The sequence below is a fragment of the Arctopsyche grandis genome, chromosome 5, assembly GCF_051622035.1.
Source record: "Arctopsyche grandis isolate Sample6627 chromosome 5, ASM5162203v2, whole genome shotgun sequence".
Taxonomy (NCBI): Eukaryota; Metazoa; Arthropoda; class Insecta; order Trichoptera; family Hydropsychidae; genus Arctopsyche; species Arctopsyche grandis.
This window is the reverse complement of record NC_135359.1, coordinates 21,510,713-21,653,009: the sequence shown is the minus strand read 5'-3', so window position 1 is coordinate 21,653,009 and position 142,297 is coordinate 21,510,713. Positions and strand designations below refer to the sequence as shown.

The following is a 142,297-nucleotide window of genomic DNA, read 5'->3' as shown; positions in this document are numbered from 1 at the left end:
CGGAACATTATTGTGTGTGTGTGTGTGTGTGTGTGTGTGTGTTTGCTAGTGTGGCTCATGCCTAACAATGTCTCTTATGCAACACCTACCACGTGCTTGACGTGTCGTCCAGTGAAAAAAACAGTGATCATCATTATTTGTGTACAAGTGAACCATCTCTGTAATTTTAACTCTTAAATATGTACATAGTAGTAAACGGTGCCTTATTTAACGAATTTTTAAAATGCTGAATTAATTATATCAGTTTAATGAAATATTCTATTTGTACATATCTAATTAGTTGATTTAAATTAGTAATTTTTGTATCAATTCTTACTTTATAATTTTGTTTTCGACAAATCTTCAGTTGATTGGTTGATCGTTTCTTTTGTGATAAGTCTAAGCATTTTCAGATTGATAAGAACGTTAACTGGTCGCGTGAGTTCTAATATGCTACGAATTAGTTATAAATGTGTACACAGTGTGTGTTTTAGTTCAAGGAAATGATCGTGTTTGTCAAAAGTGACATGTTTGAGTTTGAACGTGACGTATTTAAGAAACACAAAGTGCACTGTGTTTGTATGATTTCTCTGTATGAACAGTTTTATACTTAACGATGTAAATATTAATCAATGACGATTATTTGCCGAAAATTGTTAATATGTTTCGGTACAAATTGCTTATGTAAATATATGTACTTCATAGTTTTAACTCGTATTTGAAAATCGAGTTGTTTATTTACAGTTAGACATTGTCATTAGTGGAATTGCCTCGCCGTTTATCTTCACGTTTTTCTCATATTTTCGTACGCGCGGAATTCAAAATACGCGCGTTGGAAACGCGCGCGAAGAAAAAGTTATTTATTTGTTGTATGCATGTTGTCGTGCGTTATCAGGGCATTCATTGTACAACTTCATGAATTAAACTCTGTTTTACGTGTTAGTTTCGTTCCATCGATTCTCGGTTTCCTTCTCGTGTTTATTTGACTCTCTTATCTCGAAAAACACAAAAAAAAAGTGTACTAAACGCGGGGAGATAACTCGACCTTATCGTCTTTTAGACTTAGTTTGGAAAAACCGCCATTGAAAATGCATCCGGAGACATCTAGCGGCAGTGACTTGAATCACATATTTTTATATTTAAATTTATATTGAGACATCTATACTGTTTGTACTAAAATAGAACGAAACTACTCTTTGACGTTGTATTTAGCGAAGACGCAAACCCATACAAATGCTTGATCAAAGTATACATAGAGGTCTCAACATCACCATCTCTTATAAATTATATTAATTATATTTTAATTCAAATTATTATTATACATATTTAAAAATCAGTTTATGCATGTCATGTATTATGAAAATTTTAGTATTTTTATTCGTTTACACAGTACACTTTTGATTGAATTTTATAATTCAATCAAAAGTATTTTATTTATAGAAAATCCAGATTAATTTAAAGCAACAAGACACGTCACAATAATCTAATATAAAATTTCGAAAGAGACTTTGTAACTATTTTTGGTTCGTAGGAAAACAAATGAATATTCAAATAAATTTAATAAAATGTTTATTACATAGATTGGCCTTTTTTAAGCGGCTTATATTACAAATGCCGTGCGAAGCCGGGTAAAAACACTAGTTTAATATAATTATTAAAAACAGTCGAATATACTATTAATTATGTGTCATTTGCATAAAAATCTTTTTTGTGTCTTTAGATTATTATTATTTGTTCTTTTTTTTCATAACGTAAGGACTCTTGGGCGGTCTCAGATACTTGGTATGCTTAAATATTTCATATGCGAGGAGTTCAAAGGTCTTTTTTTTTCCCGGATGTAACGGATGTTTAACGCGACACGTGTTACATTTTTCAGATCGTCCTCTATGCTTTCCTTCGAGGCGAACGGAAGGGTTTTCGTTTGGCAACCGATTACGCAAGGGTGGCGATGCAACGTGACATGTCCCGAATCGGCGCATAAATTAAGCTGGGACATCTTCTAGCGCGCTAATGAACCAGGAGGTGCTGACTTCAAACCCTTGACGAATCGCCACCAACAGCTGACTCAAATGAGCCGCGAGCCCTCTTTGGAAAAGGGACTACAAAGGCGCCGACATCTTTACAAAGACGCCGACCTGAATTCTACGTGTCACATACAACATATATCTATGGAATAGGAATAATCCTTAATTCGTTGTTTGTTATGATCGCACATAATCACGATTTTACCGATACTTTTTTTTTGTTGTTTCCAGATGTATTCAATTGAAGTGGTCGCATGTTGAATTTTTGGAATGTACTGAAAATGGAAGGACTTGCTCAGCCGCAGGGAGTCCGAACTGAAACGCGTTGATGCCAAACCGAAGCCTCCTCCTGAGACAAAACTGGTTTTCATAATGATTTGACAGATGCATTTGATTTCTGAGATCATTGTGAAAGCTGATTTTGTCGATTATTCATCATTGAAGACGTATGGAAGACCGCTAACCCTCTACCAAGCTGACAACCCTTCTTGCTATATTTATATAAATTATGTATAATAATGTTCTATGAATTGTATATACTAGAAAAAAAAATTACTTTTTATTAACTCTTATAGTATATTTGTAAACATATTTATGTATTTTTTAGTCCAACTGTTTTATAACTTATTATAAATATAAATTGAAGTAAATTCATACTAAAGAACTACAACAAAAAAAAGTATGTAAGAAAATAATATATCAAGATCACTGCACACGAGCTGATCAAATATCATTCTGTTAAGTCATCCTTCGCCACGTGCATCCTTCTATTTGAAAAAAAAACTCTGGCCCCATAGAGTCCTATGGCATCGTTTACATCCTTCGCGTCATCGCCTTTGTAATTTAACATTTTGATGTCATTATCGTAGCCTAAGGACCGACCGCACGTGACGTTTAAATTTCATTTAAACGTCATGTGCGGTTTTAATTGTATTATATATGTACATATGTATAGTAAAACTTGAAAATTTTATATACCTAATTACTATGTATGTAAATTATTTCATAATTAATTATTTATTTAATTAAATTATTCAATTGCATTCTCCACACGAATTTGATTCCCAAATGAAACCCATTTTATAGCATACCCAAACATATTAAAAATTCGAAAATAGATGATTGTTCACTAAAAAAAATAGTTATCTAAGTAAATGGTACATTATAATAGATAAAATGTAAACAGATTTGTGTGATGTTGCGATAACTTTGTCTGGGGAACAAAATTCGAGTTAATAGAAGGTTAAAAAGGATAAAACGATGTCGGGGTCATCTTCGTAGTGACCCCTGCAGGATGCAGTCCGCACACTCCTTATCGCCACATTTCAGAAGATCATGCAACATTAGAAGCAAATTGCGGGGAATTCTTAGAACAGCTCGGCAAACGGTCTGCGCTCCATATCGTCACAAATGACCGATTAAAATTAATTACCCTACTATTTTTTATTCAAATTAAAAATAAAGATTAGCTGTAATTATTTATAAACAATCTACCCATTACTTATGTAGACTCCATTTAAATCAGAAACTTCTGGAAAATTTCCAATTGGACTAATGCGATTTTAAACTAATTTATTGAATCCAGAGATGAAAATAGAGTAAAACATAATAGTTAAAAATTATTCAGTGATTTAAATGTGAAATATATGAAGCTCAGAATTTTTTTTATTAGGTTTCTGAAAGTTAAAATAAATTCTTACGAAACAAAATTAATTTTGATACGTTGATAATTTTTTTTAAATTGAACTAGAATATACATATGTACATACATAAATATCTACGTAGATGAAGGCGGTGGCTCAAGTTGTCTCCAACTGAAATCAAATCAGTCAAAATGCTCCGATTTTTTTTAACATCATTGATGAGAATATTTTATTTAAGATTTGACACTATAAATTTGTGTACACATTATTTATATTTCCATTTGCCATTAAATTATATTCAGAATTAAACACTAAACTCAAACACCGTTGAAAATCGTAAATGTATTTTATTGAATCCATTTGTCTTGATAATATACTAATAAATAAAAAAAAGTACATACATATGTAGACATACAATAAGTTACATTCTTCATTTTTCTACAAGGTTATTTAGAATCGTTAAATCCAGTCAGTGACGTTCCGAGACTATTTGTCGCCCTTACGCAAAGTTCAAAATGCCGCCCCCTCTAGTAATATGATACAATCGAACAATTTTTTCTTAATTATAATAATTTTTTTATATAATAAATTCATTCTGAAATACAAACGTTTTCAAATTCATTTGAAATGCATAGATGTTTTAATGGCAGTGGTTAGAATCCATTCTTGAATGTCAATGGTTCTTGCACGTTGTTAGTTATTTTTAATTTAAAATAACAATAAAAGTCACATATAATTTGCCACCCCTCAAAATTACGCCGCCCTTAGGCGTCGCCTTATTTGCTTATGCCCACATGACATCCCTGACTAGTCACGAGATCCCCACAATACAACCTACACACAGAAAACATATAAGTGATATTTTGACAACCACTAAAGAGCAACCACTACCTAAAAATTTACCGAAATTTACCTATAGGCGAAGCCTGGGTCCTCAACATTCAGAAAGCCTCCAGCCGAAGTGTATAATCAGAGATGGGCAGGTCTAAGATCACATCTGGAACCCCAGTCTAAAGTGCATAAATATTTGTCAGACATTACGTGGCAAGCACATGCAAAAGCTACAGAATCTATTTTAGAAAGTTACAGTGCTGATTCCCTCATTCTGTTTCATACAGACCTTCAAATTATATACAAAGAAAATACTCAGATGCATTTTCTTTTACTCATGATAATAGAGGGGTTTGAAAATAGCTAGTGAAATAGCCTAGAGCCTCTTTTCACCTAAATCCGCCTGTAATCAAATTTCGTAAAGTTGCACCGTTCTAAACATTATTCGTTTTTGCAAACCATAAAGAGTTACGCGAGGGAAGAGTCACAGACACACAGAGTGGAATATACACACAATTGAAATTCATTTTAGATAGTATTCACTGAGTAGACGGAACTTTAATTCGGCAACTTTACACTTAAAATTACGTACTATATTCACTTGGTGCACCTTAACTATATTTCAAATACTTTTAAAAATAAATATTTGCAATTGGTACACCTTCCAATTTCCAATACTGATACATTAAATATCATGCACTTAAATTTAGAAAATTTTGACATAGTATCATAAACTTTTAATTAAATAGTTTTCAATTGGAAATTTAATGTTTGATATATTTTTGAAAAAAGATGAATAATTTGTTTTTCGTGCGATACATTAATTGTTATATTATCATTATATTAATTATTATTATAATAATAACTAATATATTAGTTATTAGATATACATATATTTATGAAAATGAATATGGTCAAATTTAAATTACATTAATTGATTTTTTAATTCAAATTTATATTTCCCCATATTTTCATTAATGGTCGCCCTTAGGCGACATCTGTGATATTAAACTTGTACATACATTTATAGATTATAAATTTTTCAATCATATTCAAATAGTCGTGACATAGTGGGTAGGATGGTTTTTTTTACTGAAACCATTTCAACAATGAAATCAGATAAATTGTCAAACTCTGATAAGAAATGATCGACTTGGAATCACAAATAACCAAGCCTGACCAGTAGCACTACAGATTATACTCCGAATAAATTATTTTCAATCGTGGTCAACCCACGGGATCGAACCCGGCAACCTCGGTCGAGAGGAATCCCGGGCCCTATAACAAAATGAAAAAAAAAAAGATCTTATACACATATTTTTAACATGCGAAAAATCTATCTGAACTATTAGAAAAATACCTACATACATGTTGGTTGTTATTTTTTTTTAAATAATTGAATAAGAAAGTATGATATAACGGGTATGATTTCCGACATGGGGCCCCCTCGAGTAGTCCGGGCCCTGGAACTTTACCCTGGCTTCCCCCCCCCCCTCTCGTCGACCTTGGCTGCTGGCAATTAACAATGACAAACGGATACGCTCATCACAGCTGAAGTCTACCTAGGCATGCCGTGCCGTACGGCTCAGTGTATCTGCTGCTTTACTATTGACACATCAAAGTATTGTCAAATTTACCCATTAGTTCGATTTAGTTTGCACTAAATTCACCACATTGACAACTCCCCTAATACCAATATCATCATCATCATCATCTACAGCCGCTCACCATCTACTGCTGGATGAAGGCCTCTCCAACAAGCTTCCACTCGTCCCTGTTTTGCGCAACTCTCACCCATCTCACTCCACACATTTTCCTTATTTCGTCTAACCATCTTTCCTGGGTTCGGTGATTACTAGAGCCCGGATAACCAAGGTGCCGTTTATTGTTCAAATATTGTAAATGCATTGTTAAAGGTTTGCCGAACCTTTTTTACAAAGCATTTACAACAATTGAACAATAAGCGACACCTTGGCTATCCGTACTCTAGTGATTACTAGTCAAATGTGAACCGGTCACAGAACAACCGGTCGCTCGTGTGACCGATCTAGAGCGACCGGTTGTTTTGTGACTGGTTCACATATAACTAGTAGTCCGTTTACCATTTCCTGTGGTCTTCCCTTTACCTTCCTTTTGAATTCTCTCGGGTACCATTCTAGTATTTCTTTTGTACACCTTTCGTCCATTCTTCTAGCCACATGGCCCGTCCATCGCCATTTCAATCTCTTCACTCTATCCACTATATCCACTATTTTTTTCATACTTCTCAGTTCTCACCCACGTATTCCGTTTCCTATCTTTCCTCGTTATGGCAAGTATACAGCCTTCCCTACTTCTTTGAGTGCATTGGACTTTATGTAAAATCTTGGTGTTCAATGTCCAAGTTTCGCAATATCAATATATGAACTATTGTTTTCGTTTTTTTATAAATATTTTTAACGCTTTCCCTATTTCCGTTATGTCGGAGATATGATCGGCATCGGACTTGAGCGGGCTTGCGCTCCGCTAATAAAGCGAGCGCATTATATGTGCATTGTGACGTGTTGATGATGTGCAAGCTGCGTCGGTGTAATGCGATCTGTCTCGGCCTGGTGAAAAAGTTGTGGGAATATGGGGATCATAGGAGACAGCCGACGTCGAGTGGCCACAGACGAGAAACACTCGCAACCCAAAGACACTTGATACCGGCCAGTGCCACTTGTTTACATTAGCGAGCTCCGCTCCGTACAGACCCAACAGGGTGCCATATTGAACCATCGAATGATCCAGCTGTGGAGTCGTGGCTGGAGTCGGAGTCGTCAAAAATTCGTACGACTCCGATTACGATTTCGCGTACATATCTAAATACACTGTTCGACAAATGACGACTTTTTTTTGGTTCAGAGATGAGATATGACTTTTCTTATACATAGATCTATGTATGCCCAGTGAACACGAATCTGCTAATAAAAAATGTTGATTGTGTTATATATGTATCAGTGTCGTAACTACCGCGCCCGCAGACCCCGCAATGCGGGGGGGGCGCCACGAAGCGCGCCTTTTTCACGGATTTTTTAATTTGTTCCGTAATTTTTTAAAAAACTTATCTTATTTTTCAATCTATTTGTACTATATGTGTATGTACATACATTAACATATTTTGAATTTATCTTCATTGTGTAATTGATCTATGCCCATAGGGCTAGAAGACTACTGTCTTTTTCCATCTTTTGAACGTCAGTGCCACTTCAACCTATTAGCTGAGAATTCTCTTATTCTTGTATATATTTTTTCAATGTGTAAACAATAAAACAAAATTATATAATTAAAATCAATAAAATTTATAAATTTTTCACTGTCGCCATCAACAGGTGGAAAGTTTTTAAGGAGTATTCACCATCAGTTACTTTAAACAGATTGTGCACTGCTTCTTGGTCTTCCAGATTAAACTATTAATGGATTTCGATATATAGGTACATATACCGATACGTAAAAAAGAATAAATATTAATTTGGAAAGTTATTTTGCTTATATTAATATATGGAGGAGGGGGGGGGGTCGCCTTAAAATATTTTGCGGGGGGGCACCAGGAATTCACGCTACGCCACTGATATGTATGTATGTGTTTTGGGCCGTTCAAGTATTACGTAAGCAGATTTATTACAATTATTTACCCCCTCCTCCCCCTTGTCAGCAAAAGTAAGCAAAGCTCTTACCCCCCCCCCTCCCATGCTTACGTAAACATTGGTACCTATATGCATATTCATTATTTGTGGGAATCCCCGAATATGTGTTTGGTTTTCAAGCATAGACAATGTGTGGGTTGCCAATGTGTAAAAAAAAAATAACTACTGCTGACGTAATCACCATCTCGACCCCCCCCCCCCCCCACCCCCCATTTCATCAAAAATAAGCGAAGCAAAGACCCCCCCGCCCCCCTATAGTGCTTACGTAATACTTGAACGTCCCCTTTTTGATTGGCTCGAGATTCGGAGATATGTTTTTTAAATCGCGCGATTTTTCAATATCTTGGTGTTGTTCGGTCGATGTCTCAAAATCTGTCAATTTTCTGTTCAAAATGAATATTGGAATCTATAGTCGGGTATTTTATCTTTCATTTGTAGTACTTTTCAGATTTCAAATCTCTCTAAGTAGTCGTCCAGTTCAAATCAAAAGTCAAAAGTACGTATTTTCATTTGGGATTTTTTCCCACTGTTAATACTATTTTATATTGAGTATTTTCTATTGAAACATGTTTATTGGGATAGTGTTCTGGCCACATTATTTTTTGTTTTCGTTTAAAAGGGTTAGTTGGAAGTGTGCTGAATGGCCAGAACACATAATCATAAAAAAGAATAAGCTATGAAATAGTGGATAATAATAATTACAAATTATAAAAAAAAAACAAAGAATGGAATGTCTTATAAAAAGTAAAAAATAGAGAAAGATAAATAAATATATACATATTTATATACACAGACAAAAATACATTTATACATCATCATAAATAATAATAGCAGATAACCTAAAAATATAAAATAATAAAATATAACATAAGAAATGTATTGCATCTACAGCCAGTTCCAATAAATAAGAAGCAACTGCAAATACAAAACATCCCTGTGAGGGGCAAATGGAAGAGAGTAAGACTACCTGACAAATAGGTTAGAATAATATTCGACAATTTACGCTCACTGAGGTGGAAAATATCACATTCAGGCTCAGCAGCAACGATTTTATTGAGAAGTCGAATAGCTCTTGGAATAGGAGCCATTCGAAAAAGAACTGTACGAGCAGGAGGTACAACCATCAAATGATGATGTCTACCACGCACATAATTAAATACTAATAATAAACATTCATTTGTTTTTTTTATTAAATTTATTTTAATCGAAAAAAGATAATATTCAACGATATCGATGTCCTCGTCATAGAAACTTACTCACCCGAACCTTACTTATATACATACATACTTACAAAGTCTCTTTCGAAATTATATATTAGATGTTGGTCACGGGTTTGAACCCTGGCCCAGCGGTGCTATGTGTGACTCCAAGTCGTTCATTTCCCATCACAGTTTATCTGATTTCATTATTGAAATGGTTCCTCACCAAATTTGTCACCTCTATAGTACACATGTACAACATTGGCCATAGGTGTCGCCTTGGAGAAACCTGTAATGGCACTATGGTAAAATATATGCGGCACCGTGTATTATTACCGCTATAAATTGACTTTCAATTGTTAATTAATTATTATTTATTATATCTATTTACAATTCTTATTAATAACCTCCCTAGAGTTTTATGTAATGCATCATGTCTCTTGTTTGCTGACGACGTTAAATTATTTTTTGCTGTCAAGGATGAGAGGCAAGCCTCTCTCCTTCAAGCTGATATTAACGCTGTCTTGGAGTTCAGTTCTAGTTTAGGCCTTGAACTTAATTTGAATAAATGTGCAATTATGAGCTATGGACGTGCACATTCGCTCTATTGTCACGGATATTCCATTAGATCCGTGTTGTTGAAGCGTGTGGAATATATGGTCGATTTGGGTATCACTTTTGATCCTCAACTCACCTTTCACAACCATATCAAGAAAGTCGCTGACGTTTCCTTTCGTCGAATGGTCTGTTTAGAATAAAATAAATAAATGTATGTATTTTCGTATAAATATTATTATTATTTTATTATATTTATTTATTTTATCATTCATTTGTATTATCTATACATTATTTATATGGAAGATGGGGATTGCACTATTCTCACTATTGTCTGGAATCAAATTTTATTATCATTATTATTTCCACTAGAGAGATGTTCGAAAATTAGAACAATAGCATAAAATGAGAGAAAAATTAAATTGTAAATTTGTTAAATCGATGTAGTGGTCGTGTTTTGTAACGATTTGGATATTAGCTGCCTGTATATAACTTTATAAATATCTATATTTTTTTATTTGTGTAATATCAGCTTCAAATAAAAGTATGCTTTCATTGAAATCATAGCAACGAATTGGAAATTCTTAAGATATAATTTGATTTTCAACTTTTGTTCCTTAATTTTGAAAAAGTCATACCTTTTCGATTATAACACAATGATCTGTATTAGTTTTCTATTGCTTGTCAGGCATATAAATGGATAATAAATTTTGATTATATTAAGATAGAGTTTTGAATTTGAATTTCGCCAATTTTATACAGAATCATCACAACAATTGCAAATTGTAATTGAAAAAAAATCTAAGCATCATTTTTTTTATTTTTAATCAGTATGTGATAATAAGAAACTCAAATTAATCTCTTCGTTTAAGTTAAGCTGTTTGCAGTAAAAATAAAATATCAAGCAATTTTATTGAAAATTAAATACATACATTATAAATTTTATTTATTTTACAAATTATTTATGGGATAAACTTAATTTCCATATCACTTGTATGTTTATTTAGGTTTAATTATACCCGTCGATGATTTCATAACGAAGCGCCTTATACAACATTTAAACCAAAATATAATGTATATTTATGTTAAAATAATATGTATGTATATTTGTACACTAGTGATTTTCGATTTTCCCTTATACATATGTATGTATTTTAACATTATCTGACACCACTCCTCAGAATCACCCTATTTATTTACTTTTTGATGGATTGATGTACGTACATACATATATGTAGGTATAATAAGATAAAAAATTTGAATTCGAACTTAAATTAGACTAAATTTTCAACTTTAAATATAAATACGGTTACACGACAATTGGTGCAAGTCCAAAATGTTCAACATGTACATGTGTCACAACAACACTACTGTATTACTTTATTGGATGAGTCAAAAATATCAGAAAACCGTTCAATTGATTCCATTACAATACTGATAGCATTTTGACGACATCGTGATATCTTTAAATGATATATTTAAAGCATTGGCTCTCGTAAATGTTCTCAATTTCCTCTTATTTTTTCACATCGTCGTATCTCGTATTTGACTTGCTTATGTATATACATACATATATACAAACATAAATCATCGAATTTAATGCTAAGAAAACGTACGGTCTTCGAGCGAAATTTTAGTGTTCCATTCCCATCAAGTGATATCGTAATTGTAGGTATCGTAATATTAAACGTCTCAAAGCCAGAGTATCGATATTTTACATAAACAAACATCGTTTTTTCTCGACGGTATGTCATCTGCGAATACAGACGATGGAATGATGTGTATTAAAAATGGCTAAAGAGAGTTGATGAGTGACGAGACAGGCGACAACAATCGGGCGAGATTAAGTATTCTTGTATATTTGTTATATAATACCGCTAAATAAACATATTTTATGATACTCATCGTAGTCATTTGAAGTGGAAGCGATGATAAAGCATCCAACAATGGGTACACCGGCACTTTCGGTGAATGAGAAGAAGAGAAGGTGTGAGTGGTGTGTCAACTTTAAAATTCTCTAGGAACCCATTGACTGGTTCAGGGATGATTAAGCAATTAATTTTATTATTAACTATACTTACTTCAGATACCTTCTGACTATTATTTAATAAAAATAATCACTTTTATGTCATTGATTAGCATTGTGTACAAGAATTGGACACAATTTTATAATAAAAATTTAATTAACGACAATTTTTTTTCCTTTTCCTTTTTTTTTAATACAAGTTGCAAATATATAAATAAATTATTTTATTTTGTATTTATAAATCTATATAAAGTGCCATTTATTAAAATTATTCAAAAATATTGAACAAAATACATACATACGTATAGATCTACTCTTCATCTCTTGTGATGAGAATGTCTGAATATTCCATTAAAATTTCAAAATAAATTATTTTATATTACTGTAACGTTAACAATTTTTACATTTGAATTCTCTTTATTAAAAATTAAAACCACATTAATACCAAGGCTGTAGCGTGGGAGGGAGGCCGAGGGGTGCAGATGACCATGGGCGCAAGATTGAGGGGGGCGCTAAAACGCCGTTGATAATATTCCATACTATGTAAAATAATGCGTTTGATTTTATTTTGGAATAGAGTTAAATTTTGTCGATTAATCATGGATTTTTAAAATGTTGATTATTATCTTAAATTTTACAATTAATGTTTATTTAAAATGTAGACTAGCGCTAAAAGGAGGGACATCATTCTCCCTACCTATGTATTTACGAAATGATCTATCTATCTTTATGAAAATTGCAATTGAATTTATTTGTTGTTCGTATTGAATGGATTAAAAACGGTATTTGATATTTTACTTAATGAAGATATACAAAAATTGTGAAAAAAAAATAATGGGATGGGACACTAGTGGCCGTAGCGCTAGTATGAAGTAGTAGGCTCTGATTAATACCTTCTATTTGTTGGTGATTTCATCTGAAAACAACAGTCCCAAAAATATTCAAACATCATCGATATCATATTGCTTTCTTCGTCTATTTTTTTGTTCGTTAGTTTTATAACAAGCAGCGTGGACTAGTGGTTAGCATATTATGCTTTCGAGCGGAGTGGTCACGGTTCAATTCCCACTAGTAGCTGTTGGCCAGACCTTGGTTTGTTACTCCAGGTCGATCGTTTCCATTCAGAGTTTGCCAATTTTTCTGATTTGCATTCAAACAGTTCCTGTAAATTGGCATTTTCTTTCCAATCTCTCTTGCAAATCTCAAGTTATTCAGCGTCTTGAGGTTCGCCCATTTTTATAATAAAATGCTGTAAAAAATTCTCCATAGTCACTGTGGATGATGTTTGTATGAATTCACATTGTATGAAAATGCTTGTATTAATTGTAGTATAGCATTGTATCTGTATTAGTACACTCATCGCTTTGGAGCGATCTGTAAAGGCATATTCGATTGAAATAAAATAAATAAAGATTAAACACACAAACTCTACTTAATTTACTCCAAATCAATTAAAGATAATCAAATAATAAAAGAATCTAGTATTATAAAATATTCTATCGTTTTTGAAATTATTGACATATTTATGCACTTGCATATTTCGTGAATTTATATTATTTATTAGAAAAAAATAATTATTAATAATAGAAATGCGATATAGTTTTATATTAATATTGTTTTTTAATTGTTTTTAATTAAATAAAAATACACATCCAATCCGAAGAACCTCGATCAGACCAGAAAATCTGGTCACGTTCACATAGTGACTTTTCACGATGACGTTTAAGATTGGGGGAATGTGCTCGCTGGTGGTCTAAAGAAATCGTTTTCCAACGTCTATGAGCGCACAAGTTTAAATGCGTCACACGTTTTTGACTCCATAATTGATTTGATAATATATGTATACCCACAAACGATGCGTAATCCCAATCGTATAATCCAAAATGCCTGCGTGTCATTTTATTAGGTAATCATAAAATAATATTTTGACAGCTTATTTTTACCTCATACCAATCGCGACACTAACACCAAAACTGTTTTGTTACAACGACTTGAAAAACAAGTGAAAAATAAATTACAATTAAAATCCAGATAATAAAAGCATGAGTAAGAATCAAAAACGCTTGATCGATTTATTAACGTATGAACACATCTTTGTATACGCGTATGTTTTTAATCACTGTCCATTCATTCATGAATTATTGCAAAAAAATAATTCACGCATGATTAATAAGTGAGATATTCTCATACTAAAAAACATACAATCAATAAATTGACTTCAAGCATTGTTGCTTGTTGCTTGCAAGCATTGCTTCGTGGATCATTGTATCCTCGGCATACAATGATCCATACCTATATCCATACTATACATATAGTGGAGAGAATGAAGACATAAAAATGGCAATAGAAGAAGCAAAAAAGGTGGGTAAAAGAAGTGCTGGAATGGTATCCGAGAGAAAGTGAAGGGGTAAAGGGAAGGTGGGTAGACGAAATTAGAAAAATATGTGGTATGAGATGGATGAGAGCAAGCCCCCCCCCCCCCCTTAATGTGCAATGTGTGCAATTCACACGGGCGGGCGGCTGAATTCTATGGGTGGCCTTCAGCGAACCCAAGATTAACCTACCCCAAAGACAAAAACTCTCACTCGTAGTCATTCATTAAATATGCATATGTACTATGGGAGGTTCAAAGCATTTCATAGCAATTGTAATTTTTGTTCGTGCTGACCACAAGGCCCTGTTCTTGTATGCAATTCACATGGGCAGCTGAACTCTAATTATAACATTAGTTTTAAATAAGGGTGGCCTTCAAGGAATCTAGGATTGGCCTTCCCCCAAGAAAACCCTCATTCGTATTAAAAATTTTAATTCATGAGAAAAAATATATTTCTGATTATTATTGATCCACGGCCCTTATATTTTGATCTGTTTTACGTTACTCAAGTATAGTGCTTCACTACATATTACCATAGAAGTAGAATGCATAGAATGGTCATTGTTAAGAAAAGTATCGTCTAAAAGCGAGCCATCGAAGAGAGAGACGGAAAGTTAGAAGAGAGACAAGAGAGAGAGAAACGAAGTTTAGCAAACAATGAACAAACTCTGCCGCGCAGAGTTTTTGCTGCAATATTTTTGGAGGCTGAGAGCGATTATATGCATTCTACTTCTATGCATATTACTGAGAGATCATTTTCGAAGCGGTCACATGTATTGTATTGTAATAAAAAAAATCTGAATATCACGACTCATTGAAAGCTACCAAGGGTTTTGTTACGTTAGTTCTCTCTGGTCTTGTCTTGTAATTTTTACACAAATAACTACATAAATACGGTAACTTATAAAATCATTATTTTAAAAATCTAACTTAACTATAATTTGGTGTATTTTATAATTGTGGTGTGTGCTCAATTTTTTTTATTTATCTTTTTTTAAATAAATACAGTGATTTATGTAATAAAAATTCTGCATTGTTTGTAATTAATTAATTGTCTAGGAAGGCGCATTGGGATCTTCTTGTCAAGCCTTCCTGGTATATCTATGTAAAATAAAAAATAAAAAATAAAATAATAAAATAAAATATATATGTACATATGTATTTGTGTATGTATGTACTAGGGTTTCTGTATTCCCGGGACACGGGACGGAGCCTGGGATCGTTCCCGGGATTCCCGGGATCCCGGGACACATGTCAAAAAAACATTTTTTTTGACATGTGTCCAGTTTCTTCCATTGTGGAATCGTCAATACAAGAAGGATATACTCGCTTCATAATAGTTTCACCGTAGGATAAACATATGTACATTCTCTTTAATTAAAGAATATTTTGTTCGGTATAAAATTATATGTAATTATTAAAAATTTGTGCTAAAAAATTAGTTTTAGGTTTCTTCTTTCTTCGATTTTAATTTTCAATTCTCAAAATATTTATCGATAAAGTCAAGTCCTTCAGTATTGAGATTTTCCAAAAATAAAATTACTAGAAACGATTTTGGCCAAACGCACAGAACCATTATATTATGATCATAAAATTTCCACGTTCGAGGAATGTGCTATACTTACTGCTAAATAACAAACTTTTGAGAATTTGATTTATTATTTCCCTTCGTGCAGTCGTGAAAATGTTGTATATTTTCAAGATATTTTTAAATCCAATTCCCGGGATTCAAGATAAGAATTCCCGGGACACGGGACAGCAAAAATTTCGTGAATTCCCGGGAATGTCTGTCCCGGGTTGCTCGGGTCAGAAACCCTAGTATGTACTATGTGTAATTGAAAACCTTATCTAGTACTTTATTTCAACTAATACTTTTGACACGTTTCATTTCCAGCGTATGTCTACATATAATATTTCACCCAACATTCGTATACGTAGTGTAGATTCGCAGTATCTGGCGCTTTAGACATTGTAGCTGCAAACTGGCAATAAAGAAGAGGTCGTCTTGGGTGTTTAATTTTATTTTTTCGTTGGGTCGTTATTATTAAGAGATTTCTTAGCGTATAGTTGGTCTCGAAGTAGATCGGGCGTAAATTAATTAGGCGACGACATCAATTAGAGGCGGCAACCGCGGACCATTTCCTACGAGGGATGCCAACAGACTATATAGCAGCTGCCGACTATATCCAAAAAACACACCATCATCACTCCACATCTTCAAAAATACTCCCATCACCGTTCGGGGAACCGGCGGCTTCATTGGTCGATCGATATGGCAGCTCAGATACGTCAGTCTTTACAAATTCATACCTTTCACTAAAATCTGTAAGATGTTCAGTGGAAAAAATGTGCATTTTTTTTTAATATTTTAAATTCAATTTGTGCACATGTATACTTTAATTGTTGTTGTGGTTCTCGGTATTATTATTTATTAGCAGGGACGGCTTAGAAGTGAAGCAAGACGATGCTGAAACAAAATTGTAACCGTTGGCAATAAAGCTGCGACATTGACGAATTGCCATCGCAATTTGTCAAGTCGAGTGTTCCACATTTTCAAAGAAACCCGATTCAACAATATCAATCTATTATAAATACGTAGAATATTTTAATACTAATTCAGTTTAAAATGTATTTTAGTAATTCAAAATTTCAACTGATGAAAATACTCCAAACGTGTATTGTGTCTCGGAAATTCATTGTGATGTTGTAGAAAATTCATAATAATCTGAATAATATAATATTTTCAAAATATACTGTTATTCATGTAATTGACTTTGATACATATGTACATATGTATGTTAAGCAACAATGTTTTAATTTAGAATTCAATTAATGGAAGGGGGGTTAACTAATATATGAAAAATGTCGTATAAAGCTACATAGATACAACATATTTTCAGTATGTCGAAAAAAAAATGTCTTGGTGCACAGATATTGTATGTCGATTTTTTTTAAATTTGTATCGAATTTTAAGTTTGTAGATGCTGGAATTATGTTTTTTTCAAGGTAATTTATTTTTTAGGTATTCAGGTTTTTCCTTTCAATATAATTTATGTGGTATATATAAATTACCGTGAAAGGATAATCCTGAATTATTCCAGCACATTAACTTAAAATTCGATTGAGTACAAACTTAAAACTCGATTCAATTTAAAAAATGGACATACAATATCTGTGCACCAAGCCATCAATATGTCAATTTATTTTTAATACTTGGGAAAAGCGACATAGTCGATGGAATCAATTTTATAGTTTCCCATGATGCCATTTTCAGGTTGCCCCTGATCGATATATATGGTATTAAACTTGTACATATATAATTTTTTAGATTATAAATATTGAAATCATATTCAAATCCTGGTAATATAGTTTTTTATCCAATTTAATGAGAAACCGTTTCAACAATGTGAATGTGATATTTTCCACCTTAGTGAGCGTAAATTGTCGGAAATTACTCTAACCCATTTATCTGGTAGTCTGCGCTCATCATTGTTTTCATGATTGATTGTGATTTATGAGTGAAATTTTGATTAATACTCTTCCATTTGGGCCTTACAGGGATGTTTTGTATTTGTAGTTGTTTCTTACATATTTATTGGAACTGGCTATAGGTGCAAGGCATTCCTTATGCTATATTTTTTATTTGATATTTTTACTTTATCTGTTATTATTAAATGCTATTTTTTTATGTTTATGTATGGATGTATTTATGTTTATGTTCAAATGTATTTTTTTTATGTATAATTGATTAGTATATTATTTTCGTTATGTATTAATTGTTATTTTGTTTTTTTTTGTGTTGTATTTTTTGACCATTGTGGCGCTTTAGGAATTCCTGTTATGCCACAATGGTCTGTTTAGAATAAATAAATAAACAATGAAATGAGTTTCAATCTTGAGTATCAGTTCAGCGTAGGATATAAACTTCGTTGGAAATATCTACAAAGGGCTCCGATCCCCACCAAAATCCGTCTACGGTCCAAGTTTTGGTACCGTGAGTATATATTATATGTATGTGTATGTATATGTACATGTTTGTGCAAGAACTTCAGGTTTTATTAAATTTTAATTAAATCATGAAAGTGTTAAGAAAACGGTTCGTCGCGGCGCGAGACAAATTTTTTTGCTAGAATATTTTTTGCATCATCATCTTAGTGAATGCAAGAAGCGGTTGCATACCGGAACCGCCAGTGCATCACCAACGATTAACTCGCTCAAATGAAATGCAGATGCAGTATGCACCGCGTGTGCGCATGCGCACGCCAACGAATCCAACGCAATAATTAAATCCTCGTCAATGTCACAAGTTGAACAAAAAAAAAAACAATCAAAACAGAGTGCATTAAAGTCGTAATTGCGCATTTGTAAAATATATATGTACCTACATATGTACATATGTATATAAAAATCATATTTTATTTAAATTGGTTGTGTATCATGTACATAGTAGCCTTAAATTTAAATTTTCAAGTGATTAAATTAAAATTATTTTTATTTCTTCAAGCTGTGATGATAGTTGGATCCAAATAGGAGCTGTTGGAATGATATGTAATGATAAAAATGGAAAAGTTTCAAACCGATCGGAAGAATGTAGGAGTATTGCCTGAACCATTATGGAAGAGAAACATATAAAAGCCTTGTAAAAAGGGGTCGAAAGGTACGTAGGTGTGAATCGTAACAACATAAGATAGCACTTGGTGAAATGGTTGAAATGTGTAGCTGAAAGAATGAATTTGCAGATAAGCAAAGAAAATACTCGAATATTTTCCAATACAAGGCAAAATGAGCGAAGAAGATCAAGTTGTGGTTGGGTTGATGATTAAAGGAAAACGTATGAATGATGGTTTTTTAGAAGAAGATTAGAGACATGAAATTAAAAAGAATTCCAAGATGATGATGATAATATGTATGTACAGCATATAAAATATATTAAAACGAAATGAATTCGATTTTATTTATTTATTTAAAAAAACTTACTCTAACTTTCATACAGTACAATACTTAAAATATATCGTCAATCACTTACAAATGTAAACATTCACATGCTTCTTAAACATATGTATTATAATATTTTGTAATAAGTAATATTTTGAAAAAATATAATAATTATATATTAATTTACTTTTTGAAGTAAATATAATAAAAACAAACATATAAAATAATTATCAATGAAGAAACAATTCGTACAATGAATCAATTTCGAAACACATTTGGTACTTGGGAATTATCTCAATACATCTTTCTTAAATTTTATTGTAACACGTAATGAAAAATTTAATTTCAAAAAGAACTGTTAACCAAATTGTTGGTATCGTGATATTCATTTATTATGAGCATTATTTTAAAGCTGTAAAAAAATTACGAATTTTACTTGGTGCTCGTAATAAACGATTATCATTATATTTTTAAATATAATAAAAAAATAAAAATAAAAAATAAGGCACATCATAAAATAATCTTAGTCTACGTAATAAGATTCACAAGTTAAGATTCATGTTTTAAATATGATCGAATTATCAATATCATAAAAAAATTATATTGCATTTTTTCACATGACAGATATGCATATGTATCTTCCAACTGCTCTTATAATTTGAGAAATATTTTTATATGAGATTCTAACTCGTTCCTATGAATATTTACGATGTCATAAAATGCATATTATCAGCGTTCAATTTTTTATTTTATTTTGTACAGTCGAAATCAGACACAACCAGGCCAAGGAGAAGGCGGTCCAGTAGATACGGACGATGGTTGAGAATAAGGATAGCTACTGGGTATACTGTAATTGGATAGAGTAGAGTGATTGCTGGAATACCTCCCCGTCGACTGGTATTCGTGGAAACGGTGGTTTTCCTCACCTTCCACGCTTTTATTCCTCTCGTCCAACCAAAACTGATGAGGATGTTCCTCGTTCACATTTTGGGCATACTTATACCAATAATTTTGAGTAAAAGTGTTCGTGGGATAATGAGCCACTGGATGGGCCAAATACTGATCCAACTCCAAACCGTCCAAGCAGTTCTCGTTGATATTTGCCTCTGTCTCTGGTGTCGTGTTCATAAGATGATGTTGCAACTGAGGTGAAGTCATGGGATGCTGACATATCACTCCGGATTGAACGGAGCTGCTGGCTGAAGATCTCGGCGATGTGGATACTGGAGATCCGACATCTACTCCGGTCGGTGAATCTTCTGATTTAAGGTCTTCGAAACGAGTCCTCTTAGTTACCTCCCTTTTACGTCTTCTCGGCTGGTATTTATAATCGGGATAGTCCCTTTTATGAATCAGACGAAGTCGATCTGCCTCTTCTACGAAGGGCCTCTTATTATAGTCGGTCATTTTTCTGTAAAAATATAATATTTATTTAATTTAAGTCTTTTAGACTTACATACGCACATACATATATGTAGGTACTTTTTTATGATATATATAGCAACAGTTATCTTATGGAAAAAAAGTGTCACACGTGCAGTCGCTTCCTGCCTGTAAACCACTTGGATCAAATGATAAAATTTTGCTATCTTACATTTTGCCATAGAGACTATAAAAGAAAAATTAAAACGTCGACAGCTGTCCAAACTGAATTTTTTCCTTAGATTTCCCATACCTAATCTCGCACGTGTTCAAAAATCGAATGCTTATTACATACATACATATTTGCTGATAAACAAAATTTGATATAAATTTTAGACTAACTCAAATTTGATCTAAACGGTTCCAAGTGATAACAAATCTGAAGTGTTTTATTTATATATACATACATAAATGTAACGTCTTTTTAGATACAATATTTATAAACTAGTTCAAGAAACTAATACGACCTATAAAATTACTATAAATTATCAGTCGAGTTTTTTGAAAATAACTTTTTACTCGGTGTAATTTCCCTCTGTTTGGTTAATGGATAAGTCAAATTATGCATTGTATTTTAATTGTTATAGATGTATAAACAATATGTATTATTTAAAATAATAATTAGAAACAAATGTTAACGGCCTGCATTTATTTTGGTCAATACTACGTGACCCGTCTTGGGACCGTAATATTCAGATAAGACACAATTGAAAAAAAAAACTAATACAGGAAACGTAAATTCATAGTCAAATTAATTATTTTTAAATAATATAGCGAATTATGTATACATTACATACAACTATTTTATAGTATGTAATAAACTAATTATATTAATTTAATAATATATTTTTACTGCCCATTAATTATTACTATAAGAGGTATGAAATGACCTAAAGGTATCTTCATGTTTTAGATTAAATATCTAATTTATATACGAAATAAAACAATTATCCCAGCAACTAGCTAACGTATTAAATATATATGTATTTAAGACAGTGCTCTTAAACTTTAAGAGCACTGTCCCGTTTGAACCTTTCACGGGTCACTTTATCTTCCGGCTTACATAGAGAATTTTATCTGTAAATAACCAAAAAATGGGTTCGAATATCAACGTCTACAATAATTGAATCTAGAAAACACGCGAAATACTACTAAACTTATGAATGTAGGTACATATGTATGTATGTATGATCTACATAAGTAAATTCAATGTACATACATATATATGTATATCTTCAACCCAGGTCAAAGGAGTTCAAACAATAAAAATGAATGCAATTTTAATATTAAACGGATGCTTAGAAAATATATTTCACACTGTGACTAATTTCAATACGCAAAGACGTAATCTGATAAAAAAATAATTTAATTTGCCCCCGGCTATCTAGAGTCAATCTTATAATTCTGCCAAACGCAAACTTAAAGATTGCCGAGTACCGTTCTTTTTCGTACAAATAATCATGCGTTTTTTCGTATGAAATTATTACAAATAAGAATTAAACAAACATCCGGAAAGATATGATATGACTTCCTGTCCCATTCGGTATTCTCCATGGAAGTTTGTAACCTCAAAATACATATAATTTAAAACGAGAAACCAGGAAAGACATTCCCACCACCGATTGTGCACCCCCCTATTTACATACTCAACACTTTGTTTGCCGAAGATATGCGCAGTCGCATTTATGTACACTCGGAAAGAAAACTCCACTTCACACTAACCTAATTAAAGAATATGCAAACACGAATAAAATATAGGAATATTGTGGGGAAATTCAGAGACGCGCGCGTCAGTCCGCGAATCGGAGCAATAAAAGTGTATCTTGTGGAAAATGTATAGCGGTGTTGGGTAATAGACCGGAACGGTAAATTACATTTGGTTTGGTACAAATATTCCTAATGGCTGTATCTCGACATAGTCATCTCATCGGCTCATCAACTCATCGCGAGCTCCAAGAGCAGCCATGGATCGAAATCTAAAACGAACCAGTCTGCGAGAGGTGGACTCCAGTCGACTTCAACTCACAAATCTCAATATAATATAAATATTTGCGTATTGAATTATGTATTTAAATACATCAAATTAGTTATTTTTGTATGAAAATACGAGTGATATTCTTTTATCGTTTTTATTTGAATTTTTTTTAATTGTGTTCACTTTTTTTAATTTTTTCTTTGATTTTAATTAAAAATTTTACTTAACTCAAACTTACATATAAAATATGTATGTATGTATTACAAAAACGTAACCAAATTGAACAATTTCATATAGTCAGTCCGAATTAGTGAAGATTTTTGAATTACAACTAGGTACTAAAATCATTGCTGGCCATTGAAATTTATCATCTATGATTAGGTTTATCAGATTAGTTATTGGGAATTCATTATGGAACGATTCGCTGCCTATAAAATGTCAAATTAAGTACTTTCTGAATAGATAGAATTTCACTCGTTTAGTTTCTGTCCCATAATCAAATGATGAAATTTTTTTATCTTTAATTGATTTAAAAGCCCTGTCCACGTTAGACGAAGTCGGCAAAATGGCGATCGTCTGCCGAGGATCATCTCGCCAATCTTGATAAGCAGCTCGCCAGTATCCAACGCTCTGTAAAAGTAAGCGATTCGTGAGAATGAGACGCGCGTGGGGCCGATTCCGACAGGGCTACCATGATTTCCGTTAACCCTAATTATTTCCTAATTTAATTTCGATAATCCATGGTCCTTAAAAGTACCCCAAAATTTCCTTGAAAAAAATAAGCTTCCTAAAGGTAGCGCTTAATATTAAAATAAATTGTTCAACTTGGTATTTTTGCTGTTGCAACAATTTTTCGTAATTTTTATTTATTACATACATACATATACATATGTAAGCATAACATATAATTTATAATCAAATTATAGATATCATCCACTGCCAATGTTCCAATGTTGACTTATATTAATAATAATTACAATAAATTAAAACAACGATGAGTTGCAGTAACAATACGAAATCAGTTTAGTATCTCAAGTTCGGTGCAGTTCTTTGATCATTACCGATGATGACTAGTTTATATATAATTGATTTTATTAGATAGTTCTCTTTATCTACCAATCGTTATTTATCATTTTCAAAAAGCTTTCCAGTATAATTATATTGATCTAAACGACAGTTAATATCGAACTCGATCCGATATAAATTATCTGTAAAATTATACACCATTCTATAATTATAGAAAAAAAAATACATATTTGAATTTGAATGCAATATGTATGTATGTATTCAAAATTATTTTGAAATAAAATCTAATATATAATTTCGAAAGAGACTTTCTATGTTAAGTATGTACATATATATGTATATTTTTCGATTCAAATAAATTTAATAAAAAAACAAATGAATATTTACTATTAGATTCGCCATGTTTACGCTGTTATTACAAATGCTGAGCGAAGCCGGGTAAAACAACTACTATTTTATAAAGAACATTTTATTTTTTCTGAAGTGCATTTAATAAAGAGAACTTTTACGGAGACAAACTTTCTGAAGTAGATAGAAAAAAATGAGAAATTGAAGAAAGTCATGAGTTCCCAAAATCAAGATTCTTCGGATTATTTAATGTACATATTAAATAATCAAACACTATTTTCATAAAGATTTTAACCATGACTTTGTGTAAGTAAATTAAGAATCTGCCGACAGAGATTATCTAAATCTTGCAATAGTTATATGTAACACTTTTTTTTCAAGTTGTGGCAGTATTTAAATTGGGAGTCTTTCAGTTTAAGGTGATATACATATATTTAGTAAGCACTTACTTCCAGATTTTACCAAGCGTTTTGGACAATTCAGCATTGTGAAGCTGAGGATGTTGATCAGCCAACTGACGTCGAGCAGCCTGAGCCCATACCATGAAAGCATTCATGGGCCTTTTCACATGCGATCGCTGCTTTTCAGACGATGCTCTGCATTAACAAGGAAAAACATAAAATATTAATTTAATTATTAAAAATTTTCAATGTTCCAAATTCACTGAATATAACGACAACACGTGTCAATGAGGTTTTAAATCGAACGCTGTTGGAAAACACATCTGCTACCAATCGGTAGATATCGCAAATCAACCCACATAGCACGAGAAATATTATTTATGTTAATTTTACAACGCCATTAATCGACATCGGTCGTTTGAGAACCCTGAATACGTTACGCAAATAAATAAGTGTGTTTCAAATGGAGACCGACAACGCGTTGACAAGAAAAATCGTAACTAATTTTATTGCTAGTAAAAATGCCACCGTTTACAACGAGAGAGTTTTTATAGCCTTACAGAAAGTGAAACCTTTTTTCAGGATTTTTTCCGACAGTGCAAGATGGCTTTCGTGGTGCGTAAACAAATGTCGGTTTACGAGGGCATTTTATGTCATAATAAGTGTGTGTTTCTACAAATGTATTTACTTTCGAGAATTTTACTACCGGGTTGTTAAAATTTGATTCACAACAGCCACGGCTTGCGACTTTTCAAACTTCATTATGTCCATACGTTGCCATTATTTTAATTTTAAATATTTATTAATAATAATAAAATTCATCTTTCAGACTGTCAAAAAGTTGTCTAAGCCAGAATTGGGCAATGTGTTTATTTTTTCAATATACATATTCACAGATATGGAGAATGAAGTTAGCTATCTGAACTTATTTTGTTCAAGTACTTTTTAGCATACAAAGAATTACCAATCAGAAGTTTAAATGTACATTGAGCCGTTATATTAGAAAGTGGCGTAAGTCCAATTTAAGTCCAGTTTCAAAAATATAATTTCTCTTTGACTTAATTCACAAATTGTTATCACTTATTTTAATTCAATATGTCCAAAATCTCGGAAAAGCAGAATAAACGTAGGTATTACAGGCCACCTGCATTTTAAATATTGTTAAGCGCAAAACATTAAACATATGTATATATTTAATGTTTTGCGAAATATTTCTCGAAATGAAGAAAGACCACTTTAAAATATAACGGCTCATATAACTAACTACATATCTACAAAAGCATAATATGACTGACACAGATGAAAAATAAAAAAATCAATATTGCATCTTATTAAATTTAATCATCTTCTTAATCCCTTTTAGAAGACAATGCAATAATATAGTTGTACATATTTTCATGCAAAATATCTTGAAACAAATATGCTTGAAATCTAAAATATTCATATACTACCTTAAAAGTAAAAAAAACTATGAATTGTATAACATTCACTTGTCGTAATTAAGACACGGCACAATATGGTGGATAAAAAGGTTATCAACTCCAGATATAAATTGTTTAAAGAAGTAGGACAAATATCATTTAAAATTTTAATTTTCAAATGTGAACTGTCAAAGAAATAAGAAAAGTAAACGTTCTCAATGTAAATAAACAAGAAAACGTACGAAACATTATAAAGCATAACATTACATATGTATGTATGTATGTATACGCATAAAAAACGTTGACGAAGTCTTAGATAAATAAAATTAAAATACCCATGTTATGTAATAATATCTAAATTATAAAATGAAACGTATACATTGTTTGTTTTTAAAAAATAATATTTATTTTACCTATCTACATACATATGTACCTACATACACAATGAGAATGACAAATATGTATGTACTTGAGTTCGATATTATGTTCATTTTTATTTCAAGTGGCTACCATACCCAAATTTTTGTCCAATGATTCCGTTGCATTGTTTAATCGTTTATGTAAACAAACGTGGGCACGGCCAGATAACACAATAAAAATCAGACTAAAGTTTCATCATATGTTTTGTCGAGATTTTTCTCCCATTTGTAACATTTAAGATTTACATATGTATATGCGAGAAAATTTACATACGTATATGTTATCGTTCCGATTTATACATCTCGAGATATGGATACCCCACATGCATTCGAATGCACTTCACCTACCGCGGATATTTAGTTAGCGAACCGAAGAAACGCAGCATGCGCTTAGTGCACCGTGGACTACCCAAACACTTGTGACATGAAATAGTGCATTTAAAAGCGCCATGCTGCACAAGATGAGATAACATTGCGTAATAAAATGTCCATAAGCTCATCCGGCCACTGTTTCGAAGGGAATTTTATAATAAACGACTCAATCCCCAACTTCAACACTCACGTATACATATTAGATATATGAAAATAAGCTGGTTTTTTTTTTAAATATTACACAGCCTGATTTATCATAATCGTAATGAGTGTAGGGATAATTGAAAAAGCTTTAGATAGCCGCTGTGAAGTGGTCGCGAAACACTTGAATCAGGTGTGTTTGGATACACTTTGACACCTGGTGCATTAGTAGCGTGTCACTAATGGGTACCGTTTAGCACTGTCTATTGACAGGTGCCGCAAAAAAGGTTTCACCATGAGAATTGGCATATATTCACTAGAAGGCATGGGAACTAGATAGACAACATATGTATGTAGTTATTTTCGCGTCTAAACGTGTACGTCAACGTGGATAAAAATGAGGGTTAAATATTTATATCAAGAATGTATCCCCCAATTGACATCGCATATTTATTTTAGGTGTGTTGTGAAAATAATAATAATATTACCTTGAGTTCACCCCATGAGAAAGTATTAATAAATATTTTTAATATGAAAATTAAATTATCAAAGTATAATATGTATAATACAATTTATTTTATAGTTTTCATGTAAATCCTTAAAGTTTCCATGGTTCATAACGGTAGACATAGTTCATGTGTGAATGAAAAATAATAAAACGGTTTTTATTGTAATTACATATGTATATACATATATAGGTATGTAGACAAGTACAATATTTTTTTAAAAAGCCTTCATTTGAAAAAGATATACTGTTTATATAAAGATAAAATGTTTATTAAACAATTATAAGAATTGTAATTAGGTTTATTTACTTTATAGATAGAATAGACCTAAATGTGTTGTGAACATAATTTATGAACAATAAAACACACTCAAATAAGTGTGGAACGTTTTATGCGCGGCATAACGAGGAGATATAAGAAGCGACATTCGTGGGTGAGAAGTATGACAAAGGTATTCGATATAGTTGAGAGAGTAAAAAGAAATGGGTGGGTCACGTAGTAATGTAATAATGAACGAAAGTGATTGAATTGTACCCTAGAGAATGTAAAAGGGTGAAAGTAAGGCCACAAGGAAGAAAGGTAGACGAAATTATTAAAATGTGTGGGGTGCGAAGGATAAGAGTTGCGCAAAAACAGAGACGAATGGAAGCGTGTTGGAGAGGCCTTCATCCAGCAGTGGATGTTGACTGGCTGTAAATGATGATTGAATAGAATGTCAATAATATAGTCAGGGCTGCCGAGAGAAATCCCAGGCTATGGAAAAATAATTCCGTGACCTATGACAAACCAAAAAAAAACCTTATGGATGAAAGCGAAAAATCTATCAGAACTATTAGAAAAATACCTATATGTTGAATGCTATTTTTTGAAATAATCGTATAAGAAAGTATGATATAACAGATACGATTTCACATGGACACAAACAGTGCCGGCCTTACACCCAATGGCGTCCTCGGGCAATTTTTTCTAAACACAATTTTAGAAAAAAATTTCGCCTTTGGCGCTCTAATCTAAAATTTTGTATGGCTTTTGGCGCTCTAGTTTTAAATTTTAAAGCGCATCCAGTGGCGCCCTAATTTATTTGGCGCCCTCGGGCGCCGCCCGACCCGTCCTCCCCCTAAAACCGGCACTGGACACAAAGAATGGGCAGATCGAAAAATAATAAACATTTAGCATTAAAGAGTTAAATTAGCAATATCGATCAGTCGAACGTCCCAACACGGGGCCCTTCAAGTAGAATATACTCAATCATACACATACATATATACATACATATATCTAATGAATCAGCGTTTGCACCATTAACATTTACCTCATACAAAAAATCAAAACAATTCAAAATGAATCGTTTAAGAGCGCCATTCCTCATAGCCGCGATACTAGAAAATACAGCCAAAAAAGGCTGTTAATTACGTGGACTTTTGATTTGGACAATTAGGAGAGCTCTCGCCGCACACCTTGAGGAGCGCTGTTGTGTCTCTGTCGGAGACAAAGCACGGCACGTACGTGATACATTAGTGAGGTAATATCTTAGCACGGTCCAATATTGATTTGAACAAACACGAGCGATGTGACGCGCGCTCAAAAGGATCAATTCTGAGTGGTCCGCGGCTGCCAATTAGCACGGTGATACTTTCCAAAATGTCGGTCGGCTTTTTCGCTTTTGAGCGTCTAAATGCGCATCACCGTTTTTGGACACGGCAAACAATTTTTTTTACCCACTGCGATAATTAAAAGCAGCGCTCAAGAAAATGAGACAATAGAAAAAAATGACAAAAAATATGTCTTATGAACCGACGATTGAGAGGTGGCCTCGGACGAAAATCGTAACGGTAGTGTTGAAATTGAAACAACGAGATCACTTAAGCTTTTACAGGAGAAAATTAAGAAAAGCCATTCAGACGGATGTGTACACTGCCACATCATACAAATTAAAATAAGACACACACGTACATACATATGTACATATGTTTGGTATGGACTTACAATCTAAGAAATCGTATAAGCATATGAGTATTAGACATGAAAAATTTAATTTGTCAAACCCCAAATAATTTGATATTTTAGTGGTGAATATGTAGACATATTTAAGCGACAATTTGAAAATAATTTCACATCTTATATTTTTAAATGAGTTATACGGAAAATTTCATTGATTTTTACAATGCCTCTTCTAATTGTACTACATTTATTAAGGCAAACTTTAAAAATTAGTGAATGTGTACAACAAAATATTGTCGTTGGATATCATTTTAATTTTTTACTTTTACACACATTCATACATGTGTATTAAATAAAAAAATCATAAAGATGCGAATGCTAAAGTAATTTTTATGTAGATTTTATTGGTAAAAACTTCATTTAATTTAAATTTTCTCACATACTTCATCATTAAATTAATTTTAAGTATTTGCATTACAATCAGAGACGTTTCGTGGATATAGGCAAATGAGGCAGAGCCTAGGGGCGTCATATTTTGATGGGCGGCAAACCAAAGAAAGAAAAATAATCGTAATTTTAAATTGAAATTATTATATTTTATTACAAATAATTTGCCACTCAAGAATGGACCACAAAATTCTAACTGACCCAAAGGATTCTAATTACTTTCATTAAAACATATGATATAATGTATGTTTCAAAATATCTATCTTTAATATGATTATTTTTCCGTTTACATGACATCTTTAGAGGGGGCGGCATTTTGAACTTCGCCTAAGGGTGGCATAAAGTCTCAGGACGTCACTAATTACCATAATAAGAAAAGAAAAACTATTTCTATCAGTTTTGATTATTCAATAAACAAGTATATACGTTGGTAATATTTCGATTCTACTAATTAAACTGAATTTAATATCACCTATAATAAGCCTCAAAAACTCTTTATACATGATTTTTTTTCCCCACATAAAATATTATTTAAACTGTTATTCAAATGAATACATAATTTAGTCTGGAAAAGTTACGAACTATAAGAAAATTAATAAAAAAATCTCAATTTTCAATCAAAAATATGAACCAAGACCTTTTTTATGAAATTATGAAATTTTACCTTTGGATTTAAGCGATCGTATTCTATGTGTTAAGATTTATCATAATTTTGTTGACAACATAACACATCTTTAATTAAATATTAATTGAAAAAGCATACCCAAAAAGAAAATTCTGACAACGCGTACGTTTGGTTTACGTTACAAATATCAAAATTGACTCACTTGGTGGCTGCAGGCACAGCTTTAAAGTCGTATTCTTGCAACACTTTGGAGACGGCATCTTTAATCTCCTTCTGATCTTCGATGTGAAGTTTCGCAGACCTCCTGCTACAACTGCCCAGAGCGAGCGGCAATTCAGCCTTCATCTCCCTGTGCAGTATGACGGACCTCTGTATAACGGCCTGCACAGATGACTTTTCCCCTTCGTTCTCCACTTTGACAGACTGCGAGGACTTATTCATAGCGACGAGTAAACAAGGATGATTGGCAGAAGCGGGCGAGGACAGCATATTTCCGACAACAGTCAAACTGACACTTGTTGCATAGATTCTGTTTACCTCGGGGCCACGTGCGCGATTCGATCTTGATTTAGAGACGCGGGACACGGACTTTTTCCCGTATTGAATGGAACCACTTGTTGAGGGACACCTCGGGGAAGAAAGAAGCTTATTGTGCAGCGGCGTCGCGACGCCCAGCCAACTGCGCCCGCGCTGATCTAAATGTGATCAATGAGTGCCTTGTGCACTGACTTGAGAGCTACGCAATTCCCGCCTACTATCGCCTTATCTCCTTCTGGCTTTAATGCAAAGAAAGAGACACAAGTATACATCCCTCTTTAAGAGTCCCAAGTCGACTATGGCTTTTTTCTTCTATTTCGTACTCGACGAACGTGTCAGAGAGAGACGTCAAATGTCATCGCAAGACAGGTCGGTTGCTTGTGTGAAAATTGAATCGGTGACGAAAGCTCGCAGTCGAAAAGCGCCTTCGCCTTCTGTGCTTTCTCGTTCCATGTTGTCGCGTGTTGTTTGATCACTTCGTTATCTAAATCTAAACAGAAATGTAATAAATTTTATTGCATTAATGATTAGTTTATCATGCGGGTGTACAGTTGTTCTTTTTTAATTGATACGCAATGAATAAGTGACCGTGATTATGTTAGTACTCGTGTTATTTTTGGTGATTATTCAAAAATTTTATGAGTGTACATGCAGGAAATGGACAGGGTGTGTTGGGAATGTGTTGTCAACTGTCCGCAGTCACAAGTTGGTGGTACTAAGGATATAAGAAAAACTAACTATGTATATAAAAAGTAGTTCTGAATAATCTCATTTGGTAGAAAGCTAGGATTTTCTGATAAAAATAAAATTATACACATTTGGTAGAAAAACTTGAAAAACTTGATGTTTTCCATCAAGTACGTGACGTTTTTCCAATTAGACGATTCTTCTTATTATCTTCCTTCGAAAAATTCACAATTAATACAGAAAATGTTTGGTGATTTCACATAATTATTACTTTATCTATGTACGTAATAACAATAGATGAAGTTGTGTATGCAAAAATTTTAACTCGAGATTTTGACTGATTCAAACTCAGAATCGATCACGGATCACGTTTTAATGATCTATAAAAAATGTGTGTGTGTGTGTGTGTGTGTGTGTCTGTGAATTTTGGTGATTTTTCGAACACCGTTAGTACTATTGAATTGAAACTTAGTATCAGTTACTGAAATTCTTATCAATACGATGTAAATTTTTTGACTAGAAATGGTATCTCCCCTTATAGGTATCCTCTTTTTTAAGTTTTTGAATTCAATTACCTCCCAAACCACTAATCGAATCAGACTGAAATTTTTTTACATGTAATAGAAATTATAAATTTTATACCCAAATATTTTTTAAATATTTTTACCTCAACCGGAAGTAGTACTTTTACTCTAACGAATCGAGGTTTTTTTTATGTTTTTCTCAAATCCACTATTAAACGAACTATAGAGAATATTGAAATAAAGAATTTTGTATAAATTTAAATAAAATCTGAATGTACATATGTATTCGAACAAAACAAGACTAAATTTTCATTTAAATTAAAAAAAAACTTCATATAATTAATAGAGGTAGGATAGTCACAGTGCTATCCATTGTTCCATTGTTGTAAATCCTTTGTAAAAAAGGTTCGGCAAACCTTTAACAATGCATTTACAACCTTTGAACAATACGCGGCACGTTCTGGGTCCGGTGACTAATAAAATTAGACAAATTGTCCAATGTGAAATTTGAAAAAAAAAGGTAAAAATTGAAACTCTTCTTCTTAAACTTCTACAGTAGAGTTATGAGATTGGTATCTACTACCAAATTTGATGGATACATTGAAAATCAATTTGTATTGTGGGAAAACAGATATTTAAACATTATATATATGTATTAGGTATGAACTAGGGCCTCCGAGCCGGCTTAAACTGAAACCAAAAAACCGGCTTTTTGACAATTTTTCAAAAAATCGAAAGCCGGCTTTTATGGCTCAACTCAACCGGCTTTTTAAGGTTTTTTTTGATTAATGTTTGATTAATGAATTTCAAATTTCTATGAAAGATCAAAAAAAATGTGTATATCTAAACTCTCTTAGGAAATAGGCGTATATTTATTTCAACAAAAAAAAAGGTACAGCACTTTCTTTGAGCGGTTTCTTTGGGATTTATTAATGGAAGAAGACCAGGTCATAAACCAGTAAAATATTATTGAAAGTAGGGTAAAAGTCGGAATTATCGACAGGGTGGACTCTCTAGGCTCGGAAGCAAGGCTCGGTCGACCCACTCCTTCCTGTCATTGAATGCTCTTTGCGAGTACTCTCAATTTAATTAAAAGTTAATTTTCTGAAACCGGTGAAAGCCGGCTAACCGGCTTTTTACTTGTAAAAAAAACGAAAATCGGTTTTTTCTTTCGGGCGGTTTTTTGGAACCCAAATTTTCAAATTTTCGCGTTTCATATTTGGCATACCTGATATCAGATTTAAGAAGGTGTGTATTGAAAATAAAAATTAGTTTATAGATTGAATAAATATCACTTAAAAATTCTACAAAGATTTTAATCAAATACTCTGAATAGAACAAAAATTTCACAAATAACACTGTTCGACACGAAAAATGTTTCAGAGACGAGATATGACTTTTCTTATAGATCTATGCCCAGTGAACACGAATCTGGTAATAAAAAGTGTTGATTGGCTCGAGATTCGGAGATATATGTGTTTTTTAAATCGCGCGATTTTTCTATATTTTGGTGTTGTTCGGTCGATATCTCAACATCTTTTAATTTTCTGTTCAAAATGAATATTGGAATCTACAGTCGGGTATTTTATCTTTCATTTGTAGTACTTTTCAGCTTTCAAATCTCTCCAAGGAGTCGTTCAGTTCAAATCAAAAGTCAAAATTACGTATTTTCACTTGGGATTTTTTCCCACTGTTAATACTATACTATATTGAGTATTTTCTATTGAAACATGTTTATTAGGATAGTGTTCTGGCCACACTATTTTTTGATTTCGTTTAAAAGGGTTAATTAGATGTGTGGTGAACTTTAAATCGGTAAAATTTCGAACAAAAAGCTCTTACTAGTGTTTACTCGTATTTACACGAATTAAATAAAATTCCAATTTGGCGCCCGACCCAGCCCCCCCCTAAAACCGCAACTGGATATAATAGATAAGAGTATTACAAATTTACCGTTTCAAATATATAATTTTTACTTTATCTGTTTTTTCACGCGCTATAATCTAAAAAAAATGGTACATCATTTCTTTTTTAATGTACTTATACAATTTCAGCTCAAACCATTTAGTTAGTAGGTACTCAATTTAAGTAAAAGCAATCTATGTATATACAATTGATATATCTAACGGACATGAAATAAAAATGCGCGATCATCGAAATTTTTATAAGAAAAATTTTACGATCTGTTTATGGAAATTTTCCGACGAACATTTCACTTAACGTCCAGGTAAAATACATATTTGATACATTATCTACGTGTATGCATATATTATAAATAAAAATTAATTAATCCTTAAGAGACAATTAAAAATATATACATATGTACATATATGTATATGTTACACCGAATCCATGAAATTGTCTATTACAAGCATTCGGCAAGAGAATTGCCGAATGCGTGAAAAATGCAAGCACGTTGCCCAGTTCACGGGTTCCGTAAATTCTTTGCCGAATGCGTGAACTGGACAGCGTATTATATTATAACCAAGTGTCAAAGTGACAGCTGAATAAGGATGTTTAATTTACATATTATTATGTATAATATGACTACATACATATGTTTCACTGTTAAAATATTGATCAAAATGTATAAAAATGGCATTAATTTATGTATAAGTCATATGAGATGATCGAAACATATGTCATATGTCACTTTGACACTTGTGCACGCTGTCCAGTTCTAAAAAATAATACTGGAGCGCTGCTGTCTATTTACCGAATCCATGCTTTGAGCAGACAAATTCTTGCCGAATACACGCATTCGCCAAAGAATTTACGTAATCCGTGAACTGGGCAGCATGCTTGCATTTTTCACGCATTCGGCAATTCTCTTGCCGAATGCGTGTAATAGACAATTTCACGGATTCGGTGTAACATATACACAAATAACGTTGCCAATACACAATAACTCAAATGAAAATTATTAAGCCACAATTGAAAATTGAAAATTTGTAAGAAATTAAGATATCTATAATATTAAATATATAATCTAAATATATGTATGTATGTATATATATATATATATATATATATATATATATATATATATATATATATATAGGTATATATGTATGTATATATAGGAAAATACTGAAAGAAAATAAATTCACAGCCAAATTTGTTCCGAATTTCTTTATTATTAGAATCTTATTAGATCATGAACAGTTATTATAAAATATAGTCGATATATTTTTCAGAGTTTTCTTATGAATTTGCGGAAAAATCAAGTGGGCGGTGACTGCCCTGACGACTGGTAACGCCTCTCAACGTTCATTGGTTAACAGCGGACCAATCTCCGACGAGAATTTTGTTGATCTGAAATTAAAGAAAATTTTTATTTGCATCACTAACGTAATTCCTAATACTGTTTATGATTTTTTTGTAAACACAATTTATATACATATGTATATATGTACATATGTAGGTGGGTAGGAAATATTGAGTTAAAAAAATTACAGAAATTCAATTTTGAAAAACGTTTAACAATTTTAATAGATTAATTTATTCTATGTATGTACATCAGTACTTTGATTTTACTATCCAAATATTTTTCACATGATATTTGTATTCGTCAAAACGGCTTTTCACGATATTTTATTTTGACTAAGCAATCAATCTGGGATTTATTTTAATTCAACGGACAATAAGATATGCTGATGACACGGCACTAGTCGCTGAAAATTTAGCAGACATGCAAAGATCTCTAGACCGTGTACATCAAGAAAGCAATCTAAGAGGTCTGCGCATAAATCTAAAGAATACAAAATTTATGATAGTAGATAGAATGTAAATAGACACCGGTGATCTAACGTTGGGTGGAGAGGTGATAGTAAAAATATTCAAATACCTGGGTACCAGGCTGAATGAAGAGATGGACCCAGATGACGATCTAAGAATCCGCATCGAGATGGCTAGAACAGCATTTATAAAAATGAAGGCGGCGCTTACAAACAAGCATCTTAATCTTCATACGCGGTTGAGATTCGCGAAGAGCTACGTCTGGACAGTATTACTACACGAATGTGAGACGTGGACTCTGAAGACCAAGATGATCAGCCGCATCGAAGCTTTTGAGATGTGGGTCTACAGGCGTATGCTGAAGATTCCGTGGACATAAAAAGATATCAAACGAAGCTGTCCTCGGCATGATGCGGAGAGGCAGGGAACTTGTTTCTGTCATCAAGTGGAGAAAGATAGAGTACCTCGGACACATGATACGGAGTCCAAAATACGAATTTCTCCGTTTGATAACCATGGGGAAAATAGAAGGAAAAAAATGGATTGGCAGGAAAAAGTTATCTTGGCTTCGAAACATGCGCATGTGGACCGATATGAGCGCCGAAGATCTGTCCCGAGCCGCTGAAGACCGATTGCGGATATCTTCAAATAATTGACGAGGTGGTCGCCAACGTCCGGATGCGGACAAGGTATTGTGACAAGGACAAGAAGAATAAGATTAATTCAAGAGGTCCATTGTGGCACAGTTTGCATGGGCAATGCGTCATCTCATTCAAATCGCATTTCAGGACGATTTTGGATCACAAGATGTAAAAAAAATCACACTAATTCCGATAGTTAAAACCAGTATATATCAAAACACATATGTATTGTAAGTATCTGTGCCGCACAGGAAAGGGCGCCAAAAAAAAGTCAAAAATATATTAATTAATTTCTAAACAAAAAAATTATGAATATGTGTCATCTCTTTGGTAATAGTATTTAACTTCTTTGCAAATTACATTTAGGCACAATTGTTAGTTTCAATGAGTCTTTCGATCACTTTTCCCCAACATTATGGCCCGTCCAAATTTCCAAAGCGTGCTCGGGAAAACGCAAGACACGCACGGACATTCAAGGCGCTCACTGACAAACACGAACTTTCAAGGCACTTTCGGTTGAACATGGAACATGGACGCGATCAATCAACTTAAAAATGATCAATGTTGCAAAATAAATATTCGAATTATAAGGAAACTTGAGGAAGCGGAAAAATAATTATTTTAGATATTCGCCTTTTTTATAATTATATTCGACATTGAATTCATAAAAAATTTCGCCTGTAAAGCTTTTATGTATGTACATACTATGTAAAATAATAGTGTAATCCTTTTGAATTTTTTTTTGGGTGCCAATTAATTAAACTTTGATTTTGACCATATTCAATTTCATATAAATAATGTAGACTCAACAAATTATTCAACTTTAGTTATATGAATTCAACATTAAATAAATTATTCCAATATTCAATAAATATATTGCACATGAGAAAATTCACTAGAATTAATTTATTTCCACTTTAAAATCACTAAATCACATAAAGTCGACAGTATTTTTTTAAGATGTTTTTATTTTTTCTTTTAATATTATTATTTGTGATAATTACTTAGTATACCGTGCTTGTTTTTATTTGTCTATATTTTATAATCTTGTTCGTGTTTTTTTTTTCTAATAAAATTAGTTTTTATAATTTAATATGTACCAAGTGAATAGTACATATGTATATATTATAAAGTTAATAGATATAGTTAAATATAGAGATATAGTTAAAGTATACCAAGTGAATACTATCTTATTTTGAGTGTTTTTTAGACGAATTTAAGTTCAATGTACTTATTCTCCATCCGGTGTAGGATGACACTGGTAAAATCATTTGCTGTCTTTTTCACCCCATATCAACCAATAGCATTTTGCGCGTACAATATTCTACTCTCTGCACGAAATGCTATTGATTGAGAGGCGGTAAAAGAGAAAGCATGTAAATTTTTATAGCATATTACGAATGTAATTCTCTTCCCATAGACCAAGTATATTGAATACTATCTAAAATAAATTTAAGTGTAATAAAACAAATGTTTGGTAGAGGAGGGCGGGGCACCAAACATTCATCACTAGACTACGGAGAGTGATTGGGGCAATACGCTTTTGAGTCATCATGGCTATTGCTAACTTCGTAGAAAACCTATTTTTTTCATTCAACACAACAACACATGATCCGCCGACAAAAACATGATGCTGTACATATGCATGTGTCTGAAAATTATTGACGTGACACCATATTTACATACCTCTTCGTATTGACACACAAAGATGGCCTTCTCCAGAAGGGGTCCTGGTACGAAAAAAATCGGGGCTCCAAAAATCTTAATTTAGATGGTAATTTCTTATTATGTATAAAATTCTTAAAAAAAAAAATTTTGCAGTCAAAATTAACTTAACACTACAGATACCTATAACGTTAATGTTAGTGTTCATGTTTTCATAACATCCATTGCAATAAGCAGGTACTCAAGGCTTTTTTTTTTTTTTTAAAAAGGGTGCCGAAACTCACTTCTTGTCAAGTTTTTTATTGGAAAAGATTATATTCATATTATATTATACAGAATATTCGTTTGAAACATAAACAAAACTAAGACAATAAGGTGCCGGAACACCGTTCCAACGCGTTACCTATGTATATATATATACATCTATACGCTATTCTTTAAAATTTCTATTTTATATATGTATGTACATAAAAACAATTTTTTTGGTTTCATTTATTTTTTTTATTTTCCGGAGGCTCTTTCATTTACGAGGTTTGGGTGCCTTGCATATGCTGTTCTCCTAAGTATGTCAGCCATGGTTACACACACACACACTGGAGAAAGAAGTTTGAAGAATTTAAGTAAAAGTCTAGAGCAGTGGTTCTTAGCCTGAGTTCGATCGAACCCCAGGGGTTCGGTGAGTCAAGACACACATCCGACTCATATGATTCGGGTACCAATTAAGAAGGATTCCATTAAGAAGGGTTCGGTGAATGCGCATATGAAACTGGTGGGGGTCAGTACCTCCAACAAGGTTAAGAGCCACTAGTCTAGAGTAAGTTTATCTAAGAAAAAAAAAAAAAAGTGTAAGTAAATTGATCATACGACGAATCATAATTCACTAGATCTTTCTAAATAATGATAATATTTTTAACTGTTTGTGGAATATATAACATTTTCCATCGCATTAAAATAATGGTGCAAAAATTATTCGTTAGGGCCAATTTATGTTTGACGTTAGCGGGTAATGTTTTTACTGACAGTTGGTGAGATGTGTCACTTTGAAATTGTGCACCGATATTAGTCATTGTAAACTCTTAAAAAAACTAACGTTTGAGTAATATTTCTGCTTCACTTACTAAATTATGTGATGATAATCTTTCTATTTTTTTTTGTTCATATTAACAGATAAGAATAATGCGTCGTAAAAGAGATACGGAATTTCCAGAAAATGGATTCGAGGAATGGGTAGGATTCCATTTACATATATGTATGTATTTATTTAAAATTTTTTTTGAAACATCCAATTCATTAAAAATTTAGGGTGGATATATGAATGCAAAAATAGCCAAACTAGACGATCAGTACACCGAAAAGGCCGAAAATGAAGAAAATAAAACTAGCAATATATTCGCCGACGTATCAATATTTGTCAATGGATATACAAACCCATCTGCCGATCGTTTAAAATGTCTAATGTCGGAACATGGCGGTGCTTACCATCATTACTTCAGACCGCAAAGAACCAAATTCATTGTTGCATCGAATTTACCAGACACCAAGGTATTTGATCACAAAATATCAAACACCTAATTCGTTCGCAAATAAACGAGAAAATAATCGTTTTAGATCAAAAATTTACCATCAACTAAAATTGTCAAACCAGAATGGATTACTGACAGTATTGAAATGGGAAGTTTATTAGACTTTAAAGAATACCTTCTATACAGTAATCATTCTAAAACCCAACCACGCTTAAATTTTAAAGCTGATCAAAAATCAACAGATAATGATTCAAAGCGTACACAGGAAATTACTCATATTTCTAAAATCGACAATGATGAAAGCAGTTCACTTTTTATAAGTAATCCAGAAGCAACTATAATACATGAAAACTTAGGTAAATAGCATTGATATTAAATTAATGTATTTAATCGTATAAAAATATGATAAATACCTTGACAAATGATTATTTTTGTACAAATTAAAAACCTTAGAAAATTCAATGTTAAACTACAGTATAATATTTATTGACTACTAATATCGATGTGGTTATCTAAATATTTATAATGTGGCTTGCATTGAATTAGAAATGTATTATTTCATAAAGATGTAACACCAAATGATTTGCCGATTGGAAGTGGCATGGCTAGAACGGCACAAGATTCAAATTTCTTAGGCGAATTCTACAATAATTCCAGACTTCACCATATATCTCAACTTGGTGCTACATTTAAGCAGCATATAAATGATTTAAGAAATGCTAGCAATTTTACATTCCCAGGTAGAGAAAATCTTAAAAGAATGGGTGAAAAGGTTTGTCAATTAAATAAAAGTCATGCATATCAAACAACAAAGTGTAGAATAATAAGTATTGTATGTATATAATTGCAATTTTTAGAATGGTTACTGTGGTAATTACGTTACTTCTGATAGTTCCAAAATTATTATGCACATCGACATGGACTGTTTCTTCGTATCGGTCGGTCTACGGAAACATCCACATTTAAAAGGCCAACCCGTAGCTGTAACCCATTCAAAAGGCTCACTAGGAGCCAAAAAGGATAGTGACAACACTAGTAGAAAATTAGAGTTTGAAATGTACAAACAAAAACGAACGGTATTTATTTAACTTTATTACATGAATATGAATCATTATAATTTGAATTTATATTTGGAAGTATTGATTTTTCAGCTAAAGATGAAAAAAATTAATCCCAATGTAGAATTGGATAACGAGGATGTTTTTTCATCGAGGATAGATCCCTCAGATGATGCTGATGGCAAATACGGGTCAATGAGTGAAATAGCGTCATGTTCCTACGAAGCTAGAGCTTTGGGTCTCCACAATGGAATGTTTATGGGACCCGCGTTACGTCTGTGTCCTAATTTAAAAACCATACCTTACAATTTTGATGGGTACAAAGAAGTAGCGTACACTCTCTATGATACGGTTGCTCAGTATGTACATCACCTTATTAACTATCATAACATTTGAAACGCATATAGATATTTGAAGAGTTGTTCCGTAGATACACTTTGGATATTGAGGCAGTTTCATGCGATGAAATGTACGTTGATTGTACATCACTACTTAATGATATCAAACTATCGCCTTTAGAATTCGCTACTCTACTGAGAGATGAAATAAAGAAGAAAACAGACTGTCCTTGTTCTACTGGATTTGGGGAAAATCGTTTGCAGGTATTTAACCCCTTGAGTGCTGACGTCTTTTCTGTTGACAGCCCGCCACACTGAAAATTTCCAACTAGAATTATTTTGAAATCCAATAGAAAGCAGGTGTAAAAATTTTAGCTAATCCAAACAAACCCTAGATAACTACTGCCGAGGATATCGAGTTTTGTAAAGGTGTGTTTAGACCAGAGAGATGTAATAAGAATAGAGGAGCCCTTACGAATAAATAATTGTTGTCAATTTTATACAGTACGTCTCTATAAATACGCTACATCGCACGGAATACAATCGGATCAATTTACTTATAAAAATGTATCCCATGTTGTTTATTGTGTTTGTGAATGTATTGTGCAATTTATACCGATGCTTGTGAGTAATATAAACAAACAGAGAAGTTTTTATCGGACATACGTCGAGCACCAAGCGTCAAATACGACTGATGCTAAAATTATTTAGATCTGTCCGTGGACATAATGTCACTTGACAACAAAAGAACACCTAAAGCCACTTCTATTAATATTACATTTCTCTGGTTTAGACTCTATTATATCTTGCTACAATATAAAATAAGCAAAAGAAGTCTATTACTGAGTGTATTTTTCCAAAACTAGTTCCATCTTCTTCATTGTTGTTGAAATGTAATGCTTACAATCTAAAATACTCAGCAGCTAGGGATTCCCATCAGGAAGTTCTGCTATGGTAATAAATTCAGAAATTCCGTGTAAACCAGTCTTTATAAACGTTGACAAATGAATGACACGGATTACACGACCCATGTTCAATGCTTTTTTTTCAATGCTACCTGAAAAGGCTTAGTGGGTAATATTCTCGAGTGCTGACCAAAGCCTATCGGCGTTTTTCAGGCCTATGGACTTGTTGGCAAAACGCCAATCGGCGTTGGTCAGCATTCAAAGGGTAAATAATGCTGCATTTATTGTAAATACATTTTTCTCATCACTTCACAAATACAGCTTTGAATTAACAAATATAAAAAAGAAAGTTTATTTATGTAAGTTATCTATTATGTATATTTATAGGCAAGGCTGGCTACCAAAAAGGCCAAACCAAATGGACAGTTTCATTTAGTTAAAAGTGAAGTGGAAGTGTATTTTGCTATGATTCCTTTGGGAGATATGCCAGGTTACTTCTAAAATCACTATTTTTGTCGAATTTAAATCTTATAAAGTCTTGGAGTCTTAAAACATTATCATTTTCATTCCAGGTATAGGCCGCCAGATGCAATTTAAATTGAAAAGCTTAGGTTTCACTACATGCGAGTCGCTATGGTCATCAAATCTAAATTATTTGAAGCAGCACTTTGGAAACAAAACTGGTCAACTTCTATATCAACATTGCAGAGGACAGGATCCAGTCCCATTAAGTTTCACCACTGTAAATTAAACGTTTGACTTGAAATTGTTTTCTGTATTTGTCTTTTTTTTATATTAGCTTGTTTCGTAGATACGAAAATCGATTTCAGCTGGAGTAAACTACGGCATCAGATTTACGGATTATGTTCAATGTGAAACGTTTCTCAAACAATTGTGTCAAGAAATTCACACAAGGATGGTACAAAATAAAGTCATCGGCAAATTACTTAGTCTTAAATTAATGGTACGCGCAGCTGATGCGCCCACAGAAACAGCGAAATTTATGGGACACGGTGTTTGTGATAATGTAAACAAGTCAACCAATTTGCCTGAACTTACTAATAGTCTCGAAGCAATTACAAAAGGAATTTTAGAAATCAGCAAGAAGTTGAATATTAACCCTGAAGATTTAAGAGGAATATCTATTCAGATGTCAAAATTAGAAAATGCTGATGTAAAAAATAAAGGAATTAAAAAGTTTATGTGCCAAAAACAAGACGCTATTTTTCCTGTGGTTAGTATAAAAGCTGCAAAAGAAATAGAAAATGTAAATGTTGATAGATATAATCCAGGCACTTCACTCGACAATAATATAATCGATAAGATTAATGATACCGTTACCATCAATAAAATAAACTCGAACAGTATGAAAAATAAGCCCAAATCATTAAACTTAGGAATGAGCAAACGAAGAGGTAGACCTCCAAAGAACTTAACTTCTGTTAACAAGTTAAATAATACAGAACAAAGCCATGTAATCAAAGGTTTTTTCTCTTCGGAAAAAAACAGCACTAATAACTCTTCATTATTCACCGTAAGTAATTCATTCTCGCCACTTTTGTATACAAAATTGTACCATTTTCATAAAAAAAAAATTTTGTCAGATGGAAAATATAGATAAAGATGTTTTTGATGCTTTACCCGATGATATAAAGAAGGAAATAGTGATGAATTATAAAATAGATAAAAATGACAAAGAAACAAAATTAAAACGCCTCAAACAAATGGATAACAAAGAATCTGTAAGTAAATTTACATCAATTCACACCATATTATCATTTCAGTTTAATTATTTATGCAATTTTACATCACAGATAGAATCCAATTCAATTGAAAAAAATTACGAAAACACTACCAGCATAAATAGTGATACAAAAACCAAAGATATAGCTGATGAAGAATTCAATATATTAAACCTCGACTGGACTGAAGTTAAAGAAATGTTACGGATGTGGATTAATTCTGATAGTTTACCTTTGCTCTGTGATATTAAACTAGTCAATGGATATCTAAAGAATCTGGTCATGATGAGAAAAATTGAGGATACAAGATATTTGTTGAAGTTTGTATATAGGTAAAACATTTTATTTTCCCCTTTTCCCCACTTGCAGTCAAATATAATAATCAAATTGCTGATTATTTTAGTATAACACGACCACTAGAACAATGTGATTGGCATAAAGTTTACACAGAAATGGTCAACAGCGTCCAAGAGAGTATGATCATCACATACGGAAAGAAAATGTCATTATTTAATAAATTTATGTGTTGTGAAAACATTATCTAAGATTTATATAATATATAAACATTATTTTACTTTTATGTATAGTATGTATAAAATATATGTTTGTATAAAATAATAAAGTTCATAAACGAAAACCAGATTTTTTTATTAATCATTAATCAGACAACAAAAATGATAATTATACCAAATTTAAAAATAAATATATTAATTACTATAATCGTCTCTATTTTAATATAATACTAAGATCAAAATTCTATCAAGTTACAAATTTCTACTGATTATCTAGATTTGTAGTGTTTTTTGACATACTTCGTGTCATTAGGGCTGAAATAGTAAATAAAAATAATCAATTCAGATTGAATAATGTAAACATACATAAAAATAATAAACAATACTAACTACGACGAGCCGGAGATTCAAATGATATCAGATTGAATGACAACCTACTGGGCTCACTTTTTAAATTTGTACTATATTGCATTGATTCCAATTTTTTATTTGGTGTATTTTCTGAAGAATTGTAAGGAATATCTAATGAATTACATTAAATAAATACGTATATATGCACGCATGTCATGCTTGGAATAAATAAATATTTTAATGAAAATTCAAAGACAACCTTGTAAAAGATTTTCATTCTTGAAAGGATTGACTAGAACATCTTCGTTATTTTTTGAGTTCTTTGCTCTTTTTTTTCGCTTTTTTTCTGTGGAATTTTCAATTTGGGTTTCGATTGAAAAAGAATTTTCATCGCCACATTTTTGTTTAGCCACTCGTCTTCTAGATTTTCTTTTCTCGGATGATTTTTGTTTTGTACTAGATACAGATTCCACTTCTGGTAAACTAATATCGACAAGTTTTTCTTCCGATATATCACTACCGTCATTGGCGAAAAGAACTTTGATGTTTTTCACATTTACAGATGAATTTTTTTTATTATTATTAGGAGTTTTCAATATACTTTTTGCTGGTGTTTTATTTAGATTCATAAATTTTTCATCGATAGGGCTCTAAAATTAAAAAAAATATATATATAAAAAGTTTTATGTAAAGTCAAATTGGAATAAAATTTTTAGGCGAGAATGACAATATTACACATTAATGTATGTATAAACCCTAATGAATTAATCAACTAAATTAATTACCTGATCATTTGTGATGTTTTTTGAGATAGATGATGCCGTCAAAACTGCTACAACCTTTAATGGCGTCTAAAAATTAAATTTGTGCATAAGAATGAGGCAGTGTTTGTTTTTTAATATTGATTATGAAATAACATTAATATAAACACACCATTGACAATCTTTTATTCCTTTCTAATGATAAAACGGATTTATGTATCGAGTCTCTGGGTGTTGACTTTTTATTTTCAGATATTTGTTTTAATGGTGATGTCACAGAAAAGAAACCACCATTAAAGGTAATTATACTATCATTTTCGCTCTCTACATTTGAAGTTTCTTGTGATTTCAAACGAGCAGCTGAAATAAATGTATTTAAATTTTCTTAAAAATTAATTAACAGGTATACATAATAAAATTCAAACTATGCAATTACCTTGAATCATTGCTCTCAATCCACCAGATTTTTTTTTTGGTTTTAGGTCTACGTTTTTGGTTGACTTTGGAATCTTTTTACTTTTTAATACTATAGGAATACTAACCTCCTCTTTCCAATCTTTACTTTTCAATTCTTTTAGTTCGTTAAAACGAATATCTAAATTTTCAACCTATGGGAAATAAAATTACAGAAAATTGATTAAATTGCTTATACATATAATTGAATCAAAGCAAGAGCTGTATAATAAAAATGATACAATTGAATTTTAATTGAAATTACAAACAGCCACAGCAAATCTCACTGGTTGAGTAATTGTTTACCAGTTGGGGGTAGTGGGTTCAAATCTCGACCGAAATCAAATGCATTCGATATTTCCCGATGAATTCGAAGAATCTGATGATTATATATGTATAAGAAATGATCCAGATTGATCATTTCCTTTCAAAGTTTGTCAGTTTCTTACCCAAGACAACTATATACACGGTAATTAGGACTAATTTTGAACATCGTGAAATCAAAGAAAATCTTAAAATAGAAATTTCTCACCATAATAATTTTATCTATCGGTACATTGTGTATAGATAAAGTAAAAAATCAAAATTACAATTTCATAACATGTTATTAGAAATACTGTATACTAATTCAAATTTTCGGTTAGTTTTGGCTTAACTTATTTTGTAACACAAATCGTTCTTTTATTTTTTAAACCAAAATTTTATCTGACATAATTGGTACATGATAAATAAATATTTGCAAAAATATATCGTCTCTTGAAATACCTGCATATATATCATATCCCAGAAACCTTGCAAATCTTGAATTTTAACTAATCCGGCCTCTGAAGCTTCTTGGTTCTCACATTTTTCTATTAATCCTTTGAATTGTTGAAATTTTTTGTTAATAAGAAGTTTCGTCTGTCCAACAGCTACATCAATCATATCCTTAGAGGAAAAGACAAATAAGTGAGTAAAATATTTTTAGTGTCGTGTTATATTTTTTACTAAATTTTGCTAAACCTTATGATCCTCGATGAGTTCGTCGTGACAATCTTTATAATTCTTCCATTCGTCGCATAAAATTATCAATCTAGAAATTTCTCCGTCCAATTGTGATCTGAAATAGTTGGCTGATTTTTCAGGCGAAGCTGGAGCGACTAAAAATTATACAATTAAATTACGAATATTTTAGAAATAAATGATTTAATATTGTTGGGAATTAAGTAATTTTTTTTGTACTCACCACTACTCAAGTGATCAGTCAACCTGTGCTTCCCACGTATGACCGAAACAAAAGGACTGCCAGTGGAAACTTCAATTTCCACAGTATTGGATCTGACTATTGACACATTTGGCACAGTGTCTTTTACAATAATTGGAAGAGGACTCGGAACATTTTCAGCATCTTTTCTCTTGGCTATCCTACTCGAAGATTTCATAGGTTTGTTTTTCTTTGGCGTCTGCTTACCTTTTTTGATTTTATGAATCGAAGAACGACCGGTTTTCGATTTGGCTTTAGTCAACTTTAATGGGGTTCTTTGTGCGGTTCTTATAATAGGCGGATGAAAAAGTGCTCCCGGAGGAGCGAAGGAAGTGTAAGTAGACGGGATTAGCTTGGCAGCGTCGGCTTCGGCTCTCCGAGCGGCGCGAGTGTCTCGGCGGCGCGCGTGCGGGGGCGGAGGCTGCGGCAGCACCAGCGAAGGAGCGCCCCCCGCCTTGAAGGGGGGCGGAGGCTTCGGCATCAGCTGCTTCCGACGACGCCTCTCGGCCTGCCACTGCTCCAGCCTCCGCCTGAGCGGGTCCACTCGCGGCGGGGGCGTCGCCGGCTTCAACGGCTTCGACGGCTCCAGCTTGCGATTGGAGTGGAAGCGATCCTCGCGCTGCCTGTTGCGCGTCAACTGCCGGTCCTCCTGCCTCCTGGAGCGCGCCTCCGCCACGGGCGCGTACACTCCGGCGCCCCCGGCCGCAGCGGCGCGCCTCTCCGAAGCGCATTTCCTCACAAACTCGATCAGCTCCATCACTTCACCCGGATCACTTCACTTTTGAACTGCGTCCGTTGAACGCCGATAGGTCGAGATCGCTCGCATTCCCCGCCGAACGTAGCAACTCTATATACGCCCATAGCCCACATACCTTACTCTTACTACCCACATGAATTAGGGAGTTCAGTGGCTACATCCACACTACCGATATCTACACCCGATATTCCCGAATTTTCCATATCCAGTTCCTATATTGCACGAGTCACTAAAATCTAGATCACGGAATATTTGGCACGCTAAAATTCCATCCATCTAGAGCTACTTACTAGAGAACTATCATACTAACGAGTACTCGAGTGCCATATATTCCGTATTCGTGATTTTCGTGGCAATTATTGTCATATACGCGATCGCAATGTGCAAAATAATCTGTCTACTGAATTAAGGGAAACACTATAATCATTGGCCATGCGATAATTGTCGATCACTTCTATATAGATAGATTAAAATAATCTATAATGCCAATATATATTATTTTAGATAAAAGGTCCGAACGCACTAGGCGACAATGCGTTTCTTTGACGCAGCGCAGCACACCAGAGTTGGCATAAAAGGCAACTTTGAGTGTGGTCTAGCTTTAAGACCTGACCGCACTAAACGAAACTATCCTGCAACGGAGTGGCATGACCAAATATAGTTTGTATGAAATTATATGAGATAGAACGCACTACGAGTGGCGCCTTTTCTAGCAACTCTGATGTACTGTGCTGGATCGCTGCAGCGCACTGTCGCCTAGTGAGGTCAGACTTTTAGCTTTAATATCCAAGTAAACGGATTATTGCGCAAATTACAATCGCGCGCACAACAATGGCCAATGATTATAGTGTTTTCCCCTATTTCAGTAAACAGATTATTTTGCACATTGCGATCGCGCATATGACAATCTTTGCCATAAAAATCGCAAATACGAAATATCTGGCACTCGAGTTTTCGATTGATGGAGTTTTTGGGTCCCAGATGTTCCGTGATCGAGATTTTAGTGACGTGCACGTGATTACTTTTTGCGGAATAATCACCAAACCAATATCCAGATAGATATAGTCTGTTGCAGATATGTACGCCCGTTGAATTCTCAAAAAAAGGAACTTAATTTTTCATTTACACTGAAAACTGATTGAGATTGCGCTTGTAAAACGTTATAAAAAATAACAGATGTGTGTGTATATGAGATATAGAGAGGCCAAATACGTTGCAAGTGAACTTATGGAGTTATAATAATGTTTGCATTCAACATTTTTATACAAAATAAAACACTTTTAAGTGGCTGAAATGAAATATTTCAAGTGGTCTCTCAAGGTCGTAAAAGAATGTGTCATGCTCCACGTTACAGATTGGTATCACTGTTGTGCCAGTGACAGTTGACAGCTGTCGAATGGCGCAGAACGATTGCGCTGTTTTTGGGCCAAAGAACTATTAATTTTCTGAAATGATAGTGTATCTCTTAAAACTTACTAATACGCGCTGTGATGTCGTTTCAAAGTTCATGTTCGCCTCTATTTTTCTTTTACTGCTGTGGAATGCTTCGTTGTGCAACTCAAATGCTGCAATCGACTCGAACACTCTCGAGTTTGACGACAGTTTTGACCCCATAGATGACAACCTAGCGAGTGATAATACCCAGTATGATTTCGCATATGCAAACCCTCAGTATTTGTCACCGTATGGCGCAGTACGAAATCGAAGGTCAGAAGATTCAGTATCGAACGTCACTAAATCATCGTCGGAAAAAAGCAAAACTGAAGTGTCATCTATTACGCCTTCTCATCTCGCAAACACTACAGACGATAACCACTTACATTTGAACACCTCGAAAGTTGACGATGCAGTTATTTCCTCTAGCATATCTGCTGTCGTTGCCAACAAAACATCGACTACCCCCACATATGCCGTACTACCCGAAAAGAGTGCAGCAGAAGACGAACACAATAGTTCCTTGTCCATATTTTTCGTATTGTGTATTCTAGCACTCGGAATATTACTCATTCATTCTATGTTGCAGACAGGTTTTACTTATCTTCCCGAGAGCGTCGTCATCGTATTTTTGGGCGCTCTCATCGGATTGATAATTAATTTAATGTCAACAAAAAACATAGCCAATTGGAAGAAGGAGGAAGCATTCTCCCCCACTGCTTTCTTCCTTGTATTATTACCACCCATTATTTTTGAATCTGGCTATAATTTACACAAGGGAAACTTTTTTCAAAACATTGGATCTATATTAGTTTTCGCCATTTTAGGCACAGCCATATCTGCACTTGTGATCGGAGCCGGAGTCTACTTGTTGGGGTTAGCTCAAGTAGCTTATAAATTAAACTTTGTCGAATCCTTTGCTTTTGGCTCATTAATATCGGCTGTCGATCCTGTGGCTACAGTAGCGATTTTTCACGCACTCGATGTTGATCCAGTTTTGAACATGTTAGTCTTTGGTGAGAGCATATTAAACGATGCCATAGCCATTGTATTAACTACGGCAGTGTTGGATTCAAACGATCCTATGATGTCTACCGGCGATGCTATACTCTCTGCAATAAATCGGTTTTGCTTAATGTTCTTCGCATCTGCCGGCATTGGTCTCGTTTTCGCACTAATTAGTGCCCTATTACTTAAACACGTTGATCTCAGAAAAAATCCGTCGTTAGAGTTTGGAATGATGCTCGTGTTCACATATGCACCATACGTTCTCGCCGAAGGAATGCATCTCTCCGGTAATCATTATTATCATACAAAAACACATACTTCTATATTATTCAAACAACTAAAATGTAATGTGTGTATTTTAGGAATTATGGCTATTCTATTTTGTGGCATTGTTATGTCCCATTATACTCATTTCAATTTATCGACCGTGACTCAAATCACTATGCAACAAACAATGAGAACACTAGCATTCATCGCTGAAACTTGCGTATTCGCATATTTGGGATTGGCAATATTTAGGTTTGTGTACTGTTATAGTAGTAATAATATGATTTTGCAATACGTTTTCTATCAATATAATAACTACTTTCAGTTTCCGACACCGAGTTGAACCAGCATTGGTAATTTGGAGTTTGGTTTTATGTCTTTTGGGCAGAGCCTGCAACATATTCCCTCTGGCATTTCTAGTTAATAAATTTCGAGAACATAAGATTACGAAAAAAATGGCTTTTATAATGTGGTTTAGCGGTAAATATCTATTTCCCTAATTAAGTGTTTCCAATAATGTGTCGTTTTAATCAAATGATTTTATTTCAGGGCTACGCGGTGCTATATCATATGCACTATCACTGCATTTAGGATTCTCTGATGAGACACGTCATGTTATTATAACTACTACGCTCATTATAGTTTTATTTACAACCTTAATTTTTGGAGGATCCACAATGCCCTTACTTAAATTTTTAAGGGTTAATATTTTATCAAACTTTTAAATAATTAATTTTTCAATCTTTTTTGCTTTAAATGTTTTATTTTATGGAACTTATTATAGGCAAATAAAAAACATAAGAGGTCTCGTTCGCAAAGGCGTAGAAAGGAAGTATCTTTATCTAAAACCAAAGAGTGGGGTCAAGCAATCGATTCTGAGCACCTTTCTGAAATTACAGAAGAAGAAATGGAGGCAAATATATATATATACATACATAAAATTTATAATACAATACGATTCTGAGAATATATAGTAATGTAATAAAATGTTTTTAGGTGAATTTTTCTCAAAATACTAACATTGGAGGCTTTGCTAGATTGGATTTGAAATATTTGATACCATTTTTCACTAGACGTTTCACACACCAGGTTAAATAATTTTTTAATATTTTAAAATTCTTCTATCGTTTCTTTATGTAAACGTAAATGTTTAAATTTATTATTTTCAGGAACTGAAAGACTGTAAGAGCCAAATGACCGACCTTACTAATCAATGGTATCAAGCTATACGAATATCGCCAGAGAGAGATACTGACGAAGAAAGCATTCCACCATCCAGCTCCAATTCCCAAACAAATTTACAAAGACCAGTTTAATATTGTATAATATTTTACGTCTCAATGACATGAAGTAAATTTTGTAAAGAATATCGAAATATTTTTTGAGAAATATTTACAAGATTCTCTCTTGACTAATGTAAGCCGACGATGAATCAATAACTCGTACAATGTTGTAATGATAGATTGAAAATAATATTTCCAAAGATTGCCGATTACTTTGTTTTTAAAATTTTAAAATTTCGCTTAAATTATACATATTAAGCAATAAATCGAATTTCAATAAAATCCTCGAGTATTTACTCGAAATAAACAAATTTATCAATCGATATGTCCATTTTGCATTTAGCTCTATAATTAAGTATTCAATACTTAATAATCTAATGTTGACGTACTGTCATTGTAAAATTACGTGATATTATGAGTCCAGATCTTAATGTGTGATAGGTATTATATTTTAAATATTTCCTTTTCATCAGTATTAATGTTATTTATAAAATACTTTTAGTTGGATGTAATAAATACTTATTCTATGTACTTAAAATATTGCTGCAATTATTTATGGTTGTGGCTATTTGCAAGTACTATATCTGCGAATTATTGGCTATTTGCAGGTACTATATTTGCGACAGGCGCAAAGCCTTCTGAACTGTCACTGTCAGCGTGTTTACTGTTAAAATTTTGTTTGAAACCTCTTAAAATTTAGTTCGAACTCGTAAAGTGACGCAGAGTAAAAAATACAATCCAAATTATTTAATATTATTAATTGTTAGAAAATTATTATCATATACAACGTATAATACGTACATACAAGTACAAGCCGCGGACTAGCTAAATGATATAAATCTATTATAATAACGTGCGAAATTTATTTGCCTCGTATAATGAGCGATTGATTAAACAAGTCTAGCATACATTAAATGTAAGAAATTATAATCGGATTTTAAGTTCACGCGCATGCGCAGAAGGCTTTGCGCCTGTCGCAGATATAGTACCTACAAATAGCCACAACCATTATTTTATATGTTATTGTTAGTCAGTGTACGAAGCATTACAGCACAAGTGTAATATACGAAACGAGAAGAATTTATTTAATTTTGATTTGTAAATATTTTATCAATCTAGTCCCTGAATTATGTATGTGTTATATAAATTTTATAAATGTTTTACTTTGAAAATAAAACTATTCACATCATTAATATGTTTTATTTATGTCATAGTATACATGTTTAATAATTTTACACACAAAAAATAGATGTACACACAAAATTTTGTTTATCTTTGAAAAATTGTGCAAGACCAGCTCGCATTTTATAAAGAATGTATTAGGTATTTGATGCATCCACGAGTAGGAATAATTCAATGCTTATCACTAAATAAAAACATACAAAATATTCTTACAGTTGAAACACATTTAAACATCATAATTATTCATGCAGGAATCATAGAGGGCGGCACGAATGTTCAATGGATTAAAGTCTATCCACATAGATAGATATTCGCTCCAATATTCACCACATTAAATAATAAAAATTGCATCAATTAAAAACTGATTGATTAAATGAGGTGAAAAACAGTCAACACTAAAGCAGTCGCATATATCGTTAATAACATTCGATACTACCATTTCCCCGATAGAAGAGAGGATTAAAAATAAAACAAATAAACATTTTGTATCTAATTTTTAATGTGCAATTTTTACGTCTAAATTAAGTAAAATTTTCAGATCCAGCCACATTATCGAAAAGTACACACGAAGTCAATGTGTAACCACAAATATAATCAATAAATAATATTACAAATAAAACTAAATAAAGATCCTGACTAAAAATGTGTATATAATCAGCACAGAAGCATTATTGATTATTTAACTTTGTAATTCAAATGAACAATATGTACTCTCTTTTATGAATAAATACAAAAACTCTTGTGGTTTTACGAAAATACAATAATCATTGATCAAAACGTTAGGAAAAAAAAAAGTTTACTTATATATAATATGAGAAATTATAATTTTTACATTGTCACGTTGTATTCACTGGATTAACATTGGTTTCTTTTATGAAGATAAATACAAAATTAGTCGCACATCCCTGTTAACCCCCGTTTAGGTCCATTTTAATAAATTATGATCATAAAATTTAGACTTATTTATTAATAGTTTAAAAAAATACCATGAATTTTCAATATATGAATTACACACCGCTTTGGATAATATAATAAAAAACGTACAATTTTTCATATGCATATACATAATATAATGTATGGTATAATAATGAAAATGAACAAAGATATGAAAACGTTATATTTTTAATACAATTAAATAGTCATGTTAACGTTTCAGTAACAATGAGATTCACAATAATTTTATTGAAAGTTATAACATTTAAAATTATACATAGATACAATTATTTAACAGGCAATTTGAAGAACTCAATTTTTAATTTTTGGTTCTAGTCACAGGAAAAACAATCACAACAGTTTAATTGGATATTTTTAATTTTCATCAACTTCTAAATTTCAATATTGGTAAATTCAAAAACTTTGGTTAACATATAAACAATCAATTGTTAAAACACTAATGAAAATAATTTTAAGTTAAATTTCCGCTTCACTATTTGTAAGTTAATTTTTATAACTATTTAATTAGCACGAAAAAGAATACTGATAGCTCATAAGCTCTAATGAACATAGAGGTTTTATAATTATAATAATACATGAGTAAATCAATTCAAACTAGTTAAACTCGCAGTATTTTCTCGATTATATATCTATTTAATAAACAGGAAAAATGCAAAATTTCTTTAGTTATTGCTTACACTGAATTTGTTTCAAGTTACATCATTTAATAAAACGAAAGGAAAATTATTATACAAACTAAGGAATATATTTGTGAATTGGTATTTAGCTATAACATACATACTAGAACGGATGTTGAATATATGAATACTGGAAATAAAGGATCTAAGTGTTATTATTAAGATTTTGGGATATATCGGTTTTTGTCAATGAATTATAAAACAATTGTTTGGGCAATACAAACTTGCTTTTGATATACACTATTAAAAAAGGATTTTGGGGACTTATACCTTATTATAAAACATTGTCACTGGCATAAAACCGATTTTGGATTTTTGGCACTTGGGTCCTTTTGGTGCTACTTTAGTATGCAATATACCTTAGCATGCGATCTACCTTTGAATCGCAGTCGATCTTTTTTTTTTATTTGTATCGTAGCAACGAAATGTTTATTACAATTTTTGTTTTTTCCTGCCGCCCCATAATGTAGTCGAAGCATTTCTATCAAAATATCGTCAGCAGATTGTATATCTCTTAACCAAATCTTAAATGAATAGGGCCAACCTTAACTTAACCTAACCTATCGTGACCCTTAAATAAATAGGTGTTGGCTGATAAGATGTTTTTGTTTTTGTGAAAATATTGATGAAATAAAACTTAAAAAAAAAGATATCTTAGCAGCCAACACCTATTTATTTAAGGGTCAGTATAGGTTAGGTTGAGTAAAGGTTGGCCTTATAAATTTAAAATTAGGTTGATAGGGTCGGTATTATTCAGTCTCAGTGTCACACGCGAGAACTAAGACAGTGAGACCTCATATTAAAGTAAAAACGTGAAGGTAGATCGCATACTAAAGTAGATATGTGAAGGTAGATCGCATACTAAAGTAGCACCGTCCTTTTTTATTTCCGGTATTCATGTCAACATATCAAAAACAAATCTAATATTATGAAATGAAATGTATGTATGTATAATCAAGTAAACTTAATAAAATTGAAAGAAAATTATGAAAAAACTGAACAAATCAACAAAGTGATGAAAGTGATGTTATTACGTAAAAATTCTTACATTTGTTATAATAAATTTTAGAATTCTATTCCGCACATTATGCATACATATGTATGTATACAAAGGAATTGCAAAAAATTGGTAATATTTTTAAATTGAATAATAAATTAATTGGTCCGTTAATTTATCTCTAAATAAAACTGTCAGTATACTGTATAAATATCATCATAAAAAGTACCATATGTGTATGTATCCATTATACCTTTTATACATTTAACACAATGTACATAAGTAGCATATCGCTGATGTAGCATTAAAATAATTATGAAGTATGTATGTATATTTCAAACACAAATACAACGGTATAAACGTAAACGTGTATGCTAAGAATATCCACACTGTAGAATTATTACATACACTTGAAACAAAATATCACACTCTTACATTAAAAATAAAATGTAGACATAAAAAGTGTGAATTCCATTTGTAATACGAATTGATAATAAATTAAAAAATATATATATATATATATGTATATGTAATCGAATCTTAAGTGTAATATTGCAGTTAGTGCATTATATCGCATTACAGTATGCAATATCGGTTATATGTAGTATAAATAAATCTTATTACCTAGTCAGTCATAATTACCTGAAAAATTTCTAGCACAGTGAAGTTATCAATATAAATGCTAAATAAAAATGAATTTCAGAAAATCATGGCACTAAAAAACAGTGTACTTTGGCACCATCAATATTTTATCAAAAAAATGATTTTAACATGAAAGTGCTCGCACATACACGCGGATACTATCATGCATTTAAATACATAAACACAAATGCATCCAAATGCTCACACGAGTATACATACACAATAAATATGTAATAGTAACAAAAACAGACACACTTATGTACCTATCCAAACGTTGGACTAATGCAATACATTAAGTATATATCATTAATAAATTATAAATATTTAAAGTAAATACACAACATTGTAATAAACTTTTCCATAATAAATTAACAGAATCTTAACACTTACTAGACATTAATAAGTATACAAAGTAGTGACATTTTACAATGTATATAATATACATATGTATGTATATTTTATTTACTATGACGCAGTCAACATAGACCGCAACACTTTGAAGCATCACCTAAATGAACTTGACATATACTATAATGTTGTTGAGAGGAATTTAAACTAATATAATTTTCAGTATTATGCCCGTTACATGGTGCCATTTCAGCTAATAATTTTATACGTGCTCTATGAGAATCTAAAACTAAAGGTTTATCTTTACAAAGTTCATTTACTAATAGAAGACTAGAAGCACCCGCAGAAGTGATCTTATCGCGAACTATACTTCCACACGATTGCGCTTTGTATAGCCGACCTGTACGACCCCATAAGCCTGGAAAAGTAGGGAGACGTGGTAAACATAATTTTTTGTGAACTTGAAAATATCTACTGAATAATCTTACTTTCTTGAAACCGTGTTTTTCGGTTACGGTCACTATTTTATGACAATTCTCTTTCTCTTCAGAAACTGCGTGCACCTGAGATCGAAATGTAGGATGAATCACATTCTGTGCAGTACTTTTATCGGATGTTGGATCTGGAGCAACCGAATTGGTAGTTTGACTACTTGATGATATACTAATGGGTCGTTTACCAAAACCATGTAAAAATCTGGTAGGATGAAAAAATCCTTTAGACCGCTGAGGAGGTGGTTGAGCAGCGTCAGCCTCTTGAACTTCGGTAATTCTATTCAAAGATTGACTCTCTCTCAGTCGAGTTTCACAAGCGCGCCGACCGCCACGGTGACGTCGTGTTAAACTACTCCCTCCACTGTTTCCAGATTCTCCGCTTTGCTTACTACCAGAACCACTACTGTTCGTAGTAGAATATGCAACATGATTGGATGACCCATTGCCTCCACTGCCAGTAGCACCATGTTCTTGAGAATCACTTGAATCGTCGTGTGAATCTCTTCTTTGTGGTATAGGTTTGTGAGTTGGAGTGTTCATATGCTTTGGTGGACGTTTTTTACGACCTTCGGAATCATCGTCTGAGGCGTCCGATGAACTGCAACTAGCGGTCCTATAATTTTTATGACACTTTGTACGTCTTTGTTGATATGAACTGTCTTTAACAACTGTTTCTGATCCTCTAACAGGCTTTGGAGATTTCCAAGTCCCGTCATCAAGAATGTGCTTCGAAGGCCTACTGTTAAGAGGCATTGTTTTGTATGTTTGTATAGTGTTTTCATTTCTTTGTGATGTATTGCCACGAATTGGTATGGTAATTGTTGCAGCTTCACTGATTGTAGTAGTAACTACTGAAGTCTCATCTTCACACAAAAGTGGAAGAGGACTTCGAATAGCATTCTCAGGTTTGATATTAGGCGGTGTTTTAACTATTTTTGGAATAGATAAAGTAGGAGTAAAATTATTATTAACGCTAATAGTCTGTTCGATAGCTGATTTGGGTCTACTCTGGTCACCAAAACCACTTGTTTTCTTTCCAAAAGATATCCATCCTGTAGTCGTACCCATTCCAGCATTTCCCAAATGTTTACGAGTATTTTCATCCTCTAAATTCACCTAAAATGAAGAATTGCAATAAATATTAAATAGTACAAAATTTGTAAACAAATAAATGAAATTAATTTCAATGTATTTACTTTCGACACTGCCGAAGCCAACTTGGAATGAATATCTACTGGGGGAACTGCTGGTACTGGCGGTGCTGCAAGAGCCAACGGTATTCTGTCCTGAAGTGCAAGATGTAATCTACCTTCAGAACGAGAACCTCGACGGGTAGCAGTTCCTTCTTCATCATCTTCTTCTTCACGTACAATACTACATTTACGTGCTCTCTGTAATTTATAAAATTATTCTTTAAGCAATTCAATATCTACATGAATCAAAGTTAGCAGAAATACTACTAGCATTTCGTTTACAGAACAAATTCATACTAGGTCAAATACAACTACGTAAATATAAACCAAAAGTTTTAATATATAGACAATATGTACTCATAACTATGACTTTGATTTAAATGACCTGAGGTGCGTCTCCTGGTGTCCTCGGTATCGTTAATAAAATACTAGTATTTGGTTGATTGGGTACTGATAAACGGTGTGCAACTGGATTGATATTCTTAGTATCTGTGCCATTCGAGCGATCTGCTAAGTTAACTCCTAAAATCTCGGGTCTTTTCAAAGCATTTTCTTTTTGTCTGTTTAAAAAAATATTGGTATTAATTTTTACAAAATGAAAATGAAAATTCTATTTAAACTCTAAATAACCTGTGAGCCCGTAATTTCCTTTCAGCTAACAAATAATAAGTAGCCGTCATGTGGTTATATTCATTCTTTTCTAGTGCCTCCAAGATTTGTTCTTTACTAGCTATATGTCCATTAACCATCTTTTGTACAATTAACGCATGGTCATCCTCACTTAGATGTTGATGTGAAACTAAAGGAATGCTCTCTTCTATAAAGGTTTCTGCGGAATTTTGATTTCCTTGAAGTAACCATGGATCTGCAGATATTTGAGCTAAAGTAGCTCTTTTATCAGGCTCTCGAACAAGCATTCGACTTATCAACCTTAAACATAGGAAAAAATTAATATTATACATACGAATATTGGATTTTAATAATAAAATCAAACAATACAAACTTTTTGCATTCAGACGAAACGTGATGGGGTGTGGTATATTTACAATCCATGATCATGGTGAGCGTTTCACTGTCGTTAGCTTCTTGAAAAGGAGCATGTCCACAGACCAACATGTATAATATGACACCGAGAGACCAAATATCGACAGCCGGAGCATCGTAGGAATCACCGAGTAAAATTTCAGGAGCAGAATAGGCAAGACTCCCACAAGATGTCTCAAGCTTTTGTCCCGGACAAAATTTATTACTAAATCCGAAATCGGTGAGTTTTACGATACCTAACTTCTCAAAAAATACTACATTCTCTGGCTTCAGGTCCCTGTGTACCACATGCAATCTAAAATAAATTTCTCATAGCATCAAAGATTTCATACGCACCTCAATTTGAATAAGTGAAAAAAAAGGACATACCTGTGACAGTACGAAATTGCGCGTACAATCTGTTTGAAATACTCTCTGGCAAGTTTTTCCGATAATCCCGATTCATGTTTCATTATGTAATCGTAAAGATCACCTCCATCTCCTAGTTCCAATATTAAATATAGTTTTGTCTGTGTGTCAATCACTTCGTACAATCTAACCACATTTGGATGCTGGACAAGTTTCATACACCGCACCTTTAAACAAGTAAAACATGTATGTATTTAATGTACTAAAAAGATTATTCTACGAAGTAGTAGTATGTGCATTTCAGTAACAATTTACCTCTTGAAAGAGATGTGCTCGGGAAACTTCGTCCAATTTGGTTTTGTCGATAACTTTGACGGCAACCTTTTCACCAGTGAAGACATGTCTGGCGAGTTTGACGACGGCAAAGTGTCCGCTGCCCAAGGTTTCTTCTAAGTCGTAAAGACCGGCAATTTTGCCACCGTTGCCTGGCCCCGGGAGTCCCGGACCACCGATTGCAACATTGCGATGCATCACGCCGAAAAGTCCACCTGAAGAAATAAATACACATGACGAAATGCAGAATAACATACATCTATTCACACATTCGTTGGTTTAAAACGTACAAAAATAATATACGATTCGGAATGTCTTACACTTGGACTCGTTTTTCATCTATGTATGTAATTTAAGTGGGTCAGGAATGATCTAGATTTGCACAATTTATTTATAATTTCCACATTGAAGTATTAACATCCTGCATGTGTACTTTAAATTAATTTGTCTATATAAACGTATTTCAACATACATAATTATATAATTTACGTTAAATAATACTTTTTATATTATATTATTGCTTTGAACTTTACTGAATAAATATATTAATAATAATACCATATTTAATTGATACGATACTCCCAAAATACTTATATTTGTACTACATATATGTAAATTAAATCATATTTTATTATACTTATGTATGTATGTACATATTATACAGTCAATTGTTTTATTTGTATAAAAAACATTATTTTTTTTTAAATTACATGTAATTTTTAACTAATAAATTATTACAAAAGGCAAAGGTATAGCGCTGGGTCACCGACTGTTTTGACGTATGATCCAAATGAAACGGGGCTCTGCCTAATTTCATTATTAATGAAATATAAATATTAAAAATAATAAATAATATCAAAACAATTTAATAAAAAAATTATAAATATAAAATTAGATGAAGCAATAGTTTGGATGACAAAGTATTTTATTAAAAATAAATAAATCGTCTTAAATTTAATTCCAAAAATATAAAACTTTTTCTATAAAATAAAACTATATAAGAAATCGATAAAATAAAAATGAAAAATGCGTGGCAGCCATGTTGGATCTTACGTCAAAACAGTCGGTGACCCAGCGCTATACCTTTGCCGAAAAATTTGTATTAAATAGTTCAGATACCGTTTTTCTGATTATATTGAAATAAGATTACTATACTTTTTAAATATTGATTTTTATTTTTTTATATTGATTGGGATCTGAAATGCAGAAATGTAAATCAAAAATATTCAGGTTTAAAAATTTCAATACAAAATTCAGAATAAAAATATTATGTTTTTAAATAGTGCGTCCAAATGTTAACGATGAGGCTTTTCATTTAAAATGAAATGGAAAATGTAAAGAAAATTATGAAATAATTCGAAGCCATACAAAAAATTGAAAAATTGTAATTTGATATGCAAGCTATAAAAATAGCTCACGGATCCCTGAATATGGCTTAAATTTCCCAGGGGGGCGTATTCGGCGAACGCTAGGGCTCTTGCACAATTCACAAGTTCGGCCTAAATATTGCGCGAAAATCGGTTAAACTGTCAACTTGCAATTTGTCGATTCGATATCACGACGAGCATCCGCACACACACACACACACACGGTCAGCATAATCGCAAAAATTGTTAATGTCAGCAAATCGCAGACGGCCGACGGAACAGCAGTAGCAGCGTCGAACGCGTCAATCCAGGGACAACATGGACGAGACGAAGTGTTGTGTAGACACCGTGTTGTGTTATTTAATGACAGAACGAAGCGGGTCACTTGAAATATGGTGCGCGCGGACAACACAAATATTTGGCCGATGAGAGTCGGGGTGCGAAAGACGAGTTCTCGGGGTTCTCTCGAGGTGGTGCGAGTGGTGGTGGCCGAACGAGCCCCACGAAGGAAAGCGGGGCGAGGGGCGGGTGTGGTGTGGTGGGGTGGGGAAGGGGCGAAGCGTACTCACAAGGGGGCGCCAACCGCGCGGAGCCTCGGGGGCGCGCTCCGTTCCCAGGCGCGGCCCTGCTCCCTCTCTCTCCCACTCTCACTCCCACTCCCACTAAACACCCGCACCCGTCACCTTTTCGGTACCAATGCATTCGACTCTCGACACACTGACACAACTCGCTTCTAAAGGTCTGACCGCACTATACGACAACCGAACGATCCGACACTTCACAACAGTGTGTGACAATTTTAGGTAAATCGCACTTGAACGACAGCGATGCGACACTCTAAATTATGTCAATCATTCTTTCGGTACCTCGGAGCAAAATGGACGAAACGGACGCTATTATAGTATTGTGGCGGCTCGCTTATACGACATGGTCGAGTTTGGTTGCCTTCCTGCGAGTGGGGACCAACTCGGCTGGGTTCGGAGAGCCACTACTCACTCTGCCTTTAGCTGTCATATAATAAACACGTGCATTAACATGTCAATCGTCTCATTCGTTCATCCCCCATAGTATATTTGATATGCGAGGAAGAAGAACAATCGAGAAAAACCAAAAGATTATAGCTACATGCTATTTCAAAGTCACGATATGAAGAAGGAGAATAATAGTCGCAAGGCAACCCCCACTCAACGACAGTGCGTCACGTCGCAAACGACACCTTGCGTCAAAGTTGGTGGAAAAGTCAACTTTGACGCAAGGTGTCGTTCCACGTCATGCGACTGTCGCGCAGTGCATCTTATACAATTTCATACAAACAATATTTGGTCGCGTACCGTTGTGAAGTGTCGGATCGTTCGATTGTCGCATAGTGCGGTCAGAGCTTGAATGTGTGCTTATATTTATTCAAATGTAAAAATTTAAACGTTAATTAAAAACTAAAAATATATATATGATGCGTGCAATCGCATTAAAAATGGGTTTTATGTATTTTTTTTATTTATACAACTCGAACTCGATAATTCGAAATCCTCGTTGATCTGTTATAGAAATTTTCGTGGTCTTCTATTTAGATTTAAAGCGGGCTCTACACTCGCGCGCGAACGTACACACTCACATTTCGACTCACACGCACGGTGTTCGCGGCCGCTTAAGGTTCGGTGATTATTCCGCAAAAAGCAATCTCGCGCACGTCACTAAAATCTCAATCACGAAACATCTGGGCACCCAAAAACTCCATTAATCGAAATCTACCCACGCGAAATATTGTACTAACGAGAACTTGAGTGCCAGATGGGATCTCCTGCGAAACATCAATTTTCGTTAAATGAACTGTAGTAATCATTCCAGAAACATTTTTCAATATCTCTACTATTTTACGACTTATCCCAACTTTTACTAAATGCAAATTAATTATTTGAAATAAAATTATTAACTAGTTTGGTTTCATTACATACATATGCATGTAGCTGTAACAAACATAAAATTGTTAATCTTATTCAAAACTGATGACATATTATATTCAAGTATAGAAACGAAGAGTTCATTTAAAGAGAATTTGTGAAACCATGCTCACCGAGATTGATTTAATATACTTACTTACTTTTTTATAGTTGAATTATTGTTTTTATAATATAATTTGAGCATTGTCATCAACACAATAACCCTTTTTAGTTTCTTCGTGAATTTAATCGGTAATATGTACTAGTGTAAACACTAGTTGTTGACCGTGCGGTAGTCATTGGCCATTTGGATTAAAATAATACGGCAAATGAATATGTATTGACATTGGTATTGAACGAAGACACAAAAGATAATTTGAAAGCTTTTATTTATTAACCATAATTCATATCCTAGCTACAGTAATTAATTTTAATATATATTTGATTGTTACTAGAAATAATTTATCAGTTTCTTAAGAATTAAAATGACTTATTTAGTTTTAAAATATAGTAATCAATTCATTCAGAAAAGATAAAATATGAACTGAAACCTGACATTATCATGACTAAATTATCATTAATCTATATATGTACCCATAATTATTAAACTTTTTTTTTTAATCAATTACATATTACAATATAAGCTACATATATTAAACGATAAAATCGACTTAAAAAAACAATTTTTTTTTTGACCACTTACATAATTATGGGCACATATGTATGTATGTACATATTTCATTGATAATAATTTAATCATTAAAAAATTTCTCCATCAATATAACAAGGAACACCCAACTTTTCTCCTGTTTGATAAAACAAACCAAATTCTTATTAATTTGCTTTATTGAAAATCAATCACGGTTTTACATCTAAATAAGCATTTACACTAACTAAATCATTTTTTGGATTGTACAAAAAGTTATAATTTAACATATCTCCAACTTTCTGCATTGTTCCTTCTTCCTAAAATGATAAAAACACATTACAAAATCTAGTCATCTAAATCAAACTACATAACTTATAAATCAACTTACTAAAATTTTTACAGCTTGACGTATACTAGGGTCCCATTCTACTTTCTTGTTAATCTTAGGCGACATTATAGGACCATTTACAATAAGATTCTTATTTGTACCATTCAAATCCCATTGCAACCAAAATACAAATGCATTAATTAATCCATTACTGAAATCATATAAAAAGTGTTATTTTTATTCTAAATAATTAAAATTAAATGAAAACTTGGTGGCCGTCACTGCAAGGAATGTGACTTAATGGAAAGTCGAAAGATGGAAAAAATGAAAATCGATTCGTAGACTCGTTAGCATAAGTCGGGGTTAGAGATTTGAAAGATCTTTACCATGTGCCAGAGTTACATTATGATGAAAGAGATAGATAGCCCCGAACAATGTTAATGACAAGTCAACGAATCGATTTAAATTTTTTCCATCAAGTCACTTTCCTTGCAGTGACCCAGACCCATGAAAACTAACTTTTCACATTTTACAGAACCATCCGACGATTGAGTATTTTCCATATCAATATGAAAACTAACATCAGCAATTTTTATTGGAATGGATCTGCACACACATGGATATTCCCATAATGGTTGTGCTTCTATTTCATCGTCAGATTTATCTCTAGAATCCTAAAATAGAACAAATATTTCAAAATCGACTGATCTATACCATGAAAATAAAGAACAGTGGGTAATAATTACCTTAATTAAATTATCAAATAAAGTCAAATCTATGTCTTCACATATTCTTAAAGGTGCTTTTATTTTGTGTAAATCTAAAAATTCGACACTCATAACCCATACACTACAACTAGCAGGAATAATCTTTACATCTGGTTGTAGCATGGTATGCAATTTTGTTAAATAGTGACCATGTTTAAAGTTATCCCAAGGGAGAATTGCAAAAGAAAAGTGAGGATCATTCACTATTACTGATATTTCACTTTTGCTTTCATGTTGAAACACCGAATCTAAATCAGATACAACTGAAACTATGTCACATAGATTATTATGTTTTATATAACTTTCTAGAATCCTTTTTCCAATTATTCCAGATTCAACATATATAACTCTTTTTGCTCCCATTTTGGCAGCAAGTAACCCAATTAGCGAAGCTCCGTTTAAGCACAAGCAAATACTTTCCCCATCGATACTTTCCTTCAACGCATTAACAAATGTCTTATTCTTTTCCAAATCATTCATATAAGCAACATGAGTTCTAGAATATGCCATATGTACTCCACATTCACAAACTGGCCGGACACGATCTACATCGGAGGAGTCATCATTGATTGCCATATTAAACCACAATGAAAATTCATCATGCGAGGCATGTAGAGTAATTACATCATTAAAAGAAACATGTTTTGTCTCGGGAAAATAATAAACTGCTTGCATCCAATGATCGCGCCAAGGTATGCTGTTTTCCGGATTAGCCTTACTAAAATCTGCATCTGGATGATTCCACCATGGCGCACAGCTCAAAAGAATTTCACCTGTAAGTGAAATTGTCGAGTAATTCTAACAAATTAATTTATTCAAATTTTGATTATCTTTTCTTTGACGAGACCTTTCGGATCCATTTTTAAATCCCACCACATGAAAATCATTTCAATCGAACCAGTTATCAATGACTTCTCAGTGAACGTCAATGTTTCGTTTTTCTTAATGCTTTTCTTTCCAGTCCAATCAAATTGAAATATTGCAATTGGTTTGGTAATTTCTCGAAATGATGAACGCGGAAGTTGGCTCAGCTGTATGTCATGAACAGCAGCACTTCCAGGACATTTTTTGATCTTGAAAAAAAAAACTGAAATTGTAGACATTCTCAAAACAAAATTACCATTGAAATTCTGTGAATGATTTGTTTTTAAACTAAAAAATTACCTCCAATGGTGCTTCAAGAAGTTTATTTGAGCCATCAACAACAGTATCCGTAATCTTATTCCAACGTTGAAGAGTGGGGCACTCCACTATTTGAGCATAAACTGTAGCGGAATCCGGTATAACGATACAATCGTCTTCTAACAATACACAGTGAGCATGTTGAAACGTTTCTATAGCACCTTCTCCGATCAGTTCAGTATCAAATACTTCAGTAATTAGTATATTTGCCTTATATTTCATATCTCCATCCTCCCCGACAGTGAGATCAGTCGACCTTTTCGGTATCAGCTGTATTTTGTCCTTAAAACCATTGTCCTCGATTATTTTCAGTGCACAATCAGCCATCGGTTTAAACGCTTCGCAAGCTACGATCGAATCTGCCCCCATTTGGGCTGCCATTAGCGAAAGCAAGCCCGTTCCAGTGCCTGTGAATAAGCATTGAAAGTATTTAAAACCAGTAAATTAAAATATGAATATTTCGAAATATTTTAACAAAAAAGAGAACTTGTCATTAAAAAAATCTTGTTTTCATATAAAGTAAATATTTAAGCAACAATTTTTTACTATCCTACAGATTAGCTTTAAGAAATCGTCAACCCTTATATAAAATATAAAATAATATATATATATATATATTTTTTGTAAGTCTTATTACTAGATTCAAATCAAAAGTCATTGAGTGAAAAGTGTCAAAATGAAATGAAATAGATGTTGACAATATTGACCTATATCCAGCACTCGTACTTGTTTCTTCTGCAATCTGAGGCGCGCGATAGCACGCTGGAGTGCCAGTCGGTACTTCCGGTTCCGCTCCTCGTCGTGCAACATGTCGGCGAACGCGGCTCGGGCCACTTCCTGGTGATAGTCGTAGTCTGGAGACACCGGCCTCCACCCGCCCGACCCCAACACGAACGAAACCATTCCTCGAGATCGATCTCGGACGCCGAACGACGCGCGCCAAATGCACTTCAACTTGGACACGGACAACACCATCACGCGTGCCAACTCACATTCAACAACATAACCTAACATTCTTTAAATCATCTTGCAAATTGACTTTTAGGGCCAGCAATCCTTTCAGAGGCGGCGTTGAAAATATTTAATCACTCGAATTTAAAGCTAAAAATGAGTATATACATTTAACATCGTTCACTATCAATCGACAGCAATATAAAAGTGTAAGCATGTTGGTAGGTGACATATCATTTCCCTCCCGCCATTCAAATAATAAAGTCGTCAATTAAAACCAGTGAATGACAATTTACAGGGTGATATGAAGTATTACGATATGACCTTTTCTATTGAAAAAAAATAGATTTAATTTTCAAAACTATTATAAAAACACAATTATTACCGTTTCACATACCTAAGGCCTGAAGACGAGAATTGTCTCATATATATTATGGAGGATGAACGAATGAGACGACTGGCATGTTAATGCACGTGTTTATTATATGACAGCTGAAGACAGAGTGAGTAGTAGCTCTCCGAACCCAGCCGAGTTGGTTCCCACTCGCAGGAAGGCAACCAAACTCGACCATGTCGTATAAGCGAGCCGCCACATCACTCCCCCCCCAGCATCAGCGATACCAAAATTACAAAGAAACAAATTTTACCAAAAGAAAAAAATTATTGTTACACAAAGAGAAAAAATTATTACGTGGGGAGAAAAAAAATGTTGACGTGGGTCATCCGCTGTGTACATAGGTGTACCGCCCTGAATGGTCGGTAGATTCGAGGGCGGTGACGTCGCGAGCAGGACGGTGGGTGGTCCGATGGTCGCGCGATGCGATGCTGCGGCGGCGCCGCTCTTCCGAGGCTGATGTCGGTTGGTGGGGCGGCGGGGGCGGCAGGGGCATCGATGTGGTTGATGATACTCCGAGCTGGACCGTGAGTCGTTGTGGCTCGTGGAGGTGTTGTAGCGCTACCGCCCGTCTCGGCGTGACGACGCTCGTGGGGACGGACGGGGCCTTGATGATGATGATGATGGTGCTGAGGTGGTGTATGTCTTGTGGTGCTGGATGACCGTTCTATGTGTAGTGGATCGCGCATGACTCCACATCCAGCTGTCAAGATCGTCGTCTCATTCGCTCCCCCATTTTTGTAAGCACCTGTCATCGACGTTGTGGCTGGACGTCGGTAGGTAGGTAGGTAGGTAGGTAGCCGTGTCTGCTCGTTTATTGTCACCCGCGGGCCGCGACGCGTGTTGATGGCGATGGGGGCGCGGCGGGTAGCTTCCTGCCTGGCTCGGCGAGGCAGGGATGAGCGGCATGTTGAAATTGATCGAGGCTGCGTGGCTCGATGTCGGGGGTCACCAGTATGGAGGATGAACGAATGAGACGACTGGCATGTTAATGCACGTGTTTATTATATGACAGCTGAAGACAGAGTGAGTAGTAGCTCTCCGAACCCAGCCGAGTTGGTTCCCACTCGCAGGAAGGCAACCAAACTCGACCATGTCGTATAAGCGAGCCGCCACAATATCATCAGGATACCGAACACACGGGTCGTAAAAAGACATTTACTCGTGGCAAACGAACGACGCCGACCCCAGCTATACTGCACGCGCCTCATAAATAGGTCAACGCACGCACCGAATGCACGCGCATTGAAAATAGGTCACACGTGTTTCCAACACACATGTTCTGGAAACGAAGACAAAGCATTTGCACGCGACACGCTCCAACCCAAAACGTATATAAAGCAACGCAGCAGCCCACAACACCAGAGTGATCCACTGGAGTTCAACCAGTTCACATCTCCGAAGCGTCAACCTCTTCGTACATACCAAGGAGCTACGCAACTACGCATCAAACATCGAACACAAAGGAAGACCTCGACCCCGTCGGAATCTTCCAGAACGTGATCTCACCAGCCCAGCTACGCGTTGCTCAAGCAACACCTTTATAAACCAGTGCATCGTCCCCAGATGCCAGTGAGCTTCAGGAACTCGACCTAGCTCGTTCCAGTGAATCCTTTACCTACTTCGCTGTACATACAAATACACCTGTATTAATCGAGTAATAAAGATCCTCTTCAAAATTCAACTGAAATTCCATAGGCTGGGAAATGGTCCAAAACCTTCAACCTCCCTATAAACTTTTTTTCTGGAATGGTCGAAGGGTCGTTTCCCTTGAGTTATGCGGTTTTGGACAGGACCGATGATGAGATCGCCGGTTTTGATGTATTAGCACAAGTTGTACTATATTCCTACACATTCTTCTTCTATGGTGGGAAAATATATTTGTCACGGCGGCATTCATCGCTAGTCGGCCTATTAGTTAAAAATAAAATATTTTCAAAACGAGTTCGAAAAAGAAGAACTTGTGGTTGATAATATCACAAGTATTTAATAGAAATAGCGGGCACCCATCGTTACCGCTTGCGTAATGGTCTTAGCACTTGGTAGTTCTAAAAAAACATTCGAAATAAGATGAAGACGTGCTATTGAGGTGACGGGTGTTGGGTGCCGGCGCGGTGGCGGGTGAAGAGCGACGGGTGACGAGTGACGAGTGCGAGTGCGAGTGCGGTCTGCGGTCTGCGGCGAGTGCGGCTGAGAGAGAGCGACGAGTGAGGAGTGAGGAGTGAAGAGTGAGCGCGAGATCCGACTCTTGGTGGTGCCGGAGACCAGACAGATCTGTCAAAGGACTATCGCAACCTGCCATCGACTATCATCCAGACATGGCGGTGCCGTCCTCTGGTGTGGGTGAGTAAATCGATCTACCTGCCTGCCGTCATTCGATTGCGGTTGCGGTTCCGTGTCGTATCGTATCGTATCGACACCGATTCAATGCCCTCTCCTCTTTCTCCGCAGTGGTTCCTCGCAACTTCCGGCTGCTGGAGGAGCTCGAGCAAGGACAGAAGGGCGTAGGCGACGGCACAATCTCGTGGGGGCTCGAGAACGACGACGACATGACGCTCACGCACTGGACCGGCATGATCATCGGACCGCCCAGGGTAAACTTCCGCCTCCCTATCCACGTGACCTTCGATTTCACGAATATAACCCTCCATTGTACCCCCACCGCTTTTGAATTTCACTTATGTAGACAACCTATACATCTTGGCCTGAACACTTTCCTAACCTATTCGCTGCGGGCAAACTGTAATTTATCAAGTCGCAATATTCCATATCTCAAATAATTTTCTATCTAAAGAAATCACTCTGGGTGATAACTCAGTTTGTATTGGGAAAATTTCTATTTGATCATCCTATTTTCTGGGCAACTACACTTCCCCGTTAACTTGGCACGTTTCCCAGAAAAATCACGGTGAGCAATATAGATACATAGGTGAATCGATAGGATTATACATGGAATATTTTAATATTTAATTAAAAATTTCGCCTGCGGTGCTTTCTTTTGTGTGGGCTTTAAATCAAATTTAGCATTAGAAGACAGTAGTATTTCATCATAAATAATTGCACTCGATAATTGTACAATTATGGAAAAAAATTCTTAAATTCGTTAAAATTTCTGAGTTCATGTGGGATCTTTTCATACAATGTCAAAGAGACTAATCATTTTATTATAAAATATGTTTATGTGCTTGGTTATCGTATGTGTGTGTATGTTCCATGAGTATTATAATATGCATAATATGTATTCGAGATAACGATGTAATATGCTATGTGAAAACCTGACATTTTTCTCCCGGATTGTATCTGTGCATAATTTATATAAACGAATTTTTGTGATTTTCAGACTCCATATGAAAATAGGATGTATTCATTAAAAATAGAATGCGGTGCAAGATATCCAGATGATGCCCCATCAGCTAAATTTCTCTCTAGGATCAATATTAATTGCATCAACAGTTCAAATGGAACGGTTTGTTTTATCTTCTTTTAACTCGACACATTTTATATAGTATTTTATTTAATAATTATGATTTTACTTCAATTCTCGACAGTTTTAAGTATTATATAATATTTATTAATCAATTGTTTCAGGTTGATCAACGACAGGTTCCTATATTAGCGAGGTGGCAAAGAGATTATACTATTAAAACTGTTCTACAAGAGTTAAGACGCATAATGACTCTCAAAGATAATATGAAACTATCTCAGCCACCTGAAGGCAGCACATTTTAGCATGGGCAGTAACCAAGCCTTTAGCCCATTTGTCATGTTTTTCCGATTATATAATAATTTTTTTACATCAATTACTTATACATTTGTTTGTGAAATTAATTTAAAGTTATTTCGTATTTTCAGTTTTTCATATAAATTTGCCTAATATAAGACCTTATATGCATTTAAAGTAACCAACGCAAGTGCATCATCTCGTGTTTGCTTAGGCTTACAAATTAGTTGACAGAGGTTTTATTTTTTGTATATTTCAGTTATTTAAAACTCTTTTTCCATTCATTTGATGAACTGCACCCTCACACTGATAATAGAAGTGAGCGAATTGAATGCGTAAAATAATCACAACAACCATCATAAAATGGTTTGGGTGCTGCAATAATTTTATTTTTACCCCAAAATTTCATCTGTTATTTGTCAACTAATGTAATTTTAGACAAGAGTTTTCTAAACATTATTTATTTTTTTACTTTCTGAACCACTTGTTACATTAATTTGAAATCAAACAGTTATGATGCTCGATTTTTACAATATCTTAATTAAAATGTAATAAAAATATATTTAATGATTATTAAAATTTTATGTATTAGCTGCTATCTGAATGAAAGCCTTCATACTTATCTTTAAATATAACAAAATAAAATTCCATTTACATGTCGACAAAAATGTGCCCACCAACTTATTTTAGCCGGATACGAACAAAGATTTCGACAATTAAAAAAAAGATTTTATGTGATTATGGTACGCTTTCATTCAGTAGATACAATAAAATAGACGCACTTCTATTTTCATATGTGGAAGTCTTAATTTTGTTGCCGTTAGCTACTATGATTCTAAATTCGTACATCTATCAGTTGTAAAATTTGGTAAACGCCATCATTATAATATGTGCTTACAATGCATAAATTCAATTCAAACCTTTTTGTATATCACTTGTGGCGTTGATTAATCAGCGTTATGATGTGACTAATTAAGGTTTAATTTAACTTTAAATATATATATATAATCAAAAATTTACAAATTGTTTTATTTTTATCCCTAGCTATTAAAATATCTCACTTATAGATGTAAATAAAAGTTTTCAAAACATGTATCTAGTAAAAAAATATTCAAGATCACGCTGCTCAAGCGTCTCAAAGAGTAAATCTACAAATATATATTATCAGAATGAAGAAACCATAGCCAGAATGTACAACATACTACCTGGTTTGAAAAAAATTGCAATCCAATCAAAACTTTTGAGTTCTTGTTAACAGTTGGAATGAAATCTTATATATTATTAATAAAGTTCATTTGCAGTGATGGCTTTTATCGGCAAGATTTCATACTAAACGAGCAGGAAATGTTTATTTCGTTTTACACATTTTACAAAGAAAAGTCGTTTTGGTTTTAAAATTTATTTAATTGTACGATACAATAAATTATTAACGTTATTTAATTCTGATAAGCCAAGCGCATTCTTAGATGTATGACAGCTGACAAGAATGGATGTAAAATTACATACGCATACATACTGAATATGTACATTTCTCAAAAAATTTTCTCTTAAATGACTGCAAATTATTAAATCGGCTGTTTGATATTAAACTGTAAGAAGTGTTTAGCTTACTTTCAGAAGAAAATAATAAATTGTTACCTAAGAACGGAATAGGCATAAACATGATGTTGAACACCTTAATACCAAATAAGTGACTACTAGTTTTTAAAATAAAAACAAACAGTCACACTACACATGTATGTGATCTTGCAATAATATTCACACTTTATGATTTTGGTTTGAACGCAAGTTTTCTAGATTTCATGGTTGTCCACCTGAATCGGTACATGTAGTATGAAATTGATATAGCGATGACGCCATAACCGACAGCTTTAATCAACATCCGTTTACGGTCATCATGCTCAGGTTCAGATGTCCATCTCAGGAATGTGCTTACATCCTTAGCCAGTTGACTTGCTGTCGGGGGTGTGCCATCCGTATATTCCATAGCCTAAAATTCATCAACAAATGCAATTTAATTCGATAAAAGTGAACTGATATGCAGTTGAAAATCAATAACCTACCTCATTATAGAGAGCCTGGGCCATGGAAATTGCACCGCCTGGGAAATACGGATTGAAATATTGTCCCTCCTTCAAAAATATTCCAGCTGGAGCTTCTGCATATCCAGTTAGCAAAGAGAATATGTAATCTTCGCCACCTTTTCTAGCCGAAACGATGTATGAGAGATCTGGTGGATATGCTCCTATAATAAATAAATAAAGGATTATTGAAGAAATCAATTCTGAGTGAACTTGCACAATATTTTAATGTAAACCAATAATTAAAATTATATTTGCCATTATTCGCAGCACGGGCAGCTTCTTCGTTGGGGTATGGTGATTGGAAATAGTCAGACAACTTTCCAGGTCTCATGAAATAGTTACCAACTTCATCTGGACCGTCACGAACCATCACCTGTAACGATGCAAATACATATATAAATATAAAAAAAAAAAAATTGATATTCTAATTTTTGTCTCTCGTCTCTACCTCAGCTGCTTCGACTTTAGCTTCAGCTTCAGTGTGCGAAATTCCAACTAAATTACGATAGGCCATGTACTGCAGTGAATGGCAGGCGGCACATACTTGCTTGTATACTTCATAACCACGACGAATACTAAAAAAAATGTGTTTTAGTAAAACAAAAAGTATATATATACATGCTATTGAAAAAATATAATTACCTAGCATGATCAAAGGAAGATATAAGTCCATTGTGACTCCAATTGTAATGCGGTGGGTGCACTTCAGTGCCGGATGCCGACACAGATTGCTCTAACGCAAAAATCAATGTGCCAACTCCACCACCGATGGCACCTAAGGTGGTTAACAGCTGTAACACAAAGAATATTTCTTCAAATTCAATTCATTACGGCATGTACACACATAACTTGTAAATAATAATCATAGAAGCAAAAATATAATTGGAATTATACTTCCAATTGTATAAAATCTTTATCGATCTATCTATAATATATCTACAAGTCAGTTTATTTTTAGCTTTTTGAAGTTTTTTCTAATGGTGGGAGAACATTTATAAATAATGTATATTTTCACTCTATTTTATATAAAGTAAAACCTCGATTATCCAGATTGAAAAAAACAAATAATTTTTGAAAAATTTGTTGCATAACATATGATGAAGTATCCAATGTATTTATCTCACGATTCGCATTGGTAAAAGTGGCCAGATTTTTTACATCAATTGAATAAAATCTCCATCAATGTCCCAATATGCGCGATTTTTAGAAGTGTTGGTCACTAATACCGTTTTAGTGTACACGTATTTGTTTCCCATCCAATGTAATTAATAAAATACGTCGTTGTAAGATACGCCGCTGAAGATATCGCATCTTTAAGGCGCAAAGGTGATAGCTTCGCTAAAACTAATTGTTGAATAATGCCATGAGCTAGGAGGGCTGCATAAATGTGTATTTTGGGGATTTTTTGAACACCGTTAGTCCTATCGAACTGAAACTTAGTATTGGTTACTGAAATTCTTATCGACACGAGATAAATTTTTGTCCTCTTTTTTTCCAAACCTCCTTTACGTTTCACTTACGATTATTTAAGTTTTTGAATTCAATAAAATTTTTTTACATGTAATAGAAATTATAAATTTTATAACCTAATATTTTTATCTGAACCGGAAGTAGTACTTTTTTTTTCTCAGAAACCTTTTGGTTTATTGAACTGAAATTTCATATCTACAAGTTTAAGCTTAATACCAAGTTATGTATAAAATTTGGTAAGCATCCATCAACCGGAAGTGGCAGTTCAACTTCAACACCCCTGAACGTATCAATCTGAAACTTTATATTTCTATTCTCTATGCACTAACTTAGAGCCGATAAGGTTTTGGTCAGAATTCGTAAACCGGAAGTAGTTTTTTATTTAAAAACAAGATTTCATTATTTTATTTTGACCTTTTAAATTATTTTTATTTTCTTGATATTTAATGCGTATAATACTGATAGTGATTTAAAGTAATAAAAAAATTCGAACAAAATCCGATAACTGGAAGTAGAACTTTTGTCTTGTGCAAGTTTCCATAATGAAAATGCTGTCATAGCTATTAATATTTCAAAATGCCGCCGGTATGTGTGAATGTGTCTGTATATCGAATTTCAATATCGAATTTTTTTTCTTTAATTAATAGTATTACGGTATGTGTCAACTAGTTTCTAATTGTACTGAAGTAAATTTACTAATAAATTTAATAATTTTTTTAAAACCTCTTTTAAACCTCTTCTTAATGTCACTTACGATCACCAGTCAAAAAAAGTTTGGGTTCTTATTTTATAAAAATCATGATTTTAAATCACATTGAAGATTGAATTGCAGGTATTTTGATGTTTTGTAGCCAAAACCGATTGTTTCCTCAGTCTCATACTTTTTTAGAGGTTTTTGAGCTCTTTTCCCTATTATGCTGTACATTAAAATTAGAATAATATAATACTTAAATTACTAACAAAAATAAAATAAAATAGAAAATGATCAGTAGATCAGTAGCTATTAAAATAGATATAAGATGCGCTGTGAACATAATTTAATAATAATAAAAAGCATTTAAAAAATCAATACTTTTTTATTTTCATTGATTTATTTATGTATGAAATTCATACATACATATATATACACACTATTAATTTACTTAATTTTTATTTATATCTATTATATTGCCAATATTTCAATTAATTGGGCTACATGTTAATGTTTAATGACTTTTTTTATTCCTTTAATTTTTTACATTTCATAATTTTTTGATCGCTATTATTTTTATTCCTAGCAATTTTATACGTTGGCAAGAAAAGTCAATCTTACTAAAATCGTTCAAGTTGGAGTCGGAATCGAATCATAAAAGTAAGTCGGAGACAAAGTCAGTCAATTCTGGTAAAAACTTATAACTTTAGCAGTGGTTCTTAACCTTGTTGGAGGTACTGAACCCCACCAGTTTCATATGCGCATTCACCGAACCCTTCTTAATTGGCACCCGAATCATATGATTCGGGTGTGTCTTGACTTCCGCCGAACCCCTGAGACTGACTCACCGAGCCCCTGGGGTTCGATCGAACCAGGTTAAGAACCACTGCTATAGTATATTGTATAAGAAAATGAGATGTTATTTTGAAAGGTTGCTAATATGGTTGGATAGCATACGAATGTAGTAAAAAAACTGCATTAACCCAATTGTGGAGCTATAAAATTTTCGTTTTAAGGATGTGATTTGTCCGAAGAACAAGTTCGAAAAAATCATGAAATGAAGAGCTGAAAGAAAAAAAAGCGATATTTTCTTCTCTCCATTATCCAGACCATTTATAATCGAGGCTTTATACTATTTTTCAAGTAGGATTATTTATTCTCTGAAACATGTAGCAGTCATTTGAAAGCAGAAATATTTATGCTTTAAAACTAATTTAGTGTAACAAAATTCTATTCTGTAAATTATGTACATTGAAAGCACACATGTTGTAGAATAATTGATGGCCTTTGAAATATTTCAATTTTGTGAATATGATTACCTAAACAGATTTTGAAACGGATTATCTAACATGTTAAACTGAAGAATGAAAATCGATAAATTTCTACTATGTAAGGTAAGTTAACAATTTTTACCACTTGAAACGATCAAACCTGTAGAAGCAATTAAAATATTAAATGGGGACATTCGACACATTTCATATGGAATTTTCACACATACATATTTTAAGGTTAACGATTTTTGACTAGCACTCCCCCTGAAAGATTAGAAAAATAAGATCTATAAAAACGAATTATTTTATGCAGCATTTGATTAATCATTGTTAATCAATTTAGTAATTTCACTAAATTTTAAAATCTTTACAAGTATAAGGCCGATATAGATCGAATGTATCAGTTTCATCATAGATCATCAGACGTTACTGTCAGTGAACAATATGACATTTGAGGTTATGAATGTTTACATGGAAGACGAACCATGAATGAGACGAGCAGAGGGGGGAGGAGCGGGGCGGGGTTGAAGAAGTACTCACATATTTCTGATTGCGAGAGAGACCACCGGCCGTAGTCCCCAGCAACCGCACCTGAAACACAAAGTACATTACATTAGGTAAGCACATTACATAACGCACAGCTGAGAGAGGGGGGTGGGGTCTTCGCGAAGACTAATCGAAGGGAATACGCCCCTCTGACAATTTTGGGAGGTGGGTGAGGCCGTCTCCAAGTTTCCTGCACTCAAGTCTATGGGGACGAAGGACAGGGGCGGGGGCAGGGAAAGGGAAAGGTGGAAGGGGCGGAAAGTGGAAAAAAGGCACTCGGGTGATCTGAAGGTCGGGAGAGTGGAGAGGGGTCCGAGGCGAGTGATCCTGCTGACCTGCTTCGGCGCGAGGATCGGCTGCGAACCCCTGAGCAGGGCAGCTCCACACATGCGACCGGCCAGCGCCGCCATCTTGCTCACCAGACTGCCACCTGCACCCCCACTCCCCACCCCCGCTCCTCGCTCTTCGCTTTTCGCTTTGCTTTATCTCCCTTTGACAGTACATACGCATACGAATACTCCTTTTAGGATTTTTGAATTACCAATTCAATTTCGTCTGCATGTTCTGAAAATTCGTTCGCTTTCGGTACAAGTTTTTAGAACTAGGCGAATGCGAAATTGAGCGATCATTTATATTTATTTCAGTTTCGGTAGATTGAAAATGGTGGGTAGAGAGGTTTTGAAAATGATCTATTCATAGAAACAATTAAAATCGATTATTTAAAATGAGCTTTTTTTAATCAAATGTTTATTGGTATACGTATGTACGTACTTCATCAAAATCACACGGTGTTGGCAGAGTTGTGTTAGAATCGGCTCGATCGAGCTTGCCGGTTATAAAATAAAATGAGCGCAAGAAATTTTATGATTAAGGACCGGATAACCAAGGTGCCGTCTTGAAAAAAACGGACCCAGAGGGTGCTGTGTATTGTTCATTGCATTGTTAAAGGTTCGCCGAACGTTTTTTTTTTTGGACTCTAGCTTTGTAAATAGAATTAAACCGCCCCGATTCTTAGAAAAAGCACTGTGACTATCCAGTGTCTAGTTATGATATTGGGTGAAGTTTTGAAGTTTGTAATTAATGATTTACTTTATTGGTGTAAACTTACGAAAAAAACATTCAGTGACCTCGTTTAATTTAAAAAGCCAAAAAATAGCAAGTATGGCTTATGCGTGTGAATTTAATTAATAGTAAGAAAACTAAGAATTAATCTTATTGTACACCATTTTTACATTATAGAGGAGATTGGGACCCAGGGGGAGAGGTGCATTTTTAAACAAATACATACGCATACGTATATTTACAATTTTTGAAACTTGAATATTGAATATCAAAATGTTAAATAAAGTCCAATATACTCAAAAAGTACGTAGCTCTGAATAGCATAGCGAAGAGAAATAGATGAGATGTCAAGTAAACAGGAGAGTTGTGTTGGTAAAAAGTATGACGAGGATTGTTTATATACCTATAGTAAAGAGATTGAAGAGATTGATCAGGCAATGGGTGGGTTCTGTATTTAAAAGAAAAGAAGTGTTAGGATGGTACCCGAGAGAATATAAAAGGTTGAAGGGAAGGCCGCAAAGAAGACAGGTGGATAAAATTAGAAAAATGTATGAGAATTGCGCAAAACAGAGATAAATGTAAGCGTGTTGGAGAAACCTTCATCCAGCAATAAATAGTAAATGGCTGTAAACAATGATTGTGAATGGCTATAAATGATGATTGTGAATGGCTATAAATGATGATTGTAAATGGTTATAAATTGCACAACTTGCACAATGTAGAATGTGCGTTGTATACGAGATACGAATACGCGTTGTATGTAGAATGTGCGTTGTATACAATTGTATACGAGAATATTAGAATATTTTTTTTGTCTGCGCTATATGCGGTATTGTGTGATTGTCCAATTTTTCAATCTAAATAAATTTAGATTGAATTTATTTGCGAGAGAAAGGGAATTTGGAGTTCCACTGCTGAGACTTAATTTTTTTTTTAATTATGGGGGATGAACGAATGAGACGACTGGCATGTTAATGCACGTGTTTATTATATGACAGCTAAAGGCAGAGTGAGTAGTGGTTCTCCGAACCCAGCCGAGTTGATTCCCACTCGCAGGAAGGCAACCAAACTCGACCATGTCGTATAAGCGAGCCGCCACAAAATATTATCAAAGAATTAGCAGATTACTTATGTGTGTAAAGCGCATAGATACAAAAGAATCGGTGAACCGTGTGAAATGGAAAAATATTTAAACGGACATATGTATGGATATTGTATGTGCGTAAATTTAACATAAATATGTCAGCGTGGCAAATTAACTTTTAGTGTGCATTTGAGATTTTCAATCAAAGATTAGTCGAAGTTTTAGTTTTAGAATAGTTCATAGCGCTCACTTTAGCAGACGAGTGAACTTTCGCACCGCTTTAAGTTCACCCTATCGAGTCCCGTACAGAGTCGTATTTCATTGCGAAGCCGCGGAAGAACCTACAGGAGGCAATTATTTGCGGGCGAATCGGCGTGGAAGTTTATTTACGAAAAAGCTATAAAGCGAAAGTAGGGTGCGGGGCGCGGGCGATGGCCGCGAACTGGAGGGTTAGGGCGCGTATAGAGTCAGTTTGGGCGGCAGTGTCGGCGGCGGCCGGCAGCGGCTTCGTCCCGCGTCCCCCGCCACCGCCACCGCCACAGTAATCCGAAGGAATCAGCCTCGTCTGGTCGCATCGGGCGCCCCCACCCCCGCCCCCGCCCCCGCCACATCCGCCGCTTCGGCCGCGGCTATCGTCATTCGTCATTCGTCACTCGCCACTAGCCGCCCGCCGCTCGCCAGCTGCAGTCGCTATCGCTGTCGTGTGACCGTCTGGACGCCCGCTTTCGCCCCCCCCTCGCCCCCCCCCGCCCGCAGCAGCCATGGCGGCCGGAATGCCCGAGCTGGGCTCCAAGATCTCGCTCATCTCCAAAGCCGACATCCGCTACGAGGGCCGCCTCTTCACCGTCGACCCTCAGGAGTGCACCATCGCCCTGGCCAGCGGTAACTTTCCCAACACCAACACCAACACCAACACTCCAACACAACACCTCACCCCGCCCCACCCCACCCCCCTTTTCTCGCGCCATTTCGCTTTCGTTTCCAACTTGACAACTGTTGGCCGAACGAACGCTTCTGCGCATCACTTTCCAAATTGCGTCGAAACTTTTGTGGTTGCTCCTCATTGTCAGTGACATAACTCATTGTCAGTGCATTGTTTGCTTTTCCCCACAAGACGTCATTGTCCAATATGGGAATGTGAATGCAACAAGTTGTGCATATTGTCCAACAATATGCGCCACTCCTTCCTTTCACCCCTAAATCCACTCGACTCGTATATAAAATTCAATATTCGACACGATTGCACAAATGTATAATTGAGGATTCGAATGTGTGCTCTAATTTACCGTTACTATACTCTCTCTCCATAGAGGTAACATTTTCTTTTGAACGGTAACAAAAGTTGCTTTGTATTTATAAATTTCACCTTTACATATTATTCCTTCTAATATAAAAAAAAAACATATATATATATATATATCCCGTTTAAATAATTTTTTTTATATATACGAAACCACACGCTTAGTAGGTATGAATACTTTTTACGCGTCGTTAGTATTGTTGCAAATCGTTCCCATGAATTTGCAATGCAAATTTACAACAACAAAAAATGTGCAATATTTGTTCCAATTCAATATTTTATTTTTACATAGATATATTTTTGATTTGATTTTTAAATGCTTTTTATTATTACGAAATTATGTTCACAATACAGCTTATATCTATTTTAATAGCTACCGATCTACTGATCGTTTTCTATTTTACAATTTAATTTAATATGGTTAGTAATCATAGTATTATATTATTCTAATGTTAATGTACGGCATAATAGGAAAAATAACTCAAAAACCTATTTACAATTACATAGATATATACTAGGAAGGCTTGAAAAGAAAACCCCAATGCGCCTTCCTGAACAATTAATTACAAACATTGCAGCATTTTTATTACATAAATCACTGTATTTCGAAAAGCTGAATAACACGAAATTAATCCATTGATATATCTATAAATTTTCGATTTGTAAATAATTTTTACATTAAATACAGAAGATTTATGACAGCAGGTAGAATAATTTTAATTGTAATTAATTGAATGATTTTAGATTTTTAATTAATTTTTACATTAAATACAGAAGATTTATGACAGCAGGTAGAATGATTTTTTGAGGAACCATTTCAACAATGGCAAACGATTGATAATCTACAATATCCAAGTTTAACTAACAGTATAGCGGGATTGAACCCGATAATCACTTGGTGCTAAACGTACACGTTACCACTGAGCCATCCTGCTGGCTGAAAACGATCTGCGATGACTCTTTTTTAATGATTGTTTGTGTATTTTTTCAGTGCGCTCATTCGGCACGGAGGATAGAGAGACGCAATATCCGGTGGCGCCACAGAACCAAGTGTACGACTACATCCTGTTTCGAGGCTCGGACATAAAGGATATTCGAGTGTTGAACAATGTTTCGTCCTTACCCAACGACCCGGCCATCATGCAGCTTTCGGTGCCACCGACGTTGGGCCCCATTGGCGGGGCCCCGTACCAGCAGCCTCAGTTCAACCATCCGGTGGTGGGACCGACGCAGTATCCCCAGTACCACCCCATGGGGATACCCCCGGCGTTACGGCCGGGACCGCTCGCCAAGCAGCCCAGTGAGTTGTCTCAGCAGCCCCCCGTTGACCTCCCTCCTCCACAGATGTTGCCGCCGCAACAGACCGGACAAGTGAAAGACCAAGGTCCTCCGAATGTCGTTTAATATGTGAAATGCTGCATCACTATATCTGCCTGCTTACATTGCTTGCTTCGAAAACCATTGAGAAGACGTTTTTATTGCGATTTGTTAATAATGAAACACCACATTCTCACTTTATTTTTGCTCGTACATGTGTATATGTTTGCATGAACTCGAATTATATGCTCGTTCTTCGATGTTCTCTTTTTTTAGATTTGCATGTATAATATGTTGGACGATTGTAATAATTGTACTCGAGGAGGGTAAGATTGTTTCGAATTTGTAACTGTTGTATTGTGACACTCGGATCATTACGAGCATTATGAGAGTCGACAAACAAAGAAAAAATGTTTTCAATGACAACGTTCGAGTTCATATTCCCAATAATTGTGAATAAAATTGTACCTTTATGAAAAGATATTCTTGGTATGTTAAGCTTTTAACATACGTTCCATTTCAAAATATAGTCTCTGAATTTTTTTTTTAATAAAAAGACTCATTGCTGCTTTTTTCTAGCTTGTATCATTTAAAATCATATTTTTGTCGCTGGTTTTTTTTTCAATATATTTCTAACAGTTAAGTCCACATAAACTGTATCCAAATTTAATAACTGAATATTAAAATGTATAGATAGATGAACATTTATCATCAAATTTTCCATTTTGGCGTATAATATTTGTCAGCAGGATAATTAAAAAAAAAAATTGGTAGTTTTTGGAATATTTATGAGTGATTTTGTAGGCTTCAATTGCATAAGTAAATCTACAACGATTACAACCCTATTTTATAATAAACATATTCAACGCTCATTTACTATATTGAAATATCATTTTTCCATACTCATTGCAAAAGATAAATAAATCTATGTTGGTGTCTGATATACACATTGGGTCTACTCCATTGACTTGAAATTTCTCGAGACTTGTTTCCTCTGCCTTTTTCGGTGTATCTCGTCGTTTAGTTTGTATATATATATATGTTACAATTAAAGTGTATCTTCCAGTTTTAATATATTTTGTCTAGTTGGAATATATTCCATCTAACCTGGTACCAACTACCGTTATAATTGAAGTGTATTTTCAGTTGTTTTGTATTTTGACCAGTTGGAATTTATTCCGTCTAACCCACATTAGTTGAGTCATATGGCGAATTAGGTTACACGACAATTGGTTCAACGACAAAATGTACCCAAAAATTAGTGCACTGACAAAATGTACCCGCGACAAAATGTCTACGGAAATAATGTTCAAGCGACAAAATATTCAAAAATCCTAAATTTTCCTATTTTAATGGAAACAGTAACTTTTTATTGTATTATATGTTATGTATATGGTACTTTTTAATTTAATAACATCCGCGATCTATACGATAAAAAGTACCATATACATAACATATTATACAATAAAAAGCTACTTTTTCCATTAATATGGGAAAATTTAGGATTTTTGAACATTTTGTCGCTTGAACAATATTTCCGTGGACATTTTGTCAGTGCACTAATTTTCGGGTACATTTTGTCGTTGAACCTTTTGGACTTGAACCAATTGTCGCGTCCCCGGCGAATTACATTCCAACTGGTTTAAATATATTACAACTGGAAATACAATTCAACTATATGTTGACACCAGGTTAAATGAAGAGGTTAAGTTTTCGTGAGGACGTCACTCGATTAGTAAAAGTCACATTTTTGTTTTGAACACATTCTTAGAGCTATCATAATACGGTACTCATTACCTATATTCGTAATACCTAGCGAATGTTAACGCATTGTTGTATTCTAAAGCATTCGCAAAAACATCAGAGCTGTCAAAACTCGAACTGTTATATTATAACTGGCGCATATTGTTGAAAGTGTATTTGCGCTAGTACAGATGTAATTTACTAGCTAAATTTTATTCGGATATGAATGATCTAAAACGTCAGTTGGTATATATTACAGCTGAAAATACACTGACTCATACATACAAAAAACAAGAAAATATTTTACATATTGAAATAATTATTTTACGCGATAAACATCAACTTAAAAAAATATAGTATGAATCGATTTTTAAAGGTTAAATTTTTTTTAATATTTTAAAAGCGGTAATAGCTTAAAAATCTATTAATGATCATGCTGTTTTCATATATTTAAATACATGTATATACAAAAAAAACATTTTTGTAAACAAACAAACTCCTGTTCAAACAGACGAAAAGTCGAGGAATGTCAAGTCGGTAGAATGGAGCGCACCGATTCATATTGATGGTGATGGTATACACATTGACAACATGATGAGAACAATTTTAACTTTTTACAGGATTTATCTTAGTTTCACGTTTTTTGAAAATGCATTTTATTGTGCGTATAATAAAAAGGATTACTATTTGTTTTCTCAATATTAAACATTAATACATTTGTCTGAATGAAAGTCAATAAATTGTTCTTAGATTTCAGTCAAAATATCTATCTTTCCGTATTTAATTGGTGATATTGTGAATGTTTTGTAATTTGATTTGTCTTAATCGTCTGTTCTATTTGATCATATGAGTCCTTTCTTATGTTGTCTCAATAAGCATATTATATTATTTTCGATCTACATTTTAAAATATCTGCTTATATAGATGTTGTGTCGTGATATTACCTGTCATTGCTCGTCACACTTTCAAATTAATATATTCATATTTAAGTCCTTCGTAACTAATTATGTTAAGTGTAGTGAACTGAAATAGTAATCGAACAAAAACCAAACATTCAATTATTACCCAAATAATTTCTCTGCATGCTTTTTTTTATTCAAAAACAATTTTATTCAAAAATCGCAAAATTAGCAAAATAATGGAATCATAGAAATGGTAACTTGGTCTATTACTTGTATGCAGCAGTATTTTTTTTTTTACCATTTTATATTGTATTTATTTTTTATATACATGAATAAGTAACGTATATTTAAATAAGATGCATGCTTGATATGTTTATATTATATAGGAAATAAACTTGTATTTGAAAGTTTATTGTTATTCATTATTTCTTTATTTTACGTAATATATGGGAGTTTGTTGATTTATAGCGTTGAATTAGTACTGATTTAGTTTTCTATTTTTAGGTAATATGCTAGAAATGATCGGCGGCGGATCAAGGGCTGAAACACCTATGTCATCAGGAATCCAGAGAAAGAGCCCCACTACAGAACAGGGTACTCAGGCCGGGTCACACCATTTACAAGGCGGGCGACAACAGCAACAACAAAAGGGTGGCATAGGTAGCGGTCAACACCGACAAAATAAACAAGAACAAAATGACCGCAATCAGAATCAATCAGACCATTCTAGACAGCCTAATCGACCTAGGTCTCAAAACAGGGTACGATTTTCGGTTAATTTGTTTGAATTTTGTTTTATTTCTTTTATATGTGACTCATGGGGTTTTTATTTCATCACAACCAGAATCTAAATCAAAACCAATCACATGGTCAGCAAGATCAGCATCAACACCAACACCAACATAATCAAGGCTCTAGGCATGGTCAAAATCAAGTGTGGGGGCATAGAGGAGGACGCGGAGGCCGTGGAGGTAGAGGTCGGGGTGGTTTTAACGGAAGACCTCAAGGCCAACAGGGAATTGTCTCAGGACGACCCAAAAATATTTTAAAGTTTGAAAACGATTACGATTTTGAGCAAGCCAACACGGAATTCGATAAAATACGTGTTCAACTTGCTAAAGTTAAAATTACGGATGGTGAAACCCCCAAACCTGAGGTAAATGAAATCCTGTTCGCGTCATATTTAAGTAATTGTAAATTGAACGATTATTAACGGTGCTTTGTCGTGTCGTAATCTAGGCTGAGACTGAAAAAAAAGATGATTCTGGAAACGAAACTGGTGCTGGTGAACCAGAACACGAAGATGATGCAAATGATGCTGTGAATTGTTATGATAAAACCAAAAGTTTTTTCGATAACATATCCTGTGAAGCTGTTGAAAGGTTGGTTGTTGTAAGACAGTGTAATGTGATTGTAGCGGGGCACAAGTGAATAACGTGTCAAACGAAATGATTTCAGATCAAAGGGTCGTTCACAGCGTAGAGATTGGCGTACAGAGCGTAAATTAAATTCGGAAACATTCGGTGTGGCGACTGCCCGGCGTGGTGGATATCGCGGCCGCGGATATTGGGGAGGTGGTGGAGGAGGAATGCAGTCCGGTTGGAGAGGACAACCGTGGCGTGGCGGGAATAGAGGTGGGCGTGCTCCACAACAATTTCGCCAGAATCGTCAAGGGCAAAATCAAATGCAGCAGCAACAGACGCCCATTTCTGTGCCTGGTAAATTCGATCATAGCAATTCGTCTAACCGTTACTGATGAGTTCTGATATGAAACTTTTCCATATTCATCTAGAATTAAATCTTAAGTTATTAGATATTCTATAACTCAGTGCTTTTTGCAAATTATAAATGATAGTTCAAACATATGTAATTTAAAAATCTTGAATATATTTACCTGATAAATTCGAATAATATATTTGGCATTCATTTATGAGTTGAAAATTAAATGGGTTTTTTCTTTCCAGGAAAATAATTATTATGTGAGTTGATTGGTAGTGCGTGACTCCTGGGTTATGACTCGTACTGTGTTTTTCAATGTGGTGTAAAAATATTTAGTAAAATCAAATAGAATATGACAACCGATTTTTCAGGATTATGGGGGAATTTCATGGTCCATCTGAACTGAAATTTAAATTCACAAGTATTTGTTGACACAAATGGATGGTTTTGAGGGTATGCCTGTTTAGTCCCATGATCTGACTAAATATATTTTAAGTTAATAAGTTCATTTGTGTTATAGGACACTTGTCCCTAGAATAAGTATATTAATATAATTATGTTGATAATGATTTCATTTTCAATTTTTGTTTATTACAAGGAGAAAACTACTTATCATGTCATATTCTAAGAGGAATGAGGAATCCTTATATTGTTTAACTTGTTAACTCATTGGGTACTGGCAATTTTTTAATGTACAAAATCTTTCATTATATCCAAATTATTTAACGTGTACTTTTAAGTAAGAAAATAATTGGAAAATAATAAGGAAATTTATATTATATGTACAACATTTGTTGATGTTCAACAAATACTAAATAGCAAATGTTCAAATGCTGAATAGACATCGAACGTTAATTGATATTGTGTAAAATTTGGTAATGAAATATTTTTAAACTGTTTTTTTTTTTATTTTATTTTATTTGTAAAGCTTCCGCTGAGACACAAATCTGATAAAAATGATAATTTTACTTGAAATGAATGATTACTAAACATAAATGAAACAATTGCATTGATAATACATTACTGATTTATTCCAAATATTAGAGTAAACTTTTTCATTTTTTCGTATATGTATTAAAATTATGTTACTTTATATGTTCTTGCTTATTAAATACGTATAACTGCCAGTATTTAAAGAGCTTTGTGTATTTTTTTAATATTCTATAATGCAAATGGGATAGATATTTTTGTGGAAAAATTGTAGTTTATACACATAACTCTTTAAGGCATCCCATTGCAGTAATATTATATTAAAATAATATTTTAGTGTTAGCAATTTCATGTTATTTTTTCTGCTTTAAACATGTTTAGTTTATTCAAAGAAAAAAGATCCATTATAATTTTATTTACTTTCTTAAAGTGTTAACAAAGTTACTAGGCTTTTTTTTACATCTTTAAACTGTATTGGGATGCTTCTAATGTGATTTTTTTAATTTAATTTTCTTTGACAATTATTATTGCATGGATAGAACACATTATTTTTTTGTTAAATATATTATAGATGACTTTTGTTAACACATTAATAGTTAATCGTACATTAACAATTAAAATAAATATAAATTTCAAGAAATATCTTGCAAAAGATATTTAATTAGCTACAATATTTTTTTACAACCAAGAAACAATACATACTATAAGTCAACTTCTACTATGTATTGATTACAATTGTCACTTATAATATAGTTTGTCAAAAAATTTTCACATTGACTTAAGTGGAATATTAATTACAAAAATCATTGTATAAAACATAATCAAAACTTAGTAAAGAAATGTTATGTAAAGTTTTATTTTTGTCAACTAGGGTGTTCCCCACCAATTTATAAAAATAGTTTTAAAATTTATGTATTTTTAACTTAATATTTCTACATATCTTTATTTAATCAAGTTTTAGTTATTTAAACTTTTGTTACATTTTAATAAGCTGGAGTGCAAATTGTTGCTCTCAATCTCTCACTTACGCATGGGGAAATATGATGTGATAATAAAATTACAATGTGATCAAACACAATAATTATTGAAAAACAAAATAAATAAATCTCAAAAATTTCACTTTATTTTATGTAAACCAATTATAAATGAAAATACTCCCAATTTCATTGGAAATAAAATAATAACTTGCTAATAAATCTATGATATTTCCTCTCAACCACTATATTTTTATTTTTAAATTATCGCTCAACAGTTTGTTACATTTGATAGCGCATAGAAACGAAAATGCTATGCATTCTTTATGGGTTCACACATACATACATACATACATATATGGATAGCCTCATAAATTTTTTGAAAACTTGAAGCACACGATCCATCAACATGATTAAATATACATACATTTATTTTTATCAGAACGAGTGGGTGTAATCAATGCATTCTGATAAATCAACCAATTAGAATATACATATTTAATTTTGAGCCGAAAACGCTTTAACAATAACTACAGCAGAACCTCAACTACCCTGAACAACTTTAAAACGATAATCTGGATATCATTCCGATTTTTTTAACACTGAAATTCAAACTTTACAGCTCTAGATTATCTGAATTTTTCATCTCGAACCTCGTTTAGTCTGGATAGGTGAGGCTCCACTGTATGTACATATATGAAGAAACATCTAAAAAGCAATCATATATTCTAAACTACGTATGTATAGTATGTTCTTCAATTTTATTGGTATATATATATATATATATATTTTCAACATTTCGAAAGAATGAGAAATATGCATTACTTAAGTAGTGTATATTTTGAGTTTATAGGAATTGATAAGCTTTCATGGTTGAAATTCTCTTATGTAGGTGTTTAAATCAATATGATTTACTAGACATGTTACATGCACTCTGTTGCTTAAATCTATGTGCACAATCACTATTACATATATAATATCCATAGTAGAAAGAATTGCTCGTTTTGCAGTAATTAGAAAATTTTATTTGACATCAATGACAATTTCAAAGAAGCAAACATCAATACAATTTTTTTTCTTCTTTTTGGTGTGTATTTAGAAATCGTAAAAATGATTATAAAAAAGCTACGCGAGTAAATTATAATTATATATTTACACAAACTGGTATAAAACAATGCGATCAATGGTGTTCTCTCGGCGGCTGGCCATTTTCTACAACCCAAACACTTCCACTCTTAGCTTTTGATAACACTTCCACCAGCGATTTGCCTACGTGAGCCGGACTGCAATAAATCATGATAATTCACAGCAATAACTCAAATAATACTATTTATATTGATTTAGTCTAATTGGAATATTCTTACGATTGTAATTTACAGTTGGCGTTGTCTCTTTGCCAAGCCGCTTCGTACTCTGTCGACATGAGCTGTTTTCGAATATCTTTTACCAAACTCGTTTCAGTCATTGAGGGACACAGAGCAATCGTTTTCACTCCGGTTAAGCCGACATGGTAAGGATCCTAAAGTCACATCAAGAAAAGATGAATTAGTTAAGAAACTTGATAAGAAACGTTCACTTAAATGTACACTTACACCGTAAGACTTCGTTAGTCCGACGATTGCATATTGAGTTGCCGTGTAAATGGGAGTTGAGACTTGAGGTCGAACGCAAGCTGTCCCAGCTACGTTGACTACGATACCACCGTGAGCTCCTCGATCGCGGCCCATGAATCGGTATGCGAGCAAAGTGCCACGAATCACACCATTCTTAAATTTCAAGAATTACTTAATATATCTGCGTACTTCAATAGTCTATGATCAAAAATAATATAAAATTACCAGGTTCACATCAACTTCTAACTCCCAAAATCTATCGTTCATTACGCCTGCATTATTGATGACGATGTCTAAGCCGCCGAAGACTTTGACTGTCATTTGAAAGGACTCTGTGGTGTGAAAATGTTTCATGCAGTTTTAAAATATGTATAAAGCTTGTTTTCACAGTGATTTTTTTATTGAGAACCTGCTCATACTATACCTTCATATTGTAGGTAATCTGTGACGTCACACTGGCAATATAATACATTCTTCTTTCCATGTTTTGCAGCTAAGTCGTCAGCTACTTGTTCTCCGGTGTCTGAATCTATGTCACATATAGCCACCTAAGAAAGATATTGTTGAAAATACAGATATAATATATGCTATGTAGAATTAGAAGAAGATAAATATTTGTTTGTCAGCTATTTTCAATATAGAACTGACAAATTTGGTATACTATCTCATGGTGTTCTAACTTTAAGTGTATAGATAGATAATTTTGGAAAAGGTTTTTTCAACTTACATCTGCTTGAACGACACTTATTTGGCTATTTCATGATACAATCCTGAAAGATTTGCCCTTCATAGTATACATATTTATGTAATTATAAAGAAGCCATTAATTATTTCATGGTTTTCAAGCTACATTAAAACAAATGATTATTTGACTATCGCAATATCAAAGAAACACAGTTTACAATCAAAAGATATTCTCAAAAACAGAAAATTAAGACCTGATTCAAATTTTGATTTTAGGAATTTTTTTTTTTTGGTCATTTATTACAGAAAATTTCAGTAAAAAGGTAGTTGGGATCTTTGAAATCGTATATTTTGAAAAATTGTGTTATTTCTTCAATGTAATAAGGGTAGGTGTGACACATTCAAATGATTCAATTTTGCGGCGAAAAATGAATTATATATGTATTATATAGATTCGGCAGGAAATCAATGTTGAAAGTATATATCAGCAGACTATTTATCGTGTTCAAAAAGTGTAAGTAAGTGTGTATTTATCACCAATTTCTCTGTGACGTGCCAGAGTTTGATAATTTATATTTTATTTATCGATTTCTAGTATTGAAGAGAGATTTACCTTGACTCCTTGTTTTAAAAGTTCCTCACAGCAACTCAATCCAATTCCGGCCGCACCCCCTGTCACGAGAGCTACTTTTCCCTTTAAATCCATATCACTTTAATGAAGAACGTTAAGACTTTAGTGAAATTATTTCCTAAACACACTCAATGTCTGGAAATTTTTTTCAAAAGTAACGTTCACGAGATCGGCGTATTGTTGTGTATTTCCGGGAAGTGAATCAACCTCGGTTAGTCGGCGAATCGACCGCGCCCTTGTCTACTCGGTGGAGGTAGACGGAACTCTCACCCTCTGCATGGGGGGAGTTCTTCCACCCCACAATCGACCCCTCCATACTCGACGAGGGACACCTAAAAATATACCCAAATAAAAAATGCTATTTCGTTTGCGTCGTAATGAGCTAAAAATGACTACAAAAGTTGTTGCACTCATGCATATGTATGCGGGTGAAATGTTCTGAGAATTCGTTATTTCATTGCATGTTTGCAAATGCACGTAATTCTATATTCGTTATTTCATTGCATGTTTCTATGAGGTAGGGAAAATACTACAGTTGTTGATCGCCTCGATTATAATGTAAATAAATGAAAGCTTTTTAAAAGAACTCCATTATATTTTTATTCAGTTAATTTTGACTGGTAGTAATATTTTTATTTACAGGAAATTGGATTTAATATTTTATTTTAATTCAGGTAGTCAACTAAGATACTAGTATTTTTCTACTGTTGAATTTAATAAAAATTTCTACTTAGAATGAAAACGAGTCTATTATTTTACGACTTTTCAGTAAAATAATTCTTATTATCCATTAAAAAATACTAGCTTTTAAGTGCTTTAAAATCCTAAGCAATTGAACTCTTTGAATTGGATTTCATTATAAAATCTACGCGACCAATCAATTTAATCTCTTATCTATATTTATTTAAAATAAAATAATACTAAATGCTCTTAAAAGAGAAAAATTGATTAATTATATTATCGACGAAAAAGGTACTTGTACACAGGACCTTTTTCCCTCAGATACTATCGGAACGGCGTTCCAGCACCTTTTTTCACAGTATTTTTAATGTTTCAAAAGCAATTAGACGAAACAATATCAGTGCGTACATAACCACAGTCCATATTTATATAATTTGCAAAAATGATAAAATATGGTGTCTTATGAAGAGGATAAAATATGGATCAATTTGAAAGTGCAAGAACAATAAGTGCGTTCCGGCACTTTCTTTTTTCAAAAGAAAGCCCAGCTTATTCATGTGAATATATTTTTACGTTATACTGAATTTTTCAATAATTTATAATTACCGAATGCTGACCACGTCATTGCTGTGCTTTATTGGAATAAGAAATGCTACTTTTTGCTATTTACCTAGGTACAAAACGGTTCGGTGATTATTCCGCACAAAACGATTTTGCACACGTCACCCAAAAATTCCATTATTAATCGAGAGCTACCCACGTCAACTATCATACTCGAGAATTCGAGTTCCAGATATTCCGTATTCGTGATTTTCATGGTAATGATTGTCGTGTGTGCTATCACAATGTGCGAAATAATCCGTTTATCATACAACACATACAGGACCGGCGCGTCATATTTTTCGTTAAATTTTTGGCACCTTTTCTAAAAAAATTCCATTTTTAACAAAAAAAACTTAAAAATGATAATAAAATTTTTACCAAAATTGTATATTTATTTAATTTTTGCTAAAATCTTTTCATCCGGCTTTCATTTTAGCAAAAGCTTGACGCAGGACATCAAACTATAGTTTCAATTTGATTATTCTGTTTTTCCAGCCAATCCATTATATTATCAAAATCTGTCTGTAGTCTCCACTGCATTTGTTGAAATGTCTAATTCACTTTAAAACATTTCATCCTGTTCAATTACACTTTCAGACATTTCAATCTGTTCTGTTACACTTTCGCTTGTCGATTATAATTTCATTCTCGCGCCCATCCCACAAATTATACAGCGTTTTTTGGTTTTTATTTCCTCATTCAACCTCTCTAACATATAGACGGCACGCAAATCTCGTTCCATTTAATATTTACACTTCTTTTTCACAAAATGTAAAATTTGTTGAGCTAGTTTGGTACCTTTTTGGTCTCACGCCTCTATGCCAAGCACCGCTGAATACATACATATGTGCAGGGATGTAATTTCAGCTTTTTCCAGGAGAGGGGGGGGGGGGTAAAAGTTGACCATTTTGCGGTTGTTTTTTGTAAAAAAATTTTTGATGAAGCGTCTGATAGAAATTATAATCTTGTTGCAGTTTCTACTGGTCTAAACTTTTGGTTATAAATAATTGATAAGATTCATAGTATTTCATAAAATGAACTGGCCAAATTTAGGGGGGGTATGCCCCTGCATGTCCGGTATGTCCTGCCCCCCCCCCACAGTGACGTCCCTGGTATATTGTAAATTTAAAATAAATATCAGGAACAGCCATAATTTTTTGGTTCGGTGATTACTAGTCAAATGTGAACCGGTTACAGGACAACCGGTCGCTCTAGATCGGTCACACGTGATCACCCGTCACACTAAAACTGGTCACGAGAAAACTGGTCACACCCTAAAATCGGTCACGAGAAAACTGGTTGACCGATTTTAGGGTGTGACCAGTTTTAGGGTGTGACCAGTTTTCTCGTGACCAGTTTTAGTGTGACGGGTGATCATGTGTGACAAATCTAGAGCGACCGGTTGTCCTGTGACTAGTTCACATATGACTAGTAGTCCGTTTACCAATTTTTTTTACTTTGTCGACTGAAAATTTTTGAATGAAAAATATACTCATAATTCAAAAGCGAAATATAAGATCTTTTGAATATAATATAATTTAGCTCTGAAACTCAAATAGAGGCGTAAATAAGCAAAAAAATATATTTGCTTTTTATCATAATACATAAACACAATGGAGGTGTACAGAGACATGGTCACATTAGAGTACATTTGGACGGAGAGGCGGTCGCTGTCGAGCGTGGCGGTCTCTTCCTTGCGACTGTCAAGATGGTGAGTGTGTCCGCGCTAATCTGCGCGAATCCGCTCCAATCACCCTCGAAATGGGGCGAAATGGAGTCTCCAGCTCATCGACTGCTAACTCAGTGTTGTGTTCTCGTTTCAGGGTATCGACATCAACCACAAGTATGACCGGGTGGTGCGGCGAACCGAGCCCAAATCTCAGGATATTTACCTGAGACTGCTCGTCAAGGTAAATCCATCTTCACGCCGAACACTCCCTGCACCCTCATTCATCCATTCATCCACTCTGTTGGTCCTGACGATATTTAACACACCGAGTTGCACATAACCTCTTTCGGCTAAAATGTATAGCGTTACGCACGCATACACTTGGTGTTTGGTACTTAAGTACTAGTAGGTATTACCACGTTTGACTAGTAAGCACTAGTCAAACGTGGATTTGGAACTATTCCGAAAACCATATTTTGTCATGAAGGTCAGCAAAGTTGTTGAAAAGTTAATACTAATCGATCTAAACTGTGCTATTTTCTTTGCTCTCAGCTGATTTACCTTGAACTTGGTGTATCTCGAGTCAGTGTAATTAATTAGGAAATATAAGTGAAATGTGAAGTTAGTCAACTTATGATTTAGACCTCACCAAATGCATGGATTTCATATACATATTACTCCAAAGCTTTTTTCTTTATAAATTTTTTGTACTGATAATATATGAGAAAGACTAATTGTTACTGTGTATACAGCTTTACAGATTCTTGGCTCGCAGAACCCGGGCGAAGTTCAACAGAATTATTCTGAAACGTCTGTTTATGAGCAGAATCAATCGCCCGCCAATCTCCATCGCCAGAATCGTGCGTAACATGAAGCGGCCTACTCATGATGGGCTTCTCGCTGTCATCGTTGGTACAGTTACAGATGACGCCAGGATTTATGACATTCCAAAGATGTCGATTTGCGCTCTCCACGTTACCGAGAAAGCGCGCGCCAGGATTTTGAAAGCTGGTGGTGAGTGATCTACATATGTGTGTATACATTTTTTAATATTGACTAGCGTGTCTAAACTGAATGTGTTTTTAGGCGAAATTTTGACTTTCGATCAATTGGCTCTTCGCGCCCCGACCGGCCGTAAGACGATGCTCATCCAAGGGCGACGCAAGGCCCGCGAAGCTGTTAAGCACTTCGGTGCTGCTCCAGGTGTACCTGGATCGCACTCTAAACCCTATGTTCGTTCCAAGGGTCGTAAGTTTGAGAAGGCTAGAGGACGCAGGCGAAGCTGTGGATACAAGAAGTAAACGGATACAAGTGTTTCTTTTATACTTAACACTGATGTTTATTCTACTGATATAAATTTGAAAATTATTGTTCTCAAATAAACATTCTAAGGATTCTAAATGTCGTTTTTATTTTTATATCAAACTAGCCAAATTGCCATGTGTTGATCAGGTGGGTGAAAGCTGTAAAACATTAAAATTTCCGAGTAATACTAAATTTAAAACAAAAAAGATTCACATGCTGGACTAACGAACATTTATCTTGCCATTCATTTCTACAAGCGTCTTCTATATTTGCCTTCGCTCGTTTCTAATATAACTTGGCAGCTAACTTTCAATATGCGGTTGATTTTGGTCATCAGCATGTTACAATTTGATCGCATATATTCAAAATCGAATAATTTTACTCGAGTGTATTAGAGCAGTAGGTTTATTTAAAAATTTTGTAACAAATTTAAGGTGATTTTCTATTATCTCTTAACAATTAGTGTACATTGATACAAATATCTATTTGCTAGGCAAAAGGTACCCTCAAATAGACTCACACCAGGTGTCCCATGAAACTTTTAGCTGTCAAATATTTGAAATGGGAAATCGGACAGAAATTACGATGCTATAATTCCCATTTTCGCTAATAATTTCAAGCTCTTTTTTATTAGAGTGTTAGTCAAAAAAATGTAACCTAGGGTAAGCAAATATACATAAACGATTGAGAACACTAACGCTTATGCCTAATAGTTTACATCAGTGTTTCTTAACCATATTGAGAGAATCGCCCCCTTTACCACAGTAAAATTATCCAGCGCCCCCCCCCCCCCCCCACAAAAAATTACTCTATTTTCTATGTATGTATTTCATGCAATGATTTTCTTTACAAATAAAAAATTATAAGAAAAACAAATAAAAAACAGGATTATTTTTATAAACATTTTGTATTAATTGCCATTTATGTCATATTAACATTACATACATTATAATGTTATTTCAATTTTAAAAGTAAATAATTCAATGGAAATGTGAATATTTTATTAAAAAAAAAAAAAATGAGATCCTTGAGCCTCATGTGACTGCGCTATTTTCGTAATATTCGGTTCAAGTTTAGTTAATTACAGTCTCAAATCTCCTTTTCTACTAAATATGATGAAGGAAATGCTACGATGGGTAATTTTACCTCTTTCCACAGAGGGTATCGATGGTGAAAACGGACCCAAAAAACATCATAATCACATTGATTGAATACTATTTTAGCTTCACAGTCATTTTGTAGCTCAATAAACTGCTCTTTTAAATTTTGACTGAAACTTTCTACATCTGATAAAAATGGATTGATTATCCAATCTGGTATTAACAGTTCATACAAGTCTTTGAATCGTATTATCATACATATCTTCGATAAGGGCGTCAATGTGGCTACAGTATGTTTCCAAATCAGAATCTTAGAGCATATCTTCTTTTAATTATTGTAAAGAAGGAAATAGATGAAGTTCTCGCCGACGAAGATTATTTTTAAATAATTTGAGTTTGTTGACAAAGCTCAGTATAACGCCTTTGGCTTTAATAAGGCTGATATTGCTTCATTTATCTTTCCGAATATATTAAATAGTGCATAAAATCTTTTTAAACAATTTCATTTCGATAGCCATCTTACTTCTGTATCGTGTAACGCCCCCCAAATGTTAAAAATTTAAAAACGCCCACAAGGGGGCGCTGGCGCCCCCGTTAAGAACCACTGGTTTACATGAACAAATAGTTCGTTTGTCAATTTGTTCTTTTGTGTTCACTTTAAGTGGCCAGATTAGTTCGTGCATGAATAAACTAATATGTTCATGATCAGCAACATATATGTAGTACATTAGAAAGTGTAGGAAATATTGGTTGCCGGTTTAGCGTGCACTCTAATGTAATAAGATTGACAATAATACTTGTCTGACATCTCGCCAATTTATTCAGCACGGGCCAAACGTGCTGACGGTATAAATAGTTTTTATTCCTGATTGCAACGGAGGATTGACTCCTGCAGTTTTATCTCGGAAAATGGACTTTTCGAACGACCACACTGTTATCAACCTTTTTGTCAAGTTTCTTCATGACATTGCTACGGTTGACCGGTAATCAATAATTGCTGTTGTAATGACGATTACTTGTTTTAATAAAATATGAACCTGTTTATCTGACCATTCCTATACACATAGATAGGTTGAATGCACGCTAAAGCCATTACCTTTAAGGTATAATGGACACTAAACCGGCAGCAAATATTGTCCATACCATAAAAAAATTAGATAATTGGTTAAAAAGTGGTGAATTCACACATTTATACAAATTTGAATAATCCTTGAAAATGATAGCAATCTACTTTTGTTTAAATCAAGCGTGTATCATTATGTAGATGGAAAAGTCCGATTAGTTAGCGAGATTGATTCTAAAATGTCTTTTTTCGAAGAAATGCCAAACGATAAACCGCAATGCTGTTGTAATCTCGGCAGCTATCCATATAGGCGATTTCGTTTCAAATATAGGAAAGAAAAATCAGTTAAATTCACATTTTATTAATAAATAAATAATATTAAATACAAATAAATAACATCAAATATGATAACTTTAGCGAAAAAAATGTAATTATGGTTATTCAAGTTACAGATTTAAATAAACATATGAGATTAGGCAGTTTTTTGACCACCTTGGGTATATTAAAGAACAAATTCATTTATAGCAGAAAAATCTTGTCGTAAAAATAGTTCATCGAAAATGAGTGTTTTTAACACGATTAGGTATTGCTTAGTCTTGAATGTCATGATTATGTGAAATAATCTCAAATAGTACCTTATAAATCAACTTTGGCGCCCATGCCTAAAGGAATAGCTTTTAATTCTGATTTTAAACACATGAACTCTCCCGTAACACAAGTGATAGACGCACACGCTATGTTCAATGCCCACCATGAAAACGTTGATGGAAAATTACCGTTGTAATACCAGCAGCATATCAAATGCAGGCAATAAAATGTGCAACTGGAAAAATATTATCGTCAATACAATACAATACAATGTGTTTTAAAGCAAAATTAATTTAATTACCTAAAGTCTAAGCATAATTTCGTCCTCTGTACAACGAACCACAAAACGTAACCACCAACGAGAGCGTTTATAACGAATGCTACAATCACCATCTGGCCTTCAAAATTTCTTATATGGATTTCCTGTGAAAAAAGTCATACAAAACGACAGTATTTAGAATAGAGTACATGTAATCACAAAATTATTATTGGGTGTAAAATTTTCAAAGCGAATAAAATAATACTAACGTGATACTTAAATATGTGATCTAAGGTTCTAGTAGAACTGGATATGTCTTGCATCACCGCTATGAGGATACCAAGTGAGACATACAAAACAGACTGCATCGCCGTTATTTGAGAAACAAGCAAAATAGGATCCCATTGTGTATAACGGAACGAGCCCGTTAATTTCTTCATATTTATTCGATATTATTATTTGAATGCATTAAATTTGAAATCAAAACCACACCATAGTGATGTGCAAATAGGAAGGAATGATTCAACAGGCAGCTGTCAAACTGTCATCGAAGTAGGGCTGCCATTCAACAATATTGTAATAACACCCAGTGCTGCCATAAACAAAAAACTCAATAAAATGTTGAATTAGATTTTGGGTTTACCTTTTTTTACGGAGGGAAATCTTCAAAAAACCATCTGCCAGCCCATGACGAAGGAGGTGCCAGATTTTTAACAGACTAAGCCTTACCCCCTTCTCTATTTTATTTTTCGGGATTGCTTTCTTATTTATTCAAAATGCAAGGCGTTTATAGCCATTCTCCATTTACGTTAATCGTTAAAATGGTTAAGCCCCCCCCCCCCCTGGGACAAGGTCATGATGCCTGAGGGGAAATAGAAAAATATAAACCTACCTACCTAAATACAAATTTTGTAGGCAAATATTAAACCCAAATTTATAAAGACAACAGATTGTATTTATAGCATTTTTTCCTTTTCTTTAATCTCGTGTAATCCTATAGAACAGGGTGTCAGGCAAGGATGCATCCTATCACCTACTCTTTTTAACACCTACACCGAATCCATCTTCCACGATGCTCTCCAAGAGGCGGAGGGCATCAAGGTGGGCGGCGAGACGATCACCAATATAAGATATGCTGATGACACGGAACTAGTTGCTGAAAATTTAGCAGATCTGCAAATATCTCTAGACCGTGTACATCACGAAAGCAATCGAAGAGGTCTGCGCATAAATCTAAAGAAGACAAAATTTATGATAGTAGATAGAATGCAAACAGACACCGGTGATCTATCGTTGGATGGGGAGGTGATAGAAAGAGTAAAAAGATTCAAATACCTGGGTACCTGGCTGAATGAAGAGATGGACCCAGATGAAGATCTAAGAATCCGCATCGAGATGGCTAGAACAGTATTTATAAAAATGAAGGCGGCGCTTACAAACAAGCATCTCAATCTTCATATGCGGTTGAGATTCGTGAAGAGCTACGTCTGGACAGTATTACTACACGGATGTGAGACGTGGACTCTGAAGACCAAGATGATCAGCCTCGTCAAAGCTTTTGAGATGTGGGTCTACAGGCGTATGCTGAAGATTCTGTGGACCGAAAAGATATCAAACGAAGCTGTCCTCGGCATGATGGGGAGAGGCAGGGAACTTGTTTCTCTTGTAGGAATCTCGCCGTCGTCATCGTCATCGAAACCTTCGAGAATATTCCGCAACAACAAAATACATCGAGCGGAACAGCATCAAGCATTCCAGAAAATACTACGCCTCGACGAAAGCAAATTCCCCTTGTACGCATCAATAACTAAATGCTCGTACAACCACTTCCATCAAGCATTCCAGAAAATTCGACGCCTCGACGAAAACAAAATTCCTTTCGTACGCATCAATAAACTAAATGCTCGTACGACCACTTCCATCAAGCATTCCAGAAAATTCGACGCCTCGACGAAAACAAAATTCCTTTCGTACGCATCAATAAACTAAATGCTCGTACGACCACTTCCATCAAGCATTCCAGAAAATTCGACGCCTCGACGAAAACAAAATTCCTCTCGTACGCGTCAATAACCACTTCCATCAAGCATTCCAGAAAATTCGACGCCTCGACGAAAACAAAATTCCTTTCGTACGCGTCAATAACCACTTCCACCAAGCATTCCAAAAACACTATAAAAGGAGGTACAACCCAAACAACGTCAGTCGACCCACAACAGCAAGCGTCGACACACAGCACCAGACCAGTCGACCCAGAGCAGCAAGCGTCGACACACAGCAGCAGACCAGTCAACATACAGCTCCTGACCAGCCACCACTACACTACGCGGACTTGGAAGATCAACCAGCCGGACGAGCCAGCAACACACTGCCGTATCCAGAGACCTTCCGTACATAGCTGAATGCTGAGCCAGCGACACTCTACCATATCCAGAGACCGCTGAACGACATACTTTTGCCCACAAATACCATACCTTTGTACAACCATAGGCAAACAATAAAACTTTATAAAACTAGCACAACAGTGTTTCGTTAGGCCGGGATACGGTCAACACACATGTAACCCGCCTACATTGGTACTACCCCGACGTGATCTACGCAACCTTCTGATCATCCAACAGCGCTGTCAACACATCGCTACCCCGCCTACATTGGTGACCCCATCTTTGAACCACACAACAGTGTTTCGTTAGGCCGGGATACGGTCAACACATCGTACCCCGCCTACATTGGTGACCCCATCTTTGAACTACGCAGCCTTCATAGCAGTCAACAGCGCAGTCAACATCGCAGCCCACAGCGCAGCCTACATAGCAGCCTACATCGCAGCCTTCATAGCAGTCAACAGCGCAGTCAACATCGCAGCCCACAGCGCAGCCTACATAGCAGCCTACATCGCAGCCTACATAGCAGCCCACATCGCAGCCTACATAGCAGCCCACATCGCAGCCTACATAGCAGCCCACATCGCAGCCTACATAGCAGCCCACATCGCAGCCTACATAGCAGCCCACAGCGCAGTCAACATCGCAGCCCACAGCGCAGCCTACATAGCAGCCCACATCGCAGCCTACATAGCAGCCCACATCGCAGCCTACATAGCAACCGCAGACTACATAGCAACCGCAGACTTCACGCAACCGCAGCCTTCAACGCAGTCTACAACGCAACCCTCAACGCAGACTTCAAACGCAGTCCGCTACATGTCCCCACAACTAGTGACCATGTCAAACAACTCGGCAGCTTTCGCCACAACAAGACGCAACCCGGAGACAACAACCAAATGGATCCACTACTGTTGATCCGCCAGCACCGCTCATCACACCTTCGATGATTCATCACCTCGATGAGCCCATGCAGGACGCCGCAGCCTGCACAACAGCACCGTCCAGACCGACACAAACCTTCACTACCATTGTAACGACCGCAACAGTAACATGGTGTGAAAGTACATATGGACCAGCTACCAACACAACCCGCTGTTGAGTCAACCCACTCCAGCACAACCGGCGAAACAAATCGCCACTGAGCCAACTAGCTCCAACACAACACAGCCGCTGTCGAGACAACTAACTCCAGCACAACCAACGAAGACCAGCACTCAACGCACTTCGTCAACCAACGTTCTTCAAGCAAGATCCGCTGTCGAGACAACTAACTCCAGCACAACCAACGAAGACCAGCACTCAACGCACTTCGTCAACCAACGTTCTTCACGCAAGACCCGCTGCCGAGACAACCAACTCCAGCACAACCAACGAAGACCAGCACTCAACGCACTTCGTCAACCAACGTTCTTCACGCAAGACCCGCTGTCGAGACAACTAACTCCAGCACAACCAACGAAGACCAGCACTCAACGCACTTCGTCAACCAACGTTCTTCACGCAAGATCCGCTGTCGAGACAACTAACTCCAGCACAACCAACGAAGACCAGCACTCAACGCACTTCGTCAAACAACGTTCTTCACGCAAGACCCGCTGCCGAGACAACTAACTCCAGCACAACCAGCAAAACAGTCACGCGAATGACTCCACGCAGAACACAGCAGCCTGCACAACAGCACCATCCAAGCCATTACAAACCTTCACTGCCAACGCAGCTCGCCCAAAATAAGCAACCTGGTAGAGAACAAGACTTGGACCGGCATGCAACACAAGACCCGCTGTTGAGACAACTTTCTCCAGCACAACCGGACAAACAACGACGCCATCGAGTCAATAGACTCCAACACATCAAGATTCCCACAAAATCACACACATCGCTAACACTCACCGGAGAGCCATGTAGGAATCTCGCCGTCGTCATCGTCATCGAAACCTTCGAGAATATTCCGCAACAACAAAATACATCGAGCGGAACAGCATCAAGCATTCCAGAAAATACTACGCCTCGACGAAAGCAAATTCCCCTTGTACGCATCAATAACTAAATGCTCGTACAACCACTTCCATCAAGCATTCCAGAAAATTCGACGCCTCGACGAAAACAAAATTCCTTTCGTACGCATCAATAAACTAAATGCTCGTACGACCACTTCCATCAAGCATTCCAGAAAATTCGACGCCTCGACGAAAACAAAATTCCTTTCGTACGTATCAATAAACTAAATGCTCGTACGACCACTTCCATCAAGCATTCCAGAAAATTCGACGCCTCGACGAAAACAAAATTCCTCTCGTACGCGTCAATAACCACTTCCATCAAGCATTCCAGAAAATTCGACGCCTCGACGAAAACAAAATTCCTTTCGTACGCGTCAATAACCACTTCCACCAAGCATTCCAAAAACACTATAAAAGGAGGTACAACCCAAACAACGTCAGTCGACCCACAACAGCAAGCGTCGACACACAGCACCAGACCAGTCGACCCAGAGCAGCAAGCGTCGACACACAGCAGCAGACCAGTCAACATACAGCTCCTGACCAGCCACCACTACACTACGCGGACTTGGAAGATCAACCAGCCGGACGAGCCAGCAACACACTGCCGTATCCAGAGACCTTCCGTACATAGCTGAATGCTGAGCCAGCGACACTCTACCATATCCAGAGACCGCTGAACGACATACTTTTGCCCACAAATACCATACCTTTGTACAACCATAGGCAAACAATAAAACTTTATAAAACTAGCACAACAGTGTTTCGTTAGGCCGGGATACGGTCAACACACATGTAACCCGCCTACATTGGTACTACCCCGACGTGATCTACGCAACCTTCTGATCATCCAACAGCGCTGTCAACACATCGCTACCCCGCCTACATTGGTGACCCCATCTTTGAACCACACAACAGTGTTTCGTTAGGCCGGGATACGGTCAACACATCGTACCCCGCCTACACTCTCATCAAGCGGAGAAAGATGGAGTACCTCGGACACATAATACGGGGTCCAAAATACGAATTTCTCCGTTTGATAACTATGGTGAAAATAGAAGGAAAAAAATGGATTGGCAGGAAAAAGTTATCTTGGCTTCGAATCATGTGCATGTGGACCGATATGAGCGCCGAAGGGCTATTCCGATCCGCTGAAGACCGATGCGGATATCTTCAAATAATCGACGAGGTGGTCGCCAACGTCCGGATGCGGACAAAGCATTAACAAGAAGAAGAATCTCGTGTGCGTGACATTATGTTCTATTCATTATTAAATTGATAGTGGTATTTGAATTTACTTTAAACGTGAAAATGTATGCATTCAATCACAGTATGTATACATATATGTAGATCCTCAAATATCAAAAAATTGACAATTTCAACAGACTAAAAACGGATTATATGAATTTACTGTACATATATCGGAGCATGGCAATTCGAAGCTTCAGATAGTTATGAAAATATCCTGAAATTAATTAGATGTATTTTTATGCAGTACATTCAAAAGCCATGTTCAAATCTGTCTCATACATATATTTCATCTTTTCAATACAAATATAAATGTTTTGGAGTAAAAATAAATTATTCTATGTATGTACATATATTACATGTTATGTAAATACATAACATGATTCAGAAATTCTTTATATTTACAATGTATAATTTTGTAAAATCATATCATAATAATTAATAAAATTTACTATCATTATAAATATGCAGTCAATGTTATGAAACAGATAACCAATATTGTATTAGGTCTTCATCCTCTGCTTTTATACCCATCACTGTTTTGACATTAGAAATATTTTCTTCAGAACTCGCGGAGTCAATCAAACATTTAATAGTGTTGACATTACTGCAAATATAAAGCAATTTGTCTCAATACTGGAAATGTGAAATATATTGTACGTAATATACATAATACATAACATTATTAATATATGAGCTGTTATATTTGAAAGTGGCAAAAACACTATTTCTGTTAGACTTAATTCACAAATTGTTATCACTTCTTTTAATTCGATATGTTCAGAATCTCAGCAAAGCAGAATAAACCTATTACAGGTAGCTAGTATTTTAAAATATTGTTAAATGCAAAAAATTATAATGTTTTGCGTGATATTTATCGAAATGAAGAAAAGTGGACTTATGCCACTTTCAATTATAACGACTTACATATACATATATTGTATTTAATCACAATCAACAACTTACTTTTTCCATTCTTCTTTTAAAGCAATTATGTGATGAAACAATACAGATTCTTTGAATTTGTTTTCCATTCCCTTCACTATATTTATCATTAGGGTAGGCCCTAAATATAAAAAAAAACGTTACAATTTTTATAACAATAAATGATTATTTATTTTGATTATGTCAAAACTTACATTTCATGGGTAGATTTCCAAGCCAGTGTATAACTGGTTTTTCATTTACAATATCAATCCTTAAAATACCAGAGCAAGGCTTTGGTACTGCTACATCAGATCTACAGAAGAATAAGGGAGCCTCACTAGATGGGACATAATCAGAGTATTCTATGCTTTTTGGTGAATGCGGTAAAATAAAAACTAATGCAGCTGTAATATCACTACAGATTTTATGGTCTCCACGAACTATTATCTGAAACAGTTAAAATAATGCATTGAATATTATTGCGTTTCAAATGTTAACCTTATTTTGATTGTAAAAAATGAACATACCTGTAATCCTGTTAAAGCACAATATAAAATATCAAGAAAAGCGTCTTTTCCAAAGTAAGTTTCTAAAGAATATAATGACATATTTTGTATATTAAAATTATGATCCATTATATCATCTTTGGAAACAGGCGATAAGCCATCGCATATCGTTTCAGTAAAAACCTTACTACAGGAGTTTAACATCCAACTGAACCTCGTGTGTAGATATGCGAATACATTTTTTTTCCCTAAAAATTAATTTTGATAAAATTTTGAATAATTTCAAATGGAAAATAAATGACAGTACATACATATATACAAAACAGTTTACCCGTTAGTTCAATGAGTGATCGAGGTGCAATATTTTCAGTCTTATAATTCATGAGGCGTAATGCTCTCTGGGAACGCACAGCCTGATCTTTGGCAAATATGACATCTGCTAAACTCTGCAATTCTTTTGCGGTTTCCTAAAAGATGTAAAAATAATTTAGCCAAATTATCACAATGATTAATCGTTTTAAAAGAAAAATTACCTCTAATTGTTTGGCTAAAAATGGAGTAATGTTAAGCAAAAACAGTTTGTCTTTCATCAATACAATGAAGGAAAACCATCGCTTTAATCCTCTAGCCTGGGTATCTTTAATCTGAAAAGCGTAACTTAACACATAGCCCCGTGAGTCACCAAAGAAGACGAGCGCGCTTTCTTTCATTGAGCTAACCTGAAAAAGATTTTAATTAGTTGAAAAAATGAGGAAATAATATAATAAAACACAATCTGAAAAATGTGAACCTCGCAGCTGAGACTACGCAAAGCAGCATGAGCTAAAAGAGCATCTGCGTCGGCGGCTGTCGTTAACCGACCGGAAGACAGACGACGTAAACGCTCTCCACCTGGGTCATTCGGGGCGCAGCCTCCGCAAGGGGGTGCAGAGGCTGCGCCCCTCTCGACGGTCCCCCCTTCCACAGCACCCCCTTCTGCGCGGGTACAGACTACCACTCGGGGCCCATGAGCTTCGCAAAAGTGACACACACATACAGCTGCGTTCATCGCGCGGCCGTGACAGACGTCATAACTGTCAAACAACAAGGCAACATTACAGTGCTGCCATCCCATCTCAAAATTTTTGCTGCGCAGCTACATTTTATTACACGAATTAAGTTTTTAATGTATTTAAATGAGACATTGTGGTATGCTGAAATATTATAGATCTGGTATATCAGTAAAGAAACACTATTTGCTATTGTAAACATGGAAAAATGATGTCTACCATTAAACTTCATTGTGTTATAGAGAATGCGATGAGCGATGAATATATCGTCAAAGTCTAGTTTCTAATGTTTCGTGCATACATCTTGGGAGAGATTATTTTGAAATGAGCTCCACAAACTCGACACATTTCCATATTTTGATCATTGGTGAAGGCAACGGTAAATAAACTTAACCCTTTGCCCGCGGCAACTTTCACCGTACCCTTTTTTAGCGAATTTGTAAATTGAGCTTGGCGACCATTAATATATTGTGGGAATCTCGTCACATTCATCAAAACATTTACTGCGACGCAGAATACATTCCCAAAACCAGTCGAAGCACACCTGCAGCCATTATATTAAACTCAAGCGGAACGGTGCCAAAACCTTCGAGACAGTTCCACCCCTCACACTCGAGCGGAACGGCGCCAATCGTTCCAGAAAAGTCCACCCCATCGACAAAAGCACATTCCTCGCTTACGCATCAACAACCACCACCATGGGTCAGGCGATACCAGAAACACTATAAAAGGAGGTACAACCCAAACAACGCCAGTCGACCCACAGCAGCAAGCGTCGACACACAGCAGCAGACCAGTCGACATCCAGCTCCTGACCAGCCACCACTACACTACGCGGACTTGGAAGATCAACCAGCCGAACGAGCCAGCAACACACTGCCGTATCCAGAGACCTTCCGAACATAGCTGAACGAACGAGCCAGCAACACACTGCCGCATCCAGAGACCTTCTGAACATAGCCGAACGCCGAGCCAGCAACACACTGCCGCAACCAGAGACCTTCTGAACATAGCCGAACAACGAGCCAGCAACACACTGCCGCATCCAGAGACCTTCTGAACATAGCCGAACGCCGAGCCAGCGACACTACCATATCCAGAGACCGCTGAACGACATACTTTTGCCTAAATATAATACCTTTGTACAACCATAGACAAACAATAAAACTTTATTAAAACAAGCACAACAGTGTTTAGTTAGGCTGGGATACGGTCAGCACACAGTACCCCGCCTACAATATATTGTAAGATTTATTCAAGTGACCAAATATGTCAATTGACACCGAAATTATATTTTTAAATAGTGAATCATGCCTGAAGTGTTTTGTTTACACAGTAAGTCATGCCATTCTCAATACTGGCATTTTATGCACGACGTCTATAGCAGTCATCAGCATGCTACGGGTTAATTCAATATTTTGTCACTTATTCTATCTATAAAAACATGATGCGATCATGAAAAAACAATGACAACTATGTTTACACTGGTAAACGGACTATTTCACACATTGACAATCGGTGTCACGAAAATCGCGAATACGGAATATCTGGCATTCGATTTCTCGTTAGTATGATAGTTCGCGTGGTTACTCTAGATGGATGAAATTTTCGGGTGCCAGATGTTCCGTGATCGGAATTTCAGTGGCGTGTGCGGGATGGCTTTGTGCGGAATAATCACCGAACCATATACACACATGCAGTAAGACATGAGTAGTCCATGATAATCCATTCTTCCCGTGTAAAGTCGGGTTAAAACATTCCATACGCCGGGGGGATTTAAGGTCTCGGAAGGATTAAAGTGCGGGGAGTATTGGAACTAAACACTTTTTTTTGCTAGTTTTCAGGTAGCGTTTTTGGCGAGTGAACATCTATACATTATATATCTATGTATAACAGTCTTCAAATTCCATCCATTGGAGCATATTACACTATCAATATTATTAACAGTTTCACGCGTATCAAGATCCGTATTTATAGTGTAATACATAGCTTAGTATCGTGATAATCAGTAGTGTCTTCGGGCTGTTTTAAGATCGGTGACCGAAAAAATGCTTGAGACAATTGCACTCTCGAGGGTTCAGTGATTATATCCCAAATGTGAATCGTAAATCACGCGCGCGATCTCCTGTCGCACGAAAATTCGTCGGACAGGAAAATTGCCCTACAGAAAACTGCCCAAATCTTGCTAGGAAAATGCTTTTTTTAACAAGATTTTTACTATTATCGATTAGAAATATGAACTTTGCATGTTAATACGGACATATGAGTCCGTAACGTCATTTTAGATTTGATAATAAATAATAAAAATCTCGTAAAAAAGCATATGCTGAGCAATATTTGGGCAGTTTTCTGTACGGCAATTTTCCTGTGCGACGAATTTTCGTGCGACAGGAGACCCGCACGCGTGATTTTCGTAGCGGCCGTTAACCAGCAGCGTGGTCTAGTGGTGAATGTTGAATTATTTCGTACTTGATGTTACGAGTTCGATTCCCCGCTAAGTCTCGCTGTTGGCCAGACCTTGATTTGTCTAGGTCGATCGTTTCTTATCAGAATTTGCCAATTTTTCTGATTTTCATTGAAACGATTCATGTAAAATTGGCGTTTCCTTCCCAATTTTCTGTTGCGAACCTTTAGTTATTGTTATATCTTAGGTTTCGCCATATTGCTCACCATAGATGTCTCTGTGGTTGTTTATCGAATATAAAATTCATATTGTTACATGAAAGTTATTCATCGTTATTTATCGTATTAATACGATGTTTGTAATATATGTATACTGACCATAGATGTCAGATATTATTTAGATTTTCATGTATCTATGTAATAATTATGTGGACCAGGAAGGCGCATTTGGGGTTTACCTGTTAAGCCTTCCTGGTCAGTGGCGTAGCGAAGGGGGGGGGGGTCTGGACCCCCCCTTGGCGGATATATTTTGTGGGCCTTGTATTCTAACTGGAGAGTTGGAAATGTGGTGGCAATATATACATAAGTAATAGTGAAAATCGACCAAAAAACGCACTAGCTGCAATTGCAATTTGCAATCCTTCAATATTCCCCAATATTTACATACTTCTAAAAATTCTTGCAACACTTCCGGTGACAACAGCCACAAGTGAACGGAGCTTTTCCACACTACTAGGACTAAAAACATATTTAAGAAATACGATGTCGGAAAATCGACTAAATGGATTTGCTTTATTATATATTCATAGGGATATAAATGTTAGTGCAGAAAAAATATTAGATATGTTTACAATAAAGACGCGAAGATGGGATCTGTGAATTTCGTACTTTTTTAAAGTATGCATTATTTTTATTTTATTTGAATTTTGTTCATACCATATTTTTATTACGTATTTACTTTATTTTTATATGTTGTGATTTTATATTAATTAAATATAAATTATCTTGCCCTTCTTCCTGTCAAAACCCCCCCCCCCCCCCTGACAAAATCCTGGCTACGCCACTGTTCCTGGTATATTTGTAAAATTAAATTAAAAAAAAAATAAAATCCTGGTAGCGATTACAATTGGGATGTACATGTAACCCATTTATCACTCTCGATACATCCAAACTTTCAAAGATGCTCAAGAAGAACTAACGCAATAGAATTCCACAAAAAGCATCAATGGATATTTGTACGTTATCTGAGGGTGCTAAACTTTTTTTGTGGAATTCTATTGCGCAAGTTCTTTTTGAGCCTCTTTGAAAATTAGGACTTGCCACTATTCAGTGCAATCTTCCGGGAACCTTTAGGGCCTCAGCACACTTACCGGACCGTCCGGTGCGGTTCTCCCATTGCGTACACCAAGTACGTCCGTTTTCATTCAAATGAGGGATACCCGCCACACTATGCGGACCACCCGCAAGCCCGTCGTGCGAACCGCAGGCCTCTGCGGATGTTTCAATTCCGCATGCGGTTGTCAGTCGGTCGTCGGCGCGAGCATTCGTGTATAGCTTGTGATTCGATAGCTGCAGGGGCTGTATGTATGTGTATGTGTATGTATGGATGACCAGTGGCTGTGTAGATGTTGTCGGCGTCTCGATCAGCTCGCTCTGTAGCACGTGCTGGAACGGTGCGGGGTGGGGAATTGGAAACGTCAATTTGGGTTATGACCTCGTTTATTGATGACTTGAATGGCCGAGCCGGGGAGTTTGCTCGGCGCCTCTGCCCCTTTATGGCGGGGCTGTAGATGAGTACGCTGACTGGTCAGGAAGGGTAGACCAGTCACGCCAAGACCTTCTCGGTCGGCGTCTCACGAGCGTCTGAGAGCTCGCCGTGTTCGAGGCTTGGGTCGAACACGTGGTCGAGCTGGCCATAGTCGGTAAGGGCCGACTATGGAAGAAGCGACTTCTCGTAGGGCTTCTATTATGCCAATGAGCGCTCGCCGTGATCAGACTTGGATGGATAACGGGACCAGCCTTCCTTAGTTCGAGACCGGCTTTTACGAGAGACGCTACATCCGCGCCGGCATCACCGGGCGAACGGACCCACGGCAGAATCTAGAGCGACTGACAGATGGTCGGTGCAAAGAGGGAAAAAAAGGCCGAAGCCGTAAGAGGACAACCAACGGCCATGAGGGCTTTCAGCTCGAACAGCTTGAGTACTACACGATTTTCGACACCGTTTCATTTTTGAAGTCCAAAGTAGAGTATGCCTTTGGGACTCGAAAGACAAAAGCTACAGTGATAGGACCGCAAAGAGACGAGCATGGGACGAAATTTTAAAAATTGTTACGATCGAGGCGGATTGCGGCTTCCCCCCTCAATGCGATCGCCCAGAACGGCTACCGGCAGCTTGCGGGCCCTACCGGACGATCCGGCAAGTGTGCTGAGGCCCTTAAAATCGACGATACTAGAATCACGATCCGCATCGATTGTGTAGCATGCGCCATTGAATAAAACCGTGGGTAGCTTCAATATGTGACTTATGGCTGGGAACGCTGGTAGGTAGCTTAGCGTAAGAATATGGCGAGAAGCTTGTAGGCATATAGTACAACTGAAATGATCTCATCAGGTCACTGCGACACATATCTAGGAAAGTCATTAACGCATGGCACACGCTCGCCTCGTCAAAAGGTCGACACGTGTTTCTATACACGTATCTGGGAAACAAAGGAAGAACACACTGAACCCATAAAAACCACGAACTACGTCCAGGCGTATGAACCCATAAAACCACGCTCGCAGCATAACTAGGGCAGAGCGAGTACCAAGAACAAAAGATGTGCACACGACACACTTCAACCCAAAACGTTTATAAAGCAATGCAGCAACCTCCAGCGGCAGAGTGAGCCTCTGGAGTTCAAACAGATCACTTTGTAGGCGGGGGGTGGAACGTGTTGACCGTATCCCAGCCTAACGAAACACTGTTGTGCTTGTTTTATAAAGTTTTATTGTTTGCCTATGGTTGTACAAAGGTATTGTATTTGGGCAAAAGTATGGCGTTCAGCGGTCTCTGGATATGGTAGAGTGTCGCTGACTCGGCATTCGTTTATGTTCAGAAGGTCTCTGGATGCGGCAGTGTGTTGTTGGCTCGTCGTTCGGCTATGTTCAGAAGGTCTCTGGATGCGGCAGTGTGTTGTTGGCTCGTCGTTCGGCTATGTTCAGAAGGTCTCTGGATGCGGCTGTGTGTCGACGCTTGCTGCTGTGGGTCGACTGGTCTGGTGCTGTGTGTCGACGCTTGCTGCTGTGGGTCGACTGGCGTTGTTTGGGTTGTACCTCCTTTTATAGTGTTTCTGGAATCACCTGACCCATGGTGGTGGTTTGTTGATGCGTAAGCGAGGAATGCGCTTTCGTCGAGGGGTAGAATTTTCTGGAACGATTGGCGCCGTTCCGCTCGATGTAGTTTAGACCGTTTTGGTTCCGCTCGACTGGTAGGGGCGTTCCGCTTGAGTTTAATATAATGGTTGCAGGTGTGCGTCGTCTGGGTTTCGTTCCGCTCGAGTGTGAGGGGTGGAACATTCTCGAAGGATTTGGCACCGTTCCGCTTGAGTTGGATTTGGCACCGTTCCGCTTGAGTTTAATATAATGGCTGCAGGTGTGCATCGTCTGGGTTTCGTTCCGCTCGAGTGTGAAGGGTGGAACATTCTCGAAGGATTTGGCGATTGATTCCAAGAAGTGCACGGGTTGTTTACGTGTGTGAGTTCTGCAAGGAATGTGGTTTGTTGTTGTGGAATATTCTCGAATGTTTCGATGACGATGACGATGACGAGATTCCTACACACTGAACCAATAAAAACCACGAACTACGTCCAGGCGTATGAACCCATAAAACCACGCTCGCAGCATAACTAGGGCAGCGCGAGTACCAAGAACAAAAGATGTGCACACGACACACTTCAACCCAAAACGTTTATAAAGCAACGCAGCAACCTCCACCGGCAGAGTGAGCCTCTGGAGTTCAAACAGATCACTTCTCCGAAGAAACCTCTTCGTACATACAATAACCATTGTACCAAATTGAACAAAAATAAACGATCCTCTTTCAAACTCAACTGAATTTCCATAGGCCGGGAAACGGTCGAAACCTTTCACTCGACCACCTGTTCTATAAGCTTTTTGAATTGAAAGTTCAGAATGGATTTGGAATTGAGCGCGCGTGGCAAGCATTGGCCAGGTGTCGAAGAGTCGCCATTGTCGACCGGCACTCGCCGTCGGTGTTGTGTCGGATTGTTTTGAAGGCGGTGCCATTTGGCGCCAAAAACGAGACGTACGTTTGACGTTTGAGCCGGTCGCGTTCGTCGCCATTCAGTGGCGAATCTGCCGGGCGCTAGACCGGGTGCTAGCCACTTCGACAACGACATTTGATAGACGAGAGTAGAGCGATGGAGGAGGAACGCCGGTCCCCGTGTGCGAGTGCGAGTGCGACCGTGACGATGGTGGACGTGCTGGAGCAGCAGACGGCCGTCGAGAGAGACGCGCACGCAGTCCTGGGAGGATCCGACGATGCCGTGTGCACCTTCGTGGCGGGCTACGTCAAGAGACAAGCCCTGTACGCCTGCCTCACCTGCACCCCCGTCGGCTCCAGCTCCGACTCTCCACCTGCTGGCATCTGCCTGGCTTGCTCCCTCGCCTGCCACGAGCGCCACGACCTGCTCGAACTCTACACCAAGAGGAACTTCAGGTGCGACTGCGGCGGGCCCAAGTTCGATCGGGCCTGCACTCTCGGCGGCCGCCGCGAACAACCCAACACCGACAACAAATACAACCACAACTTCAGCGGTCTTTACTGTCAGTGCGAGAGGCCCTATCCAGACCCCGACCAAACCTCTGACGACGACATGATCCAGTGTGTCGTCTGTGAGGACTGGCTGCACGCCGGACATCTGGAAGCCAAGTTGCCCCACAACGACCGCTACGCCGAGATGATCTGCAACGCTTGCACCAACGAAAACCCTTTCCTCAAAGATTATCTTTGCTTCGCAGTCACCAACGACGAAGACGATACCCTCGACGACACTGCTAACCTAACGTTAGACACTTCAGCTCCCATCATACATAGCGTCGTCTCGACGGGTGTTCGGCCATCGTCCGACGAAGCTAACTCTACTGCAGAAAATACACTCAACGTTGAAGACGTTTCCATGACTGAAGAAAATTCTTCACAGACGCAAGTCGACGCCCGTCCACAAGACGCAAACGTCGTCAAAGCGAACAATGTCGAAAAAACTGAAGAAAATCTTGCATCCGATGCGAATATACAAGAAAATCTTACATCCAATGCGAGTATACAAGAAAATCGAAGTGAAGAATCACAAGTTACTGAAAAAGATGAAAACGTGGATGAAACACCCTCTTCGGAACAGAAACATCCGTCTGCCGCAGAGGAAAACGAGGACATTCCAAATGTGCGAGAAATTCTAGACGCCGATTCTGAGAATCAATTTAGTCCGAGTCCGAAGATAGAGCTGGAAAATGAAAATGTGAATCAGATGCTCGACAATGGCGATGATGCAATAGGGATGTCGGATATGAAGGAAAACGGCGATTTTATATCTAATTTGAACGACAGCCAAGCGATGGAATGTGAAAATACAAATAGTATAATGACAGAACATATTGAGAACTCTAACAGTATGCCTCAGTTGGAAAATATTTTGAATTCGGATGAAAAAGATCAAAACCCAAGTAATTTAGATACATTAGTGACGCCTGAAAACTCGACAAATATGGCTCAGTTGGAAAATATTTTAAATTCTGATGACAAACAAGATATGGAATGTGAAAATACAAACAATGAAGATACATTAAAAGACGTAGATACGCTAGTGACGCCTGAAAACTCGTTAAAGATGGCTCAGTTGGAAAATATTTTAAGTTCCGATGACAAACCAGTTATGGAATGTGAAAATACAAATAATGAAGATACATTAAAAGACATAGATACGCTAGTGACGCCTGAAACCACGGTAAAGATGGCTCAGTTGGAAAATATTTTAAGTTCCGATGACAAACCAGTTATGGAATGTGAAAATACAAATAATGAAGATACATTAAAAGACATAGATACGCTAGTGACGCCTGAAACCACGGTAAAGATGGCTCAGTTGGAAAATATTTTAAGTTCCGATGACAAACCAGATATGGAATGTGAAAATGCAAATAACGAAGATACATTAAAAGAGGTAGATACACTAGTGACGCCTGAAACCTCGTTAAAGATGGTTCAGTTGGAAAATATTTTAAGTTCCGATGACAAACAAGATATGGAATGTGAAAATACAAATAACGAAGATACATTAAAAGAGGTAGATACGCTAGTGACGCCTGAAACCTCGTTAAAGATGGCCGAGTTGGAAAATATTTTAAGTTCCGATGACAAACAAGATATGGAATGTGAAAATACAAACAATGAAGATACATTCAAGGATTTAGAAACACCCGTAACTCCTGAAAATCCCAAGGAATTGACCGAAACGGATAAGCTGGACAATGTTTCAAATTTGCATGACAAAGAACAAACTGAAAGTGAAAACACAAGTAAGATAGACACGTTAACAGGAATAGAAACACCCGTTATCTCAGAAAATCCTGAAAGCCTAACAGAAACGTGTCAGTTGGAAAACGTTTCAAGTTCAGATGATAAAGGAAAAATAGAAAGCGAAAATATAAGTAATGCCTGTGTAGAAACGCCTAAAACATCTGAGAATTGTGAAGACTTGCCACAAATCGATGAGCTTGAAAATGTTTTAAGTTCCAATGACAAACAACAAACAGAAAGTGAAGATACTAAGAAGGTAGATACAATAGAAGATATAGAAACACCCGTAGTTCCTGAAACTCCCGAAATGAGCCAGCTTGAAAATGTTTTAAGTTCCAATGACAAACAACAAACAGAAAGTGAAGATACGAAGAAGGTAGATACAATAGAAGATATAGAAACACCATTAGTTCCTGAAACTCCCGAAATGAGCCAGCCGGAAAATATTCCAAGTTCGGAAGAAAATCAAATAGAAAGCGAAAGTATTGAACATATGGATGTATTGAAAGATGTTGAAATGCTTATTACGCCAGAAAACAACGAAACCTCAACAGAAATGTTCCAGTCAGGAAATTTGAATGAAAATAAAATTGAAATCAATTCAACTATCGAGAACTCTGCATTGGTTGAAAATGATTTGGCCACTCCCGTTATTGTAGAACCTGCTAAACATGATGATGTTTCTACCAATAGTGATGCATCTGATTGCCCTAAAATTGATATACCCACCGAGGAATCTGTAAAAGAAGTTGCTAGCACGTCTGATGTTTCTGAATCGCTTAATAATTTAGAGAATCTTTCTAATAACCAAGACATTCCAAAGGCTATCGACGAGGTTAATTCTAGTGAAATCCAGAATGAAGACACTATCAAAACACATGTTAATAGTGAAGATAACCAAAAAATTGAACCCATGACTGTGGATAAACCACAAACAGAAGACAATACTGACAAAATTGTTCCTGATGAAACTGAGAATAATGCTTCTGTTCAAAATGGTATAGAACAAGATACTGTTACGAATGGTGATGCTGTTGAAATGCAACATGAAGAAAATGTCCTGAAAAGGAAAATTGACACTAAATCGATAAAAATGGAGTTATTGGATGTTAACAGTGAAGAGCCGATTAAAAAGCAGAAATTGGACAACGGCGTAAAATGTATCAGACCTGTAAACAGTCCTCCGGTAGAACATAAAGGAGCCATATTTTGGCCCTGCGATTGGCGAACAAAGTTGTGCACGTGTCCTGTCTGCACTGAAATGTACAAAAAGAAAAATGTTCTCTTTCTGTTGGATACTGATGACACCGTCATAGCTTATGAAAATCTCGGCAAGACCAGAACTTCTGCCTCTCAATACGAGAAAGGATTGGAAGCGTTATCTTCTCTCGATAGAATCCAGCAAATCAACGCCATCACTGAATATAATAAAATGAAGGAAAAGTTGTTGGAGTTTTTAAAGACTTTTAAAGACAAAAGAGAAGTTGTGCGAGAAGAAGATATTAAAGGTTTTTTCGCCGGAATGAAACCAAAACGGGAACCGGACGGAGTGTATTTTTGCCGCTAATTTAATTATTTCGCGTATGTTAGTATTAATTGTTCTCTAGAGTAATAATAACTTATTACAGGTGAATTTTTAGTATTATTTGCATTTATTATTTGGTTTGAATCTTTCATACCTTGTCCCATGATATTGTATGACGAACAGCTTTTTTATATAAAAAAAAAGATCTGCATTTTGTATTTTATTTATTTTGCAACACCGAAATTTTACTCGTAATTTAATCATTCAAATTTTGCATGTAGTTATTTAGGAAATGAAATTGTTTCTTGATATTTTCAGACATATTTATAATATAAAATACAAAATGATATCAAAAAGGTGCATTTTATTTCTCAATAATTTATTTTCATACAGTCGTACATTTATAACAATCAATGAAAACTATTTGTTTAAAAATATAATCACAAATACAGTATATCATAATGTCCAGGTCTATATAGTAAATGGACAGATGGTTCCAATCCATCTGGGAAGTCGTGAGCAATTACCTAAAACCCAATTAAATATATAGTTAAATAAGTAATTATGCTTTTGCCTAATGGAACCAACCCACTTGAGATTTTTACATGCAGTTTGGGAATAATTTGATTTTTGTATAGCGCAAATATTTGGCAATATTGATCAGAAAATAGAGTGACCGCATCTTCACCTTATTTTGCCATTACCAAATACTTGAATTGAGCAAATTTATTATTTTATGAAATTGCATGTCAGAAAATTACACATGTGGGTCTGTCCAATTAATCTACGGACATTATTTAACAGTAATGAAATATTAAACTATCAAAGCATCGAATTTGCATACCTGAGCTCCTTCTCCACGGTCCATATAACGAACTCGAACTCCGACATTCAGTGCTGTGCATAGTGCTATTATATGGATGTGGTCAGATTCTTTATACATTGGTTCGACTTCCTGCAATGACGGTGTTCAGGAAGTGTGAAGAAAATGTGAACATACACACAGTGAACAAATAAATTGCAAACTTTTAAAATCTATAGCAAATGAATATCATATGTATGTACCTGATGACAAAATTCGGCGACTGTGCGATCACCTTCTATAAAATTTTGATAGAAATCTTGGTCAGTTTGAAGTTGGCCCGAAGTGATGAGTCTCAAGTAGACGACAATATAATCCGAATAACCCTGCTCGTTGAACGTCTTGTGCAGTTCCTGTCGAGCTTTCGAAGTTTCAGTTTTTTCAATTTCCTCTCCTACTCTTTGGATTACTTCCATAAACTGAAATTTTTTGAATAAATCACTAAACAATAGTTTCAATTGAAAAGTATTCGAATGACGACGAATACAAACCGTATCGTAAAAGTCTTCTACGGTAAACTGAGTAAATCCCAAAGCGATGAGATTGTCTTTTGACTTTTGAATCAAAGCATAAAACTTATCGTAATCCTTTTTATTTTCAACTATACGCTCTAAATAGGCATAGGAGAATGCTCGGAAGAAACAATTTCCATCGGGGCGGGTTCTTCTCATCGACGTATACTTTTCGGCGAGGTCTCGCGCCTTGGCTGCATATATGGGGTCGGCAACATATTCCTCCTCCAAGATCTGCACGCCTTCTAGAGCACCCACAAGTGGCGTAGACTCTGAAATCTAAGAATAACAACATTTAATTATCTCACCCACAATTCTTCCACATGCGTACGACATGATATGATTTCAATCATATGAAAATTCAAGATTGTGACTCGGAACGTTCAACAAAAACTATCACAGAACTCGCCACTGCCATCTTTCATTTTACTTTTATCATAATTCAGGTGGATAAGGTAAAGATACCATTTTCCTTTTTGGAGCTGATCCTTGGAAGCTTTTTCATTAGTTATTTTTTTTTAATTATTCGAAATATTGAACCCCTAGCTCAGGCCAAGCCATTTCGAGACGGGGTCCCGAGTGTGTAAAAGAGTATTCGAGGAGACTTGTCTTCGTACTTTAGATACCCAAGACAGTAGTGCAAGCGTTTGTTTTCATAACAGTTCTGTGAATAAAATCTATTTCTTCATTTTTCGACTGCTTCACCAAGTTGGCTGGCCCTGTTCCCAGCACTTCTTTCTACGTGGTACGATCGTAGTTAGCATTTTAAGTTGTAAATATAATACCCAATAGGCTCAGGGTTGCCAGATGTCCCTATTTGAGTGGGACTGTCCCAATGTCAATATTTGTATATGTAAATAGAAATGGTTTGAAATGCATTAAAATCTTGACCTTAAACCAATTATGAAAATCGAATTTTCTTCAATTGAAGAATTAACAAAGTTATTAAATAAATTATTTGCAATGTTGACTGTCTATACGAAGATGTCTGTTTATCAAACAAATTTTTATTGTAGCAAACGTGAAAAAAACAATGCATGAAAAATGGATAATATTTTTTAAAGATCATTCTGCTTGCAATAATTTGTATAAAATAGTGGCCCACATCTCAATTCTACATTCCATTGAAAATTGCGAAAGAATATTTAGTCTAATGATTGCAACGTGGAGAAAGGAGAGAAATAGATTATTATTAAAAATCGTAGAAGCTGAATTAATGCAATTGTAATGACTTTTAAAAATGTTTATCAGGCAAAGCTGGCGAACATATTTTGAAACAATTTAAAAGCTAGGAACGAAACTGTTTTGATTGTATAAATTTTTGCATTTAATTCCTGAAATTGTATCCAATATATTTTAATAACTGTGATTTCGGTGGATCATAAAGTGATTATTTTTTATGTCCTCATCTACATACTTATGCAGGTACGTACTTACTTACATACATACATTGTTTAATTAAAAATATTTTTTTCATTAATTCTTAAACTTTTTTTTTTGTTAGTTTGAAATAGTGAATGTCCCGATCTGTAATTATGTAAATCTGGCAACCCTGAATAGGCTACCACTTTTGCAAATTCAAATACTGATTAGTTCTGTTACCCACCACTTGTAACAATTAGCTAGTTTAGAAATGGCAAACTAGCTAATTGTATATAAATAAGATTGTTTGATACTATGCAAATCAACTGAATCACCATATGCGGTATACTATACAAATAAATTGAGTTAAATTGCAATCGTTTTTGCTATTTGATAAAAAAAAATACAAAGTTTATCATAAAAATAAATGGTTGATTTGTTTTTATTGTTTATTTGATGCACACACGATAAAGATGTATCAAAAGGTGGGGGCAGTTCCATTGTAATAATTTCGTGTGAATGTATAGGTATAGATATAGATGAATTAGAATGAGAAAGCGTGTGGTCAGATGATGGTCGAAGACGGGCACAAAGGAGTAGAAGGAAAGGGGGCGACAAAGGAGACATTTGGTGAAAATGAAGAGCGACAAAATGGTAGGCGAGGTGCGGTGAGATGCGGTGCGTTCGCATGTGTGGGAATCGAAGGAAGACCTCCTGCTCGATGCGGCGCTGCTGTCGGATGGTGAGTTCGTCCTGAGTGGCCGTCGGAGCTGACATGGTGCCTCCGCCTCCGCCTCCGCCTCCGCCTCCGCCTCCACCCCCGCCCCCGCCTCTGATCTTCGCCCCTGCGCCTGCACCTGCGCCCCTCTCGAAGCCCCCCGAGTCCCGCGCACCGTCGCCGTCACAACAACAACCGCACACCACACCGTTGACACCGCTTGCACAAATACCGCTGCACGGCGCACACCTACACCTACACCTGCACCTACACACCTCACGCGCACACGCGCGCACGCGCACACTTATGCAGTGCACCCAATATGAGCCGAGCTCACGCATCGTCGATCTTTATATTTCAAATTTCAAATTGGCGTAAGTCCACTTTTCTTCATTTCGAGAAATATCTCGCAAAATATTAAGTACTAGTGCTGTGCCCGTTCATTTCAACGGGTGGCTTCGAAAAGGAATTGAAACGCGAATAAAAATAAAATTATAGAAATTGAAACGACTGGTTTTGGAAAGAAATTGATACACGAACATAGAAGTAGAACGCATAGAATCGCTCTCAGTCTCCAAAAATGTTGCTACAAAAACTCTGCGCGGCAGAGTTTGTTCATTGTTTGCTAAACTTCGTCTCCCTCTCTTGTCTCTCTTCTGACTTTCCGTCTCTCTCTTCGATGGCTCGCTTTTAGACGATACTTTTGTTAACAATGACCATTCTACTTCTATGTACACGAATTATATATAGTCGGTTTTTATATATAGTACTAGCTGAACCCTGCATGCGTTGCGATGCCACAATAACGCATGCAATTCCCGTTCTCGTTCCCATTATTCGGAACAACGCAGGCAGCGAACACCCTGGTCGCGACGCGAAAACATTTGAAATTATAGCGAATGACACTCATTCTCGTTTCCGTTCTCGTTTTTTTTTCACAGTATTCTTCCCAGACATGCATTCAACAAATCCTGAAAGTTCCATCGTAATCGCTTCAGTGGCTTAGGAGCCTATTCGAGACACACACACACACACAGACATTCATTTTTATATATATAGATAATGTTTTGCGTTTTACACTATTTAAAATCGAGTGGCATATAATACTTTTATTCTGCTTTTTCGAGATTCTGGACATACCGAATTAAAAAAATGGTAACAATTTGTGAATAAAGTCAAACATAAATAGTGTTTTTGGAACTGAAAATTGGACTTTCGCCACTTTCAAATATAAACGGCTCATATGTATGTAGCTTAGATTTTACAATTTACATTTATATTTTAAACGGGTTAGTAGGTAGGTATATTTTTCATTCCATTCATACTGAGCGCCAAATTTGAACTATGGCCAACGGTCATGTAGATCAATTATGAGTGTAATAAAATAATTAATACTAATTCATTGATATCAATATTTTATTGCTACTTTGGCATATGCTAAAAGGAGCCGTCGTTATAATTGGTTTTCGAGGATTATCTCCAGGCTTAAGTGCTGTTGGCTTACAATGGAGACCCCCGAATGGACTTACTGGTCGTTAATGGCACCCAGCCACTTCCCGCTAGAGTTCTCAGAACTGACAGCGTGAAAGCGTGGGACTGCTTGCCGAGACCGTGGGACTGCATATCTGGTACGTGACTATACCAATAGGTAAACAAACGTGTCGAGGAAGATACACTGCGCGACCTGCTTTTTATAAGCAGGTACTTCTGGGCGGAGCACTGGTAGTGCGAGGATCTACTTAATCACTCAATAAATGCTGTGAAGCAACTTCGTCCTTTTATTCGGATCCTCCACCCACCTTTATACAACACTAGTAATGAATTATTTTAACCTAAATTGCCCGAATATTCAATTCGATGCCCGTTTTAACGCCGATAAAAATTACAAACGTACGTAAAAAGACACGTGTGTAGTTGCGCGCGTCGTGCTTAAAACGAAGATTAGGTATAAACGATTGATTGCATGTATTACTGTGTAGGAATCTCGTCGTCGTCATCGTCATCGAAACCTTCGAGAATATTCCGCAACAACAAAATACATCGAGCGGAACAGCATCAAGCATTCCAGAAAATACTACGCCTCGACAAAAGTGCATTCCTCTTGTACGCATCAACAAACTAAATGCTCGTACGACCACTTCCATCAAGCATTCCAGAAAATTCGACGCCTCGACGAAAACAAAATTCCTCTCGTACGCGTCAATAACCACTTCCATCAAGCATTCCAGAAAATTCGACGCCTCGACGAAAACAAAATTCCTTTCGTACGCGTCAATAACCACTTCCACCAAGCATTCCAAAAACACTATAAAAGGAGGTACAACCCAAACAACGCCAGTCGACCCACAACAGCAAGCGTCGACACACAGCACCAGACCAGTCGACCCACAACAGCAAGCGTCGACACACAGCACCAGACCAGTCGACCCAGAGCAGCAAGCGTCGACACACAGCAGCAGACCAGTCAACATACAGCTCCTGACCAGCCACCACTACACTACGCGGACTTGGAAGATCAACCAGCCGGACGAGCCAGCAACACACTGCCGTATCCAGAGACCTTCCGTACATAGCTGAATGCTGAGCCAGCGACACTCTACCATATCCAGAGACCGCTGAACGACATACTTTTGCCCACAAATACCATACCTTTGTACAACCATAGGCAAACAATAAAACTTTATAAAACTAGCACAACAGTGTTTCGTTAGGCCGGGATACGGTCAACACACATGTAACCCGCCTACATTGGTACTACCCCGACGTGATCTACGCAACCTTCTGATCATCCAACAGCGCTGTCAACACATCGCTACCCCGCCTACATTGGTGACCCCATCTTTGAACCACACAACAGTGTTTCGTTAGGCCGGGATACGGTCAACACATCGTACCCCGCCTACATTGGTGACCCCATCTTAGAACTACGCAGCCTTCATAGCAGTCAACAGCGCAGTCAACACGGCAGCCCACAGTGCAGCCTTCACAACAACCAACAGCCGCCACGACAGCAGCCCACAGCGCAGCCTACATAGCAGCCTACATCGCAGCCCACATAGCAGCCCACATTGCAGCCTACATATCAGCCCACATCGCAGCCTACATAGCAGCCCACATCGCAGCCTACATAGCAGCCCACATCGCAGCCTACATAGCAGCCCACCTCGCAGCCTACATAGCAACCGCAGACTTCATAGCAACCGCAGACTTCACGCAACCGCAGCCTTCAACGCAGTCTACAACGCAACCCTCAACGCAGACTTCAAACGCAGTCCGCTACATGTCCCCACAACTAGTGACCATGTCAAACAACTCCGCAGCTTTCGCCACAACAAGACGCAACCCGGAGACAACAACCAAATGGATCCACTACTGTTGATCCGCCAGCACCGCTCATCACACCTTCGATGATTCATCACCTCGATGAGCCCATGCAGGACGCCGCAGCCTGCACAACAGCACCGTCCAGACCGACACAAACCTTCACTACCATTGTAACGACCGCAACAGTAACATGGTGTGAAAGTACATATGGACCAGCTACCAACACAACCCGCTGTTGAGTCAACCCACTCCAGCACAACCGGCGAAACAAATCGCCACTGAGCCAACTAGCTCCAACACAACACAGCCGCTGTCGAGACAACTAACTCCAGCACAATCAGCACAACGCCTGCACAACAACATCGTCCAGACCACCAACCTTCACTATCAACGTAGCCTAGACAGAATAAGCAACATGGTAGAAAAGAACAACTCGGACTGGTACGCAAAAAGAGATCCGCTGTCGAGACAACTAACTCCAGCACAACCAACGAAGACCAGCACTCAACGCACTTCGTCAACCAACGTTCTTCACGCAAGATCCGCTGTCGAGACAACTAACTCCAGCACAACCAACGAAGACCAGCACTCAACGCACTTCGTCAACCAACGTTCTTCACGCAAGACCCGCTGCCGAGACAACTAACTCCAGCACAACCAGCAAAACAGTCACGCGAATGACTCCACGCAGAACACAGCAGCCTGCACAACAGCACCATCCAAGCCATCACAAACCTTCACTACCAACGCAGCTCGCCCAAAATAAGCAACCTGGTAGAGAACAAGACTTGGACCGGCATGCAACACAAGACCCGCTGTTGAGACAACTTTCTCCAGCACAACCGGACAAACAACGACGCCATCGAGTCAATAGACTCCAACACATCAAGATTCCCACAAAATCACACACATCGCTAACACTCACCGGAGAGCCATGTAGGAATCTCGTCGTCGTCATCGTCATCGAAACCTTCGAGAATATTCCGCAACAACAAAATACATCGAGCGGAACAGCATCAAGCATTCCAGAAAATACTACGCCTCGACAAAAGTGCATTCCTCTTGTACGCATCAACAAACTAAATGCTCGTACGACCACTTCCATCAAGCATTCCAGAAAATTCGACGCCTCGACGAAAACAAAATTCCTCTCGTACGCGTCAATAACCACTTCCATCAAGCATTCCAGAAAATTCGACGCCTCGACGAAAACAAAATTCCTTTCGTACGCGTCAATAACCACTTCCACCAAGCATTCCAAAAACACTATAAAAGGAGGTACAACCCAAACAACGCCAGTCGACCCACAACAGCAAGCGTCGACACACAGCACCAGACCAGTCGACCCACAACAGCAAGCGTCGACACACAGCACCAGACCAGTCGACCCAGAGCAGCAAGCGTCGACACACAGCAGCAGACCAGTCAACATACAGCTCCTGACCAGCCACCACTACACTACGCGGACTTGGAAGATCAACCAGCCGGACGAGCCAGCAACACACTGCCGTATCCAGAGACCTTCCGTACATAGCTGAATGCTGAGCCAGCGACACTCTACCATATCCAGAGACCGCTGAACGACATACTTTTGCCCACAAATACCATACCTTTGTACAACCATAGGCAAACAATAAAACTTTATAAAACTAGCACAACAGTGTTTCGTTAGGCCGGGATACGGTCAACACACATGTAACCCGCCTACATTGGTACTACCCCGACGTGATCTACGCAACCTTCTGATCATCCAACAGCGCTGTCAACACATCGCTACCCCGCCTACATTGGTGACCCCATCTTTGAACCACACAACAGTGTTTCGTTAGGCCGGGATACGGTCAACACATCGTACCCCGCCTACAACTGCATATTTACTTGAGGCCAATATTGTTAAGATATTCCACTACGCCGAGCCAATATTAGTCTCATACAGTGGCGTGCGGTGAAATTCTCTTTCTTTTTGTCGTACAGCCTTACTTGATGTGCACGAGCAGGATACAAGAGGAATAGGCTGTTTCCTTGTATCCTGTGTAGGGATATATCGCATTGCGTACTTATTCATTATCGATGTCAATATACACGCATACTCCCACGTCACGCATATGTCCGCACCCCTCTGGAATGCACTTCTAATCAAGCAGAACAACCCTAGACAAAGACAACCGCACGCGACTGCGTGTAAAACTGAAATAGATACTGTCGCACTGCCAGATCAACAGAATTAACGCCAGTGAGCTTCAGCATCTCGAACATGGCTCACTCCGCGAAGCAACATACATTACATTAATACTTCGTCATACATACAATAACAAATGTATTTATCGAGCAATAAAGATCTTCTTCCAAACTCAACTGAGTTCCCATAGGCTGGGAAACGGTCGAAACCTTTAACCCGCCCTATACCTGCTTGCACATTAAGTAAGGCTGTACGACAAAGAGAGAGAGAATTTCACCGTACGCCACTGGTCTCGTGTATTATCTCGGAACACCTATTTACATGAGGCCGATATTAACTTGGCTTATTGGAATGTCGTAAAAATTGTCTTGTGCAGCATAAATTACATTGTTTACAATTTTAGTGTTTCCCCAAAGAATTTTATTTCGAGTAATTATTATGTATGAAAAGTACGTATTAATTTGTAGAGCTTCTTCATTTGAATATTGACCAGAGATTTGGATGTCACAGAAAGAAAGCATCTGTAATCGGATCATTCAACGTATTCGAAGGGTGGTTTAATTGCACAATAGTATCGAATGTGGTCACTGGTCGACGATTGGCAAGGTTTGGGCGAACCGGTGTTGGCGTGTGTGTGTGTGTGTGTGTGTGTGTGACGGCAACGGGTACGGCGGCGGCTGCGGTCGCGTGCGGCAAATCGTAGCAGTGATGAGCGAGCGCGGGGCGGGCGGCGAGGGGGGCGGCGGGGGCGGCGGCGGGGAGGTGGCGGGGGGCGCGGGGGCGGCGGGCGAGGGCGCGGCGCCGCCCCTGGAGCAGGTGATCGCGGCGGTTCGCGCGATGCATCAGCACCAGCCGCCCGACAGAGACACGGCTTCGCTTTGGCTCGGACAATTGCAAAAATCGGTCAGTAATCGACATCACCTCGTTTCGAAATTGGCGAGCTCGATGGCCAATTGGCGCCAATTTCGCCCCCTTATCGTTTCTGTGTCCGCTTTACGCGACTTCAGATCGCCGACACTTGAAAACATGTAGAGGTTATGATTAACGTCATTTACACGCTAATTCGATGGTATGCAACATTTTTCTGCCACAGATCTTTTTTCAATAGAAAATCCTCACTTAATCACTCGTTTGCAAAACTTTCTAAATCGAGCTACCTTGTCCTTATTATTGCACAATATATTTTTTTTATTTGACTAAAAACTATTTGAATTTATCTCATAGCTCATATTTGGACATAATTTTGGTCTCAACACAACTAGCCCGCATCGATAATATAAAAATAATTAAAAATTTAAAAATTTGAGTAAAAAAATAAAAGAAGTTTTTTTTGTACAATATAATTAAATATACTCAAAATTTACAGATTTTTTGTAATATGAAATTAAAGAATGAAATATATTATGTTCACTTTTGCCTCAAAAAGATGTTGATTTTAAATCAACATTTCAACCTCTGTGTTTTTGATGGAATTTAAAAATTAACTTTAAAACTTCACAAATTGTATGAAATGAGAATCGAATGAATACTTTGAATACTTTGATGTATATATCTGCAGTATGCTAATGTACAAATGAAATATGTACATGTAACATTTTGAATTAAAATTTTCAGATTCATTCTTGGTCCATATCGGATCAACTTTTGCAACAGAAACATGATATGGAGTCGTGCTACTTTGCCGCACAAACGATGAGATCGAAGATCCAACATTCGTTTTATGAATTGCCGGCCGAATCGCACCCGTCACTCAGAGATTCCTTACTAGAACACATTGTCGGCATAACGCAATCCACCAATCCTGCTATAATTACTCAGTTGTGTTTGGCTCTCGCCGACTTAGCCTTGCAAATGAACAGTTGGAATAATCCTATAGAGGACCTCATTAAGAAATTCGCCTCCAATAACGTATGGGTGCTTTTAGAAATAATCACTGTTATCCCCGAAGAAGTTACTTCGAGTTCGATGAGATTGGGCGAAAACAGACGAGACGAACTTAAACAATACCTCCTTTGCAATTCTGTGATAGTGAGTGAATTTTTAAAACAAACATTGACCAACGGTAGTCAGAATGGACAAGTTTCAATAAAGATAATCAAATGCCTAACGTCTTGGATATTAATTAAAGCTATTAGTTTAAGCGACATTACCGATAACGTTGTGTTAAATCATACGTTTCAAATATTAGGTGACCACACGGCGTGTCCAGATCTTCACGATGTCGCCACTGAATGCATTTGCGCTCTGTTGCAATGTTTAGAAGAAAACAACAACAACGAAAGTATCGAGCAAGTAGTTTTTACTAGTGTTATGTTACTGGAAAAGAGCTACCACTTAGCGGTGGCGGTCGAAGATCAAGAGAAGTCTATTAATTATAGTCGCATATTCACAGAACTAGGCGAATCGTTTTTAATCAAAATCATAAATCACAGTAGTATTAACAATGGAGAGAGTCATTTCGCAATAAAAGCTTTGGATTTAGTTTTGGTTTGCGTGGGACATCATGATTATGAAATAGCGGAGATATCGTTCAATTTATGGTACAGATTGTCCGAAGAGCTCTACAGAAAAGATGCGGAACCGTTAACTAATATTTTTAAGCCACATATTGAAAGATTAGTTAGTGCCCTTTGTCGACACTGCCAAATGGAACCTGACCATCAAGGGCTGTTAAACAAAGATGATGAATTTTATGTGAGTAGTTTTCTATTATTATTTTTCTAATCCTGCATATCCTTTCTATTATATGATGTAAATTTTGGTTTTAGGACTTCCGACAAAAAGTCTCCGAGCTCACAAAGGATGTTGTCTTTATTATTGGCTCGAGTCACTGTTTCAAACAATTCTTCTTTTCGATACAAAGCCCAGATGTGACTTGGGAAAGAACCGAAGCTGCATTATATATTATGCAAGCTGTGGCAAAAAATATTTTACCGTCAGTTAATGTTCATTAATGGTATCGACGATTGTTGTGATATGTATTTGTCTTAAAATTTGTATTGTTGCAGTGAAGAATATGATGTAGCTCCAAAAGTAGTCGAAGCTATTCTAGGAATGCCCGAATCTGCGCACATCGCCGTAAGACACACTTCCACATTACTTTTGGGTGAATTGTGCGAATGGATAGAGAAACATCCTGAATGCATACCTGCCACATTAGAGTACTTGTTGCATGCTCTTCAAAATGTTTCATTGGCATCGATGGCAGCCCATGCCTTACAGGTATTCTTTTTTTTCATATGAAACTAAACTTTTGCTTATTATGTATTACTATTTTTGTTTCTTTTATTAGGGAATATGTAGTGCCTGTCGCAGTCATATGCATATTCATTTAACGGGACTTCTTCAAATAGTACGCAGCTTGGATTCCTTTTGTTTGTCTACGAGTGCAGCCATTGATTTGTTGAGAGGTGTATCGGCTATCATTGGATATCTTCCGCACGAACAGGTACTGATTTTTGTGTTTCATAAATTAAATCTTCTTCAATTTTTTTATGTTTATTAATTTTATTTTAAAAATTTCAGATTACTACGGTAATGCAAGAAGCTTGTGCCGTACAAATAACAGCTCTTGCGACATTGAATAGCCACAATGTCACAGTTAATAAGGGGTCTATGTCCGATCCAACGATCTGGCTCGATAGATTAGCTGCACTGTTTAGATATTGCAAATTGAATATTGAATTTGGTCAAACGCATCCATGTTTGGCTGTTTTAATCGATATATGGCCTGTGTTATCTGCTACTATGGATAAGTAATTAATTTTGTATATATATCATGATATTTAATTTTTTGAATAGAAGAGGACAATGGATGTATATCTACAAAAGGGATTCAATCTACTTTAGTTGTAGCAATAATGTGGTGTTATTTTCTATCATAAAATTTTCCAAGTTTATTTTTATATCATTCAAAAATTGTAGTTGCAGTTGAATGCTTTATGCAGAAATATATCGAAATATTTGAGCAAACTAAAAGACAGTCACTTTTTGCTGTCTTAATTTTGAAGCAGAAAAAATGTGTGTATTTATATTATAACAGAATTTGTTATCTTATGGTATATTATATTTATTTTTAGGTATAGCGGTGATTTGCGGATAATGGAACGACTCTGTCGTTGTTTGAGATTCGCAATCCGATTTCTCGGAAAGCATGGAGCTTTATTATTCGATCCGCTTGCAAAACAAATGGTTATAATCTATTTAGCTCATCGACATAGTTGTTTTTTGTATTTAGCTAGTATTTTGGTGGATGAGTTTGCCGAAGATCAAAATTGCACAAAAGGATTAATGGAAATGTTGCAAGCTCTAATCATACCTACATTTCAATTGTTACAATGCTCTGGTTTGTCTCAACATCCAGATACTGTGGATGACTTATTCAGATTATGCGTGCGATTTTTGCAAAGAATTCCATTGCATTTCCTTCAGAGTACGGCGTTAGACGCAATTATACAGTGCGCTCTGATGGCTTGTTCACTGGATCACAGGGACGCAAATTCATCAGCAATGAAATTCCTCTCAGATTTTATACACATGGGACGAAGTTCTCACGCGGAAGTTCAGCAGTGTGCGGCCTTAATTGGCGCAAAATTGATGCAACATGGAGAATTACTAATTTCAAACTTAGTACAATCAAGTATTTTTTGTCTTCATGCGTACATGTTGCACGATGTGGCCACTGTTTTGTTTGAACTGTTGAAATGGAATAGGTCAATTATTAACAGTTGGTTGGAAAGCGTTTTAAGAGTATTGCCGCAAAAATCAGCGTGTGCAACGCCAATTCAAATTATGCATTTCCACAAAACATTGTCAGAGTAAGTACATATAATGGCATTATAGAGATATGTATGTATTATTATAATCAATGGATTAATATTATTTTATTTTTATATTTTAGAGCCGACACAGAGAAACATGTACACGAGGTTCTACGGGAATTTGTTAGACTATATCATTGACATTATTTTTTATAAAAAGAACGCTGACAAATGATGGAATTTTACATTATAATTATTCCTTTTTTTAAAACATAATCTTTTATTTATGTTTCTTAACTTGCATTAAAGAAAATATTTATGTAAATGCATGTCAAATACATATATACATACATATATATATATATATATATATATATATATATATATATATATATATATATATATATATATATATATATATAATAGTTCTAATATAAATTCGTGGATTATCTTTTAGGTATCCAAAACATGAAATCAAACATTTGTCTAATTCTGTTCTTATTTTTTTATTTATGTTGTTAAATAATTTGACTACTAACGCATTTACGAATGTTAATAATTATTGTATTATTATACGATATTTTGGACTGAAAGAAAAAAATAAATAATTATATTTTCCAAAGACAGTTTGTTTTTAATTGTTATGTAACAAATTGACATTTGGTCACATTGGAATATATATTTACTTTAGATATATACGTAAATTGTAACATCGTTGTCTAACAATATCTACATAACAGTTGGGCTGAAAAGTTCGTAGGCTAGCATAGAAAAAAATCCTTTTTTTGTTAGAATTTGATTTTATTATTCACTATAGTTGCCTTCGAGGGCGATACAACGATTATAGCGGTCATACAATTTTTCGATACCATTTTTATAGTACGATTTGTCTTTAGCCTCAAAATAGGCTTCAGTTTCGGCGATTACCTCTTCATCGGCGCAAAATTTCTGTCCAGCGAGCATCTGAGAACAGGAAAAAGTCGCTGGGGGCCAGATCTGGAGAATACGGTGGATGCAGAAGCAATTCGAAGCCCAATTCATGCAATTTTGCCATCGTTTTCATTGATTTGTGACACGGTGCATTGTCTTGTTGAAACAGCACTTTCTTCTTCTTCAAATGGGGCTGTTTTTCCGCGATTTCGTCCTTCAAACGCTACAATAACGCTACGTAAGAGTCGCTGTTTATGGTTTTTCCCTTTTTAAGATAGTCGATGAATATTATACCATGCGCATCCCAAAATACTGATGCCATAACCTTGCCAGCCGACTTTTGCGTCTTTCCACGCTTTGGAGTCACTTCATCACGTGCAGTCCACTCCGCTGACTGTCGATTGGACTCCGGTGTGAAATGATGGACCATGTTTCATCCATTGTCACATATCGACGCAAAAATTCGGGTTTATTACGATTGAACAGCTCCAAACACTGCTCAGAATCATCAATTCGTTGTTCTTTTTGGTCGATTGTGAGCTCGCGCGGCACCCACTTCGAACAGAGCTTTTGCATACCCAAATATTCATTCACGATATGTCCAACACGTTCCTTTAATATCTTTAGGGTCTCAAATATCTCAATCAACTTCACTTTACGTTAATCCAAAATTATTTTGTGGACTTTTTTGTTTTCGTCGGTAGCAGCCTCTTTGGGGCGTCCACTGCGTGCATCGTCTTCGGTTCTCATTTCGCCTCGTTTAAACTTAGCAAACCACTTCTTAACGGTTGATTTTCCTGGTGCAAGGTCCGAATAATGTTTATCAAGCCAAGCCTTGGCTTCAATAGTATTTTTTTTCGCCAAAAAGCAATGCTTTATTAACACACGAAATTCCTTTTTATCCATTTTTTCAAACTTATAAAAGTTGCTTCACTCAAAATGCTATAGCTCACAAACTAATAATACGACAGCTGTCAAATGTATACACGTGTCTTTTGAAGGTTAGGGCTAACTAAAAATCATATGGATTTAATATTAGTAGCGCCATATATGTGTCAGCCTACGAACTTTTCAGCCCACCTAATAAGTTTATAAAATTTACTAGAATAATATATTTTTCTAATAATATAAATAATATATTTATGTAGTGCTTTTTTTTATTTTAAGAAAAAAAATTGAGGATGAGTTTGGTTAGCTTATGAAAATACTTGTTGAGAAGCTATATTGGGTTTTGAGTTTGTATTTTTATTTCACATATGTTAGAACTATGTAAGATTATCATACTAGCTTTTAATTTTGATGTGTTGATCATGTTTCGACATTACACAACATACATATTTCAGAATACTCGGGGGGGGGGGGGGGGGGGGGTGTCATTAAATTCGTAATAGTTTATTGAAGCAATTTGTAGTGCTGCGTAGGGGTGGATGGAGGATCCAAATGAAAGGCCAAAATCGCTTCGCAGCATTTATTGACTAATTCGGGATATCCACGCCCAGCGAGCGCTCGTTCCAGAATGAGTTGATATGATCTAAGTACCTCTTAATGAAGGGCAAGCTGCTCACTACAGCTTCCCTGATCCGTTTGTTTCTCTATTGTCTAGAACGTACAGTTTTACAGTCAAAAACAATCTCACGCTCTCAGGATTTTGAGGACTAGCGGGAAGTGCCGTTCGGCCTAGTCCGAGGGTCCCCATTGTCCACTCCCGAATGCACTCTAGGCGGCGACTAATCCCCATAATGTCCCATGTTACATTAGTATACAGTAATACATATAAAAAATATCTATTACTGGGGGGTTTTTCAGACAGGTGAAAGTTAAATAATAAACAATTATGTTTAACTACTTAAATCAGGAGCAAAAAATATTTCAGCAGGTTTCTTTTCGATAAACTAGACCTCGTGGAATTGGATATTATTTTTCAAAAATAAAAAAACCACTTCTAAAATTCTCCTTCCTAATGCCTTATTTGCATCCAGACGTTGGAGACCACCTCGTCGATTATTTGCAGATATCCGCATTGGTTTTCAGCGGCTCGGAATAGACCTTCGGCGTTTATAGATCTGTTCATACCAATCCAACACGACCCGTATCCTGCAGGTGTCCTGCAAGTGCGGATAGTATTCTTTGGTACATTATACGCATGCGCATTTACGCATTCATGCGCGTCCATTTAGAATGTATTAAAGAATACTGTCCGTACTTGCAGGATTCGGGTCGTGCTGGATAGGTATGAACAGACCTTATATCGGTCCACAAGCGTATGTTTCGAAGGTTCGGTGATTACTAGTCAAATGTGAACCGGTCACAGGACAACCGATCGCTCTAGATCGGTCACACGTGATCACCCGTCACGAGAAAACTGGTCACACCCTAAAATTGGTCAACCAGTTTTAGTGTGACGGGTGATCACGTGTCGCCGATCTAGAGTGACCGGTTCACATTTGACTAGTAATCACCGAACCGTTTCGAAGCCTATACAACTTCCTGCCAATACATTTTCTACTTTTTTTTTCCCATGAGTATCAAACGGAGAAATTCGTATTTTAGACCCCGTATCATATGTCCAAGATACTCGATCTTTCTCCACTTGATGACAGAAACAAGTTCCCTGCCTCTCCCTATCATGCTGAGCAGCTTCATTTGTGACTTTTTTGGTCAATGGGATCTTCAGCATACGCCTGCACACACACCTATCCTGGTCTGAAGACCACGTCTAAAACCTACTACACACTTAAGAAGAGGTATGTATAAACGGCCCGACATTGTTATATATGTGGAATATAAAACTAATTTCGGAAGCGTCACTTGGTGTATGGCCGTGAAGTGAGTTGCTAGCTAGCCGCCGGCTAACGTCTCGCGTTCAAACAGTCGAGCACTATTTCGAACGTTCGTCAACCGTATTGTTACCCGATCTCCGAGGATGGACAACAAGTGGGGCCCCCGCGGCACCGGCAAAGCGACACCAGCTCATGCCAAGGAGTCGTTCTCGATCAGGACCAGAACCCAACTCAGACGAAGTAAATCCGTGTCTGAACTCCAAAAGCTGCAGAGCCAGCAGGCAGCAAACCGTCGCCCCGTAATCGATCGCAACGGAGCCAACTATCCTCGCGTCCATCCTTTACTCCCGCCGCCAAACACCCTCAAAGAGAACAAGTCATCGGTTCGGAACACGGTCGGCCCAACCCTGGCCCGAAAACGCGTCGCCCCCCCGGCCTCCGCCCCCCAGGCCTCCGCCAAAAAGATGCGCCCCATACCGAACGCTACCGCGCCTCCTAAAACGGTCGTTTCAAAAAAAATCCCCCCCTACGACTTCAAAGCTCGATACAACGACTTGCTCGAGAAGCACAAATCTATGAAAGCGACCTATCTCGACCTGAAGAATTCTCAAGACGAGCGAGACGAGGACCTGATAGAACTTCGAGCCGAGCGAGAGTTCTTAACCGAGCGTGTTAAATGCCTCGAAAGTACGATAGGGTCGAACGAATCTCTCATTTCCAAGTTGAGTGATAATTTGAAAGTTACCACCGATAGTTTGAATGCCGTCACCAATGAGTGTGAGATGGTGAATCAGGATAACTATCGTCTGAATGAGGAATTGAGCAGGGCTGAAACGGAATTGGACGAGACAAAACAGAAGTTGCAAGATATTACTGCAAGACATTCTCGCAGCGAAAAAATTAACAAACAACAAGAACAGGTTTTATATTCATTATTTATATTTGATTACAAAAAACAATTATGAATTTATATTACATTATCACCTAGTTGAGGTTTTTTATTTTATCACTTTTTTATATAATTACTATCCTACAGGTTATATCTAAACAAGCTGAAGATATTGAAATATTGCAAGAAAATACACTGCGCTTGGAGTGGGAACGTAGAAGCTTACACAACAAACTACAAGATCTCAAAGGTGATATAACACTCTTTGAATGTAATCCTGATATATAATATATTTGCATTTTTGCTGAATGTCTTCTATTTTAGGTAATATACGAGTTATATTCCGTGTGCGACCACCACTGGCTGAGGGACGAACTGTGGCTATGATGAGTTTTCCAGACGCGTGCACACTCGAAATGGAACGATTCGAAGCAAATCGACGATTGACAAAATATGACTTTAAGGTTCATTCAATTGTCACTATTTTCATCCTGTGGCTTAAACTCAAATACAAATCTTTATTAATTCACACTTACTGATTGTAAATTTGGTTATTCAGTCATTTTTCAAAATATAAACATGTTTGGAATTACATTATTATTTATTTACTAATTATGTTCTAATAGTTTGACAGAGTTTTTGGCCCTTCAAGTAGTCAGGAAGATATTTGGGAAGAGGTTTCATGTTTAATCCAAAGCGCACTTGATGGCTACAATGCTTGTATTTTTGCATATGGACAAACCGGATCAGGTATATATTTTGTTTTGTCGATTTTTCATAGTTTGAGAAAAAAACAAAAGTTTATTTTGCTTAAATGTATCTAATAAATCGTTCTAACAAAATACATATGTTGAATCACAGGTAAAACGTATACGATGGAAGGTTCTTTAGCTGATTTAGGAATAATTCCAAGATGTTGTAAAATGATTTTTGATTCAATTAATATCCTCTCCAAATCCGGGTAAGAATATATGACCATATTTGTATTCAAATATTATATTGCTAAAAATCATCGACTTATTTTGTATTTTGATACTTCAGTTGGAAATACACAGTGCATGCATCGTTTTTGGAAATTTACAACGAGCATCTGTACGATTTATTAGAACCCACAAGAGACCCGAGAGACTTTGAAATCCGAATGACCGATGCAAAAGGTAGTGACGTATATGTTACTAATCTTTCAGAGCAGGTATAATGTAATAAGACAGTGAATGTCATAGTTAATCGAAGTCATACCGTCCTCATTGCTAACTTAATGTTTATATAGGAAGTGAAATCAGCAGACGAATTGTTGATATTGGCCTCAAGGGCTCAGATGAATCGACAAACTGCGGCAACGTCAGCCAACGAACGGTCTTCCAGATCACACAGTGTGACACGGGTGCGTCTCATTGCCACTCATGCGGCAAAAGCATTGACATTAAGCAGTAGAATATGTCTAGTGGATCTAGCTGGTAGTGAGAGTGCAAAGAATACACAGAGGCTCAAAGAAACTAAAAATATCAATCGCAGTTTGAGTGAACTTGGACAGGTGTGTATTACATATATTGCAATTAGAAATATTTTAAATATGTAACAATTATCATACTAATGTTTTATTTTTCAGGTTATTTTGGCTCTTCAACAGAAGCAGGAACACGTGCCATTTAGAAATTCAAAATTGACCCGTTTACTTGAGCCGCAGTTGGGCGGTGCTGCTAAAGCTCTCTTAGTAGCCGCTGCTGCACCGTATGAAGATTGCTGTCAGGAGTCATTGTCGACACTTCGTTTCGCCACACAAGTGGGACATTGTTCGACGGCAGCTGCTAGACGCAATCTCGCACTAGCTCAGCCTACGATGGTACAGCCCAAAGATTCTTAGTGCTACTTATAATATTATATTTATTTTTAGTTTTGTGTCATAATTTTAATTTGTAAAATAGATTTATTATTTTTATAAGCCATTATGTATGTTTATATTGCAATTTTTAATTTCGCGTTAAATTAATAATATTGACGTAAATTTTGTGATAATTTTTTAAAAAGACACGTATATCGCATTGTTTAAGCATTCTCGCATCAATCACAATAATATGTTAATTTGTCGTTATTTGATTGTCTTATATTGACTGTATACTGGTATTACTAAAATATTACAGACTTTCAGTACGAGAATGATTTGATGAAAATTTTGAGAATTCTACTTAAGTTAGTACTACTGAATTGAGGCTTGTCCTTCACACATACGAAATTAATATACATATAATATATTTTTACAATAAAATTAAAAGAAAATGATGTGTTTGTGTATTTATGCAAATAGAATTTAATAATTTTGTATTATGAACAAATGTCTGCTGTCTACTGATTGTACAATATATAGATATGTTATATAAATAATATATATATAGTTTTTCACAAATTTTCTAATTATTATATTTATATTCTAAAATATCATGATTTTAAATCTGACTAAAAATGTACTCATTACAAACATCAAAAAGAGAATATAATGAGATAATTCTCAAACTCTATAAACAACATTATGTCCATTATATACATAGTAATGATGATCTATTTTAACATGTGAAAATCCATGGCATTTTTACTTTCAAAAGAGACTAATGTCCAATTGCATAAACAAATTTAATGTTACTACTACTAATAACTTAACTATAATATATACGTATATGGAATAACCATATACATATATCAATTGACGGGCTGAAAACCAGACTGGTACAAGTGACATTTTTAAAAAAATCTGGTTTAAGTATTAAAATAATAGCATATATGAAATGCTATTATTTTAGCACTTAAACCAGCTTTTTTTTAAATGTCACTTGTACCAGTCTGGTTTTCAGCCTGGCAATTATGTTGAATATCTTTACCTGAATGCGAGTACAATGAATTGTATTTTTTATATACATATATGTACACATAAAATACAATTGTCATGAAATAACTTATGAACTTACTCGCCTCTCATTTCCTTTCTATTCTTCCTTAAAACTAATACCTGATGAATTTTTCATGCAATTATGTATATTGTTTGTATTATATTTGTGGTATGATTATGTTTGGTGTGTGTCAATGTGTGTTCATTTTGTACAAGTAAAATGAAAGATTACAAAAATTTGTTCTATATATAGTAAATAGATACATACATACTGTTGTTACAAAAAAATTCAACTAAATCGCTAGTATTATGGATGTTTGTATAAACATGGAATAGGTTTATATTTATTTTTATTTAAATTGGCACACACAATAAAATATAAAAGAAAGCAGTACAGTGAGACAAAAAAAATACAAATACAAATATGTAGTACATATTTATAATTTCATCATAGCCTATCATTTGATTTCAGAAAAAAAAATATTTTTGTCTTTAAACCATTTTCTAATTACATTTCAATAACCATTGTATTAAATTTTCAATTTTATTCTCAAATTTCCACAATTTACTATTGAACGTATATATTTTTGTAGTATTGAAATTTATTATACTAGTGAAATTCGATATTTCTTCGAAATTCTCGAGTTCTTTGTTGGCGAGAGTGAAATCTGAGAAAGAGCTTACATATTTCACTATGCATAGCAGACTATGATCGATATACATATGTATATATCACAGCATTTCATGCAAATAAATGTTTTTCTTAAACGAAAACTCAAAATGTCAATAATTACATACATGCAAATAGATAGAAAGCAATTCGAATTTTAGATCTCGTTAAATTACTTATTATTAACCATTAATACATGTTTGAGTAAATTTAATCCACTTTAAATGGAAAATTACTGGAGAAATACTCTTACAATAGCACCGATAAGGGAATTCATGCAGTTTTTAGTCATTTGGTTTAATTTAATTACAGGAAAACCCATTTTAATATATTAGCAAGTAAATATTACATAAATATAATAAAAGTGAATATGTCATTGAATCATATCAATATTAAATAATATGACAAAAAACAATGGTAAATAAAGAAACATGAAAATAGTAAGAAAAACATAATAGATAGAAGAAGTGGACAGTAGCAACATTCTATGAGAAAACAATGTGTTGTAAAGAAGAGCTAATAAACTGAAAATAATTCAAGGAAGTAAAATTCTGTGTAGTCGTGTGCCTCGTTCTTGAGGATCGTAACTATGAACACATTTTCTACCTGATAAGTTGTTTCAATTTGTTCCTGGATTTGGACACACAGCTACCACTATAGATCTGCCTTTATGGTTATTAGTTAGTAGTAAACAAGAGCATTATCGAAGGTACTCAGTAATGGCACAGGATTCTTATTTTTTTAAGTGATAAACAACCTCAGATATGATAAACAAATTATTGCTACGCTCGAAATTGACTACGTAGCATAGATATAGAATACCATAGATACGCCCTTACGCTCTAAGCCGATCACCCTGTTGGACCATGTACAAACAAAAAAAATTACACATTATGAACACTCTCTCTCAGTAGCTAGTTAGCTTCTAAGTCGGAAGGTTGATTGACGTTTTTCGAAAATGCCAACGTATTCAGTGAAATTGTGTTACAATTACTCAAGAAAACATAAAAAGGTGGATGGCATCACATATCATAAGTAAGAATTAATATATAATGTCTTCAATTATACTAGTATTTTAACACATAATAAAATATCGACGCGATGTACATATGTAGTGTTGTATGCAGTGATTGAACAGCGGTCGACAACCGCTGCCACAGATGTCTCTAAATGCACACGTATGTATATTTTGTTGGCACTGAAAGAAATTCAGAAATCGACATTAAGTTTAAAACAATGAACTAAATATTAAAGTGTTAGCTTTAAAATTGATCCTCGTGGAAGTTACTAATATTTAAATATTGTAATAGTTAATGATGGTTTTATTATAGTAACATACATTTGTAGTTTATTAAAGTGTGTATAGCTAAATATTTTTTTCTTAATATGGCTTTATTAGTTTGGTTTACTGTCACGCGGAGTGTCCAATAAAATAAAACTTCAGTGCATGTACATATGTACATAAACTGGTTGCTGACCACTAACGATCGCTGCGTCGACTTTTTTTTCACCACTTCCCCGCTAGTTAAGCCCCCCGCACCCCTCAGTTAATGGCGACAACATCTCCAACGAAATTTGTATGTAAAGGCATATCTATGTATATTCTATATCTATGAGGGGAGAAAATGAAAAAGGAGCTGTGTGTGCCCATAGTGGTTCCCTTTTTAAATACTATTCAATAGCAGTGATAATTCTCTAACAGTCTTGTAAAGGGTAATAACCATTGTGCGTTCCACATCACCATCGTAGCCATTTGCTTCGTAGCTGTAGTTTAGCATACCGTCGTTATCTCGCCTGCTAATTGGAGCGGGGGAACGCGCGAGGTCGAAACTCTCGTAATTATCGCGTCGAAGGGTTAAGCCGGGCTACATGATGAGAATCGTGGGCGGTAACCCTCTTTATCCTCAGAATTCTGGAGACAATACTACGGTTTCGGCGCGTAAATCAAATGGTTTTCACGGCGACAACCTTCGCCCACAGGAACAAATCAATTCAGGGGTTCGCGAAAATTCCCACCCTCCTGTATTTTCCCCTTCGGTGATATATACCGACATCCACCCACCGTATTGTGAAGTGACTCGGTGATGATTAACCCTTTTCGTGTCTCTTTTTTTCAGGCTACACGAACGTATGACGAACGGTCGATTTACTTTATGGATTTCAATGGTGATGAATAGTATCGGCGAGGACCGATCTTTTCGTTAAAAAATACCCACGCTGCAGGATTCGCGAACGTCTATTAAAAAAAAAAAAAAATTTACCTTAATGCTTGTTTCTATAATTTTTCATTAGACATACATATGTATGTATAATATAACAGATAATATGTCCACAGACATGACTAACAAATTGTCTGTCGTAGCAGTTTTTCAATGACCAACTTGTATGCAGATGAGGCTTTTGTTCCCAAACAAAATTAGATTCGGTCGATTCAAAGTATTATTAAATAATGGAAACGACACTATAATCGCAATACTTTTATTTAACAATTTATTAATTGCTTGTATTTTACCGGTAAGTATTTTAGTCTGTATTAAACTGCATAGCATTTATATAAAACTGTATTTATATTTACTTATTGGTTGGTATCGCAAGGTTGATGCAATCTTGGTAGACAATTCTATCCAACAGGCATTGCCATTTATTCTGGCGAATATACATACTTCAAATTTTTATACTGTCCATTTGTTATTTATACTAACATTTAATAATAAAATACTGGCCGAAAACTGATTTATATTGTACTTACCGAAATTTATTAAAATACGGGCTTATTAAAATACGAAAATTATTAAAAATTATTATTTATTAAAATACGAAATTTATTAAATTATTTTACACGACATCTATGGTCAATCATTGTATTTTTACTAACCTCTTCTTAGCTCGTTTTCAAACTTTGCCATTTTTTAGTATAAAACACATTCTACAAATGTACATATGTATGACGGTAAACATATTTTCAACTTCAACAAATTCGATGCAACGAATTCTCAACTCTAGCAGGAAATGGTCGATCTGGATTAATTAATAATCCAGATCTCGCCAGCAGCGCACTGGCTGGGATTCGAACCCACGACCTCTCTACCGTCAAACAATGTCTGTTAAGAAGGCTGTACACCCGAAACCTTAATTTTGTTGCCATTCCTTTCTTCGATATATATGTATATTGAGTGAATGTATATATTGAGTGAATGCGACAATATATATCAATATATATATATATATTGAGTGAATGCGGCAGTTGCGCTTCGACCAGATAAAACGTATTTTAAATTGACAAAATCGAGGTTTCGTATTCTCCTA

The 142,297-nt window shown here is 35.7% G+C and overlaps 17 protein-coding genes across 26 annotated transcripts; 8 read left to right on the top strand and 9 right to left on the bottom strand.

Moving 5' to 3' along the window:
* Positions 1-19,904: 19,904 nt before the first annotated feature.
* LOC143911883 (uncharacterized) lies at positions 19,905-30,992 on the bottom strand. The gene is made up of 3 exons (XM_077430971.1): positions 30,478-30,992; positions 24,452-24,598; positions 19,905-20,642 (listed from the first exon to the last, which is right to left on the bottom strand). The coding sequence occupies exons 1-3, from the start codon at positions 30,762-30,764 to the stop codon at positions 20,000-20,002; spliced, it is 1,077 nt and encodes a 358-aa protein (XP_077287097.1). The 5' UTR covers positions 30,765-30,992; the 3' UTR covers positions 19,905-19,999.
* Positions 30,993-39,042: 8,050 nt separating this feature from the next.
* Positions 39,043-44,208, top strand: Rev1 (Rev1 DNA directed polymerase). The gene is made up of 14 exons (XM_077431537.1): positions 39,043-39,135; positions 39,235-39,294; positions 39,370-39,609; positions 39,676-39,946; positions 40,157-40,362; positions 40,448-40,666; positions 40,742-41,007; positions 41,079-41,250; positions 42,279-42,381; positions 42,464-42,633; positions 42,703-43,425; positions 43,496-43,633; positions 43,706-43,965; positions 44,037-44,208. The coding sequence occupies exons 2-14, from the start codon at positions 39,244-39,246 to the stop codon at positions 44,176-44,178; spliced, it is 2,961 nt and encodes a 986-aa protein (XP_077287663.1). The 5' UTR covers positions 39,043-39,135; positions 39,235-39,243; the 3' UTR covers positions 44,179-44,208.
* A 53-nt stretch (positions 44,209-44,261) lies between these two features.
* LOC143911569 (uncharacterized) lies at positions 44,262-47,796 on the bottom strand. Of its 2 annotated transcripts, none has more exons than XM_077430517.1 (9): positions 46,936-47,796; positions 46,713-46,849; positions 46,476-46,637; positions 45,694-45,865; positions 45,430-45,617; positions 45,282-45,347; positions 44,756-45,146; positions 44,536-44,646; positions 44,262-44,460 (listed from the first exon to the last, which is right to left on the bottom strand). In XM_077430517.1, exons 1-9 carry the CDS (start codon positions 47,708-47,710, stop codon positions 44,408-44,410), a joined length of 2,055 nt encoding a protein of 684 aa, XP_077286643.1. In that variant the 5' UTR covers positions 47,711-47,796; the 3' UTR covers positions 44,262-44,407. The 2 variants fall into 2 exon arrangements, with proteins under 2 accessions (XP_077286643.1, XP_077286642.1); XM_077430516.1 differs by having other exon boundaries at positions 44,364-44,460; positions 44,536-44,667.
* Positions 47,797-49,060: 1,264 nt separating this feature from the next.
* Nhe1 (Na[+]/H[+] hydrogen exchanger 1) lies at positions 49,061-52,893 on the top strand. 6 transcript variants are annotated; one of them, XM_077430512.1, is made up of 8 exons: positions 49,061-50,439; positions 50,515-50,671; positions 50,745-50,899; positions 50,969-51,120; positions 51,204-51,332; positions 51,416-51,508; positions 51,589-52,288; positions 52,689-52,893. In XM_077430512.1, the coding sequence occupies exons 1-7, from the start codon at positions 49,161-49,163 to the stop codon at positions 51,733-51,735; spliced, it is 2,112 nt and encodes a 703-aa protein (XP_077286638.1). In that variant the 5' UTR covers positions 49,061-49,160; the 3' UTR covers positions 51,736-52,288; positions 52,689-52,893. The 6 variants fall into 6 exon arrangements, with proteins under 6 accessions (XP_077286638.1, XP_077286635.1, XP_077286636.1 ...); XM_077430509.1 differs by having other exon boundaries at positions 51,589-52,299; positions 52,702-52,893; XM_077430510.1 differs by having other exon boundaries at positions 51,589-52,310; positions 52,683-52,892.
* Positions 52,894-56,736: 3,843 nt separating this feature from the next.
* On the bottom strand, positions 56,737-61,949 carry Snrk (SNF related kinase). The gene is made up of 9 exons (XM_077430397.1): positions 61,851-61,949; positions 59,897-60,129; positions 59,603-59,808; positions 59,193-59,528; positions 58,820-59,119; positions 58,575-58,749; positions 58,193-58,387; positions 56,991-58,112; positions 56,737-56,920 (listed from the first exon to the last, which is right to left on the bottom strand). Exons 2-9 carry the CDS (start codon positions 60,110-60,112, stop codon positions 56,867-56,869), a joined length of 2,604 nt encoding a protein of 867 aa, XP_077286523.1. The 5' UTR covers positions 60,113-60,129; positions 61,851-61,949; the 3' UTR covers positions 56,737-56,866.
* A 1,640-nt stretch (positions 61,950-63,589) lies between these two features.
* Positions 63,590-67,142, bottom strand: Art7 (arginine methyltransferase 7). Of its 2 annotated transcripts, XR_013260587.1 has the most exons (8): positions 66,852-67,142; positions 66,127-66,551; positions 65,810-66,035; positions 64,942-65,735; positions 64,715-64,869; positions 64,256-64,406; positions 63,936-64,184; positions 63,590-63,800 (listed from the first exon to the last, which is right to left on the bottom strand). XR_013260587.1 is itself a non-coding variant. In XM_077430737.1 (7 exons), exons 1-7 carry the CDS (start codon positions 67,117-67,119, stop codon positions 64,077-64,079), a joined length of 2,127 nt encoding a protein of 708 aa, XP_077286863.1. In that variant the 5' UTR covers positions 67,120-67,142; the 3' UTR covers positions 63,592-64,076. The 2 variants fall into 2 exon arrangements, 1 of the variants encoding a protein (XP_077286863.1); XM_077430737.1 differs by having other exon boundaries at positions 63,592-64,184.
* A 2,419-nt stretch (positions 67,143-69,561) lies between these two features.
* On the top strand, positions 69,562-72,229 carry Uev1A (Ubiquitin-conjugating enzyme variant 1A). Its single transcript, XM_077430526.1, has 4 exons — positions 69,562-69,832; positions 69,941-70,083; positions 70,830-70,955; positions 71,078-72,229. Exons 1-4 carry the CDS (start codon positions 69,808-69,810, stop codon positions 71,216-71,218), a joined length of 435 nt encoding a protein of 144 aa, XP_077286652.1. The 5' UTR covers positions 69,562-69,807; the 3' UTR covers positions 71,219-72,229.
* Positions 72,222-122,619, bottom strand: Cyt-c1 (Cytochrome c1). The gene is made up of 8 exons (XM_077430523.1): positions 122,551-122,619; positions 77,608-77,961; positions 77,267-77,317; positions 73,937-74,085; positions 73,743-73,869; positions 73,550-73,667; positions 73,274-73,455; positions 72,222-73,200 (listed from the first exon to the last, which is right to left on the bottom strand). The coding sequence occupies exons 2-8, from the start codon at positions 77,680-77,682 to the stop codon at positions 72,976-72,978; spliced, it is 927 nt and encodes a 308-aa protein (XP_077286649.1). The 5' UTR covers positions 77,683-77,961; positions 122,551-122,619; the 3' UTR covers positions 72,222-72,975.
* tral (LSM14 family protein trailer hitch) lies at positions 79,843-88,547 on the top strand. Of its 2 annotated transcripts, none has more exons than XM_077430518.1 (7): positions 79,843-80,300; positions 81,710-82,102; positions 85,185-85,441; positions 85,525-85,836; positions 85,920-86,062; positions 86,139-86,398; positions 86,645-88,544. In XM_077430518.1, exons 1-7 carry the CDS (start codon positions 80,180-80,182, stop codon positions 86,650-86,652), a joined length of 1,494 nt encoding a protein of 497 aa, XP_077286644.1. In that variant the 5' UTR covers positions 79,843-80,179; the 3' UTR covers positions 86,653-88,544. The 2 variants fall into 2 exon arrangements, with proteins under 2 accessions (XP_077286644.1, XP_077286645.1); XM_077430519.1 differs by having other exon boundaries at positions 79,864-80,300; positions 81,710-82,018; positions 86,645-88,547.
* Positions 88,432-91,627, bottom strand: LOC143911574 (15-hydroxyprostaglandin dehydrogenase [NAD(+)]-like). Its single transcript, XM_077430524.1, has 6 exons — positions 91,214-91,627; positions 90,341-90,464; positions 90,142-90,248; positions 89,896-90,069; positions 89,668-89,822; positions 88,432-89,586 (listed from the first exon to the last, which is right to left on the bottom strand). Exons 1-6 carry the CDS (start codon positions 91,304-91,306, stop codon positions 89,484-89,486), a joined length of 756 nt encoding a protein of 251 aa, XP_077286650.1. The 5' UTR covers positions 91,307-91,627; the 3' UTR covers positions 88,432-89,483.
* Positions 94,153-96,487, top strand: RpL18 (ribosomal protein L18). Its single transcript, XM_077430525.1, has 4 exons — positions 94,153-94,226; positions 94,339-94,425; positions 94,937-95,198; positions 95,271-96,487. Exons 1-4 carry the CDS (start codon positions 94,224-94,226, stop codon positions 95,483-95,485), a joined length of 567 nt encoding a protein of 188 aa, XP_077286651.1. The 5' UTR covers positions 94,153-94,223; the 3' UTR covers positions 95,486-96,487.
* Positions 97,995-99,080, bottom strand: Sys1 (Sys1 golgi trafficking protein). The gene is made up of 3 exons (XM_077430527.1): positions 98,769-99,080; positions 98,542-98,663; positions 97,995-98,475 (listed from the first exon to the last, which is right to left on the bottom strand). The coding sequence occupies exons 1-3, from the start codon at positions 98,937-98,939 to the stop codon at positions 98,289-98,291; spliced, it is 480 nt and encodes a 159-aa protein (XP_077286653.1). The 5' UTR covers positions 98,940-99,080; the 3' UTR covers positions 97,995-98,288.
* On the bottom strand, positions 104,360-108,500 carry BHD (folliculin). The gene is made up of 8 exons (XM_077430520.1): positions 107,652-108,500; positions 106,358-107,546; positions 106,101-106,286; positions 105,899-106,034; positions 105,589-105,815; positions 105,274-105,508; positions 105,101-105,200; positions 104,360-104,741 (listed from the first exon to the last, which is right to left on the bottom strand). Exons 2-8 carry the CDS (start codon positions 106,679-106,681, stop codon positions 104,612-104,614), a joined length of 1,338 nt encoding a protein of 445 aa, XP_077286646.1. The 5' UTR covers positions 106,682-107,546; positions 107,652-108,500; the 3' UTR covers positions 104,360-104,611.
* On the top strand, positions 113,008-117,470 carry LOC143911567 (uncharacterized). Of its 2 annotated transcripts, XM_077430508.1 has the most exons (2): positions 113,008-115,855; positions 115,976-117,470. In XM_077430508.1, exons 1-2 carry the CDS (start codon positions 113,444-113,446, stop codon positions 117,164-117,166), a joined length of 3,603 nt encoding a protein of 1,200 aa, XP_077286634.1. In that variant the 5' UTR covers positions 113,008-113,443; the 3' UTR covers positions 117,167-117,470. The 2 variants fall into 2 exon arrangements, with proteins under 2 accessions (XP_077286634.1, XP_077286633.1); XM_077430507.1 differs by having other exon boundaries at positions 113,008-117,470.
* On the bottom strand, positions 117,356-120,947 carry LOC143911572 (ubiquitin thioesterase otubain-like). Its single transcript, XM_077430522.1, has 5 exons — positions 120,572-120,947; positions 118,478-118,777; positions 118,190-118,405; positions 117,969-118,079; positions 117,356-117,651 (listed from the first exon to the last, which is right to left on the bottom strand). The coding sequence occupies exons 1-5, from the start codon at positions 120,917-120,919 to the stop codon at positions 117,565-117,567; spliced, it is 1,062 nt and encodes a 353-aa protein (XP_077286648.1). The 5' UTR covers positions 120,920-120,947; the 3' UTR covers positions 117,356-117,564.
* A 4,284-nt stretch (positions 122,620-126,903) lies between the features above and the next one.
* Positions 126,904-131,166, top strand: Tnpo-SR (transportin 3). Its single transcript, XM_077430736.1, has 8 exons — positions 126,904-126,984; positions 127,696-128,775; positions 128,850-129,016; positions 129,090-129,303; positions 129,374-129,529; positions 129,607-129,836; positions 130,161-130,898; positions 130,982-131,166. Exons 1-8 carry the CDS (start codon positions 126,919-126,921, stop codon positions 131,040-131,042), a joined length of 2,712 nt encoding a protein of 903 aa, XP_077286862.1. The 5' UTR covers positions 126,904-126,918; the 3' UTR covers positions 131,043-131,166.
* Positions 131,167-134,647: 3,481 nt separating this feature from the next.
* LOC143911892 (protein claret segregational-like) lies at positions 134,648-137,551 on the top strand. The gene is made up of 8 exons (XM_077430982.1): positions 134,648-135,471; positions 135,588-135,690; positions 135,765-135,904; positions 136,067-136,190; positions 136,302-136,401; positions 136,482-136,632; positions 136,711-136,974; positions 137,050-137,551. Exons 1-8 carry the CDS (start codon positions 134,695-134,697, stop codon positions 137,302-137,304), a joined length of 1,914 nt encoding a protein of 637 aa, XP_077287108.1. The 5' UTR covers positions 134,648-134,694; the 3' UTR covers positions 137,305-137,551.
* The last annotated feature ends 4,746 nt before the right edge of the window (positions 137,552-142,297 follow it).

What these genes read in the sequence shown, in the direction of transcription:
- LOC143911574 (XM_077430524.1), bottom strand. Translation starts at nt 91,306, where the DNA reads ATGGATTTAAAGGGAAAAGTAGCTCTCGTGACAGGGGGTGCGGCCGGA. An exon ending in GACTAACGAAGTCTTACGGT is followed by an intron (nt 89,823 to 89,895) that starts GTAAGTGTACAT and finishes ATGTGACTTTAG; the next exon opens with GATCCTTACCATGTCGGCTT. An exon ending in GCCAACTGTAAATTACAATC is followed by an intron (nt 89,587 to 89,667) that starts GTAAGAATATTC and finishes GATTTATTGCAG; the next exon opens with TCCGGCTCACGTAGGCAAAT.
- Uev1A (XM_077430526.1), top strand. Translation starts at nt 69,808, where the DNA reads ATGGCGGTGCCGTCCTCTGGTGTGG. An exon ending in TGATCATCGGACCGCCCAGG is followed by an intron (nt 70,084 to 70,829) that starts GTAAACTTCCGC and finishes TGTGATTTTCAG; the next exon opens with ACTCCATATGAAAATAGGAT. An exon ending in TCAACAGTTCAAATGGAACG is followed by an intron (nt 70,956 to 71,077) that starts GTTTGTTTTATC and finishes CAATTGTTTCAG; the next exon opens with GTTGATCAACGACAGGTTCC.
- BHD (XM_077430520.1), bottom strand. Translation starts at nt 106,681, where the DNA reads ATGGGATGGCAGCACTGTAATGTTGCCTTGTTGTTTGACAGTTATGAC. An exon ending in TTTTAGCCAAACAATTAGAG is followed by an intron (nt 106,035 to 106,100) that starts GTAATTTTTCTT and finishes TACATCTTTTAG; the next exon opens with GAAACCGCAAAAGAATTGCA. An exon ending in TTAAAAGAAGAATGGAAAAA is followed by an intron (nt 104,742 to 105,100) that starts GTAAGTTGTTGA and finishes TTATATTTGCAG; the next exon opens with TAATGTCAACACTATTAAAT.
- Snrk (XM_077430397.1), bottom strand. Translation starts at nt 60,112, where the DNA reads ATGCATCGCAATGTTGCAATCGGTGGTCCGGGACTCCCGGGGCCAGGC. An exon ending in GCAATTTCGTACTGTCACAG is followed by an intron (nt 59,529 to 59,602) that starts GTATGTCCTTTT and finishes AATTTATTTTAG; the next exon opens with ATTGCATGTGGTACACAGGG. An exon ending in GTTTCGTCTGAATGCAAAAA is followed by an intron (nt 59,120 to 59,192) that starts GTTTGTATTGTT and finishes CCTATGTTTAAG; the next exon opens with GTTGATAAGTCGAATGCTTG.
- Cyt-c1 (XM_077430523.1), bottom strand. Translation starts at nt 77,682, where the DNA reads ATGGCGGCGCTGGCCGGTCGCATGTGTGGAGCTGCCCTGCTCAGGGGT. An exon ending in CGATCCTCGCGCCGAAGCAG is followed by an intron (nt 77,318 to 77,607) that starts GTCAGCAGGATC and finishes TTTGTGTTTCAG; the next exon opens with GTGCGGTTGCTGGGGACTAC. An exon ending in CCCAGGCTCTCTATAATGAG is followed by an intron (nt 73,201 to 73,273) that starts GTAGGTTATTGA and finishes GATGAATTTTAG; the next exon opens with GCTATGGAATATACGGATGG.
- LOC143911569 (XM_077430516.1), bottom strand. Translation starts at nt 47,710, where the DNA reads ATGGAGCTGATCGAGTTTGTGAGGAAATGCGCTTCGGAGAGGCGCGCC. An exon ending in GACTGATCACTTGAGTAGTG is followed by an intron (nt 46,850 to 46,935) that starts GTGAGTACAAAA and finishes TATAATTTTTAG; the next exon opens with TCGCTCCAGCTTCGCCTGAA. An exon ending in AAAACATCACAAATGATCAG is followed by an intron (nt 45,147 to 45,281) that starts GTAATTAATTTA and finishes TTTTAATTTTAG; the next exon opens with AGCCCTATCGATGAAAAATT.
- LOC143911892 (XM_077430982.1), top strand. Translation starts at nt 134,695, where the DNA reads ATGGACAACAAGTGGGGCCCCCGCGGCACCGGCAAAGCGACACCAGCT. An exon ending in TGACAAAATATGACTTTAAG is followed by an intron (nt 135,905 to 136,066) that starts GTTCATTCAATT and finishes ATGTTCTAATAG; the next exon opens with TTTGACAGAGTTTTTGGCCC. An exon ending in ATATGGACAAACCGGATCAG is followed by an intron (nt 136,191 to 136,301) that starts GTATATATTTTG and finishes GTTGAATCACAG; the next exon opens with GTAAAACGTATACGATGGAA.
- LOC143911572 (XM_077430522.1), bottom strand. Translation starts at nt 120,919, where the DNA reads ATGCGTGAGCTCGGCTCATATTGGGTGCACTGCATAAGTGTGCGCGTG. An exon ending in AGCGCCGCATCGAGCAGGAG is followed by an intron (nt 118,778 to 120,571) that starts GTCTTCCTTCGA and finishes TGTTATTCTTAG; the next exon opens with ATTTCAGAGTCTACGCCACT. An exon ending in ACCGTGGAGAAGGAGCTCAG is followed by an intron (nt 117,652 to 117,968) that starts GTATGCAAATTC and finishes ATTGGGTTTTAG; the next exon opens with GTAATTGCTCACGACTTCCC.
- Sys1 (XM_077430527.1), bottom strand. Translation starts at nt 98,939, where the DNA reads ATGAAGAAATTAACGGGCTCGTTCCGTTATACACAATGGGATCCTATT. An exon ending in ATCACATATTTAAGTATCAC is followed by an intron (nt 98,664 to 98,768) that starts GTTAGTATTATT and finishes CTTTTTTCACAG; the next exon opens with GAAATCCATATAAGAAATTT. An exon ending in AAATTATGCTTAGACTTTAG is followed by an intron (nt 98,476 to 98,541) that starts GTAATTAAATTA and finishes ATATTTTTCCAG; the next exon opens with TTGCACATTTTATTGCCTGC.
- tral (XM_077430518.1), top strand. Translation starts at nt 80,180, where the DNA reads ATGGCGGCCGGAATGCCCGAGCTGGGCTCCAAGATCTCGCTCATCTCC. An exon ending in CACCATCGCCCTGGCCAGCG is followed by an intron (nt 80,301 to 81,709) that starts GTAACTTTCCCA and finishes GTATTTTTTCAG; the next exon opens with TGCGCTCATTCGGCACGGAG. An exon ending in GACCTAGGTCTCAAAACAGG is followed by an intron (nt 85,442 to 85,524) that starts GTACGATTTTCG and finishes CATCACAACCAG; the next exon opens with AATCTAAATCAAAACCAATC.
- RpL18 (XM_077430525.1), top strand. An exon ending in ACCTGAGACTGCTCGTCAAG is followed by an intron (nt 94,426 to 94,936) that starts GTAAATCCATCT and finishes CTGTGTATACAG; the next exon opens with CTTTACAGATTCTTGGCTCG. An exon ending in CAGGATTTTGAAAGCTGGTG is followed by an intron (nt 95,199 to 95,270) that starts GTGAGTGATCTA and finishes ATGTGTTTTTAG; the next exon opens with GCGAAATTTTGACTTTCGAT.
- LOC143911567 (XM_077430507.1), top strand. Translation starts at nt 113,444, where the DNA reads ATGGAGGAGGAACGCCGGTCCCCGTGTGCGAGTGCGAGTGCGACCGTG.
- Art7 (XM_077430737.1), bottom strand. Translation starts at nt 67,119, where the DNA reads ATGGTGTTGTCCGTGTCCAAGTTGAAGTGCATTTGGCGCGCGTCGTTC. An exon ending in TTCTTGAAGCACCATTGGAG is followed by an intron (nt 66,036 to 66,126) that starts GTAATTTTTTAG and finishes TTTTTTTTCAAG; the next exon opens with ATCAAAAAATGTCCTGGAAG. An exon ending in GGTTCTGTAAAATGTGAAAA is followed by an intron (nt 64,407 to 64,714) that starts GTTAGTTTTCAT and finishes ATATGATTTCAG; the next exon opens with TAATGGATTAATTAATGCAT.
- Nhe1 (XM_077430512.1), top strand. Translation starts at nt 49,161, where the DNA reads ATGATAGTGTATCTCTTAAAACTTACTAATACGCGCTGTGATGTCGTT. An exon ending in CGAAGGAATGCATCTCTCCG is followed by an intron (nt 50,440 to 50,514) that starts GTAATCATTATT and finishes TGTGTATTTTAG; the next exon opens with GAATTATGGCTATTCTATTT. An exon ending in CCTTACTTAAATTTTTAAGG is followed by an intron (nt 51,121 to 51,203) that starts GTTAATATTTTA and finishes AACTTATTATAG; the next exon opens with GCAAATAAAAAACATAAGAG.
- LOC143911883 (XM_077430971.1), bottom strand. Translation starts at nt 30,764, where the DNA reads ATGCTGTCCTCGCCCGCTTCTGCCAATCATCCTTGTTTACTCGTCGCT. An exon ending in GCTGTGCCTGCAGCCACCAA is followed by an intron (nt 24,599 to 30,477) that starts GTGAGTCAATTT and finishes TTGTTAATGCAG; the next exon opens with AGCATCGTCTGAAAAGCAGC. An exon ending in ACGCTTGGTAAAATCTGGAA is followed by an intron (nt 20,643 to 24,451) that starts GTAAGTGCTTAC and finishes ATATTTTTACAG; the next exon opens with AAAAATGACCGACTATAATA.
- Tnpo-SR (XM_077430736.1), top strand. Translation starts at nt 126,919, where the DNA reads ATGCATCAGCACCAGCCGCCCGACAGAGACACGGCTTCGCTTTGGCTC. An exon ending in ACAAAGATGATGAATTTTAT is followed by an intron (nt 128,776 to 128,849) that starts GTGAGTAGTTTT and finishes TTTTGGTTTTAG; the next exon opens with GACTTCCGACAAAAAGTCTC. An exon ending in TTCCACAAAACATTGTCAGA is followed by an intron (nt 130,899 to 130,981) that starts GTAAGTACATAT and finishes TTTATATTTTAG; the next exon opens with AGCCGACACAGAGAAACATG.
- Rev1 (XM_077431537.1), top strand. Translation starts at nt 39,244, where the DNA reads ATGCGTCGTAAAAGAGATACGGAATTTCCAGAAAATGGATTCGAGGAA. An exon ending in TGTACAAACAAAAACGAACG is followed by an intron (nt 40,667 to 40,741) that starts GTATTTATTTAA and finishes TTGATTTTTCAG; the next exon opens with CTAAAGATGAAAAAAATTAA. An exon ending in CTCTATGATACGGTTGCTCA is followed by an intron (nt 41,008 to 41,078) that starts GTATGTACATCA and finishes GTTGTTCCGTAG; the next exon opens with ATACACTTTGGATATTGAGG.